Source organism: Hyalella azteca, unplaced genomic scaffold (genome assembly GCF_000764305.2).
Source record: "Hyalella azteca isolate HAZT.00-mixed unplaced genomic scaffold, Hazt_2.0.2 contig2126, whole genome shotgun sequence".
NCBI classification, from domain to species: Eukaryota; Metazoa; Arthropoda; class Malacostraca; order Amphipoda; family Hyalellidae; genus Hyalella; species Hyalella azteca.
The window spans coordinates 149,920-288,592 of record NW_025932412.1 but is presented as its reverse complement, the minus strand read 5'-3'; the positions used below and the strand labels follow the sequence as shown (position 1 = coordinate 288,592).

General features: G+C 38.1%; 9 protein-coding genes across 10 annotated transcripts; 2 read left to right on the top strand and 7 right to left on the bottom strand.

Annotated features, from left to right (window-relative positions):
• The first annotated feature begins 22,793 nt into the window (after nt 1-22,793).
• LOC108671855 (peptidyl-tRNA hydrolase 2, mitochondrial) lies at nt 22,794-24,327 on the top strand. The gene is made up of 3 exons (XM_018159450.2): nt 22,794-23,167; nt 23,419-23,591; nt 23,898-24,327. Exons 1-3 carry the CDS (start codon nt 22,942-22,944, stop codon nt 24,042-24,044), a joined length of 546 nt encoding a protein of 181 aa, XP_018014939.1. The 5' UTR covers nt 22,794-22,941; the 3' UTR covers nt 24,045-24,327.
• A 318-nt stretch (nt 24,328-24,645) lies between these two features.
• Nucleotides 24,646-30,965, bottom strand: LOC108671854 (proteasome subunit beta type-1). The gene is made up of 5 exons (XM_018159449.2): nt 30,749-30,965; nt 27,936-28,125; nt 26,950-27,079; nt 25,794-25,948; nt 24,646-24,849 (listed from the first exon to the last, which is right to left on the bottom strand). Exons 1-5 carry the CDS (start codon nt 30,829-30,831, stop codon nt 24,712-24,714), a joined length of 696 nt encoding a protein of 231 aa, XP_018014938.1. The 5' UTR covers nt 30,832-30,965; the 3' UTR covers nt 24,646-24,711.
• Nucleotides 30,966-39,052: 8,087 nt separating this feature from the next.
• Nucleotides 39,053-70,893, bottom strand: LOC108671876. The gene is made up of 8 exons (XM_047885262.1): nt 70,648-70,893; nt 54,876-55,639; nt 53,828-53,905; nt 44,553-44,685; nt 41,721-41,795; nt 40,652-40,824; nt 40,040-40,169; nt 39,053-39,341 (listed from the first exon to the last, which is right to left on the bottom strand). The coding sequence occupies exons 1-8, from the start codon at nt 70,685-70,687 to the stop codon at nt 39,115-39,117; spliced, it is 1,620 nt and encodes a 539-aa protein (XP_047741218.1). The 5' UTR covers nt 70,688-70,893; the 3' UTR covers nt 39,053-39,114.
• A 1,873-nt stretch (nt 70,894-72,766) lies between these two features.
• Nucleotides 72,767-84,674, bottom strand: LOC108671867 (periostin). The gene is made up of 12 exons (XM_047885242.1): nt 84,385-84,674; nt 82,101-82,203; nt 81,197-81,227; nt 77,373-77,497; nt 76,276-76,457; nt 75,756-75,858; nt 75,093-75,288; nt 74,828-74,963; nt 74,609-74,708; nt 74,264-74,487; nt 73,139-73,507; nt 72,767-72,895 (listed from the first exon to the last, which is right to left on the bottom strand). The coding sequence occupies exons 1-12, from the start codon at nt 84,460-84,462 to the stop codon at nt 72,767-72,769; spliced, it is 1,776 nt and encodes a 591-aa protein (XP_047741198.1). The 5' UTR covers nt 84,463-84,674.
• A 4,524-nt stretch (nt 84,675-89,198) lies between these two features.
• Nucleotides 89,199-96,121, bottom strand: LOC108671866 (suppressor of tumorigenicity 14 protein homolog). Its single transcript, XM_047885237.1, has 5 exons — nt 95,980-96,121; nt 95,027-95,198; nt 94,607-94,731; nt 93,676-93,848; nt 89,199-89,333 (listed from the first exon to the last, which is right to left on the bottom strand). The coding sequence occupies exons 1-5, from the start codon at nt 96,023-96,025 to the stop codon at nt 89,199-89,201; spliced, it is 651 nt and encodes a 216-aa protein (XP_047741193.1). The 5' UTR covers nt 96,026-96,121.
• A 288-nt stretch (nt 96,122-96,409) lies between these two features.
• On the bottom strand, nt 96,410-102,569 carry LOC108671865 (cell wall protein IFF6-like; the record flags this gene model as incomplete). The annotated part of the gene is made up of 6 exons (XM_047885234.1): nt 102,530-102,569; nt 102,191-102,272; nt 99,103-101,934; nt 98,128-98,199; nt 97,695-97,798; nt 96,410-96,731 (listed from the first exon to the last, which is right to left on the bottom strand). Coding segments are annotated over exons 2-6 (3,387 nt in total), but the record flags the coding sequence as incomplete, so codon positions are not given.
• A 1,256-nt stretch (nt 102,570-103,825) lies between these two features.
• On the bottom strand, nt 103,826-107,730 carry LOC108671874 (protein dopey homolog PFC0245c). 2 transcript variants are annotated; one of them, XM_047885212.1, is made up of 4 exons: nt 107,461-107,730; nt 105,804-107,120; nt 105,377-105,463; nt 103,826-104,646 (listed from the first exon to the last, which is right to left on the bottom strand). In XM_047885212.1, the coding sequence occupies exons 1-4, from the start codon at nt 107,471-107,473 to the stop codon at nt 104,603-104,605; spliced, it is 1,461 nt and encodes a 486-aa protein (XP_047741168.1). In that variant the 5' UTR covers nt 107,474-107,730; the 3' UTR covers nt 103,826-104,602. The 2 variants fall into 2 exon arrangements, with proteins under 2 accessions (XP_047741168.1, XP_018014957.2); XM_018159468.2 differs by having other exon boundaries at nt 105,170-105,463; nt 107,461-107,724.
• Nucleotides 107,731-112,404: 4,674 nt separating this feature from the next.
• LOC108671864 (vacuolar fusion protein CCZ1 homolog) lies at nt 112,405-122,382 on the top strand. Its single transcript, XM_047885232.1, has 11 exons — nt 112,405-112,568; nt 113,625-113,722; nt 114,203-114,296; nt 114,649-115,440; nt 116,007-116,182; nt 116,799-116,912; nt 117,085-117,221; nt 117,722-117,949; nt 119,696-119,831; nt 120,273-120,397; nt 120,879-122,382. Exons 1-11 carry the CDS (start codon nt 112,491-112,493, stop codon nt 120,932-120,934), a joined length of 2,034 nt encoding a protein of 677 aa, XP_047741188.1. The 5' UTR covers nt 112,405-112,490; the 3' UTR covers nt 120,935-122,382.
• A 433-nt stretch (nt 122,383-122,815) lies between these two features.
• On the bottom strand, nt 122,816-130,181 carry LOC108671863. The gene is made up of 6 exons (XM_047885231.1): nt 128,461-130,181; nt 128,048-128,218; nt 126,460-127,043; nt 125,405-126,028; nt 124,852-124,926; nt 122,816-124,661 (listed from the first exon to the last, which is right to left on the bottom strand). Exons 1-6 carry the CDS (start codon nt 130,083-130,085, stop codon nt 123,499-123,501), a joined length of 4,242 nt encoding a protein of 1,413 aa, XP_047741187.1. The 5' UTR covers nt 130,086-130,181; the 3' UTR covers nt 122,816-123,498.
• Nucleotides 130,182-138,673: the final 8,492 nt, after the last annotated feature.

Here is a 138,673-nt window from a genome sequence, read left to right as displayed (position 1 = left end):
CATTTGAGGCGCATGTCTGCAGAAATACTCCTTAGTTATCATCTAATATGCAAACGCTGCTTGAAATTGTGTTATATACATTTCAGAATATGCAGCATGTACATAAGTGAAGCTTCCACAGATTAATCAATCGTCAGTTATGGAAAGATCGGGTTCCAAAGGCCGGATCCCTTGTGAATCAAATCACAAAAAGTTCAAGAATCGGCAACAGGCAATGGGCCTATTTCTTCAGTGCCGACACTTCTATTCTATTTTATCACTCTGAGAAATGAACGGGACTTGTCCAAATAGCAATGCACTTTTTGCTCTTATGTGAATCATCCTGACTTACTTCGGCCCAGCAAAAGCCACTATATTGCTACAAGCAGAACGTGTGTCAGTATTCGGACCCTGTGATCCATTCAGTTTTCTGAGTGTATTTGAATGTGTTCAAAGTTTCACGCTGTCCTACTAACCTTGCGTTGCCGCCGGTACGCCGATCGATTAAACGCGCGTCGATCGATTAACGCACAACAGGCACGAGCGGTACGCAGCTGCACGCATATACGCTGAGAGAAATGAGTGAGGATTTGTCCAAATGGTGATATACTTTTCACCTTTGAGTGGGTTATTTTGACCCAGTTTGGCGTAGCTGAAGAACTTATTAATGCTACCCCTTCTTTATGCTCGTGCAATAGGTAAGAAAGTGTGTCAGTATTTTGATGATGTCCCATGCATTTTTTTGAGTGCACGGTCGCGGTCAGCGATCGATGCTCTCGTTGAATGCGACTGAATTTGAATGGATTTTGGTGCCATGTAATCCTTCAGAGAGGAACAGAAGCCTTTCTATACACTACACCATGTAAAAAATGTTATATGTTCATATATTGCTGCCAAGTCACATTTTGTGAAAACATTCGAATCATAAGTCACCATGTAACTGAATTCAAATGGATTTTAGTTATTTTATATAAAGGTATTGTGGTCTTTTTATATGTATGCTAAAATCTAGTAAAAAATTCTAGTATTATCCATGTTATTACATATAAATGTAGCGTGTTTTCTTGTATGTTAAAAACTAGTGAAAAATTCTAGTATTATCCAATATATTAAAGAAAGCGACGCCTTACAATCAAAACTCGGTCTATTAATCATGTCACTGAAGTAAGTTTTATCAAGCGTTATAATTAACTTGACATGTTTATCAGTTGACAGATTACGCCACGAGATAAGATTTGATGAACCAGTGTGAAAATGCCACACATTCGGAAAAATAAATGGGTCAAATTGTCCAAATAATGATACCCTTTCTGCACGTATAGCACTGATACGCCCTATGTATATAGCGGGTCAAAGTGGTTTTTGATGGAACGCACATATATGAGGCAAAAATTGTATCAATGTTTGTCTAAATTTCTACTTATTTCTCTCAGTGGACGTCCCATATCATATAATATCATATCATATCATATCATATAATATCATATCATATAATATCATATCATATAATATCATATCATATAATATCATATTATATAATATCATATAATATCATATAATCAACCGGACTTGGGAACATGATTTGTACTTTATATATAGGAGAAAACATTCAAAGCCATGCGTTTTACTTTAATAATAACTCCATCATGAAGCTTTCTACGTATCACACCTGCTTGGGGACATTTCTCTCGTTTAAACTTCAACAATTCACACTATATTTTCAACTTTATTTACGAGCCTAGCTGTGATACAAGATGATCATAAAAGTTGTGTAGATACTCGCATTGCCGGTGTCATTCTATACTCACAAGAATATATGGGTTATATGGTCCAAATAGATACTCAATTATTCACGTAGCATTGATACGCCCTTTTGATGAGTAAGACTAACTCGGTCAGTATGATTCATAAAAAGGTAAAAAAATATCATTACTCACTGCAGTGAGTGACAGAAAGCGCATTTTCTCGTTGCCGAGTATCATGAATATTCGGCAACGTGAAGTCACAGACAGACGGACGGACGGACGGACAGACATGACGAGCACAATAGTGCCTTTTTTCCATAAATGAGAAAATGTGCTAAAAAGATTTTGACAATAAATTTGGACATAATTTCCCTCATTTTTCTGAGTTTATCCTTGACTCCGCCCCAGTCGTGCATTGCCTACGGCGTGGAAAGACGTGCAAATCGCGACCAGCAGAACCGCTTAAACTTTTCCGTGTAAATCACGAGCTTCAACGTAATGCCTGAAATTGTTTTGATCTCAACATGAGTATATCATTCGCATCAACGAAAACTTTATCATTTTTATCATTCATCAACGAAAAAGAGTTAGGTACTTGAAGCTTGATGGTATTTTTAATGTATATATCGTTGACATATGCGTTCACATGAGTTGTGTTATCGTTCAAGTTACCGCGCCGTAATTAATTCATACTTCTAAGAAAGTCTAATCAAGACTCTTTCTATGGAAATAAGGATTACAGACTAATAAAACGGGAAAAATTCTACTAATAATCTCTGTTATAGATGCCTACTGATATGAATGAGTTTGTAATACAATAAAAAAACTAAAGTTAATTAATTAATACGGTGAAGAAAAATTTTAATAACGTGCATTTGGCACAGGTTTTTATCAACTAAAATATCATATTTTTCATAGCTTTTTATTGAATAGTTATATGTAGTGCGAATGTTAAGACAACTATTCAGTAATTCAGTTTAGGTAACAGACTCCGATCAATTGTTCAATATATGTGGTTTTTCCAAATTTAGCATCTACCGCAATCGCCATGGAGGTGGTATTACTGCCTATGTTGATAACAAATTTAGTGCTAGGTTAGTTGAAGCGTTCACCTGGGTAAAAACTGAATATGAATTGCTGAATATATGTGCCAGTTCAGTTTACCTGCGTTTGATCTCTCAATATTTTGTGTCTATCGACCTCCTTCTCATAGCGTTCAAAGTTTCAATGAGCTTTTTTCACTCGAGGTTCTATCAAAAATTAGGAGATCTAATAAGGCAATCTTTTGTGGCGACTTCAATATTAATCTGTACAATCCCCTAAACTTGTGTTCAACCAACAATTTTATTCATGACATTCTTTGTAGTAATTTTTATCCTGTCATAACTCTGTCTCTTATACACATCTAGATGTGTATAAGAGACAGGTGTAAGACAACATTGTTTCGACTTTTCGTCTTAGTTGTATTAATTTTTTTAAGGTAGGATTGTTATTGCCTTTGTTGAATATCATTTTTAGTCGCCATGCTAGTTATTCTTATATCAGTTTTACTAAAGGTTAGTTTTTATCAGGATGTATTCAATTTAGTCACTTTCAGTCCCCTTTTATCTTATCCCATCGTCATTATATGTTATTGTTTTTCGATTGTAATATCGCTAATGTCGCCTGTGAAGCTTTTTAGCTTATATGGGCATTCGCATCGAAGCATTTTGTATTTTTTTTTTCTCCAAATTTTTGCCATTTTCTTGTTATGAATTTTTTTGTATGCTCCTGTGTGAATAAAGAATAAAGAATAAAGAATAGAGATAAAAGAATGGTTTCCTATTTAGGTTGCCAATGTGCACAAGTTACCTTAACAGCTTAACTAATGATAATTATGAATTATGAATTATGAATAAGCTTTAGAAGCATTCACAGGTAAACTGGCGCCTTCGGACTCACTGCCGAATTGTTCTTAAATTTTCAGCTGTAAATTACTCATGTTGTGTGAATTAATTATCTCAAACTTCTATTTAATTACACCAGTCAATGGGTAATGACGTGCGTAAATATACTTTATATTAATATAGCTGCAGTGTCATGTCTAAAGAAATAACACAATCTTTCCTAGTAATCCCCTTATCAGTGCATCGCACCTATACGCGTCGGGTACCGGAGTTTATTATATAGTAAATCATGGCGTTGATAGCCGCCACATGATGAACTATTTCGGCCGATTCCGGCCATTGTTTTATTACTATTATAATCGAGCAAGATAATCAGATACTCTGCCTCAGCTTTGATGATTATAATCATGATGGCCATGATGATGGCAGGGTGGCCCAGTGGTTAAAATTCAGAGTACCAAGATTGGAGCAGAGAGGTGCGGGTTCGATCCCAGCTCTGTGCGCCAGTTTCTGGTCAGAATCGGCAAGGAGGCCGGGCGCGTTGCGAGTTCGAGACCTCAAAATGCTGTGAATGTTTTGCGATGTTAAGAATCGGCGACAGGCCTGCGGCCTAATAAACGCTGAAACCGCTATTAATATTATTATTATAATCGGTGGATTAACTGCGGCCAGAGGAAGACTAGGTCTTCAATAGCACAATACTTGCCGATGGATAGTAATACTATATAGTCTTCAGCAGCACCATAGATGCCGACATATTTTAAGTCCAGGTCTCCTGCAGCATCATACCTGACGATGGATATTAAGACTAGATTTTCAGCAGCACCATACTTGACGATGGATATCAAGACTAGGTCTTCAACAGCTAAAACTTATCGATTAATATCTGTCTCTTATACACATCTAGATGTGTATAAGAGACAGCGTTTGAACTTTGCGAAANTCCTAGCGCACATTTATTCGATCATTGTAGTGGAGATTGAGAATATTAAAATGTACGTATATTGTTCTGTGTAATTTATATTGTATACTCAATAATTGCCTACGATGGGATATTGCAAAACTATGTCTCTTTTCTTGCTTAAAAAACTATAATTAGAAACGAAATTTTGTGTTAAAAATTCACATGGAATTTTTTTTATTGTTCTATTTAAAAACAATAAAACTATTTCATATTGTATTTATTATTACTGTTCTTTAAAAATTAGTTTTTATTGTACTTTTTAGAATTGTATAATGGAACTATTTCATATAGTAGTCAATTCTAAGTTATAATTAGAGAAGACAGTTAATTTTACTGTATTATTCACTCATTTGCTCTGATAAAAATAGCGTTCTATGCATTATAAATTATTGTGTACAAATTAAGAGCAACACAAGACAAGGTTCATGAGAGGACGATGGACTCATGTTCATCACAGGCTTGCATGACGCGCATACTTGACTCTTGCGCTCTGATCTGCCGTACTGCAGTGTAGGCGTGTACACTGAGTACGTTGAACTGTACAGTGTACAGTCAGCAGTGCTGCAGTGTAGGCGTCTACACTGAGTACGTTGAACTGTACAGTGTACAGTCAGCAGTGTATGCATGGAAGCTGTCTGATCAGCTGTGCTGCAGTACAGACGTGTACACTGAGTACCTTGAACTGTACAGTGTGCACTGTACAGTGTGCACTGTACAGTGTGCACTGTACAATGTACAGTCAGCAGTGTATGCATGGAAGCTGTCTGATCATCTATGCTATCGTGCCGACATGTACAGTCACTGTACAGTACACTCAGCAGTGCATGCATGCATTACACAGACAAATAAGAGAGACTGTGTCCTATTGGCGATGCACTTTCTATACCCACTCGTGTCGGTCATCCTAATCTAGTTCGCACGGGAAAATTAGCGTATCAGTGCTACATGCAGCAGAAGGTGGGTCTAAATATGGACAATAAATAACCCATACAGTGCAGCAGAAAGTGGGTCTTAATATGGACAATATACGACCCATTCAGTTTTATGAGTGTGAAAACCCCGATCATCGGGAGCCTTGTCTCCCCAATGACCGTTCCTCTATCAACAAGAAGAGGCAGTTCAGACACGCATATCACGTGAATTGTTTGATATGAAGATACCTAATATTAATTGATTTATAGATGAAATTGGAGTTGATAAGAAATAGTAAAACACATATGACAATATTGATGTAAACATGACTTGTTATCTGATATAACAGCACCTGAGACTTAATTAGTTTTTGGATTACTCACATAACATTTAGATAAATTATCAAGTGCAGAGTCGCAAGTTCGAGAGACAGATGTATGGCATGCAGTGCGTGTTTTGTGTGGAGCATGACCAACTCATGTACAAGACATGTGTAGAGCATGACCAACTCATGCCTAAGACATGTGAGACATGTGCAGCGTATGCCCAACTCATGCCTAAGACATGTGAGACATGTGCAGCGTATGCCGATCACATGCCTAAGACATGTGCAGCATATGACCTACTCATGCCTAAGACATGTGCAGCATATGACCAACTCATGCCTAAGACATGTGCAGACCATGCCCAACTCATGCCTAAGACATGTGAGACATGTGCAGCGTATGCCCAACTCATGCCTAAGACATGTGAGACATGTGCAGCGTATGCCCAACTCATGCCTAAGACATGTGAAGCGTATGCCCAACTCATGCCTAAGACATGTGAGACATGTGCAGCGTATGACCAACTCATGCCTAAGACATGTGCAGCGTATGCCCAACTCATGCCTAAGACATGTGAGACATGTGCAGCGTATGACCAACTCATGCCTAAGACATGTGAGACATGTGCAGCGTATGACCAACTCATGCCTAAGAGATGTGCAGCGTATGACCAACTCATGCCTAAGNATTTATAGAGGAAATTGAAGTTGATAAGAAATAGTAAAACACATATGACAATATTGATGTAAACATGACTTGTTATCTGATATAACAGCACCTGAGACTTAATTAGTTTTTGGATCACTCACATAACATTAAGATAAATTGTCAAGTGCAGAGTGGCAAGTTCGAGAGGAACATATGTGACAATACAGTGGCATGCAGTGTGCATGTGTTTTGTGTAGAGCATGGCCGACTTATGTATTAGACATGTTTAGCGCATGACCAACTCATGTATAAGACATGTTTAGCGCATGACCAACTCATGTTTATGTAAGACATGTGTGACACGTGATCAGCTCATGTATATGAAATGTTTATAAGACATGTGTAGAACATGATAACTAATGTATTAGACATGTGTAGAGCATGACCAACTCATGCTTAAGACACGTATAGCGCATGACCAATTCATGTATGTATAAGACATGTGTGGCGCGTGACCAACTCATGCTCCGTCGTTGAGCATGACCAACTCATGCTCAATTCATGCTCATGACCAACGTGTAGAGCATGACCAACTCATGCTCCGAAGTTGTGCTCCGTACAAGAGTGGCACGAGCTTAGCATGTGCAGAGCTGAGTTACGAGTAGTTTGTACAGAGAGGATCCACAGCGATTGGTTAGCAACCAACCTCTAGCAGCCGCTCACTCTGTCAGCTTCTGACGTCAGTCTGGCAGCACCGAACCTTCTTCTCCCTGCACTGCCTTCACTCTGTCAGCCTCTGACGTCAGTCTGGCAGCACCGAACCTTCTTCTCACAGCACTGCCTTCACTCTGTCAGCCTCTGGTCGTGGTCATCTTCTCATTCATTAGATAATTAGAGTACTCTACTTAGTCCGTCTTCTCATTAGGGGTCTTCCTCCAGTTTAATCTTCTCATTACACTACTTTCCTCAGTCTATTTTCTCCTTATATTACTTATCTCAGTCAGTCTATCTTCTCATTACATTACTTCCCTCAGTCCAGCTTTATTAATCAGTTTTATAATCCGGAAAAATATAAATTTAATGCTTCACGATTACACCGCTTTAATCAAAACCGCTTTTAATTTTAATTGCCGCTTTTTAATCTCGAATCAAAACGAATTATGTATCATTCAATGGTATTATTTAATTTGATATTGAATTTTTTATCACATCCTGTCTGTAACGACCGCCAATGCTATATTATTTCGTACAGTATTTACTGAGTTTCCGGGTATTTGACCTCAGTTCATAGTCACGTTGTAGAATATTTTAACGCAAATTCAGGCTTTTAATATTCGGCGATATGATCAGACAATAGCGCTTTGTACATGCGCCTGTCTCATGTGTTTGATAAGATATCATTATTCGTCGCAATGACAGCGTGGATCACGTGTACGTTTTATGTCTCGCGGAACTGGAAATCGACTTCGAAACAATGATTTTTTTTTGCTATCCTTGATGATTAAATTTACATGCGCTCAACCCGGTAATATCCCGAGCATTAGACTTGTGTGTGATCGATTCAAAGCAATGACGTTAGCTAAAGTGTTATTAGTTTCTTCTAATTTATAAATGTAATATACATACATACATGTGTCGGATACTATTTCATCAATAACTTGTAATTGAAACAAGAATAACTTTCGTGACAGTTTTAGATTTCTGCTGGCAAAATTATTTTTGCCATGTTTAATGAGCGTACTGGGTATAAGTAGAGGTACAGTGTTGATAGCATGAGTCTATTGTTCATTAGATAGATTACTTCTCGACCAGACATCTAACGCTGAATCAACGTCGAATTGAACGTTGTTTCGGTGATTAAACGTCAATATTGTGCGTTGTTTCGTTGAGTAAACGTTACGAGATTGTTCTGTTACACAAACGTGAATTTAACGTTGTTTCGTTATATAAACGCTTATAATCATTGTTTCGACGTTATTTCCATAGTTGATATACTAATTATTGATGAGCGACCAAACGATATATTTTTAATGAATACATCAGTAGCAGCTACCCGATCGGTCTCTTGATTACATGTAGACTCGGAGTCGCCGGTTGAGTTGGCAGTGAGCCACAGCGGGAGTCAATATACATTTTAATGATAAAAATAGCGATATATTTTAGGATATAAAACATTTGAAAGCGCATATTAGTCGACAGACGATTCCCAAGTATCTAGCGACTGTAGAAAAATTGTAGGATTGTAGTGATGCTCACACACCACACATGTATTATATAGAGTCTGTAGGATTGTATGAATCTTGTTGCTCACATAACACACGTGTATTATGAGTCTGCATGTAGGATTGCATATGAATATTGATCCTCGAAATATCCTCGTAGGATCTGTAGGATCGCGTGAATTTCGCATCTGATTTTCTAACTACCATTTGACTAAACTTAGTACTTGCCAGGAAAATATATATATATCCCAAAATCTAATTTCCTCTTGGAATTCGAGGTATATGAATAAAAGTTTGATAAAAGTATAGAAGTGAGAGCATGTAAAACCGAAATAATTAAGACTTGTCAAAATTTTGACGCGTATTTTGCTCAATAGGCAAAAAATACTGCTTTATTTTAACTATTAATGGAATACCATCAACTTATTAACGGCGTCAGCACTTCTTCATCTGCAAAAAAATGGAAGAACAAGCGATTTTTGCATCGCTTACTTAGATTTTTACTTGGAAATAAATGTCATAGTTACAGAACGTATTGTTTGTACTGCTCTGACAGAATTTAAACGATTAGTATAATTTAGAAGTTTGATGAGTCGACGTTTCATTTAGACATGAGATGTTAGTGAGACGAATAAGAAATATATAACTTAATATAATTTTTCCGGAGCTTAACAAGTGCCATCGGTTAGAAATGATAAAGTTAGAATTAAATGACAGAATTTGTTTATTTGTACAAGTTTCCATTTGAGAATGCATTTGATGCATGTGACTCGCTGAAAATTCATATCAAATACATTCTTTGGTTATCAATCAAACTTGTATAAAAACGAAAGTGTGCCACGTACCTAATGTTTTATCAGAAAAATAAAAAATAAAGATGTGTTTACGAGCCGAAATCAGCAGCAGCTGCAAGTATATTTAGTTTTGAGAAGCATCAGCTGTTGGTACGTCGGCCCTGCCAAGACCTTGAACCCGAGTTTACATTGAGCTTCTTTTAATGAGGTTCATTACGTACGTTCATGTACCGAATTGTAGCTTAGCTGATGGCAGTATACGGACACAGACTTGTAGGACGTTCATACCATAAATGTAGGACGGTCTTGCTTCGTTCATACAAAAAAACTAGAAACGTTTCTTTACGTGAAACACAATTATTCATTTTGTAATGCGCTTTCATTTTACCCGAAATTTATGTACTGATAGTGAATATTGTACAATTGCAAATCATAACTTCTTGGATGAAGACCGTTGTTCAGTTTCCAATTCAGTTCATATTTTTTTTTTCTAAATTGACGTTGCAATAATCTATATTAATCAAATGCAAGTCAGTGATCTTTTTCGATGATTTCGTATGCAGATCGCGAATTCGTCGAGACAGACTGCCTCCTCAGTCGCGTGCCTACATGCAGTTGCTTGGGTCAAAGACCAGTGCTGATGCAAGCAAACTTAATCATATACGGCAGACTCATTGTCTTCATACTCAGCTGATTCAATGAGGTTAGTGACTCACTATTGATGCATGAGATATCAAGGTTCCTTGCCCTGAATAACTCAAATTGATTTGAATAAATCTTGTCACTGCATAGGCCATCGAAGATCGGTCTGCAGTCTTTGTTTTACGTCAATGCTATGTTAGTAAGAAATTGAGTTGCACTTGCATCAAGCTATTAAAAGTCACACAAGGCACACTGTACAAGATAACGGACACAAGAAACACTAAAGCCACACACAAAACACATAAATCAGACACAAATCACAGATCAAGTCACGTACACAAGACACACTAAAATCACACACAAATCACACATAAGTCACAAATATCAAGTTACATACACAAAACTTACATACACAGATTACACACGTGTCACACAGTAAATACACAGCGTGACGTCACAGTGAAGCAGTTGCTAGGCGCCGCCGTCCTGTGACAGCGTTGTTCATTGTAATACAGATTAGATTGTGAGGCTCGAGGGCATTCATAGTGAAGTTGAATTCAGCGCAATGTTATAAGCTGATGAAGAAATTGATAACTAAATTGTTGCTAAACATTCAAAGCAATCAAATTAGCTATTTTCTGTTCACAAATAAAAAATTTAAATATATTTTCGACGTTTAAACAAACTATCCTACAGAAGGATTCGGAGGAATTTGAATATGAGTGAAGTCAAATTCAGGGCAACGCTCTACGCTGCTGAAAAAATTTATTCTGTTGTTAAACATTCAATGGCAATCAAACAGGCCAATTTCTGTTCTCATATAAACCATTTTTTTTTATTTTAATAAGGCTCAAATTTTACTAAAACAGGATTTGAAGAAACTTGCATAATCAAAAAGTGTATAAGTAATTGTGATTAATTTTTTTTTCATACGAAAAGGGATTATTGTTATGAGCCATACATTTAAATAATATGAAGAACAAATGATGATAATTGAATGATATGATAATAAGATAATGAGTATATGATTAGCAAAATAAACAACTGTCATTCACTTTCAGATTAGAGTCTGCGATTAATTCGGTAGTTTTTCTTCAATGATTGCACATGGAAAGAAATAATCCCATTAAAATCCTTCGCTAATGTCGCTCAGGACACTATTCAGTGGAAGGCTAAAGCTTTTACTCTTGCCTTTGGCACGTTTATTTTTTTTGCTACAACAGCAGGAGGAAAAACCCAAAGGAAGCAAAGATAATGGTTTTAGCTACGCGAGGCGCCTGTTTCTGTTATACGCCTTCTTGCTAGAACCATGCAATAAGGAACCATGCGTGCGCTCAATGAGACCTATTAGAAATATCATGTAAAAACGTCATACTAGTTATTCACAAGTGCTATCAATTTCTACTTCTTATAGATTTTTGTAGTTTTGTTTATTTCAATAAACTTTCATTGTATTAATGCAAGTTTTGCTGCCAATCAAAAACTTAATTCCTCTCTAAGAAACACGACGGCCAATCGTTTGACATTGTTAATTAAAATTTTGCATGGCATTGTTTACTAAACGCTAAATAACCGGACGTGAAGACACTTGTGCCTCATCTCAAACTTGCAACGACGATGCACCTGTTCCGGCATTCCTACAGAGATGCCCGTTATGGAGGCAAAGCTTTTGGCCGCGTGGGAAGAGACGACAGCGTCGTCGGTATAGTTACTTGCATATGGGGATATAAGCAGCGGCTATTTTAAATTTCAAACACAAACGCCACTATTTACTTTATTAGCCTCTTGTATAGGCGCTGCTGGCCACGGTAGGACACTAAAGCTCTTTACACGAGGCCAGTAGCTTGATAATAATTATTCCCATGCTCAGTCAAAATAGCCATCCACACTTTGCCTAGTGTAAGTCACTCTGACCCATGAAGTGTGCCACTAAAAAAAGTCGCATCAGTGTTCAAAGAGAGTGTCACTATTTGGACAACATGACAATGTATTTTTCTGAATGTGGCCGCAATATACTGGCACAGAGAACCCTTATCTGGATCGTTAAGTCGAAGGATCTCTGGTATCCACATTGCAGCTGTGTACACCAACCGGCTACCGTGCTGGTGAAAGGATGTAAACGTGCGTGTGAATTCGTCCTGTGCACATTTGAAAGTGTTTGTGTCTTTGTATTTGTGCAGTACGTGTTTGTGAGGCAAATATTGCGGGTACATTCTAATAAGTTCATGCTAGCTCGACTCGATATAATTTTTTGCCTCGCTGCAAGACGCGCGCAACATAGATTTGACAGTTGTTGTTTAAAATGAGAATTGAGTGAAGAGATATGGGAGATAGTTTGATTTGATTTATGAATTTTTTTTACCTAAACATATAATTAATTTTCTGCTGATTGGCCCCAGATTATCGTAAGTTTTAGATCTTGAACTCTTGGTTCATTTGTTTCAATAAACTAATGAAAATGGCGTGCAAATTAAGCTTAATTTTTTTCGTTAGCAAAAAACAGCATGCAACATGATCCATTGATACTGCAATAACATTACACTCCGCTCTTTTCTAAGTGTTCAGCGCTCGTTAATCAGAAACTTTAAAATTTAAAATCTGATTATCTGATGCAGGCTCCAGGTTGTCACAATGTTTCACATTTCAGTCATTTTATATCAGCAAAATAACTGTAAATCCTTTGTAAATACGTCAATTATGCGACGTTTTTTACGGAGTTCTGCGCAAGCTTGTGTGGTCACGCTCTTGAACGAGATTTTGGCATCGTTGTTGCCTTCGCCTTTGCTCTCGGCCAAAGATTCATTGCAGAGCCGACCTGATGCTATGAGACCTTCACCTTCAGGCGTAAACTGGTGGAAAAAAATTCAAAATCGAGTAGAGTAATGTTAGGGCAAACGAATATACTTTTTATCGTGGAAAATAAATACCTGAAGAACATTTAAATATTTTGAGCATACTTAACAAGAAAATGGCGATATGATTCCTGCTCGAAGAAGCGTGAACCTGATACACACGAAAAGTATATTAATAAACTATTGAATTAATTCCGATTCTGTCATGGAATTTATGAGCGCTGACAGCTAGAACTAAGTGAACCTAGAGGAAGGAAGTAAAACCCGGTGGTAGATTTCTGCACTCACGTTACATCAAATGTTCGGATTTATGTGAGCGGAGGGAAAGGTTGTGTTGAGGTTGCAGTGTTCCTCCAAATGTTAGATAAGTACTATAATACTTAGAAGTATTTGATACCGTTATATTCACACAGTTGCTACAAGATGGAACCACGAAGCAAACGCCATTATTTGTGACGTTTGCCACAAATAATGCGACAGAAATGAATATGCGATAGGATTATTATGAACACCAACAGATAACCCCGATAACATGTGTTCATTTATGAGCTCAAGACCAACTTGTTCGGCGACCATGTTGAATAAATAAAGCTTTAGTTTATTATACCCAGCCAACTTCAGGGCCAGTGAAATGCACTTCTGGATGCATGCAACACCGTCGCTTGCAGTTATAAGTGTGTGGGCTACGATCATGGCTCCCAGAACTTGTTTTCTGGGCCTCAAGTGGGCGACGGGAGCTATACATTCTCTTCTGTGTTGGCCTCGCTATGAGCATATTAATGTGCATCAAATGGAAAAGATAAATCTAAAGATAAAAGTAGAGGTACACAAATTGTTTTATTCTCATGTACTATAAAAATATAGGCAATGGTTTAAGATCCTTCCGGTCAGGAACAGGAAGTAATCCTTCATCCGGACAGGTGATTTCGACATTCCTAGCAAAATCACTGCAGCTGAAAACATAAAGTAATTTTATATTTTCTGTTATTCTGAAGAATAATAAATGAAACCCCAATGCAATCTAACGATTATGAAGAAACTTATCTTATAAAGAAAACAGGCCATATTAGGCCTATTCTCCAACACCAATAACTGTACTAATTAATTTATCCGCCGACACTACTTAACTGTATTAACTTAACTCGGTCAGACAGATGTTGCTGAGGATAACCATACATCAGGCTAGTGCCGCCGCGTGTCCAGATTTGAGAACCAGCAAACCAGTTCCTGGCTCAAGATCAAGGTCAACCTAGCGTACTTGCTACATAGCTTGAAAAATAAATCGGCAAATGATGAATGAAATAGGTTCATTCAAAAAGTACCCCTTGAAATGTCGCCTGCAGAAGTTACTCTATTCCACATTAACCTTTAACAAGTTCAAATAATAAAGTAACCTGAGATTATGAAGCAACCAAGCCTCTGTTATCGACGTCTGCGTAGCGAGCTTATTGAAGATCGGGTTCAAAAGGCTGGATCCCTTGAGAATCAACAATCAAGTCACGAAAAGTGCAAGAATCGGCAACAGGCCATGGGCCTATTTCTTCAGTGCCGACTGCCGACACTTCTATTCTATGATAATTCTACTCATAGATTCAGCAATGTAAATGCTGTCTCTTATACACATCTAGATGTGTATAAGAGACAGGTCTAGAAGGCTTTTAAATATTTCACACTTCTGGATACTAATTAGATTANCTCCAGGTTGTCACAATGTTTCACATTTCAGTCATTTTATATCAGCAAAATAACTGTAAATCCTTTGTAAATACGTCATTTATGCGACGTTTTTTTACGGAGTTCTGCGCAAGCTTGTGTGGTCACGCTCTTGAACGAGATTTTGGCATCGTTGTTGCCTTCGCCTTTGCTCTCGGCCAAAGATTCATTGCAGAGCCGACCTGATGCTATGAGACCTTCACCTTCAGGCGTAAACTGGTGGAAAAAAATTCAAAATCGAGTAGAGTAATGTTAGGGCAAACGAATATACTTTTTATCGTGGAAAATAAATACCTGAAGAACATTTAAATATTTTGAGCATACTTAACAAGAAAATGGCGATATGATTCCTGCTCGAAGAAGCGTGAACCCGATACACGAAAAGTATATTAATAAACTATTGAATTAATTCCGATTCTGTCATGGAATTTATGAGCGCTGACAGCTAGAACTAAGTGAACCTAGAGGAAGGAAGTAAAACCCGGTGGTAGATTTCTGCACTCACGTTACATCAAATGTTCGGATTTATGTGAGCGGAGGGAAAGGTTGTGTTGAGGTTGCAGTGTTCCTCCAAATGTTAGATAAGTACTATAATACTTAGAAGTATTTGATACCGTTATATTCACACAGTTGCTACAAGATGGAACCACGAAGCAAACGCCATTATTTGTGACGTTTGCCACAAATAATGCGACAGAAATGAATATGCGATAGGATTATTATGAACACCAACAGATAACCCCGATAACATGTGTTCATTTATGAGCTCAAGACCAACTTGTTCGGCGACCATGTTGAATAAATAAAGCTTTAGTTTATTATACCCAGCCAACTTCAGGGCCAGTGAAATGCACTTCTGGATGCATGCAACACCGTCGCTTGCAGTTATAAGTGTGTGGGCTACGATCATGGCTCCCAGAACTTGTTTTCTGGGCCTCAAGTGGGCGACGGGAGCTATACATTCTCTTCTGTGTTGGCCTCGCTATGAGCATATTAATGTGCATCAAATGGAAAAGATAAATCTAAAGATAAAAGTAGAGGTACACAAATTGTTTTATTCTCATGTACTATAAAAATATAGGCAATGGTTTAAGATCCTTCCGGTCAGGAAGTAATCCTTCATCCGGTCAGGTGATTTCGACATTCCTAGCAAAATCACTGCAGCTGAAAACATAAAGTAATTTTATATTTTCTGTTATTCTGAAGAATAATAAATGAAACCCCAATGCAATCTAACGATTATGAAGAAACTTATCTTATAAAGAAAACAGGCCATATTAGGCCTATTCTCCAACACCAATAACTGTACTAATTAATTTATCCGCCGACACTACTTAACTGTATTAACTTAACTCGGTCAGACAGATGTTGCTGAGGATAACCATACATCAGGCTAGTGCCGCCGCGTGATTAGATTTGAGAACCAGCAAACCAGTTCCTGGCTCAAGATCAAGGTCAACCTAGCGTACTTGCTACATAGCTTGAAAAATAAATCGGCAAATGATGAATGAAATAGGTTCATTCAAAAAGTACCCCATGAAATGTCGCCTGCAGAAGTTACTCTATTTCACATTAACCTTTAACAAGTTCAAATAATAAAGTAACCTGAGATTATGAAGCAACCAAGCCTCTGTTATCGACGTCTGCGTAGTGACCTTATTGAAGTATACCCACAGTTTATACAAGGTCCCAGAAGGATTAGTAGAATATGAAACAAGAACCAACCCCAGGGGCTACTGATATAAACTAAAAAACTGCGTTGTAACACATCCATGCGACAAAATTTCTTCTCGTTTCGAGTCACCGACATCGCGACATGTGGAACAGCCTCCCTGATGCCATCGTTGACGTTCCGAGTTTGAACGCCTTCAAGAACAGACTGGATGAAGCTGTGCGGGAGCATATGTTCAGTCTTGCAATGCCTAGCACCTTATGGACCAGGTAAAAAGTCCAGCAGCTATCGCTATCGATCGTCAGTTATGGAAAGATCGGGTTCAAAAGGCTGGATCCCTTGTGAATCAACAATCAAGTCACGAAAAGTGCAAGAATCGGCAACAGGCCATGGGCCTATTTCTTCAGTCCCGACTGCCGACACTTCTATTCTATAATAATTCTACTCATAGATTCAGCAATGTAAATGTATTGGATATTTTTAAATAATAGGATAAGAGATTTAGAGCGTCTATTCAAGAAGAAAACACATTGGATGACCTATTCAGGTATACATATACCTAATAATCATGCGAAATAAGTCTCACTTAAACACCATTCAACAAAACAATATCTTCGGTTACGGCATAATGGAAAACGCAGGTATCAGAAATTACTTTTCAAGAGATAAGCGAGAGATAAGGATGTGTTTAGCTGATGCCAGTGGTGCCGGTTGGTCTGTTTCACGCTAAATCGGTGTTGCCAGGCGCGTTCGTCTTTGGGACGTTGCTATCTGAAAAGTGTCGGGAGGGCCTCATTTTCAAGGTCATAGTGTCATGAGGGTAGCCTGGTAGTCTTTCGTTCTGCGATCTATTTTTACTTGCCTTTCCTTAGCGTATTGCATTATCTACTGTTTTGAGTAGAAATGATTAAATCAAATAGAGGTCGTGATCGATTTGTATTATAATAATAGCGGTTTCAGCGTTTAGTAGGCCGTATAGGCCTGTCGCCGATTCTTAACATCGCAGAACACCCACAGCATTTTGCGGTCTCTATATTGTTACGTGCAACTCTGCATAATTCATTAAAAATTTATTGGAAAATCATTATTTCGGAAGAAAGCACAAATTAATTTGTTTCTATATAAATAATATAAATCATCCTCTGATTTAATAAAGGGGAAGCCAAAACTTAACTCAATCGACAATTCTGCGGACTCGCGCAACTGGGCCACTCATAATTCCTTCAATACTTAACGAATCTGTATGAATTTTGGAATGTGAGTATTAATTATCGATACGCTGCCGCAGGAATTATTACAGATTTTTACATGACTTATTATTATCACGTTAGGTTAGGTTGGGTTAGGTTAGGTTAGGGAATAATTCATGTAAAAATCTGTAATAATTCCTGCGGCATCGTATCGATAATTAATACTCACATTCCAAAATTCGAGCAGATCCGTTAAGTATTGAAGGAATTATGAGTGTCCCTGTTGCTTAAAAAATACGTTTATTGGTTTTAATTAAAAAAAGTCATGTAGAAATCTGTAATAATTCCTGCGGCAGCGTATCGATAATTAATACTCACATTCCAAATTCATACAGATCCGTTAAGTATTAAAGGAATTATGAGTGCCCCAGTTGCTTAAAAAATACGTTTATTGGTTTTAATTACAAATAATTCATGTAAAAACTGTAATAATTCCTGCGGCAGCGTATCGATAATTAATACTCACATTCCAAAATTCATACAGATCCATTATGTATGGAAGGAATTATGAGTGTCCCCGTTGCGCGAGTCCGCTTGCGAGTTCGCAGGCGGGTCCGTAGAATTGTCGATTGAGTCAAAACTAAATATTTTGTAAAGGCTCGTAAAAGTCTCGTTCGGTGGTCCAATTAACTATTAATCGTTAGGTTGTCACACTAAGAATGAACTGATCATAAGCTCCGTTAGATTGAAATGAGTTCCTAAGTAATGTTTGAATTGTTTACATCTTGATTATTAAGCATAATTCGAACTCATGATTTACATAGCCGTTCACAATGTTGATCACAAATCAAACAAGAAGTGAAGTTAAAGAGAAGTGTTGTAAAAAAGGGAGCGCAGCCGTGCACCACCAATTTTGTGCAACAATAAGCCCTGAATCGAACGCCTTGGATATCTCCGGACATACACCAATCAGCCGTGCACCACTCGGCTTCGTCCTCTTCCGGCCTTGACCACAACCTGCCGTGCACCACCAGGCCGCGGACCGAATATGACTTCCGGGCATCGTTAAATTACGGAATTTCACGTTCACCGCGTCTGAGGTTAGGTTTCAGATAACATAGTTCTGTTCCAAAATTTATCGTCCTTCGACGAGTGGCCGTTCGACCGAGGGCTGGTTCGACCTCCGGCCTAGATACGGACGGCTTGAAGTGTTTAAGCAATGACGCAAGCAAATCAAAGTTTTCCGATCGCAGGTCGCTTATATCAATTGTGATCTCATTTCACTTTTTTAAGGCTACGTTCCGGAAGGCAGGAATCATGATGGTCCATTACATCCAGGGCAGTGGTGGTCTTCGGCAGGCGACCCCACAAAAAAGAGGATCCGCCAGTTTTCCGTAGTTTTGGAATCTACAGACCGTTGACAATGAAGATTGCGGATTCGGTTCACCGGTAGGCAAGAACGCAAGATAGAAACCTCGTTGGAAGTCATCGGGCCGTCGGGCGTTGAGGTCGTTGCTTCCTTGCAACCTTGAACCTTCGAACTTCATAAGAAATCATCATTTAACTGTTTCATTTGCATATCAAAGTTATGATATATAGCCTATCATTAATATTACTTGGTAGGCTAAATGGTAATGTCAGCCCATGATAGGACAATCAAACCGGCTTCCACTACCAGTAATGAAGATGATGATCCCGTTGAACGAATGCTGAAAAAAGCTGGCTGCTTAGAAAAACATTATTCAATTCAGGTAATAATACAGTTTTTTTAGTTTCATTAGAAGTATCTCAAATTTATGTTCATGCATAAAGCATAAGCTGCGTTCCCAGCCTCCCAGGCAAAGTGGCGAACAAGAGAAGTAGGCCTATTTGTTGACCTTCACCTACAGGCTTCAAGTTCCTTCTGCCTTCTGGTGTTCACTGTTGTATAATATAAGTAGGTAGGTAGCCTACTTGGGTATGTGCCCCAAATTGTTTTTGAGAATGTATATTAAAAAATTTTCTATGCCAGCTGCCCACTGCTGCCCTGCCCAGTTCTATTGACTATTGTCACCATCACCAAACAACAATGCAGAAACATAGCCTACTGAAAAGTTCTACTTTCTGTACAGTACTTCAAATATAGTTTTCTAATTTATTTTAAATTTTCATTTTCAGATCATCAAGATTCCTATTAGATGAAATTATTGAAATATCTAAAAGCTTTTAAACTTAATGTGAGCAAAGAGATAAAAAACTGAAAGCATGCGTCGCAGCGTCTGACAGTCTGCGGCACAGCGAGTGCAGCCTGCAGGTAGTGCAGGACGTGTGCAGGCTGCAAGATTTGTTAAAGATTGGTATTTTTCCTAATTTCCTATTGTGCAGAACTATGATTTAGTCTAAAATGATTTCACAATATACTCCTAGATCACTTCTATGAGTATATAAATTCTAATTTTGTATGAGATCACTTGAATAATGAATTTGTAATAGGCCTATCATGCACTATTTTCCAAACAATTAGTTTTTTATACAATCATTTATAGTTCCAGGATTGGAATTTTCCTACTTGTTTCTTAAATCTTGCAGCTCTGGCATGACAAATTTTTAATACATTTAGAATCTTGTGGCCCTATTGTGCAACAGTGCACTTTTGTTAACAATTAGACAGGAGCCTAGGAGGTAATTCATCTGGCGGGAATCTCATGATTCTGGAAATGGCAGGAAAGCTCTAGTCACGGCCCTAAAGGGAGATGCTTTCCATGCTTGCATAGTTCATACCTAGTAATGGGAAATTGCAGGTCACAGGTGTATTTGTAAAATTGTGATGTGTCATTTACTCTAATTTGATTGTTAATATTATGTGAAAATCATGGGCATGGAAGGAATCACCCACAAGAACCGGCCTCTTCTTTTTGCTATTTTTTTTCATGGGCCATTCTTATTAATTTTTCTTGTTTCCCGAGTCAGAAAAATAAATTAAGCAGAACATAGGTGTCAGGATTAAATCCCGACACATATAAATTAGGGAAATAGCCTATTTTAAAAAAAAATCTTTAAAATCACTCATTACACAAAACAAGTTCTTTTCAACAAGCATTTGTGGGAAAGAATGTCACCTCATTTTCAGATCATCAAGATTCCTATTAGATGAAATTATTGAAATATCTAAAAGCTTTTAAACTTAATGTGAGCAAAGAGATAAAAAACTGAAAGCATGCGTCGCAGCGTCTGACAGTCTGCGGCACAGCGAGTGCAGCCTGCAGGTAGTGCAGGACGTGTGCAGGCTGCAAGATTTGTTAAAGATTGGTATTTTTCCTAATTTCCTATTGTGCAGAACTATGATTTAGTCTAAAATGATTTCACAATATACTCCTAGATCACTTCTATGAGTATATAAATTCTAATTTTGTATGAGATCACTTGAATAATGAATTTGTAATAGGCCTATCATGCACTATTTTCCAAACAATTAGTTTTTTATACAATCATTTATAGTTCCAGGATTGGAATTTTCCTACTTTTTTCTTAAATCTTGCAGCTCTGGCATGACAAATTTTTAATACATTTAGAATCTTGTGGCCCTATTGTGCAACAGTGCACTTTTGTTAACAATTAGACAGGAGCCTAGGAGGTAATTCATCTGGCGGGAATCTCATGATTCTGGAAATGGCAGGAAAGCTCTAGTCACGGCCCTAAAGGGAGATGCTTTCCATGCTTGCATAGTTCATACCTAGTAATGGGAAATTGCAGGTCACAGGTGTATTTGTAAAATTGTGATGTGTCATTTACTCTAATTTGATTGTTAATATTATGTGAAAATCATGGGCATGGAAGGAATCACCCACAAGAACCGGCCTCTTCGTTTTGCTATTTTTTTTCATGGGCCATTCTTATTAATTTTTCTTGTTTCCCAAGGCAGAAAAATAAATTAAGCAGAACATAGGTGTCAGGATTAAATCCCGACACATATAAATTAGGGAAATAGCCTATTTTAAAAAAAAATCTTTAAAATCACTCATTACACAAAACAAGTTCTTTTCAACAAGCATTTGTGGGAAAGAATGTCACCTTAACATGTTGACTATGATTGCTTCATCTTGTACTATTATCTCATTTTTTGGTACTGTTTTTAAACAGGGTTGCCAGACAGTCATTTTTTCTGGGCAAATTCCATGAAATGGTTTTTCTCAATTGCATTGGCTGGCTAAAATTTATGATAGGGGTACTTCCTAATTAAATTTTAAATACTGCAAAAAGAAAATAAATGGAACCTTTAAAACGGAACTTACAAATAAACTAGTACATGTAGAGTTATCAGCCTTTTTTGTTCTCGGATTTGGCCGATTTTAGGCAACCAGAATTATGTACTACAGTACTACTAAGTCCTGGAGAAATACATTTCGTGGTACGCATATGTACCACTTTGGAGTCAACGTGTTAAGCCCTTGTAATGTAAGCACCAATGAGTTGTGGGCACTTGTATATTGCTTCCAGAAAGATTACCATCTTGGTGACATTTAAGGGCTTTCAGAGTATTTGAGGGCTTGAGGCTCAGGGTTAAGTATTTATGCTCTAAGTGATGCTACCCAATTTATATATGATAATATTTATTATTTATAGATGTAGTTATAATATAAATGTATTGATTTAGTACATATACCATATAGTAGAACAATGGTATATACCTATAGAACAAACTACCAATCCAGTACCAATTAAACATTACAGCCTAGCATGACTTGAGGCATAGACTATTTGAAGGTAGATTGAGACTTGTTTTGCCTGACACAGTGTCTTTACAGATTGTTTTATTATACCTATATATAATGCCAGGTTGCCAGCTACTATGTATGTGTTATGGTTGCTCATTGACATCCATTGAATAATTTTATCAAGGCCCTATGGTTATATTTGATGGCTATAGTACATTATCTAGATTCTAGTCAAGTATATAGATCTCTATTTTTGATGTCTGGTAAACAGCTTCTGTCTTTTGACCATGAATCGGCCTTGATTCTATTAAACCAAGTTAGTTAATTGTGGCCTGTAAAATAACTTCTTCCTATGGAAAAGACATAGGAAGAAGTTGGGTAGGGAATTATCTCTTCTATAATTTTTTTATTCTGATTTTATGATTTTGTTGCAGATGTGCATGGCTGAACACAAGGATTGGAGGAAGTGTCAAGACGTTGTGAAGGAGTTCCAGACTTGTATTGAAGAAGATAAGAAAAGAAGGGAATCAAACAACTAGTGAACTTATATTCCAAATCATCCATTCTTGTGCTAAAAACCTGAATGCCATGTTTTATAGTATCAGTCTTGATCAAAAGAATTTGAAAAAAACTCTTTGGTTTCCTTAGTTTGAGTATAAACACATTTTCTTTTACGTAAAATTCTACATTACATAACTGAAGATGAGTGATGATCCAGCAGTACCTCTATTGGTGCCATCAAACCCCAGTAATGTTTTCAATAACCCTTATAATGTTGGTCTTTTAGGAGGATCAATTGTTGGTGTGTTATCTGGGTATGTGTTTAGCCGACATTTCTACCCTTTAGTGCGAAGAGTATTCAGTGCTGTTTACACAGGACACACAAAACTTGCACTTGTTGTCAATGCAGATCTTCATATGTCCAAAGGTGACTAATCTATTCCAGTACTTGTTATCCTTATCACTTGATACATCTAGTACAAGAAATAAATGTATATGCTGAATAAACAAATTTGTTAGATAATTTTTTCAATAAAATTTATGATTAAGACATTATTAAGATTATATTAAGATTATTAAAATTTTGAAGTGTTAACAGTAATCATCAAGCTAATTTGTTTTCATTATAGTTAAAATTGACTTGGTTATAAAATGTTAAAATGATTGCATTTTTTTCAGGCAAGATTGCCAGCCAATGTAGCCATGCAAGTGTGATGGCTTACAAACGTATGCGTTCACCGCTCCAATCCGTTCGTTATGGAAGCGGGCTACTTACGTCCTGGGATTTGAATGGACAAGCTAAAGTCGTTCTCAGGGCAGAGAATCTTCAAGTGATGAAGAAGCTGGAACAAGTGAGTGACAATATAATGGGATACCCATTCTTTTTGTATCGTTTATTCATTCTTATTTCAATTTAATCCAATTTTGATATCTGAAATGCTACATTTCATGTTCAATGAATGCCATTTTATTAATTGCCTACTTTGATTATCAACCTATTCTTCTATGTTACTACTAATTGCCATATTCTTACTAATATGCCTTTGAATGCTCATTCTTGTTTTTTTGCATGTGTCCTGACAACAACCGAACTGCTCCTGCAATTGATACCTCATTCCAATCATGTGGCGTCTCTTACATGTAGATTTGTTATGCAGATGGCGCGTGAGAAGAACATACCAGTGCACAAGGTGCATGACGCAGGCCGCACGGAGATTCCTGAAGGGAGTTTGACTGTAATGGGTTTAGGGCCTGCACCGATTTTCCTCATTGATCAAGTCACTGGGCACTTACGACTTCTATGAGCTTATATCTGCCTTATGATACATTGAACATGAAGCGAATGTCTTCAAGTAAAGTATTTCTTTGTCAATTGTAACGTATCTTCACTCTGTTTCCCAATGCTGCTTGTCACATAAAAAAATGTAATTAACACTCATCTTTCATGCATACTACCTGGGCCGACAGGGGCTCCGTGCATTCATGACCAGGTTGTAATATTTCTAGCCAATTGCTTGTCCACAACCCTGACGTCTTCAGTCACAGTGTGACATTTGGTAGTTTCTGTAAATACAAGTGTTTTTGTTACCTTCATGTATCTCCCTGTCGTATGTCCAGCATTTATCCTCGTTGCCAGTCCCTGGTCAACGTCAGCACAATCCCAATGAAAATTAAACTTTCAGACGATGCCTGTCGAATGTTTGGTAAGAGATAGTATGATCTTGCAATGGAGGGAAATATGCAAACTAAAGATATTTTATTCTTCCATATGGCACGCAGTTTTTTTCAATAACGGCTAGTGTTACGTTGCTACTGACCCGCACGAAATGATCGGCCCAATTTTCGGGGGTCATCGCGTCCAAATTCATATTATCCTCATACACGAAGGAAAATGTAAAGACGACATTGTTAAAAAATGTACGTAAACAACATTACTTCGCTCAGAGCGTAACGCGTTGAGTTGAGTGCGAGCTAATCTCTCCTAAGCTTGACCTGCTCTTCAGCGACGCCGTCTTTGGTGACGGTGTAGATGATGCACGAGTCGCCGGTCTTGACGTCTCGTTCTGCAGCCGAGATGAATGCGTCATGCATCAACTGGTGCGCCAGAGCCTGAGCATACGATATATGGTTAGGAATTTTTAGCAGCAGCTCATCATCCCCGCTCTACTAATATTGTAATACGCTCGAGCTTCACAAATAAAGCAGCTATTTTTGGTATACGCATGAGCTGCACAAGAAAAAAACCTATATAAGAACCGAAGTTCTTCAGTCGATCAATTTGCAATCGAAATCATTCGGTAACTGCAAAAAAAAAAAAATTATTAAAAGTACCAAGAAGTACCTTTCAGCAGCTGAGTAGCTACTGAACAGCCCCAAGCAAATTATGCATGTATTACGCAGAAGTACTTGAATCAGAAGAGAATTTTTCATTGACGCGTTTAGATTATACTATAGATTTAACCAATGAGTTGAGTAACATAAATATTACGTCTAATTCATTAGTGGTAGCTCAATATGGCAGTACAATGTGTCCATGTTGAGAAAACCATACCTCAACGACATGAACATTTCAGTGCCAACGATGTCATTTGCTAATTACTAAAATTTAATTTCTTGAGAGCATCGTTAATAGGGTTTAACTAAACTATCATAATAGAAACCAATACATTCACAATAATGCACTTTTCAAATTAAAATGCAAGACGGTTGACATTTTTACAATTGAAAAAAAAAATAGATGGGATCAAACTGTACACTTATTGTGGTTAACATACATAGCCATTGACAAATAGCAGCTACCAAAGCACGGAAACTCAGGGCTAAGGTGACAGTTTACTAGTGCTTGACTTGTTTGGCTTAGAAGATAAATACATACGATAACCTCTATTCAATGAAAGTAATTGGGTCAAGATATAAGAACAAGATTTGCCCAGAAGTTAAGAATACGATAAAAACGACTGATGGCAAGGAGACCGCCGGTCACCTCTGAACGTTTCTGATGCTGGACTAGAACCATGAACAAACACGTTTGTTCATATCATCAGGAAACTTGCCTTAGTAACCTTAGGAGGCACGGCGTCTTTCATGTTGAGGGCACCGAGTTGATTATCAAGCAGAGGTTGTATCTGTGCTACTGATGCTCCAGCTGAACTGAAACGAAGCTTTTCCATGTGGCCCACAGGGTCGTAGTGATACACCACACCTGATCCTGTAATACAACCACTCTTGTTAGTTACTCAGTACCACTAATTTATACGTAAGCTGACTAATAGTAAAATTGTGTTCTACTTACACTCGCTAGTGTTATGCAACCACTCAATCTGTGTCATTCAACGCCGCTAATTCGCACATGAGGTGACACTCCAATTATAAAAAATTTTGTGCTAATGTACCAGAGAAATCTTAGTTACCTCAAGTTAATTAAGTCGACAAGGAAAAACATTAAATACTCTCGGAGTACCTTATTTAACATCCTTATAATTTAATACTTGTATCCTCATATTGAAAATAATATACCTATATTAAATATTTTATCCACGTATAAATAATGATGCATTTGATGCACGAGTCTAAATTTCTCTGCTGTAACAGATTCACCACAAAATCTCGTGTCATATAAACAATAAAATTTCTAGTCAGCAAAATCAATGGAATGGGATCATTGATGACTCACGGATTTCAAAAGAACATAACAAATAAATCTCTTTGTTAGACATGAATCTATTTGCTGACTTACGAAACGGTTGAAAATTTTGATAATATACTGATTAAAGTCATAATGTACCCAACTTTACATGTGAAGAGAAGATGATCTATACTAAGATAACTTATTCTGAAAACTTTTACGCTCTTAATAGTTGACCTTCTTCATCAAGTCCAATGACCGAGCTTTTCTAGCTAAGGAAATATATGTAGACTACCGGTATATTAAGGGGATTAATACGCTCTTGATAGTTTACCTACTACCATCTTCATCAAGCCCAATGACAACTTTTCACACAAAGGAAATATGGACTATAGTAAAATGATTACTTGTTACAACTTATATGCTCTGGATAGTTTACATTCTCCATCAAGCCCAATGACCCTGTCAGGGAATCCGATAATATATATTGGTAAAATCTGAACGCACCCAACTTTATATGTACGAGGGAAATATGGACTAAATGAAGACAATTACATGTGACAATAATACACTCAAAAATTTACCATCTTCATCAAGCCCGATAACCATGTTGGAGACGTAGTATGGGAAGAACCTGCGCCAGTAGAGCACTGTGGATACCAGCTGAGCAATGGCGGGAGTGGACATCTCGTCATGGTGTTCTTGGGAATACAGCTGGGGACAAGCAGAAATCATATCAGGCAGAGAGTTATCATTTATTCCGCTTTTCATTTGTTGTATTCCATTTTATCAGCAGATATATCAACAAAATGGTTCCACAAACAAACAAATAGCATATTTAGATCAATAATTTGTTTGAAGACAGTATTATTGCGGAGAAATTAAATTTTGATATGATTCCTATCATAAAAATGTAAATAATAGAATCAGTTTAAATGAACATGATATTAAAAAAGATTTTTACAATTTTATTTAAATGCAAAAAAGGTAATTAACTTCAATCTTGATTTACCACAAACCTGAAGAAATTATAATCAGAGCCAAGTTTTGTGAAACAAATTTCAATTGGTACGGGTAATAATTTTGGGATGAGATCTTGTGGATGAATTAAGAATCCTCAGTTATGCTTGTTCAGGAGCCTGGATTTGTGTTTGCCATTTGTAACTTGTGTGATGTCAGCCCGTATTAGTGACCTTGGTTAACCGGTTCTTGTGTTTTAGTGATTAGGACTTGCAATTTGCTAGTTGCAACAAGGACTGAGGGCCTGGTGATTTCATGAGATTTCTTCTGTGTTCTTATAGAGCAAGCTCCACCTGCTAGTGTGACTTGCTGCTTCCATACCATCATAACACTACTAACCCCCATCTCATTCTGCACTAACTGCAGATGTCAGCATTTTGTTGGTTGTATGCTGGCTTCAGTGTTTCATAATATATTTCCCTAAGCTGTGCCCAGGTGGTTTCAGTAGCCTTACATGCCAGTCTTGTCCACAGCTGTACCATCTACCTCTTTAATATAAATATTAAACTTGCCAGGGCCGAACGCCTCCCCTTACACTATAATTGCTCACCGTTAACTTGGCTTGAAGATCCTTGTAAAGGGAGAGAACATCTGCCCAGCAGCCAGTTGAGGCAATCATTGTCTTCTCGGTGAGGGGGAAAACTTTTGTCTGGTTTCGGCTGAGAATGCCACTATAATTTGTCAGCCTGGTGTCACTGCCAACCATGACAAAGTCATCACCAGCAATAGCAATGGTGGTTCTGCACAATAAAAAAAGTTTTACAACTAATCACATTTATTTTATTAAGCATGAATATAAATCATGAAATAAAATTTTTTGATAGATTTCAAGAGAAAATCTACTTGATTTGTTTGAAGCAAATTTGCACCACTAGATGCAGAGCATGCAAATAGTATCTAAGTTTTCATCAAAATTTCAAGAACAATCACGATTCAGAACAATCATAAGCAAACAAAAGTAAGGAGCTTAAACTGTAGGTATGTAATAATGTCATCAATGAGAAGCAATGAATGAGATTTTGTTGAATGTTGCCACCAAAGATCTGTATACTTGGCTGTTTATTCAAAATTTTCTTCCCCTTTTTTTTCTAATATCAATAAGTATTTAATAGAGCAGTGTAGGAGGACTAGGAGCATGGCTATTAGTAATAGTGTAGGTCTGTAGGAGCATGGCTATTCAAAATATTTCAGCAATGGTTGACAGACTGTGCCTATCCAAGATCTACAATACCGCAGTTTGCAATCCCGGTATTTGCAATGAATTGAACTTTTTGCTTGATCTGACTTCAAAAGATTGTTGATATATTTAGTCAGTCATCATGGATTTAAAACTGATTTACACTAATTTGAAGAGCAACAGACAGTATTCATGGCATATATACTAGCTACAATAATGCATTGAACACAAAACTTCAGAACCCACAAACTCCAAAACTGCACCCAATAAAATCTCACACTGATAGTGTTTGTTACTGTAGTAAGGCTTGAGCTGATTGATATTTATATCAGGAGCATCAACAAGGGTTTCAAGAATAATTATTACACTTGTGCCTTTAAGCAGAAATTTACTAATGCCAATAGTAAACAGTAGGGAAAAACTATGAATATAATAAATATTGGATAGAATTTTCCTAAAAATTACAGGTAAAAACTATTATTTCATGAGCAATTCTAGAAAATTACAGCTAAAAATTAGCCATTTTACTTATATTTTATAGCAGAAAATATAAAAAGGCAATAGAAACAGGTAAAACTTGACAGATTCTTGGGCAATTGCACTGGGACCAATTCACAGGTGTCTTTTGCCCAATTTTCTAGTGAAGCCCAAAATTCCAATTCAAAATAGCCTAACTGGAAAATTGGGCCAAAGCCACAGGTGGCTTTGTGTCCAATCTTTGTGTCCAATTGGACACATAGTATGTGAATCTGGCTAATCCTACCTGTTTCTCTGTTTTTTTTTCTCAATTTCTTTGGTAAAACATGAGAAAAAGTCAATTTTAAATGGTGGTTTTCAGGAGTAACCAGTAAAATGATAGTTTTAATAGACTAGATTTTAGCAAACTTCTGCCTGATATTACAAATTGGGGTATTACTTTAGATTAAGTGCATCCAAAAAAATGGTGTTTTTTTCTTTTAATTATATGTTTTTTGGGGGTGTAGATAAATCAGTCTGACCGCTTTGACATGACCGCAACTATGCGCGATCTTCAACAAACGTTTTGTTTATTTGTTTACATTAGGATGTTCATGTTTTTTTCTGCAAGATATTTTTGGCGGAAACGGTAAAGCAATGCGGATTGCGGAAGTTGAAAATTTTATGAAATGACATGTTTGCGAAGTGCAAACCGCCATTTTTTAATCAAACAAAAATTTATGACATTCGAGCCGCGAGATTTCATACCTACTGAAATTATATGATATTAGAGCCGCGAGATTTCATACCTACTGAAATTATATGATATTAGAGCCGCGATATTTCAGACAAAAATAGGACTTTTCCAGACTAGACTTACGTAGCGCATACGTTTTTTTTATAGTTTTTCATTTCTTGATGCGTCCTTAATGTGTCGGAATATACCGCGTTTACGGTTTACCCTCCCAAAAAACATATAATTAAAAAAAACACTCTTTTTTTGGATGCACTTACTCTGAAGTTTTACCCAAATTGGCCCCTTAGCCATTATCATTATGAGCTAGTGTCTGTGTTAGTACCAGTCTGTACTCTGTAAGCAGAAAAATCAATTTATTCAAGAAATTGAGACTATGTTGAAGAAATGCAAGATTCCAATGCATGAAATGTAAGATTCCAAGATATCTTTCAGAAACCTATTATAAAAGATTAAACACTAAAATAGCAGAAAAAAATATTGCTAATTGAATAGGTACATTACATAGGTTATAGGTACTATGGTTGGTTCTCAATTCAATTAGGTAGAATGAATTAATTCTAAGATTGGAAAAGCAAACATTTTACTGAAAAATATTGCAGCTCAAAACCAAAAGCAATACATTTAGAGAGAGTTTAAAATATAGGTACTGGTTCAATTTGGCCCTTTTATCAATAATTAGGTAGGCCTTATGTAGAAAATAATCCAACAAGAAATAATCTTGTGGCTCCAAAAATGGTAAAAAAAGCTCTAGCTATACTATAGCCTCAAAGATAAAAAAATAGATATTTTTCATTCATGTTCAAATCTTGACTCATGCCTTAATCTTAGGCTATGCCAAGCCTTCATCGTGAAGTAATCAAAGTTTCAAACTTCAAAGCTAATAGGCTACCTAAACTTTTTCTCAACACACACCTGACACCTTCAACTTCGAGACCTTCAGCAAGCATAGGCCTATATCAAAGCCAAAACATACCCTCCATTGTCAGCGTAAGGGCTGAAATGATGCTTCCGAGGATCACGGCCGTATTCGCTCATTGCTAACATTTCAGCCGACATTTTGATGCGCGAAGATAAAAACGCTAATACAGTTTCGTACTGCCGCCTGCCAAAAGCGAAAGATGACAAGCGGAATGAGAGTTCGGAGACGGAGTGTAGAGGATGAATCCTACTTTTCCGTTTACTGAATGCTGAAAAATTATATGTTAAGGGCGGAAAAACTTTATGCATGGTGCTGTTTCATAATTGATTTAAACCAATTTAATGAATTTTTGATGAAAATTGTGTATTATATTTCTGAGTTTTTTGGGCCGCGGATGTTAGTATTTTTTTAAATAGGCATTTAAATTGTTGATCTGTCCTAATTCTTCTATAGAGATTTCACTTTTTATTTTTGACAGATAATTTTAGGTTTAGGCAGTAAAACAACGACATGTTGAATTTTAAGTTTACCGACTACTGTTGAAGCGACAAGGCTGATTTTTGATAAGATAAGCCAAATAATTAAGCAAATAGTATATTAAATTTGTCCGAGACGTGAACCGGCACTTCTCTGCTCCATTCCCTGTAATCTGAACTGTCCATCCCGATTGACGGTATTATATATTGCAATATTATAAAGCTATGTGATGATATTTTTAGAAAAATAGACTATGAAAATCAGAAGGAAGTTTTTATCCCGGAATTTGAACTTCATAGAAATCGCATCTGCATCTAACACGAGGTGTCTAGTTTCAGTTGCTATCACTCATTGCATTGATGATGCACATAAATCTTCTACAGTAGAATCAGTCAATTAACCGGCATGCAACGTAAATAATGCGTTGAAAACGTCACGTCAGGTCACGTGTGAATCTTTTCGACGTCAAATCTATATATTGTTTGTTATCGTTCCGAATACATCCTATAAATGCTTTGAGAAGAAAAAACAAATAAAAGTTATGGACTAGGTCTATTATACAGATAGCCAAGGGTTTACATGCTTGAGACAACTTAATTAATTTATGTAACAAGCCATTGAAATTATTTAGGAATGAAGGGAACAGTGCATAATAAAACATCCGCTAAATTACTCAGCATTGTACACTTACGTTATATTGAAGTAGCGTATGCAAATTTACTTCAATTCCATAGAGAGAATGCAGCGTCCACGCAAATCCTGTATCACTCAGAACAATGAATGAGTCTTAGTGTCCAAATATTGACACACTTTCTCACCAGCAGCACGAGCATCGAGCAAACGTAGCACCTATACGCCCCTACGAAGGACAAACTGGCTTAGGATGAAACAGACAAGGGACAGTTGTGCATTGGTATTTGGACAATGGCCCTTTCTTTTATCTGAATTTATCATGCGTTTGAGCGAGGCCTGAGTGGACGGTAGGACTGAGGCCACAAGATTGGCGGAGGCAGAGTCCTCACAAAGCCTTACAGAATGGCCTCAGCATCACAGAATGGCCTCAGCATCACAGAATGGCCTCAGCCTCACAGAATGACCTCGGCATCACAGAATGGCCTCAGCCTCACAGAATGGCCTCAGCCTCACAGAATGGCCTCAGCCTCACAGAATGGCCTCAGCCTCACAGAATGGCCTCAGCCTCACAGAATGACCTCAGCCTCACAGAATAGCCTCAGCCTCACAGAATGGCCTCAGCCTCACAGAATGACCTCAGCATCACAGAATGGCCTCATTTGAGGCACAAATACGCGGGGCATGACCTCTTTGGTCGGGCCAAGATATTGAGGCGTGTATGAGCCTCAATAGGGCTTACGGCGATTGAAACATGTTCACAAAGTTGAAAAATTTGAGATGTTTTATTATAGCCTCATAAAGTTACTTAAGTATTTAATTTTAAGTAACTAGCATTTACACTTAATGACGAGAGCGTTATTCTTGAGCGTTGTTCTATATTCTTGAGCGTTATTAGTAAATAATTTGTTGACAATTATTAATCATCTATGCCATCGAATTGAAAAGTATTTATTATTAAGAAAATTATTATTATTAGAAATTATTTCATGGGGATTTAAATTGTCGTTAATTATTATACGCTTTGCAACTATCTCTGCTGCAACGCATGTTCGATACCCTCGGGAAGCTGTGAAAATTCGGCGACGTTCAGAATTGGCCAGAGTTGCAGAATCGGCCTGATGCTTAATTAACGCTGACGTCGCTACACTTCTATGCCGTACTATACAAGCAAAACTTGTATGTAGTTACATTACTGTACACATGATGAATATTTTAGTATTATTGGGAGTATTCTAACGATGAAGAGGTATAAAATACGAGCTACCAAATTCTTTGTGTACTCATAACGCTGTAGACGATAAATTGTTATTTTAATATCGCCCAGCATTTCCAATTCTCCATGTTTTGAAGTAACAGTTGTGTCTATGAATTTGTCCTTGAATGAATTTGTAAAATATTTTAAATAATTTTTTAAATCGAAATTTTTTGCTCCTTAAAATTTTAAATTATTTATGTAAATACAAATTTTTTGTCCTAATGTAGTTATTTCCTTGACGACTTCAAGCCGTTCTAAACTTCCTCTTAGCACCACGGCGACTAAAAGTTTTGGATTCAAGCAACATTATGATGAGCGAGAACTGCTCGCATGTTGCTGGCGTGAAGAGCTTCTTTAGAAGCGCCAGCAAACTGTGCGAGCGAGGAAAAACAAACGCACTGCTACTCAATGTTGACATTTTGTAAACGAATATTTTTGTGTGTGTAGAGTTGTGTGTTATGTTTCAGCTTTATTTAGTTTTGGAAAGCTGAATTCTGAAATGATTACCGCGCAATTTGAGATGTAGATAAAGAAAATGTAACTATGTTTTTTTTTTCACTACCACTACGCAAAATTTAAATCTACCGTAACCTATTTCTCACAACCGTAATATCTAAGGTCCGTAAGCAATATTCTGCCATACAGTACCAGTGTAAACTTGTTTTGTATAAATTTCACCCAAGTTTCCAGCTTTATAAATTGATTTCTTGATCGTCTAAAGGATAAATGTCCTGAAGCCATGACTAATGTTCTAACTTATCTTAGTTCTTTTTGAACCTAATAACTCCAAGCCGCGGCACGGCGCTACAATGGACTCGCTTCTATTGATAATGTAGCAGACGCTCAAAAAATTAAAGGTTCATATTGTCCAAATATTGCCATACATTCTTACCAGCAGCACGAGCAGTGAGCGGACGTAGCACAACGCCCTTTTCCTGGTATAAAATAGATCCTGATGACCCGAAAAGGTGAAAATTACGTCACTAATTTGACAAAGTCTCACTCATTTCTCTGAGTGGAATATTTGAGAAATGTATGCAGAAGGAATAGATATATGTTAAAGATTTGCTACGGTAATGCGGCGCTCTATAATGTTTGTTAAGGAAGTTTTCGCAAGAATTTCATATTGATAAGGTTTGAGTACCTCAGCCTGACTTAGTTTGCTTGTAACTTAAGTGATCTAAAGATGAAAATGACATGAAGATGAAGAACTAATTTTATTAGTTGTCACTAACTAAAGTTGAAACAGAAATTGCAAGCGACACAGGGCGATATTTCCAGTGATTTTGTTGGTTCCTTGTGGGTTCTAATTGAAGCCTCAGTCCTTTGTGATCGCGGTCCCTCCGTAATATTTATTCAGTTCTTTCCTAAAGAAGATGTAATCAGGATTTTCAGAACATTTCAGCGATTTAATTTAGTTTACCTCTCATTTACCATTAATTTATTGCATGGATTTCAAGAAATAATTTCTACACATTATTTGCTGATTTTTGAATTTATTTAAAATCATTTACATACAGTTTCTGCCCTTCTAAGCGTTGTCTCGAATAAAATTTACTTATAAAAAAATGATATTTCACAAAATTGAAGGGTGCCGAATTAAAAAAAAAAACAAAATAAAACTTCGGAAATTGATTTTCCAGAGCAGAAATAACACGATTTTTTATTCATCTAAGATATAACAGTTCCCGAGCTGGAATATCCTGGAGAAGAACTCTACAGTAGACTCGATCCGGACACACAAACGATGAGCGGAAGAACGGAGCCGTAAAAGACTTCCCTGTCACATGCAGAATATAAGCGGCAACTGGTTGACAGCGAGTCTCGGCCGAAGTGGCCGGCATCTGTTAGTCGGGTTGCCAGACAGCTTGGTTGCCAGAGAGTCAAGTCGACAGACAGTTAAGTCGCCAGACAGTCGGATAGCCAGGCAGTCAGGTCGACAGACAGTTAAGTCGCCAGACAGTCAGATTGCCCATCAGACAGTCAGACTGTCAGGTTGCCAGCCTATCAGGTTGCCAGCTGGTCAAGTTGCCATATAGCCAGACTTTGTAATTATAATCCCTGATCGCCGTAGGACGCTGAGTTGACTTTTATGATTGCCTGGCGGACTGACAGGGAAATATCGTCGTCTGTTCTGCCGGAATTGGATGACATTCATAGAGCTTCTGAAGGATGGCGTAATGACGGCGTAGAGTTTTTAGCAGAATGAATTTGGTGCAGAAAGCTGATGTATTTACACGCAAGATGTCAGTATTTCCATGACAGAGTTCATGTTCGAACTAAGACAGGCTTGTGATACTTTGTAAAATATTTGGGCAGTTGTAAATGTTATGCTTACTAAAATAATAGAATAAGAATAAATCTCACGAGTAGCTTTCATATTTTCTAAGCAGATACAAAATTTTTGCAAAACGACATCACAAGATTTTTTTAATTCAGATTTTTTCAACAGTCAACGAGAACGTTCAAACTTCACAGGCAATAATAACAATTATATAATCTAAACATAATTTCTCTTGAATAAGAAATACAGACAAGTATTCAAGATACGAGATCCGTAGCCCAGTCATTGATCGCTTTTTAGAAGAAAGGCACTAAATACCTGATTGATTTCAGTATACAAACTTCCTGATTTATTTTCTCTTTTATTATATTATAATACAAGTTAGCCCGAGCATTACCAGTAGAAACGATCATAAAAGCAATACAACAATCAATAACATAAAAAAGTTTTTCTAAAACGTTAGTAAGAGCTGTCATGTTAAAGTTTCAGTCTAGCCTCAATAGGTTTCAACTCACCAGCAAGCTAAAGGCGTTAAAATTTCAGTCTAGCCTCAATAAGTTTCAACTCATCAGTAAGCTAAAGGCGTTAAAGTTTCAGTCTATCCTCAGTAAGTTTCAACTCGCCAGCAAACTAAAGGCGCTAAAGTTTCAGTCTAGCCTCAATAAGTTTCAACTCATCAGTAAGCTAAAGGCGTTAAAGTTTCAGTCTAGCCTCAATAAGTTGCAGCTCACCAGCAAGCTAAAGGCGCTAAAGTTTCAGTCTAGCCTCAATAAGTTTCAACTCACCAGCAAGCTAAAGGCTTAAAATTTCAGTCTAGCCTCAATAAGTTTCAACTCACCAGCAAGCTATGCAAGTTGTCTTGAATCCATTAATCTTGCAAATTCGAAGAGGAAAATTAATAATAAAATAGTGTATAAATAACCAGAGCCTTTTAATGAATCATAAACTCAATAAAAGTTTATTGATAAATTGGAAAAGCATCATTTTAGCAACCTGATCATACATATAATTATAATTATATCATTAAAGAATAATTATGCCATTAAAGGTAACCATGTTACGTACCGTTGTCTGTGTAAAATTCTTTTCTGTTTCTAAATCGTACGAGTTTATTTCGTTGCCGCATTCACTTAAGTAACAAATAGACACAATTTTCAGTATTATGTAAATGCGTATCAGTTGAAAACTGAATAGGATGCTATTTGTTGGAATTTCAAGTACGTAGCGAAGTTTCGGTTTCGTTCGTTGGCCAAAGAAAATTCTTTTGTATTCGAGCGTCAAGTTCGCGTGGCCACAATTTCTCATAACTTTCCGTGTGAAAATTTACGAGCACATTACCTTTCACAATCTATTCAATCTTTGCCAGCATTTCGTGCGCGTATCGGAATAACAAAGCTCGGTTGCAGCAAATGGATATCTAAGTCGCAGGCTTACGAAGCGATTACGACCTCATTTTACCATTGCCATTGGAAAACGATCCTGCCACGATAGAGCCCTGCGATGTGGTCACGATCTATCGCCTCTAACTGTTATCATTTATAGGATAAATTGTACCAGCAGGATATTAAAGATAGGATATTTGTAGGAACAGTGGCAGCCCGCGGCAGAAAAGAGACCGATGATTTGTTGTTGCCTTGAGTCTTCGCGTTGTCGATGCCACATTTGGGACAGAGACAATCTATAGATAAACTGGGCGAAATCGACCAGGGACAGCCGCGACACAGACGTATCATTGCTACGCAGGAAGGGGGAAATGATCAAGAACGTTTTGAGGGCGTAAAATTTTTTTGGTAAATGTAATATAATTTTGTGTTATTGCTTATTGGAGGAAGGGCTGATGTACAGAAATTGTGTACATTAATTATAGTTTTTAAAATCACTGAAATTTTCTAACCAGTTTGAATCACTATTAGTATTTAATAAGGTGAATGAGAAAGAGTACAGTAATAAAGATATTACGTCACTTTAAAGGAGACATTTATTATCCACATTCATTTGATCGTCTTATTCAAAAAAGTCGAACTGAAAAAATTTGAAAGTAATAACTGAAATATAACAACCAGTTCTCCGACGGTTTATACTAGAGAGGGATAGGTACCTAGAATCCATGTAAATCTAGCTTACTGAGATCCATAGCCAGACCCGGAGATTAAAGCAACATGTAGTTTTTGATTGAGGACTTGTTTGTATGCCAGAATTGCGGGGAACAAGATCTTTCTGATATTGGATGACTCATTCTTAATTAACAGCGTTCGTGTGGAAGCTGATGAATTCTTTGGAACTTGCGCAAATTAGAACTTGAATGTCAAAACGTTAACGTGTTATCTGTGTATATAAAGTGAGCCGATTAAGCATGCTTTGCGATAGTTGGAAGCAGTTAAACCTATTTCTAACATATTGTTTGAAATTTCACATGGCATAAGATCTTCGATATTTTTATTTAAATTTCTTGCTGGGGGTTCATCCAACTCACGGAAAGATCGTAGACTTTCTGTACATCATGTAATGGAGCTCTAAAAATTTTCGGATGTAAACTCCTGTTGCGCAACCCATGAAAGATAAGCAGTATTTCATAAAAAGGCAGTAAGATCACGAGGGATACAATAACACATTTTATATCAAAGCCAGAATAAACACCGCACAAACGCCAGATATGAAACTAACTTTAGAAGCACTGATATTATAACAGTACAATAAAAACTTATTAGCAAAGAAAACTCCATGAAGAAAAATTCATACTATCTTTATAGAAAACGTTTCGGCGTACAGCTCCGAAACGTTTTATATAAAGATAGTACGAATTTTTGTGGATTTTTTTTTGCTTCTAAGTTTTTAGTGAATTTGCGATCCAAGCAAAACGAGTGACATTATTACTTATAACTGTACAAATACCAAAAAGAGTAAATCCATCATTGAAAGTGAAATAACCTAAATTCCCTGAAGAAACATAAGAGATTCACAGGCAGCAGTGGATAAATGAGCCATCTTCCTGGTATTAAAAATGGAATAAGTTGAAGTATAATGCGATCCTCATTCTGATGATGGATGCGCAAGCCGCCACTAGCCATCGAGGAGGAACTGGCTTCAGAAGAACTGTCCAGGCCACCTTGTTGGATGGCAGCCTCTCGATCTCCTGCACAATCGCAAAGCTGAACTCTAGTTAATTATGTATATGAACTATTCTTATTATTAAAGGCCGTTAGATTTCAATAAATGATCATATTGTTTAATATTTTACTTTAAGTGGAGGAAAAGGTTATGGTTAAGTTATTATGATGGGGTTAAGGAGTTCCATTGAAACTGCCGGAATATGTGGTAGCTAATATAAAAAAATTAATTCATTTGCGGTTGAGCTGTGTTACAAGGCGGACGTGCGTGCTGCGCGGGATCATAACTGGCCTTTTCGCTATGCCGATGTACTCTATTTACGCTTTTTGTAATGAAGCGTTTCAGTAAAAAAAGCATGTCTGCGCAACATAATTTATGGCACTGATACGCAACATTTCTCACCAATACATATCTATGCAACATTTTAGGTAATTTTCACTCAACATTTCACGTACCTTTCTGTACGTGTACGAGTACAGAGGCGGGGTGGGAGCCCTGAGGTACGCAGGAGTACATGCCGGTAGATTGGAGACACTGGATTCTTTGGAAGTGTTGTCTTTAAAAAGTAATTTTTAAACGCATATTATTAGTGAATTTGCGATCCAAGCAAAACGAGGGACGTTATTACTTATAACTGTACAAATATCACGAGGATTGATTGACTCATGATTGAAAGTGAAATAACCGAATGTCCTTGAAGATACATAAGAGGTTCATAGGCAGCATTGGATATGTGAGCCATCTTCCTGGTATTAAAAATTGAATAAGTTGAAGCAAAATGCGTTCCTCATTCTGATGATGGATGCGCAAGCCGCCACTAGCCATCGAGGAGGAACTGGCTTCAGAAGAACTGTCCAGGCCACCTTGTTGAATGGCAGCTTCTCGATCTCCTGCACAATTGCAAAGGTTGAACTCTAATTAATTATGTATATGAACTATTCTAAATATTAAAGGCCGCTTCATTTCAATGAATGTCATATCGTTCAATATTTGACCTTACGTAGAGAGAAAGGTTATGGTTACGTTTTGAAGATGGGCCGTTAAGAAATTCAATTGAAACTGCCGAAATATCTGATCGCTAATATTAAAAAAAATTAATTCATTGGCGGTTGAGCTGTGTTACAAGGCGGACGTGCGTGCTGCGCGGGCTCACATTGCAACTGGTCTTTTCACTGTGCCAATGTACTCTATTACATCAGCACAGCATTTTGTGTCTTTTTTTGTAGCACACAACATTTTATAGCTTGTTTTTGTCTGCATATTGCGCATTTTGTACTGAACCGTTTCAGTAAAAAGAGCAGGTCTACGCAACATAATTTATGGCATTGATATGCAGAGGTGTGCAGTAGCGCGCTACATGTAGCAGCCTCTACTAGCGGCCCATACATTTTCAGTAGTGGTAGTGGTAGCGGCGCTACATTTAAGCAATTGTAGAGGTAGCGGAAGCGCCCGATACATTTAGAGCATGTAGCGGTAGCGGTCGCTACATTTCAAAGTAGCACTGCCCAGCTCTGTTGATATGCAACATTTATCGCAAAAACATATCTACGCAACATTTCAGGTAATTTTCACTCAACATTTCACGTACCTTTCTGTACGTGTACGAGTACAGAGGCGGGGTGGGAGCCCTGAGGTACGCAGGAGTACATGCCGGAGTCCCCGGGACCGACGGACCAAACCCGCAGCGTGGCGTCGGTTTGGCCTTTAGCCTCGTCGCCCTCCACGTTCAAGAAATACAAATAAATGTGTGTAAGGAACAAAATACAATCAATAAGACATAAGACTTTACAAAATAAATGTTAGTCTCGTAAATAAATAAAGGCAAATTAAATTAATGAGGCACACTGTTAGTATAAACGGTGAAAAAACGGTCCCACTGGCATTCTAGTGGCCGGTCGCCCCGTGAAAATTTCGCCGTTTATATGAGATGTTTCACGGATTTCTAGTGTTAAATTAGAATAAAAACGGTGACATGATGTTTCTTTTCACGTGCCGACCGGCCACTGAAACGCCGGTAGTACCGTTAACGGTAATTTTTCTAACAGTGCATAAGGTAAAATAAAAAAATCCTGACATGAATTATTATAAATACTTTCGAGTTAAGAAGTTATTCAAGTCATAAATGAGTAGAATGGATTAATGCGTTCAATGAACGTTGAGTAAGAAGACTGTTTACAATGAAGATCCTCAGATATTATACCTTCAGTTCAACTCCACCTCGGGGAGAGTTGTAGTCAAGCAAGGTGTTGCCGTGATACCAGTACACCACAGAGGGCAGCGCCCCGGTGTGCCAGACGGTGCAGCGCAGAGTGAGGGAAGAACCCTCTTCGATGTGTAGTTCCCTTGGCCCATGTATCAGCACTGTCAGTCTGCCTGTCATAACAATCATATATTAAAAATTTAATGAAATTTGCGATGTTATAATAGCGATTGGCAATTTTCTAAAAATAACTGCCTTTAAAATTTTCATGTTGTGATATAATTTAGTAGCGATAATCTCAGAATGATGATGGTCTAGAAGTGATGTCCTCTGTTGCAAGAGCGTGTTTTGGACTAGACACGAGAGAGCATTCTTAAAGTTTTAAAAAATGCCACCTTTGCCTCTTGAAATATTCATAGAAAAGGGAAGAAGCGCAAATTCAACTTTAAAATTAATATAACACAAAAGTCAGTATCCAAAAGCTGGCATTGGTCTTTAAGCAACTGAAGGCTGAAACAACTGATAGTTGAAGCAACTGAAGGCTGAAACAACTGATAGTTGAAGCAACTGAAGACTGAAAGAATTGAAGGCTGAAACAACTGTGAGTTGAAGCAACTGAAGGCTGAAACAACTGATAGTTGAAACAACTGATAGTTGAAACAACTGAAGACTGAAAGAACTGAAGGCTGAAACAACTGAGAGTTGAAGCAACAGAAGGCTGAAACAACTGGTAGTTGAAGCAACTCAAGGCTGAAACAATTGATAGTTGAAACAACTGAAGACTGAAAGAACTGAAGGCTGAAACAACTGAGAGTTGAAGCTACTGAAGGCTGAAACAACTGATAGTTGAAACAGCTGAAGACTGAAAGAACTGAAGGCAGAAACAACTGAGAGTTGAAGCAACTGAAGGCTGAAACAACTGACAGTTGAAGCAACTGAATCTTAGAACAGTCTTGACCCAGAACTACCAGCACAGCGTCTGTGTTATTCCCGTGGTGTTGGCTCCACGTAAGCGTCTCGGTTCCTTGACTTAGAATCAATGGGATATTCCTTAATCCTTTTCTCTCACCGTCTGTCGTGGACGCTGTGTTGTTGGCAACAAAGACTTTTCCTTTGGCAAGAGGGTAGCTTGGGTTCTCCTTCGCTGCAATGAATAGAAAAATATTTTATAATATTTGTGTTTAGAGAGCGAGAAAGCTTTGCGCAAAGCTAAGCCAAAAAGCCCTGGTAGCTTCCATGCATTACTATTTTTGAACATTGGAAAGGAAACAACCGCTTTGTTGCACTCTATAAAACACATAGATTTCAAATTCACTAAAGAAAAAAAAACAGAATGTATTTATGCTCTTTGCGTGATTGACGTGAATCCTACGCTCTTTATGTGAATCATACAGAATCTTACAGCAAATTCAGATGCTTGAAATGGGTGCGCATGTTGGGATTTAGCAGCGGCATTGTGGCAACATTTACGGTAAGATTTGGTTACGACATTCATATACATTAACACATCACACATTCGTGTCAGTTGAAGCAATTTCTGATATACGTATCTGTATGATGGTGATTATTATCAACCTATTTCGGATTGAAAAGCTAAAATTGTACCTAATTCTAACCTGAGCGAGGCCCAATTTCCGGGTTGATATGATTAAACCTCAGCTCTATTTCAACAAAATATCAGGGCTTCAACAAAATATTAACAACTATTATCAAAACCAAAACTAACAAAGTCGAACATCCGAAAACCGTGAAATTTATAATCTCACAATCAAAATTATTATTGATACTCTTCGATACTCTTCGATTCAAGAGTATCTTGGCTCAAGCTTCCATTAAAAAAACCTATGATATTTTGGTGCTAGAGTTAACAGGTTGAGATCAAATGCACGTATCAAGTTCAAATCTGATGAGTTCGTTTCAACTTCACTTGAGCTAGCACAAAACTTCCCATCAAAGCAGTAATAATTCCTAGGCTTCAGGCTGCAGAGCCAGCAAGTTTAAAATATCGTTAGGCAAGTGACGGCCGCAGATGTGAAGTGGAGCTTGAGTGTGTAAATGCAGAGACGTCCTCCGTCGTGTTTGCGTTCACGTCATTTTTGGAACGTTTTGGAGAACGTTCGAGGCGGAAGAATTTTATGTAAGTAATAGATTGGATAAGCGATATAATACTTGATAATACTCAAACTAAAAAATAATTAAATCAATAGCTTGTCAGGTTGAAGGGAAATGACATAGCTGTATTTCATATTGGGGATTCTCGGTTTAAAAAATGTCAAAAAATTTTGAAATGGAGGAGTATTTAATTTTTTTCCCAATGAGAATAAATTTGCCACTTAATGTGCCGTACGAGTTCCGCTCTTTGTAAAAATAACTACTGGTTGAAGCGGAAGCCAACTTAACCGGAAAAAGCAAAACCACAGTATGATGTTAGATGACAATGCTATCTTTCGAGAATGTTATGAAAGCTCCCTGATATGTGAAGTCTACGGACATGAACCCCACATTTAAGTTACTTCCGAGAAAACGAAGCTACATATCTTATTCATTTAATTTCTACAGCAAATAAATGATAAGAAAAAGACACAACAAATTTATTGCATTGTCAATAAATGTTCACTATTCACGAAATCTTTCACTGCAAAGAACCTGGTTCGCTTCATAATGAAAACAGCCGAGACAAAGCCTCTTCCGTTGAGCCGCTCGGTCGGAACAAAGCTTGCCTGGAAGCAGTTAAGCAGAATGCCGCCTTGAAACCCTCCTGGATTTCCAGAGTCGTTCAGGAGAAGAAACTGCTCTTCCAGTTTAGAAGGCACCGTAAAACTCTGCCAAGACCCAAGTTCGGGTTCGGCAGCTTGAGAAAAGAGGACAGACTTACCTGTGTGCGCACCGAGACCTATAACATTAACTCAGGCGTCTCTAAACGCATCCGGGTCAAAGTAAACGTGAGCTCCTGACGAGCGCTACCAGCAATATGATATTTGAGTGCAAGCAGCAGTGCAACTCTCAAATGCAGAGACGGAACAATGATCCATATTGATAAGGCGCAGGTGAAATTTTAATTTTGGAATGAACAAATCGAATTAAGTTTAGAAGTTGGGTGTTGTAATATAGTCCTGATTTCTCTATGAATAAAGTTCATAATAAGATGACTATCTGATGTTGGATGGTCTGGCTTCAACACCGTGTCAGTCTCAATATGCCAGTCGAGCTGAGACAACATTGGGTCTCATCCTATTAATCTGTCGTCAAGAATGTAACAAAATCAATCATCGTTAAATTTGGTCTGTGTAGCGAAGTTCTGGTTAACATAACCCTAACATGATCATTTTTTTGCCGACAAGAAAAACTTCTGTCAACATTCGCTTGTACTCATCACTGCTATGTATGCCACGATGCAACGGCAAAAAGGGCTCTTAATATAAATTATAATATACACCAGCTGGTCGTATTTGCAATCATCAGCTAATTATAATTTTTTTTTGTGGAGAGGCTTAACTCCGCCTTTTATTAGCTCGAATATTGTGAAATGAGAATATTATACGAAGCAAAAAGCTGTCGGCTCGTGTTACATCCAGCTTTCATTAATCGGAATGTTGTACATGTGCAATGAACTAGCTTAAACTTTATAATGTGAATAAAATGGCCAGTTATTCAAGAAAGTAACTATTAAACCTTTTAATATGAAAAAACTGTCAATATTCACCCATAAATATGAGAATGACGTAGTTAACTATGGGAGTGCAAGTTTAGCTGCGGTTCTGTATTGCCGACACTATTCATCAATTTGGGTAATTTTAAACAAGGTTTCTATTTAACTTCATAATATATAGAAAAAAACAGTCAGTTGTACAACAAAGTATCAATTAACCTTATAATTAGCATAAAACAGTTAATTATTCACCAGTAACTATAAGTGTAACGACGGAGTAGATCTGCGGGTCAGTGTTGACAGTGCAGTGGTAGTGGCCAGAGTCTGACGTACGAGCGTCGGCAACCACGAGGCTCCACTGAGACGATCCCGCTGGGTGTGACACCTGGACAAGGCAACATAATTTTTCCATTGAACGTTTAGTATGAATATTATGGTATATTGTATTATATGATATTTTATTGTATTTTATTATATTATTTTATATAATATTTTATTACAAAATATAATTTCAAATGATGACCCAATTAAAAAATTTCGTATGTATTTAGGTATAAATTCAAATGAAAAAATTTTACCCCAATGGAGAGAGAAATATTCAAAGTTTTTTTGACATATTTATAAATGTCCAATATGTCCCCCTTGTGCTGCACGGCAAACATCTAAACTGTAGCCAAACTCGTCCCACACACGAGAAAGCATATCTTCTGTTACTGAGTGCACCGTAGCAGTGATACGGTTCTTCGGATCAACCAGAGTTGCTGGTAGAGGCGGGACGTAAACAGAGTTGCTGGTAGAGGCGGGACGTAAACAGAGTTGCTGGTAGAGGCGGGACGTAAACAGAGTTGCTGGTAGAGGCGGGACGTAATCAGAGTTGCTGGTAGTGGCGGGACGTAAACAGAGTTACTGGTAGAGGTCTATTGAACGCTCAACGCCCAAGAAGTAAGCGATTCAAAAAGATTCTGCAGCTACCTCCCGCTGCCCAGTTTTTCGTTTGAATAGGTTAAAAAACATCTGAATTTTTTTCTTTAAGGTGTATAAATTATTCATTTTGATTTTATACTTAGATAATACGAATTTATGAAATTGTGCCTACCATTTAAAATAACCCTGTATTATATTTAATTATATTATGCGTCGTTATATTATATTGAGTTATATTACATTTATAACGACTAGGAATTTATATATATGTATGTATTTATATATATGTTTGTATGTATTTTATTTACAAGTTATATTACACTTATAACGACTAGGAATGTTCCTAGGAATAGGAACATTTTCCAGCCTCAATTAAAGCTTCTATATTTTTAAAGGAATGGATACAAGTTTAAACAAACATTTTTTCCAAATAATTTTCTATAAGTGACTTTTTTGAGTTTTAGTGACCATCATGTACTTTTTACACATTTTTTTCGAATATTAACGACAAAAGAGGAAAAAACTCCAACTTCGAGTCAATACGTATGTAAAAACCGCATCTCTTACAGCGAAAAATAGACCTAATCTGAGTCCCGAAACTCAAAAGATATTTTCCCTGCGACTAGAATAATCGTCTTCTCTGTTTAAAATATTTAGAGATTGATCTCGTGCTGTCCAAACAGGACGGTCGGACATCTGTAACGGGTCATGAACGCTATGCATTTCGCTGGCCTGTCTCAGGCAACTCGAGTTTTTTTTGCACTGTATATCATAGGGTGGAGAGGCTGTTGCGGTCATTAAATGAAATAAAACAGCGTTATTACGGTTTTTCTGAGTTTCTAAATCAGAAAAGCGTTGCACGGAGGGCACTGTGATTTTTTCTTATAATCCTGTTGAACGCAGCTGATACCCAAGCTGTATCTTAATGAAGTTCGAGTGCTGACTTGAATGCACTTTCAACAAAATACAGGCATTGAATGTAGATTTAGTGTACATAGGAAGAATAATTAAATATAGAATACGTGTACGTAGAAATAATTTTTAGATTTCGAATTAATGTGCGCAGAAATAATCTTTAGATTTAGAGTTAGTGTTCGTATAAATAATCTCTAAATTTAGAATTAGTGTTCGTATAAATAATCTTTAAATTTAGAATTAGTGTTCGCATAAATAATCTTTAATTTTAGAATTAGTGTTCTTTTAAATAATCTTTAATTTTAGAATTAGTGAACGTATAAATAATCTTTAGATTTAAAATTAGTGTACGTAAAAATAATATTTAAATCATTTTATTAAAGAGGTTATTCGACAAGGGATATACGCCATGAAGATAGAATGAGAGACGATGACTTTAATTTTCTGTTAACTTCGCTTGAAGAACTTTAAGTTCCTCATCGTATTGAATTACCAAGTTCCATGACTTCTATGAATATTCTTCTGGCGACTTTAAATACGATATGGTGCTTAAGAAATAGTCCAAGCCCAGACGCTGGGTAAGTTTAAAAATATGCTGAATATCTTCCTCAATTTATTCATAGAATAAATATTGGGCCAAAGGTTTGAAACGGCTTGATAAATTTTTACAGAAGCAGGCAATTTCCGAACGGCGTTCGATATACTCACGATCGCTTGGATATGAGTTCAATGTGCATTACCATTTAACAATTTAATTTGTGTTTGTTCATTTTTTTATACCGAGGAGATGCAAGAGGACATCAATTGTTATTTAATTTTAAAATTTGTTAAAATTCGAGAAAATATGTTAACTAAGTTTTCCATTGTAAATCCATTGTCTTGCCAAAATCAGCATTGTTAAGTCTATTTGAGTTGTGGCGATGTGTGTGGAGATGCCAATTAATTTTGGACATCGGAGAAGTCATTAGACGGTTTAAATAATTTTTAAATAATTTCAGTACTTCAGTTAATACTGAAATTATTTATATACCGATTTGTCTGTTGATTTACTGGATCAACACACGACTGATCCAGTAAAATAGAATGAAGAAGTTTCATATTATATTCATACCTATAATTTTTGACTTTAACCTACAAATTCATTTATGAGCATTACTTTCTTAAAATAAAAAGTATTGCCGACACGCTCTGTTAGCTGTTGAAACTGGGTCAGAATGAGCCGTACGACGCATGAACTGCATCGCTCTCTGGAGAATGACGCATTGATTTATTTGAGTGTAGGAGGGCTCGGAGTATCGAAAAATAACAAAACTTTTTGGCAAGCAATAATTTTAATGGAAACATTAGAAGCTTGTGTGCTGCCTGAAATAAGAGCTTGTGTGCCTGTCTCTTATACACATCTAGATGTGTATAAGAGACAGAAATAAAAGCTTGTGTGCTGCCTGAAATAAAAGCTTGTGTGCTGCCTGAAATGAAAGCTTGCGTGCTGCCTGAAATGAAAGCTTGTGTGATGCCTGAAATAAAAGCTTGTGTGCTGCCTGAAATAAAAGCTTGCGTGCTGCCTGAAATAAAGGCTTGTGTCTGCCTGAAATTAGTGAATCTTGTTAAAGAAAGGTTCAGTTGAAACTTTGCTCATAAAAAGTGTCATTTATGTTCATTAGATATTGAAAAGAGCGCAGTTTACCAAAAAAAAAATAACAAATAAAAAGACTGGAAAATATGAGTTTATTTGAAAGTATTTCAAACATAAGGTTAAATTAATAATTATAATTAATTGTATTAAATTATTTTTTAATTATTTATAAATAAATTATAAATTATTATTAAATTATTATTTTATTATCAATTGTCGTAAAGTAAATATTAGTTTACAACAATTGATGAAAAAATAAAAAAAAGGTACAAAAGCTCACACAATAATCTCAATTCTATACATCTGTTATTAATAAAACTTGTCCTAACAAGAGACTCCTGAGCATACATAGACTCGATAAATTCTATAGGTTAAGTTGTGTTAACTTAAGTCAGAATTTTAATCTCCTTGTTGTTCCGCACGTCTTTCTAACTGCTAATCCACGATGAAAGAAATTGAATGGGTGATACTGTCCAAATATTGGCAATATTTAGCGCATTTTCTGGAAAAATGCACTATTGTGCTCGCCATGTCCGTCCGTCCGTCCGTGACTTCACGTTTTCGTCGAGGAGAAAATCACTCTATCACTCACTGCAGTGAGTACTGAGTTATATTTTTAGCGCATTTTCTCATTTATGAAAAAAATGCACTATTGTGCTCGCCATGTCCGTCTGTCCGTCTGTCCGTCCGTCCGTGACTTCACGTTTTCGTCGACGAGAAAATCACTCTATCACTCACTGCAGTGAATACTGAGATACATTTTTTGCACTTAGCACTGATGCGTCCCTTTCAAAGTGTGTCAAAAGGAGTCAAGATGACCCACTAAAGGCTGAAGATGCAGCTCTGTTTAGTCAGTCTCACAATTGTGACTGCAATCGTATTCAAAGTTTGGGGCAAATTTTCTCGGTTCCGCAGAAATAACTCTATACTACCATTAAATAGGCTCACATCCTTCACAAAATTTTCTCTTCATAATAAATTAGTTGATGAGATTTTGATAAAAAACAGTCAATACAGCTTCATAAATATTAGGCAATAAGAACCTGTAAATATTATTAGTTTTTATCGAAAAATCGCTCATTAACTTCACTAAATTTCCCGGTCATAACAAAATATTGAATGGGTCTTCACGTGATATCATCACATGAGAATATGAGTATCATTCCGCATCATCAATGCTTATGCAATAAATAATAATCAGGACACATACGAGAATGTAATTGCCAAGTATTCAGAGTTCAGGAATTAAAGTATTTTACGAGGACAACAAGTATTATAACGAAGCTCCCCCTCCAGCTTCCGTATAAACAATGGACGTTAAGAACATTTGTCAACAAGCTTGAGCGGTAAGCTGCTTATGGAGCTCAAATGGGTCGAAAACTAAACATAAATATAAATTTGAAAGTTATGGGGATTAAGCCAATGCAAAGCTGACAGAAGGATTATAATAAAATAAAATTAATTATTGTAAAATAGAGCAGCATTCACTTAAGCTCCTCGTCGATCAACAACTCATTGCATTGCGGGATTGCATTAGGATTTCCTCTCGAAAAGTTTTAATGCTAAACCTGGATTTATGCTCACTCATGTACATCGGGATTTTTTCTGCTTGTAATCAATGCATTTATCACAAGAATATTAGACTGTAATTCCCGGCCTGTAATCAATGTATTTATCACAGGAACAAAGGATGTAATTCCCGGCCTGTAATCAGTGTATTTATCACAAGAATATTGACTGCAATTCCCGATCTGTAATCAATGTATTTATCACAAGAACATAGATATAGTTTCTGGCCTGTAATCAAAGTATTCATCTCAAGAATATTAGATTGTAATTTCTGGCCCGTAATCAATGTATTTATCACAAGATTATTAGACTGTAATTCTCGGCCTGTAATCAATGTATTTATCATAAGAATATTAGACTGTAATTTCCGGCCTGTAATCAATGTATTTATCACAGGATTATTAGACTGTAATTCTCGGCCTGTAATCAATGAATTTATCATAAGAATATTAGACTGTAATTCCCGGCAGTGCCTGAAGCTGTAAACTGTCAAGGTAATAATAGTTTTTTGTGCTGGTGGTTGAGAGGTGATAGTTGCTTAGTCATTTAATGGAATTAAAAAGCTGTTCGTTGGCTGAACGGTTGAAAAACTTAGAAGAATTTATGCATCTCTCGTTTAGTTTAGTGTAGGGTCACGACATATTACGCTGGACTGTACATTACGAGCTCTGCAAAGTAGGGGGCGAGGTTATATTTTCCGTTTATTCAGTGGGTTCGACGAACCCTGTAATGTATTACTAGAATGTCAAAAAAATAAAATTAACATTTAACGGGCATTGTAGCTCATATAGTAATACGATTATATTGCTTTATTCCATGTGAACTATATATGAATGTACTATTGATGAAAAATATTTCGAGGTTTCCTTTTATTGCTGACAGTTCGCTAAACTCACTACGATAATGAAAAAAATAAGGCCACTTGATATATCACTTTGCGATCCGCAGTAATTATAAATTGCAGCCCAGAAGTCCGCAGAAAATAAAAAATATAGAAGAGTTAATTGATTTTATTGTCTTTTAATTTCCTTGCCATTCCTTGGCTACTCAGTTTTCCGTTATTAAGTTTTCCATTGCAGAGTAGCTTAGAACGCGTCATTACTTATATTTTTTCGTACAATATTTTGTTAATCAATTTGATTTATAAGAGTTTAATACTCTAAATAAAATCAGGTAGTACAGATTTTTTTGAGAGATCTGTTAGAAGAGAAAAATAACTAGAACTGCTCTGTGAAATAAGGTTATTATAGCCTCACTAATTATATTAAGGTTATTATAACCTCACTAATTATATTAAGGTTATTATAGCCTCACTAATTATATTAAGGTTATTATAACCTCACTTATTATATTAAGGTCATTATAACCTCACTTATTATATTAAGGTTATTAGAACTTCACTAATTATATTAAGGTTATTATAACCTCCCTTATTGCGGCTCCCAAGAAAATGTTCTTAATCTCGCCGTCTAATTGTGAAGAAGTAATGAGAGCTTCTCGGAGCAGATGGTCTATGACTCTGCACTGGATAATATTTTCTAGGTGATTATAAACTTCTTATATATCTAGGTTAATTAGTAGATGATATTATGCATCATACATATCTAGGTAATTACTAGGTGATCATATACTTCATATATATCGAGCAGACACGACTTTTGTGTGGTATAATTTAGGGCTAAATTAATTTTCGAATGCAGCGTGAAAAATTAAAGAAATTACACAGAACATATAATAACTAAATAATAATTCTTTATCTGATGAGGAGAATTAATTCAATTATTTAAATGTGTGTAATACATTAACTACATTGTAAGCTAAATAATTAATGATTGAAAGCAGTAAATATATGATAATTTCTCCTTTTTAAAGAGTATGGCAAAAATTTAATGGATTTTCCGGGAACAAAAGCATGACTTACGAACAACATTAACAAGATTCTAGAACTTCATGAATTCGTAATTGTAGTTTTCAGTTACAGTATTTCAGACTTGTAAATTCTGAATGATTGTTCATTTTCCAACAGCGGTCTTTTTTCCAGTTATTTTTTCCCCAATTTATCCGCTGGAAACTGTAATTTTTCTTCTCGTGCTGATTTAAAAATGGGTTATTCTTCACGTGTTAATTTGAGTTTAAATATTCACTTTGTGAATTTTCGGGATGATAATTTATAATGTTAATTTTATTTGCTTGAATTTTATAAGTACACCGAGAAATATAAAGAACATTTGTGACATTTTCTTTGCTTATATTATTTTATTGATGCAGTTACTATGCTAGTAATCAAGTGAAGCAAATGTTTGAGCAAAACTGGGAGCGTCAATTTATACTATTTATTTGTTAGTAAATTGTTTCAATCGATTATATTTTGATGCCTTTGAAGGCGTCAAACGTTCAAAAACAACGTTTGTTATTAAAACGTTCGAAAACGTTCATTATGAAAACGTTCGAAACCGTTTGTTATGACAACGTTTGTTATGAAGCTGTTAACAAGGAGTTAACTTCTGGAACTTCCTCTCGCGCAAATCTTCTAGGAAAAATAAAGTGACGCACGTTCAAGAGTCCAGCTTTTCCATTAAAGTTAAGGAAGTTTTCTGACTTTCACGGCTGCATCTTACGAGAAAATCTCATTGCCGGAAGCTGTCATGCGCTCGCTGTAGTTAAGACAAGAGCCTTCATACGAGGACTCAAGGACTGACTTGAGTAAAATTTAAATATTTGCAGTTGTATGAAGACTTGAAAACATGAGTCGTTTTTTTTGTATCCTTTTCGTGTTGTTTCCAGGTAGATGAATTGGATGATTGTACCAAATTGGAAATGACTTTGGAAATGAGTTTCGTATTTAGGTTTCACCGGTAAATTAATTACATTTAGTTTTCCACAGAGGGAGAAATGTAAAAGTGTCTCGGATACGTTGGTAACAAATGTGGTATGGCGGCAAAAAACAAGGGACGGCTAATCTGGTCGAAGTTGTCCACGCATCACACCAGAATTCTGGCCTTTGCATTGCCGCCTTTGTACTTCTTAATGAAAATGCAATTGATTTATTAAAGGCCTTAATAACAAAATATCGCAAGACTTACAAGCTGTTTGCATGCTAACTAATATCAAAGCTTAGGTAAACACGAAAGCTTAGGTAACTCGACGAAAAGATAATCGTTAAAGCGTCTTGGTATCGAGGCGTTCACTGGAAGTCGTGTGAGCCATCATTAGAAATGAATAATCCATAAGGTCCAGAAGAAACTGAGAAATTTCTCATTATAATCACACTAATGAGTTCTTAATGAGTAACTTATTTTAAAATTACTTCATCATTGCTCATTTTTTTGCTCCTAACAGCAAATAATGAGGCACTAATTCTGCCAATCCAAGGAAGCGCGTCTCGACTCTTCGATTGTTCGATTTTAAACCCAACCTCTTCATCTCCGCGCCCGAAAATGATGCTAATGATAGCGAGTCGTGCCAAAAACCGAGCCAATGATGCGCGGAGATTTCCTAAAGAATGAATTTACCGACGCAACCAAGCAGATAAAGCAGTTCCCAGGGACTGCGCACGCTGCTACAAAGCCGTGCGCATTTTTTAACAAAGCCATGCGCCTTTTTTAACAATTTCTCGGTGTCGTGAATCCCCGCAAGCGGGCTCGGTGTATAAAACACAACTCGAAGCTTGAAAAATTGCGTAAGTTGGGAGCACGAAATGAAGCCTCGCGGCAGAGATTATCATACGTACGAGGGCTACAATAAGACAACTTAGACCAGACGTACGAGGGGTACAATAACACAACTTAGACGTGACTTACGGCGGCTACAATAACAACAAATTGGACGTGAGTCAGGGTGTTGTTGTAGCTCATGATGTGGTCAACGCGGGGCATGAATGCTCTTTAAATTCAAACCTAGCCAAAATGAACTCATCACAGTCTTGCGTTTTTGTTTGTAGAATGACATTACGTAGACTATCTTGCTCAACAAAATTTATTAGTGTGCCTGTACTGACAGCGGTTCCGAGCAAGATGGTCTAACACAGGAAAGGCATTACAATAATGGGTCTTTCTAAAAAAATTTCAGCTGGAAGAAGTAGCAACTCCAGTGGTACGTATGCAAAATATTCAGCTACGAAAATGTTGTTCGCGTGTAAATAAACTGTTTTACCGCTCGGCACTCTCAGCCAACTCTGCTCTTTAGAATTGCAATCAGTTCACAGAATATGAATTGTCGTGAGATGCTAAGCAGATAGACAACATTTTCTTTCAGTGAAAAGTGGGATTATATTTAGCTTCCAATACACTAGGAAAAATTTTTAGAAACCTCACTGAAGTTGGAAGAAATGTAGATTTTGACGTGCCAAAACATCAACGTTCGATGCTCATTCATAACTAATTTTACCGATGTTGGAGGTGCAGGTCGCTCACCTGGAACCTGCCGATGTTGGAGGTGCAGGTCGCTCACCTGGAACCTGCCGATGTTGGAGGTGCAGGTCGCTCACCTGGAACCTGTCATCAGCCGAGTACGTGAGTTGGCCTGCCGTCAGGATGTGCAGGTCACGTCGACGCATCCACGTGACCTGCAGGAGATACATGAGTTATATAATCAGATACTGTAAACAAAATATTTTACATATGTAAATCGTTTGATTAAATAATTAAAATACCTGGCGTTTTTCAATTTAAGTAATGACTAATAACTTATTAATGCCCGTACACTGTTTCCATCTAAGTTCGTATGATTGTCCACCTGATTGATGACAGTCTGCCAAATTGAATGATTTTTTGCATCATGAAATTAACGTAGTGAAGCAACTTGAAACATCCATTAAATTTAGTAAGCAAGGTCAATCATACGTAGAAGAAAATTAAATGCAACCAGCGCTACTTGCTGTTTAATACAATTTTACATGTCTGAGACCTCTCTGTTATTCTGAAAATTATATGAGCGATATTTGAAAAAAAAAGTTTTTAGCTTAGTTCTTCCAAGAAGCTCCACTTTTTTGTCGTCCAGTTCCTCGTTCAGCGGTCCGGGCATAAATAAATGTCACTCATTATGGGTTTTGTACACAACGATCACTCCTGTCATGCAAATGTTTGTCCTTTCAGTGAGTTTGTAAATCGACTGAGTTTGTAGACTCGCCAAGTTTGTAAACTCACCGAGTTTGTAGACTCACCGAGTTTATCGATCCACAATTTTCCAAAACCCGCCGAGTTTGTAGACCCACCGAGTTTGAGTTTGTAGACTCACCGAGTTTGAGTTTGTAGACTCACCGAGTTTGTAGACTCGCCAAGTTTGTAAACTCACCGAGTTTTTAGACTCACCGAGTTTATCAATCCACAATTTTCCAATACCCACCGAGTTTGTAGACCCACCGAGTTTGAGTTTGTAGACTCACCGAGTTTGTAGACTCGCCGAGTTTGAGTTTATAGACTCACAGAGTTCGTAGACTCGCCGAGTTTGTAGACTCGCCGAGTTTGAGTTTGTAGGCTCCGAGTTTATCGATCCACAATTTTTCTATACCAACCGCGTGTTGTTTTTTTACTCACCGATCTGTCGCCGAGGTGGTGCACGGTGCAGGGAAGTCGTGCCGTGTATCCCTCGTGCACCACGACCCTGGGCTTGGTCCTCCCCATGCGAGGCGGATGGAACTTATGGATGTGGGCTTCCTTCATCCGACCTTTCCCCGCCGTGGAGGAGTCGTCCTCTACCAGGAGGGAGTCGTCAGGACGTGGGTTATGTGAAATAATATAAGATTCTTCCGAGTTCAGATGGGTAGCATAGGTCTTAGAGCGTTTGTCGTCATAATGCGGGTTGTGGACATGTTGCCGGGGATGGTCCGCACTTGGTAAGTAATCGGGGAAGTTAATAGCATACTTGCGGACTCCAGATTCGTGAGAGTTGACACGTGATTCGTGAGACCTGAGTTGTATGCGTGGACTTTTTGGACTGGAGTCTTCTGTCTTTAGGTGGTAGTTGTAGAAATTGTTAGGATCTTCACTTTTATTCCAGAAATATTCATTTGTCTTTGAAGAGTAGCCGTTAAAATTGAAATGAGAATCATCGGACTTTGGGTGGCGGTCGTGGGTTTTCAAGCGAGAGTCATCAATTTTTTTGACGTAATTTTCTCCTCGCTTAAAGACATCTCCATCTCTTCCGCTGGAGTCACGTAATTTCTGGCTGGAGCTTCCAGCATTCAGGAGAGAGCCGCCCTTCAGGTAAGAGTCGCTCGTCTTGTTAGGCTCAGGGGCGATCGCAACGACAGAGGCACCGACAATCCACGTCTTGGTCGCGAGCAGCACTCCCACCAGAGCTGTTCAATTATTTGAAAATAGAAATAGCGTATAAATTTAATTAAATATAAAGAAAACATATTATAGTGATAATGCCATCGCCACTTTTACGAGGTATGGGGTACGAGGTAAGTAAGGAGGGGTTGAACACGTAAGGACAAGTTATAGGACTTTGAGTCTTGTTGACGTAGCTGTGATTTACGTTAGTTACGAGAAATTAGTCGCGATAATTTCAAGTAACGGTAAGCTAAGATGTTTTAAAATCGGACGCGAACACAACGAAAAGCAAAAATGTGCAAAAGTTTGGCAAGCATACGTTTCGATTCCACGCCAATTCAAATACAAGAAAATTTTCAGCGATTCAACTAAGGATTTTCATCTAGTGTCATCTATGGAGAAATTGAGATATATCTGGAATCCTCTTTTCCCTTAAAAATGTCTTAACTTATCAAAAGTCCAGGTCTTCGTATGACACATTTATTTTCCTGAATGCATGTTCGGAATGCTTGAGTAATTAAAACAAACGGCTAAAAATTAAAGCGATTTGAGGCTGCGTAGTTGGGGCAATTATTTTAACTTCCGTTGAGCGTTGGAGTTCCTTGTTCAACGATTCAAAATATTTGCTTGCAATAAAAATTTGTCCGCAAGAGTTTTGCTGCATTGAGGTATCGTGGGGAAGTCCTTTCAGTCTTCGTATTTATAGACGCTATTAACGCCATTAACATCGACCAGCCACCGCAAGCAGTCTTGAATAACGCCAACACTCATTAATTTCAGTCATTCACGCACTCATTTCTTTCACTCACGCGATTGTTTTTTTTTCACTCACGCACTCATTTCTTTTACTCACGCGATTGTTTCTTTCACTTACGCACTCATTTCTTTTACCCACGCGATTGTTTCTTTCACTCACGCACTCACTTCTTTCACTTACGCACTCATTTCTTTCACTCACGCACTCATTTATTTTGCGAACACACTTATTTCTTTCACTCACGCACTCATTTATTTCACGCACACACTTACTTCTTTCGCTGACGCACTCATTTCTTTCGCTCACGCCGTTGTTTCTTTCACTCACACACTCATTTCTTTCGCTCACGCCGTTGTTTCTTTCACTCACACACTCATTTCTTTCACTCACGCACTCATTTCTTTCGCTCACGCGCCCATTTCTTTTCTTCACGCACTCATTTCTTCCGCTCGCGCCGTTGTTTCTTCCATCCAAGACTGGCGGGCATTTTCCAGCGAGCGTTGAGGTATGGGTACGAGGTATGGGGTACGAGGTATGGGTACGAGGTATGGGGTACGAGGTGTGGGGTACGAGGTATGGGTACGAGGTATGGGGTATGAGGTGTGGGGTACGAGGTATGGGGTACGAGGTGTGGGGTACAAGGTATGGGGTACGAGGTATGAGGTACGAGGTATGTAAGGAGGAGTTGAACACGTGAGGAATGTTATATAATGCTGAGTCATGTTAACTGTAGCTGTGATTTACGTAGTTACGAGAAATTAGTTACGATAATTTCAAATAAGGCTCAGTTAAAACGTTTTATATTGGGCGTGGACACAACGAAATGCAAAATGTGCAAAGATTTTGCAAGCATACGGTTCGAGTCCACGCCAATCGAAATACAAATACATTTTTAGAGATTCAACTAAGGATGTTCGTCGAGTATCATTTTATGAAGAAATTTAATTATATCTAGGATCCTCTTTTTCCTCTTAAATTGTCGCAACCTTTCAAAACTCCAGGCATTCGTATGAGTGCATGTTTTGAATACTTGAGTAATTAAAACAAACGCCTAAAAATCAAGACGATTTGAGGTCACATAGTTGGCGCAATCATTTTAACTTCCGTGACGCGTTGGAGTTCCATTGTCAATGATTCAGAATATTTGCTTGCAATATAAATTTGTCCCCAAAAGTTTTGCTGCATTGAGGTATCGTGGGGAAGTCCTTTCAGTCTTCGTATTTATAGACGCTATTAACGCCATTAACATCGACCAGACGCCGCATGCAGTCTTGAATAAGGCAAACACTCATTAATTCCAGTCATTCATGCACTCATTTCTTTCAGTCACGCGATTGTTTCTTCCACTCACGCACTAATTTCTTTTACTCACGCACTCATTTCTTTTGCTCACGCACTCATTTCTTTCACTCACGCACTCATTTATTTCACGCACACATTTATTTCTTTCACACACGCACTCATTTATTTCACGCACACACTTACTTCTTTCGCTGACGCACTCATTTCTTTTGCTCACGCCGTTGTTTCTTTCACTCACACACTCATTTCTTTTGCTCACGCCGTTGTTTCTTTCACTCACAAACTCATTTCTTTTGCTCACGCCGTTGTTTCTTTCACTCACACACTCATTTCTTTCACTCACGCACTCATTTCTTTCCTTCACGCACTCATTTCCTCCGCTCGCGCCGTTGTTTCTTCCATCCAAGACTGGCGGACATTTTCCAGCGAGCGCCGATGAAGCCGTGAATGTGAATGAAGTGCTGGGTATCAGCGAGCCTTAAGAGCGTCTAATGAAAAACTCGCCTGAATTGCGATATCGTCTCCAAGACACAAAAGCTGGCAATTGCATAACGCGAAGACGTCGTTTCGTAAGACGGAGTATCAAGACATGAAGACGTCTTTCCGTAAGACGTAGTATCGGGAAGGCCGTCAGTATAGGCCGCACTCGAGGCCTATGCCATCAAGGCCTCTTTCGTCAACGCAAATTGTACGCAATCTGTCGTCTCAGTGGCCGCAAATGGCATCAGATTTGTGGTCTCAGTTCGTGCAAATGGATGCGTGCGTTATGGCAGGAGCTTCAAGAGGCACTCATGTCCACAATGTAATTGAAAGCAAACGCAAGGAGTGGAATCGTGCCGTCATGCAGCGTCATTCAAGCTTGTGTTTGTAGAGGAATGCATGCGGGACGAAGACATAGTTTGGTCTCATTGTTAAATTTAAAAAAGAAAATTAACATTGAATAGCGATTTAGATGGAATTTTTATATTGTTTGTATTTTTATGGCCGAATTTTGGACATTCTTGATGAATCGCCTACACCACCAAAACAATCATCACCATCACCACATACTACCCAACACAATCACCACCATCACCACATACAGTACTACCCAAATAACACCGCCTCCACCACCACCTTACCAGAAGCACAGCCACCCCTACAACAGGCACCACCACCACCACCACCACCACCACCACCACCACCAACAAAATTAGTTAGGCATCGTACGTCGCGCTTTACGAAGCGATTCGTGCAGAGGAACTGCACGCATTCGTAACGCAGACGCGCTTCCGCTCGCCCGACTTTTGGTGCAGCTAAGTAACGTTCAGTCGTTACCGTTACCCGTGCTTAACGATACCCGTAGCATCCTGTGCCGAATGCAATAGATGGTTAGCAACCGAGAGTTTAGTGGATGGAACAGATGGTTACTGATAGAGAACTCAGACACGATGTTCAGCCAGGTTAAAGTCCAGTTTATTAAAAAAAACATCTTTTTAGCAGCATCATCCATTATCAGCCTTCCTCATCCTTCCTCATCCATTATAGCAGCCTCATTCGTTTGAACTTCACTAATGGTATATAAAATAATGACATACTTTATATAATAAAATATCTTACTACAATAATATAAGCACGTGTAAATCAGAACTCACGGATTTTAATAGTTAATAATGTCACCTACTAATTATGTTATATAATTATGCAGCTATTATTACAGCTTGATCAATGACACCTTTAATTAATATCTCGTGATTTTGCTCAGAAAAATAAATTAACGCGGTCGCATGGGCTTTAATTAGGCGAGTAGCAGGCAGCATAATTTTTTTGTGCTGATTAAAGGTGTAGGCGCAGCGTTAGGCGCAGCGCTAGGTGCCGCGTTAGGCGTTGCGTTAGGCGCCGCGTTAGGCGCCGCGTTAGTCGCCACGTTAGGAACCGCGTTAGGCGCCACGTTAGTCGCCACGTTAGGCGTTGCGTTAGGCGTCACGATAGGCGTCACGTTAGGCGTCACGTTAGGCACCACGTTAGGCGCTGCGTTAGGCGCTGCGTTAGGCGCTGCGATAGGCACCACGTAAGACGTTGCGTTAGGCGGTGCGTTAGGCGCCACTTTAGGCACCACGTAAGGCGTTGCGTTAGGCGCCACGTTAGGCACCACGTAAGGCGTTGCGTTAGGCGCCGCGTTGGGCGCTGAGTTAGGCGCCGCGTTAGGCGCCACGTTAGACGCCGCGTTAGGCGCTGAGTAAGGCGCCGCGTTAGGCGCCACGTTAGGCGCCACGTTAGGCGCCACGTTAGGCGCCACGTTAGGCACCACGTTAGGCGCCACGTTAGGCACCACGTTAGGCGCTGCGTTAGGCGCCACGTTAGGCACCACGTTAGGCGCCACGTTAGGCGCCACGTTAGGCACCACGTTAGGCGCCGCGTTAGGCGCTGCGTTAGGCGCTGCGTTAGGCGCTGCGTTAGACGCCACGTTGGGCACCACGTTAGGCGCTGCGTTAGGCGCAACGTTAGGCGCTGCGTTAGGCGCTGCGGTAGGCGCTGCGTTAGGCGCCGCGTTAGGCGCTGAGTTAGGCGCCGCGTTAGGCGCCACGTTAGGCGCTACGTTTGGCGTTGCGTTAGGCGCCACGTTAGGCATCACGTTAGGTGCTGCGTTAGACGCCACGTTAGGCGCTGAGTTAGGCGCCACGTTAGACGCTAAGGTAGGCACCATGTTAGGCGCCACGTTAGGCGCCACGTTAGGCGCCACGTTAGGAGCTAAGTTAGGCACCACGTTAGTTGCAGCGTTAGGCGCTACGTTAGGCGTCACGGTAGGCGCCACGGTAGGCACCACGTTAGGCGCCGCGTTAGGCACCACGTTAGGCGCCACGTTAGGCGCTAAGGTAGGCACCACGTTAGTTCCAGCGTTAGGCACCAAGTAATTATATTACTAACTATATTTATTTGTTGCTACTTAAATGGAATAATTACGGGAAATGTAAACCCTACCAACGCAGGTCTCGAGGGCGCTATATCAGCCATGGAGCTGCAGAATACATAAGGGTAATTTAATACCTTAATACCACCTTAATTTGCTCAGTATTATATAGCCTCGTTAGAGTGCTGGGATTACAGCATCGCCAGGACCATACCGCTAAAATACTTCCTATTATCGGCATTAAAATGAAGTTTGTACGGGTTAACTCGAAAGCTTGTGGTGCTGATATAGATACTTGCATGATGCGGACGATGTCAGAGTCAGGAATAAGGCGAGTCCGCGAGGTGTGTCCGTACGCAAACGTTTTGATTTTTGCGGCGATGTCATTCACAGTCATAAGTGAAAAAATTGTTTAAATTTGAAGTAGAATGAAAAATTCATCGAATTAACACTTCATTATTAGCTATTAGCTAGCTCATGTGATCAAGAAAAACTCTTGAGAAAACATCGGTATCCACCAAGGGAGCCCTTATTTCCCCGATTAAAATCAATGAAACAAATCTTCAGTTTCGGTCAGAGCAAACTACAGTAAAAATACATGATATAGAAGGCACACTTGAACTGTTCGAGTTGGTAAAGGGACTGCGGGACGGTTCGGTCAAGGGAGTGACAAGAAACAACAATATGATCGTTCACGGAAGCTTTCCATGTTTTGAGTAATTATAGAATCCGTGTATTTAAGTCGCTGAGAAAACAAAAACTGTACAGTTTTATTAGGCAGTAGCGAATCAATTTACACCAAAGATCGGACGAGTTGTTGTAATGTCCGAAGTTCAAAATATTGTGTTAAAACCGACGACTATAGCACTGAAATCGTGATGATGTTCATCTCGGGGAAACAGTTTCGTTGTATGGAGTTTCGTTTTAAAATCACGATGTATTTGGTAATACAAACCAATTTTACCGAGCATTGCAGTGTAAGCCGAAATTAAAGGAAAAATATTAATATACTTAAAATAATATACTGACGAAAAATCTTTGCAGTAGAGATTGTTAACATCCAAGATCTGCATCATAAGCTTAAAAACGAAATCACCAAGCTTCTCATATCTGTGAGGCGAAAACTTTAAAGTGAACAGTAGAATATTATTCATAACATTTATTTCTAAGTAGACTGATATGCTTAGTGTGGTGCAGGGAGGCTTGCTTATGTTGCTTAGTGCGGTACAGGGAGGCTTGCTTATGTTGCTTAGTGTGGTGCTGGGGGAGGCTTGCTTATGTTGCTTAGTGTGGTGCAGGGAGGCTTGCTTATGTTGCTTAGTGTGGTGCAGGGAGGAGGCTTGCTTATGTTGTTTAGTGTGGTGCAGGGAGGCTTGCGTATGTTGCTTAGTGTGGTGCAGGGAGGCTTGCGTATAGTGATGTTACTCATATATAAATGATGAAATTTACTTACATCAAAACATCACCGTAGCAGACACAAAAGGCATTACCCTAGCGTCACCAGCGCTACCCTCATCACCAACATGTTCTCAACATCCAATTTAGAATTTCCAGAGGATGTAGTAAAAAAATTTTTTTTTATTCTTGGAAATCATCAATTTGATCGAATTTTGAGGGCATTTGATGAGCAAGATGATCTGGAGCGCGTCAGCTGACAGCCCTTTATTAATAGCCTTTGTTTTGAAGGCGAAGCAAATCTTTTATAAAAAAAAAATACGATGACGGGATCAAATAAGCTTTACGACGAGCTCGCCGAATTTGACGTAGAAGACTCATGTCTCGCGCGAGGTTTTATCGGAAAACGTTTTGGGTTTTGTGTCCGATCACTTTTTACTACAAAAGATTTACAGGTAAACTTAGAAATAACTGAGCACGAGTGAAAAACAAGCTGTAATCTAATATCAATAAACGATGTCAAAGAAACAAGTGTGAATGAAGTGAAGTAAATAACATTTTAAAGAGTTCAGTTTTACAGCATAATTTTACGTGAATAAGCTGTGTTTTCGAACTTGTATCAGTTTAAAAAATATAAATTTTCTGAGGTGGCTAAAACTAACCTGGTTGCAAAAAACTAATTTAATTAAATTTATTAAAAATTGAAAATTGTATTTCGATTTCTTGAATTCGCATGCCAACTGAAAAAGTACTCAAGGAAATATTAATAATGTTCATATCTCATAATATAATTACTAAGATATTATTTTGTTTACATCAACAAATTCTCTAATGAGAGAAATAAAATGTATATCTCGACACTAGCTATAGTCTGACCTTATGGGAATATTAGAAAGCAACTGAATTGAAATGGCTTGGTTTAAAGATTTCAGTGTTCAACGCAACATACAAACCTCGTATTATTTGTATTACGGTAGGTAATACAAAATCAAGAGGCAGCAAATATTATACACAATATTTTAAAAAAGCTCACGGCAATATTTTTTATAATTTATGCAGACGTATATTAAAACGATTGCTATTACCCTGCCAGATTTTCAAACTATTAAGGTAACTGTCAATAGACAGTTAATATTTGAGGCAGCTTCCCCAGTCTGATGTAAGAGCAGTTATGTACATCTCATTATACAAATTATATTTATTTATTGCTATTGGAAATTTGATGGAAAAACACTTGAAGTTTCGGCGTTTGAAGTCTCACTCGGCAGAGAGAGAGAACCTTGAATTGAAAAGGAAACAATTTTACAGTCGAAAAATAATTTATCGAGTTGGAGAGATCTTGCCATGTTTGCCTTGCCTTGACATCACTGTGCACAATTAACTTATTCTCAATTATGTGTCAATTATTCGATGATATAATAATTACCAAAAATTAAATATCATATATTAGTAATATTATGTATTAAATTTACCTTACTATAAATTTACCTTACAATTACCTTACTATAAAAGTAGCGTATAAAGTAAGTAGTGAGGATAAACTATAAACACTCCCAAAAGATATTGTTTCTTAACCTGGCGCAGCATAGAAGTTGTGTGCATGTTTCTGAACAGGGCATTTGCATAAGGGATTTGAACACACGGTTTAACCCTCTACCGCCATGTCATGAGTAACCGGAGCAATATTGTCACAAGCCTTCTTCCCATCCCAAAAAAGATACGTTGCTAGTGAGCGCAAAATGACTTGCACTGATGGTTGCCACCACGTACGACAACTTTAAAATGTTCTCTGTTGCGTACAAACGTCCGTAAGGTTGCAAAACTCAATGGTTTACGCACCTGTATATAATTTAAGTTGAAAGTTATGTTCCCGGAGAGTGATATACGGCGGTAGAGGGTTAAAGTTAAACTTATTTAGGAAGAAGCAAGGCAGGCAAGTATCGGGAAGATTGGAGACCATTTGTTCATGTCCATTTTGAGATTCGCTCCAACAAGTTGTTCACAAGAAGCTACTATTAATATAAACAGAATAACAATTATGTTTCACGTTTCGAAAATTTCGTTTACATTTGAATTCTACGTGGGAAAAGCAGAACCTAAACTAAACATACAGTATAAGGCCTCAAGACTGACATTTTGTGTATGATGAAGAGAAAACGTGAGGCGTTTGTGACGAGGTTCCTTGCTCTACAAATTTTCGGTGAGATTTCATAATTTAATTAGTAAAATTTGAAGGAGATTTACTATTTTGTCCTTGGATATTCATAATTTTTCAATCGAATTCAGAAAATATTCATTCGATACAAGATAAATTGAAAACCATTCTCGATGTGTGGTAAATTTTTTGGAAAATTTATACAAATTTAACTCACGCTTGTAAAACGAAACGAAGGCATACCATAAGTTCCCATCCAAGTGTATGATTTACGTATAGTTTTGTATCTATGCAAACAAAAATTAATATGCATAAAATTATCATATTATTTAAGATATTATGTTTTATTTATGGGAAATGATGAAAATTTTGAATTATAATTATTTTAATAAGAGGTGCTACATCCGAAAATTTTGTTGTCAAGTACGTATAAGTTGTACGAAAAATGAAAAATTTAGTACGGTAAACTTCTCAGCTTCATCTCCAGCGTCACCATTACCGAAGTTAGCGTAATTTAGGAAATTTGCCTGGAATTTGGCTTCAACTTGGGAATTCGCGGACACAAAAGAAGGACCTCAATGGTCTGCCCAAACAATGGCCTGATCCTCTTGCTGTCCCAAAAACATATTATTTCTCTAGGCCGCTCGTGGCGCTATTTTTATCCAGGGGTTTTCACGGAATTTTTACCCTGAGCAGCGAATGCATGAGCTCTTAGGGTAACATTCTCGCAGCTTGTGTAAATATGCCTTCACTTGAACTTTCAACCTTGACTGTATGGATAAAATTTTTACCGCGATAGAAATTTTTAACCGTATAAGCTCTGGACCGAAAGGGTGTGTATATATAAATAGATTGCGTTTGCAAGGGTTTTATTGAATGGGTTGAAGGCTAGGATTCAGTGGGTCGTAGGCTATGTTTTTTCCTTAACTATTTATTCATATACGATGATTGAACTACTTGAAAAGTATAACTTCAGGATAGCAGGATTGATTTTCGTAGCGATAATGATCGGTATATAATTCTAATCATCAACAATAATTTCATAAACAAGCACTACTCATTGGAGAAACAGCGATTAACTAAATAGATCTCAGTAACTACATCTCGATATTACGCATTTGAATCGGTTACCAAAATGAACGTTAAAATATATGTGACTAATTAAACTGTAAACCCGAGCGGACTTTATATAACTATCGACATCAAATCAATTTCGAGATCAATGCCGGTTAAAATAAAAAAAAAACGCGATTTTGTCTTAAAAACTAGATAGCAAAAATAGATTCTGAAGTCGAATGGCAATCGTTAAAATATTAAATTTATTTCGTTTTCTACGCCAGGATTGGACGAACCTGCAGAGCGTGAACGAAAAGTTTTATCTTCTGCACGAATTTTTCCCTAATGATTTATTGCGATGAAGGGAGTTCGTCGGCTGTGAACATTTCTTTTAACATTCTACGTCCGTCGGTGATATATTCGTGACATTTCTTATTTATTCAGATGAAAAACAGAACATTTCGGTTTTGATGCGATTTTATTCAACAGCAGAAAATATCAAAGATATATCATTTGACTAAACTTCTGTTGTAAACCTAACTGTTACATGGAGCGGACTTGCCTAAATTATATCACAAAATAATAGAAGATTGAACTGGATGTCTTTGATTTAATAAAAATGAACAAATTTCTAATGAATGTAAGTGCAAATAATTTATTTACATTAAAACAGGCAAAATATTTTAATACAAAACATTTTCGTCATAGATCATCAAGGCTCGTGGCAAAAAATGTCTTATTAAAAAATCGTAGAATCCACCGGAATTTGTCAGTTACAAAAATAAATTGAAATCCTTGACCATATATAAAAATGTTATGATTGAGATGCGGAGGCGGAGGGAGGGGGAAGAGGTGTCAGTGGGGGGGGAGAGGTGTCCGGGGGGAGAGGTGTCGCTATCTGCCTAATGCGACTGCTGGGGCTTGCACTAAAAAAAATCAGTGGCTCTTCGTCTAAAAAGACGCGGCAGTTTTTTCCCTTGAGTGGGTCATCCTGACCCAATTCGGCCGAACAAAAGCATGTATCAGTGCTACTAAAAGCATGTATCAGTGCTACTTAATTCTAATCTCTGCTCGCGCTTTGGTGAGAAAGTGTGACACTATTTGGACATTATTACCCATGATTTCCTCTGAGTGTAGTGTCAGATGTGTCTTCACGTGTATAAAATATCCCAAAATGGCTTTAAATAAAAAAATGAGCTCAACACTTCACAAATATTCTTGGACAGTTAATTGAGTTTATTTTAAATTCCAAGTTTACGTTCCCGAAAGGTTTGAATGATCTTCAATTCTAAAAATGACCAAGCTGCACCATAGATGAACTGCTTAAAAAAAATGCAAGATCGATTTGGAGAATTGGAATTGGGAAAAAGGTAGAATTTAAAATTACTCAGGAATAGTCAATATTGAAATTCGTTGGAGAAAGATGCTAGAGTATTTCGAAGCGCATTGTTTACAGATACGCTAAAGTATTCCGAAGCGCATTGTATACAGTCAGTAACAGTTTTTTCCAAGCGACAGAAAGTCAGGACAAAAACCTCTGCAAGCAATCATCCGAGTGACGAAATCGACTATGCAATCTCAGGGCGTTTGGTGGACCGAATCCTTTTTTTTCTGCGCGGTTATGGCTACCTCTGATCCGGCTCTACGACCTCCTACATTGGCTTCCTATATAAGTACGATGTATAAATAATTCATTTATATGCATCGGTCGGTGATACGACACGACTTGGACTGCGACGATAATTCTTCTTGTACTGGATTTTGTTTCGACCCAATTTATTATTTCGGTGAGTTCGTGTTACTCCTGCACTCACTGTAGCTGTATTTCCTCTGCCCTCTAAACCAAATGAAGGTTTCGAGGTGAGGAAATATCGAATGTGCATGAGAAATTTATAACTAAAAAGTCTCATTTCCATGGATAACTGAATTAAATAATAATTATTTGATATTGGGAGCGTCACTGGCGGGAGGACCTAGAATACATTCATTCACATAACTCATGAATAACGCCAATGATGCCTTTTTAATGTTAAGGGAATGAGCTTACGGACCCGTAAGATTCTGGCTTTGTAAAAGTTCTCAAGAAAGTTGGTTTATTTTTACACGAAGATTAAAGTAGCATATTTAAGTTTATTTGTAGCTGCAGCTGGCGCTACGCTGCCGCTGATTTGGATACAATTTTGCATAGCAAAGGAATCCTTCATTGCGCTCGCATATTGCGCTCGAGAATCCAGTGCTATACACAGAAAAATTAGTGAGATTTCGTCTAAATAACGATGCATTTTTATACTCTTCTATACTCTTGTGTTGGTAAAGGACGTACAGGTGCTACGTCGGCTCCGTGCTCGTGGTTTGGGTAAGAAAGTGTACCAACATTTGGACGATGTGATCCATTAATTTTTATAAGTGGATGCCGAGACCGATCAGCTAACCGAATTGTTATTGTAGCTTCGGAAATGAAGTCTAATTTTCCACGCGATTAGTTCAGCCTGTATGGGAATTCGGTACTGCAACGAGCCCGCCCGCCCGGCGCTTATTGAATCTTCGAAACTTCGGAGCAAATTGGAATTACGAATCCAACCAACAATAGTTTTTCGCTCGAAAAAATATACATTCTACCTAAGAAATTCGTCTTTGCTTAAAGAAGTCAGAGTATTTGCAATTAAATTCGAAAAAGAAATAAAAAAATAACAAATTAGAGTATATATTTTTTTGAAAGTGGTAGGTTTGAAAATTTTCTGACGATGACAGCTAATTTTCGTATATTTCTGTCGAATTCCGGTTTCGTTAAATTGTAAACGCTCCTGCACTCATAAAACAAATGGATCAAACGGTAATGAAAGCGACACAATTTCGGTACCCAGTACGGACACGCTTTTTTGCCGTGCCAAAATGAGTCAAGATGACCCACCCAAGGGCTAATGTGCGTTGTCATTTGGACAAAATCTCGCTCATTTCTCTGCGTGTGTGTTAGATATGGCGTGCGTGCTCTACTAATATTGTGCCGGAGGAAAATATTATGGCTGCTCCATGCAAGCTGGTGACGTAAGTGAGATATTCAGATGGCAATTCCGGTTAATCCATCACTCAATGCGCCTTTTAACTTGATAATGAATGATAGAAACATTCGAAACGTCGTTAAAAAAATAAAAATGTCCTTTGAGTAATCTGATTTTCGATTTACCCGTGCAAACTAAAAATCTTGTTCGATCTATTAAAAAAACGAATAAGAAAATTGTCAATAAAACGAATTCTCTGGTCTTCAATGAAACCTGCTTAAAGGTACAAATTTTTGCCAGCATATACTAATAGCAGCCTAAGTACACACAGAAAACTATAAGTAGGCGTTGCAGCCTGAGTACGCACATACAAATGAAAGTACACGTAGCAGCCCGAGTACACGAAGCAAAATAAAAGTACAATAGCAGCTTAAGTACACGTAGCAATTGATCTAACAGTACACGTACGTAGCAGTCAAAGTATAATTAGAACATAAAAAGTTGGCTTAGCAGCCTAATTAAGTATACATAATGATGAATTTTTCGTCAACGATTGGTTGGCTTAGCTTGAAAAGTCGTCAGTGATTGGCTGCAGGAGTTACGAACTCTTAACTATTTAATATAAGGTGGCTCCTCGTGTAGATTTCATTTTTTTCTTCAAGCCTTCAAGTCCGGGCTCGAGAACTGGCTTCTCGATTCTTCCATATAAAAGAATTGTAGCGTGCCATGTACTGCGTCATGTTCATCATAAAAAAACACATCGATTTATTCTTCGAATAAGACAAGCTTAATTCCTTACTTGAGTAGAAATTTTAATAAAAAACCAAACTGTTTTATTCCTATAGCGCCAGTCGAAAGAGAAGCGTGTCAGTCATTTATTTACCGCTACAAAAAGAAGAAAAGCCCCAGAGGCTTTTTCTATTAGGGAGGAAGTGGAGGATAGTTCACTGGGTTAGTGGTGTGAGGGCAACCGTTTAGGCGGCGAGGTTAGTTTCCCTCGGATGCATCTTTTGAGACGAGGGTAGCTTGCCCTCGCTGGCGCTGCTGCAATTTACAGCATCGGGCGCTGGCAGCGGCGGCAACGCGGTAAACTGCCAGCTTTATAGGGCAAGGGAACAGTGAAACTAACAGGAGAACAAGGGAACAGTGAAGCCAACAGCAAAAGATGGAACAGTGAAACGAACAGGAAGACAAGGGAAAAGTGAAACCAACAGGAGGACAAGTGAACAGTGAAACGAACAGGACAGGAGAACAGTGAAACCAACAGGAGAACAAGGGAACAATGAAACCAACAGGAGAACAAGGGAACAGTGAAACGAACAGAAGGGCAAGCGAAGAGCGAAATGAACAGGAGGACTGGCCTGTTAGTAAAATTCTCAGATATCAAAACCTTATCATGTAACAGCAGTAAACCTATTGGTAAAATGCCCGGATGTTGAAGCTGCTCGATGTAGCCCCTGTTAATAGACTTCGGTGGTTGATGAGTGGCCAATAGATAACCGACCATCGACTTTCTATGAAGCGATTTTAACATTTTGAAGGCGACTGTTGCAATTTTCCTGATTGGTCGGATATCAAACCAAAAATTTCTTACAAATTGATTTCGAAAAAAATTAACAAATGTACCGAGCTTAATTGGAAACCAACTTTTGCTGCTGATCTAATAAAGCTGCTCTCGAGGTTCTGTATTGGAAGAATTTTTTGGAAGAGCTTCAAAGTCACGAGGCATAAACTGCATATTTAATGATAAGCTGAAACGCAACGATGAAATTTCTAAGTTTTAAAATTTCTGAGGATTTAAAAGAAATTCAATTTTAAGAGCAATGCTGAAGTTTGATAAAGTGAGTCAAAATGCTAAGTTATGAAATAATTTTCATTTTTCATCATTAATAGTGTTTGTTTTATGAGCAACTTTCAAAGATGATTATTTAAATAATTATAATGGGCTGCGGTTCAGCGCACGATAAAATAAAATATAAAAAAATTCAAAATAAAATATCCCTAAAATATCTGAGCGTAAGATGGTCTTTACTAAGAGTGCAAATAATTTGTAGGAGTACCGGTAATTTCTATGGAAAGTATAGAGTTGTGAAATTGAATACCGGTAGAGTTGAGGTCATTATGGACTCTAGGAATACAAAATAATCAAGCGTATATACGCGTGTTACACACCGTATGCTCATGACAGTTCTCCGATGGCCGTACATATGTGCGTGTTACACACCGTATATATGCACTTGACTGTCCTTCGTTGGCCGTATATATGTGCGTGTTACATGCCGTATATGCACGTGACTGTCCTTCGTTAGCCGTATAATATATATGTGAGTGTTTGTCATGCCGTATGCACATGACAGTTCTTCGCTGGCCATTTACATGTGCGTGTTACATGCCGTATATGCACAAGATTGTCCCTTTTTGGCCGTATATCCACGCGTGTTACATGCCGTATGAGTTTATCTCACCTTAGAACTCACCAGAAAACTGAAGACAATTAATGATGCTTGAGCTCCGCATGACGGTTCCTTTTCCGTCCAACGCTAAGCACAAATTCTGAAATTTTTTTTACTTTGAGTTTCTTTTTCAGGGTACTGCGAGCTGGTAATTGAAAGTGAATGTTACTGGCATTCAGCACTTCACTGGAGATGACCTCGGCTGGAGCCTATAGATTTTAATAATTAATAAATTAATAAGAGAAATTCTCATTAAAGTAAAAAACTTGGCTATAGGTGATCTGTAACAAATTTTTAATTCTAATTAATTAATTTTGGAACGACAATTACTCGAAAATTCAGATGGAAACTATTTAATTTTGCAGAAATCTCTTCAATCACCAGAGAATAATACAATTTTCTGCGTCTTTAATGAAGAACTATAATAATAAATTATTAAAATTTTTTCAATATTATGAAACACGTTTGAAAAATTCAAAATGTCCAAAAATTTATTTGTGGGTATTGCGTTGAGAAGTTCATAACTCATGGGTAACATTTTTCTCTGAATGAACACATTGCAAAGGTTCGAATAAAATGCACCGCATCAATACCTATTATGGCTGCAAAATATCAGTCACTGAGAAATAATATTGTAATGCGATGGTCATTAAGTGTGGTCGACGCAGGCACAACGTGGAAAGTAGCGCAGGTATCACGGTATCTTTTAATGGCGTGGAGTTTGATGAATTATTTTAATTCAAATTCCCATAAGTAAAATGCGTCATGATATATTACGGAATAATAAGCGATTAAATAATTATTAGTGGTTTAATTATAGCTAAAAACGGTAGCAAAAAAATAGATACCATGTTTAAAAAATTACCATTCATAATTCTAATTTGGGGATGAGAATCAAACGTGTTTTTCCTGTCGCTTGAATCTTGGACGGGACGTTGGTCTGTCGCCCTGGCAACGGACGCCAGCGCAGCGCACCTACCCCTACGGCGGGCAGCGATCAACTGACGCGACAATTTTTTATAACTTGTCTACACAAATAACTTTAATCCTTAATCCAGGATACCACAGGCGCAATGGACTGGAATTAAATACAATTGTAATTAGTCTTGCTTGCGGACTTCTTAAATCAGAACTGAACTGGCAAAGTTGAGAGTGAATGAATGTGTAAACAAAATCTATGTATTAAATTATAATGGAGTCTTAATATAAACTACTTTATTGAAGACATTTTAATTTTTCCATTTTTACTTCGAAATACCTAGTAAAGTTTACTAATTACTGTTAAGGGTAATTTTAATATACTTGGGAATCTTAGCCTAGTAGAGCCAGAGCGGAGGTCGCCGAAATGCTTTGCAAACTTTACAGAGTTACATTTGATGGTAGAGTGAATCTTGCGTCATGAAACCTTTAATTAATTGATGACTTGTGATTTGATCCTAATTTTAAGGATGGGAACATCTGTGATGCCGTGGGATATCTTTGATCCATTGCTAGAGATCCCGACAATTTTGAGAAAATCCATATCAATCCTAATATTTTTTGCTTGCTGTTTTTTCTCCAATAAACATTTTTTGATCTAATATTATTAACTGGAATATGCGGTAATCCATTTCGAAAACCAAAATGGGGCCCAAAAAGCAGACATATAATTTACCTAGAACTCATGCATAGTTCCTCGCTCACTTCGAGGCCAATAACTCGCAGAATGGCATCGCTTGAATTGTAAAATGTCTACTGAAATTTAGGACAAGATTTGTCTTTGTGATGTGTTGAATAATGATCTATAAACAGGGTAAAAAAATCTAATTTATGTTAAGTTCATACATGTAATCTTAACAAATGGCCTGTAGATATTTAGCGTATAATTATTAAATGAAGACGAAGTTTATAGTACGCATTTCGTTGGAAATTGGATTTAACGGTCTTGTCCAAATCCAAAGTCATTTATTAATGGATTATTTTGACACATTGTAGTCAATAAACATGAAGAATAAAAGTTTTTATTAGGAATCAATAATGAAACAATTTCGAACTCGAGACCAAAAGGCATTTTGGTCGTGTTTAATAACAAATCCATTTTCCAGCCGTTGCAATTATTCGGGAAGGATGTTTGTAAAACGAATCAATACTGGAATAATATCTACTAAAGGACGGTATCAACGACGTGTATAACGCCGTTCGAGACGACGATGTCCGTCTCAATCACCTTCGTCACCTTCCCTCCTCCTGCCGAGACCAGGATGTGACCATCGCTACCCAGGCCCGTCCGCAGCTGCAAGCGAAAACAGTGGAACTTTTTTTCGAGCAACTTATGAACTTATTTTGGAACTTATAAACTTAGAGGAGCTTATAAACTTACTTTGGAACTTATAAACTTAGAGGAACTTATAACTTACTTTGGAACTTATAAACTTAGAGGAACTTATAAACTTACTTTGGAACTTATAAACTTAGAGGAACTTATAAACTTAGAGGAACTTATAAACTTACTTTGGAACTTATAANCTCACCTGACTTGAGTGTGGCGATGAGGTCTGACGCCTGCAGACCACCCACCTGACTTGAGTGTAGCGATGAGGTCTGACGCCTGCAGACCACTCACCTGACTTGAGTGTGGCGATGAGGTCTGACGCCTGCAGACCACCCACCTGACTTGAGTGTAGCGATGAGGTCTGACGCCTGCAGACCACTCACCTGACTTGAGTGTAGCGATGAGGTCTGACGCCTGCAGACCAGACAGGAAGGTTGAGAACCTAAGCTGTGACTGCAGCGTCTCGATGGCGGTGTGGTTGGCAGGCGGCAGGATACCGTCGATGATGTGAAGGATGCCGTTAGAACCGCGCTCGTCTAGAACTGTCAACTGCACCCCGTTAGCGGTGTATACCTGTGGAAAAACATGGAAGTTTGATGAATAAGTCTTTTTCTGACACCCTATTGCAGTGTATAGCTAGGGAGGATGTTGAAAACAGATGGCGGTCCGATAAGTCAGTTTTCTTGTGTCTGTTAGAATTTTGGCAAAGAGAGAATTTGAAAGCAAGAGAATGACAAATAAATTTACGATATCTTCATGAAAACGTTTCGGAGAACAGCGTTGTTGTGGATATCATGTTAAGGATATGAAAGGCTCAAAAAGACGTGGTAAATCCATTCTCATTTAGGTTCTATGGTAGATGTTGAATATTAAGCTTCACATCTTTAGGATTGCACTCGTATACCTGCGACCAGATTTGAAAAATAATAAAAAAAATGTCATCAAGTTCTAATAAAGATCACTTGAATTGCAGATTTACATTGAATTTAGGAACAAAAAAGATGCCGCAAAACTTCACTGAATTTTTATGCAAGTAAACATTTCGGATACCAGCTTCATCGTTAGTTCGACGTTAGATACGAATTGTTAACAGATTGTATTTATTTTCTCAGAGTTTCAAGCTCACGATGGAGCTGGACTCCAACTCGTATTTCATGTAAAGATAAATTGACATTTTGTGCCATCTTCTCCCTTTTGAAATTCATTGTAAATTTTCATCAATACAGACTCGTTTTTTCAAGTTTGACTTCTTTTTTTGGAGATTCAACCTGCAACCTGAAAAACTCTCATCAATGCAGACTCGGTTCTTTTTCGCTCATTTTAACTCACATCTCCAGCCCTGGGTCGCTTATAAACATTGATGCGTATCTTCTCGCCGGCAAAGTTATTTTTGAGGGAGTCGGGCACGAAGCTCCCTGTGGGGAGCACCTCTGCCAGGATGTGGCGGCTGACCACCTTGCGGAGATGGTCCAGGTCCTCTGTGAGCCTCCTGACCTCCTGACGCGGCAGTGAACTCAGGGCTTTGTTCGAGGGGGCGAAGCTCGTCAACGGATCTGCACAGTGAATGAACTTGGTTATTTGGGGGGAATACAAAGTCATATTTATAAATAGTTGACTGGTTAATCATTTACTATTTATTCATTAATATTTACGGATAATAACTGTAATTCTGACCGCCGTTTTGGAAGATCAGCGCCATTCCGCTCTTTTTCACGAGGTCAGTGAAGATCGTCAGACCGTTCATCTGAAGCTCTTCCAAGAGGTTCGACTTCGACTGGGAAAAGAGATAAGGAAGAAACCAAATTAAATGACGCTAAATGATTATTTTCATCTATATAAAAACAATAAGTGAAATCTTTTATCGATGTAATAAATTATTTTCTTCATAGGCACCGGGAGGCCCTGGCTGCCGAGGGCGTTGATGGAGGGCAGGAGGAGGTCACTGATGATGTGCAGGGCGCCGTTCTGGGCGATGAGATCCTCCTGCAGCAGCCGTGCTGTGTTCACCAGCACAACAGACCCCACAGTCCTGAACACGGGGCGTACGATCAGAAATCTAGATAATTAAGATTATCCCGAAGACCAATGGAACCTATGTGACCGAGTGAAACTTGAGGACCTAGACCGCATGGATCGATCAGTGAATCAATTGCTTTACCTGAAGACGATGAGTTCCCCGAGGCTGTTGAGCTCAACAGTTTTCGTTCTGAGGTCGAAGGAGCTGAGATCTTTGTTGACGATGTGGCTGAGGATGACGGCCTTCAGCAGACGAGGTTCTCGTCGCAGCTGACGAAGGATCGAAGGATCCACTGAATTGAAGGCGTCATCGGTCGGGGCGAACAACGTTAACGGACCTGGAAAATTAATACAAAAGCTGAATAGTTGCATGCTGCTTAACAAGAACAAATTATTCACAATAAAGAATAGCCAGTTGGCAGCCCCAGAGTTAAGTGAATTTGCTAAATGAGACGTCGTGCATAAAATATGGAAGGATTAAAATTGTGTTTGAACATAAAACGTATTGATGCCTCAGGCAGTCCGAGAATAACACAATTGTGGAGCTCGCTTGGATGAAGACGGTGTCCGTTGGGATGAAGAGGACGTGTTAAGAGCACCTAGGTATTTCATTTATTTAACCTGTTTCTGAAATTATTGTTTTTCAAATATTTGTGGCTTAGTTTATGAAAGTAGAATTTTAAGAAGCCTCCTTCCATTGCAGTATGAAGAATTCAACCAAAAGGTTCTGAAGTGAATTTTTTGTCAAAATTACGGAATTTATATGATTTTTGTATCTTTTCAGAAGGTTTTAGTAAGGACTTACCTCCCTCTCTGAGCGTGCTCATCATGTCGGCACTCTCGACCAGACCCAAGAATGTGTTCAAGTTGCCAGCTCTGAGCATCAGGTCCTCAATGCTCGGTTCTGGCTGCAAACAAAATCAATTAGGAGAGTTCTAGCATATAACGAATGCGATGAAAGATACAGTGCATTCGAGTTTAAGTTGTACAGAATAATCATTTTGAGAAGAGGTTCACCAGCAGCAATAGTGAAATTGGCCTGCAGGAGCTGTAGGAGTTACTTACAAAGAGGGTAGTATTAACCTGCAGAGACGATGGGATTTACTTGTAGCAAAAGTGTGATTTACATACAGAAAAAGAGGGATTTACCTGCAGAGAGAATGAGATTCACCTGCAGAGAGGATGCGATGTACCGACAGAGAGGATGTTAATTACCTGCAGAGATGTTGTCATTCACCTGCAGAGAGGATGTTATTTACCTGCAGAGAGTTTGTTATTTACCTGCAGAGAGGATGTTATTTACCTGCAGAGAGGATGTTATTTACCTGCAGAGAGGGGGGTAGCAGCACTCTGTTTATGGCGTGCACGATGCCGTTGCTGGCCGCCATGTTGGCCCCAATGACGGTCGCGTTTGCATTTTTCTGAAGAATCAGCAGCTGCGACCGTCCCAGACGGTTACGCCCGACGGCCACTTGGATGTCTTCGCCCTGCATGCTGGTCGTTTGGCCTGAAAATGTTTATAATGATTTACAGAAATCATAATTTTGCAAGAATTTTACACTCTAAGAACATACCTTAATATAGAGATGGGTTTGATATGAAATGTAAAACCATGTAAATAAATTTTATTTCCAAGTAGGACAATGAAAATATTTACGTATGTGAATAATACTAGTGTTAGTAGTGAAAAATCTGTTACTTGTTTAATTTATTCATTGATATTACCATCGCAATGAGCTCTAGACCATGATAAGGAGAAGTTTATTAACGCAGGAGCATTAAGACTGTATTTTCAGCGTATTAATGATCGATTTTTAAATTTCAAGCAGATCGCTTCAGAACTAGCGGAGTTACGCGCGCTGAAAACTCGAACGCTATAAAAATTTGCCTCAAAATACGTCCCAAATTTGAAGGTGTTGCTCAAAGCATCGACAGGGTAACGGATTTTCCGAACATTTATGCTGAAAAATACTGAGCTTGCAACATTTAGAGCCCATTTTCAGAATTCCGGTGTTGGTAATGGCGAAAAATTTTCAGCTAAAATGCTAACTGCATAATGCCGTAGGTGGCTAATTGTGCAAATTACGCACAAATGAACCTATTTATGAAGATATGATTTCTTCGACATATCACAATAAAACATGAATTTTCTCGCATCCTAGGACCTCAAGCCCAATGTAGGCCCGAAAAAGTTACAATTTTATCTCATATAAAAAATAATAATGCATTTACTTTAGGAATAAATTTTTTACTTCTAACGGCCAAATTACAAACCATGACATTTAGAAAATCTTGTCTTCAGCAAAACACATCAAACACACAAATTACAAAAATCTAAAACAATTTCCGCACATTGTCCGGTTTAAAACAAAAATCTAGAAAAAATCCCGGAATAATTCTATAATTGTGCGCATTTTTCGACCTCGAGCGGCGAGATCGACGACGGCCCAGCGGCCGGGCGCGACGTGATACTCCAGGACGCTCCTGAGGAACTCGTCGTCCGTCTTGAGGCGCCACACCAGCGCAGGAGGCAGGCGGCCGAACGCTNGTACACATCAACCTATCAATGCAAAATATCTTAAAACAACACAGCAATGCGATCACTCTACTGCCACGTCAAGTACAGATTCTTGTTAAGAATAATAATATTGATAAATGTATTCACATTCCCGTACGAATTTGTTAACGTAAACAGGAAATCGTTAAGGCAAGTCACGATCGATGCAGGGAGCTGTGTAATGACACCTTCTTTCTTATACGCCGACCTCGCTCCCTGCTTCTAATTTCTGCTGCACTAAATTCTTCACATTCCAGTGCCGTACACTCATGAGAAATAAGTGAGACTTTGTCCTAATAGCGTAGCACTTCCTGCGCTAATTTTGACCCATTTTTACGCCCTATATGAGAGAGTATCAGTGCTACGTTCGCTTTCTGCATCTGGTGTAAGCGGATGAGTCACTGTTTAGACAATGTGATCCATTCATTCCTCTGGGTGTGCGGACACTTGTTTGGGGGCTACATGCAGCATTTACATTATATATGATACGGGTGGAAAAACCTTACATGAGTCATATAATTCAATATCCATACAAAGGGAAAATTATCTTCCTTAAGATATTCGCTGATGCAGCCTTTTTAGCGCATTTTCTCATTTATGGAAAAAGGCGCTATTGTGCTCGTCATGTCCGTCCGTCTGTCCGTCCGTCTGTCTGTCTGTCCGTCCGTGACCACGTTTTCATCGACGAGAAAATGCGCTCTATGTCTCTCACTGCAGTGAGTACCGAGTTGTATTTTCTTATTCCTACTATGGACGAGGAGAGAAACGACAAATAAGTTAATATTTTATAATGAAGATATCGTTTGAGTGTTTTCAGTTATATCTCTCAACGATTCAATACATAGTTTAGAATAAATTCAGGCTCGAGACTGTCATAAACAGTAGATATATTTTTTATTTTTTTGCTTCTGTGGTACGGAACGCATGGTTGGACATGCTGTCTCCGTGAAGTTGCCCTTCCGGCTCCGCGCGTCCGATCTCCTCGCTGCACCGACATGATCTCGGACACAGAGATGGGCAGAGACACAGCCCTTAACATGGACACAGAGATGGGCAGAGACACAGCCCTTAACACGGACACAGAGATGGGCAGAGACACAGCCCTTAACACGGACACAGAGATGGGCAGAGACACAGCCCTTAACTTAACCCGGACACAGAGATGGCAGAGACACAGTCCTTAACACGGATACAGAGATAGGAAGAGACGCAGCCCTTAACACGGACACAGATAGGCAGAGACGCGGAAACAGTACCGAAATGTTCCAAAAGCTGTGTTTGTGCGCAGTAACAGACATTAATAAAGCTTTAACAATCGATTGGAATCCCCGATGCTATAGATGAGTGCAAAAAATTACAATTAAGTGTGGCTGAAAGATTATAAGAGAAATCCCCTTGTGTTTTTGGCTTGATTCACGCGCTAAAGGCATGAAATCTAATTGCACAGTATACAGTCTTGTATACTCTTGGCATATATGTACATAGGATAATATACAGAATTGGTATACTCTTGCTATACGCAATAAACAATAAATATGTAAATTGCATATCAATATAAACAGAACACAATAATGTAGTCTCACCTGATCAGCTTGTGCTGAGCATCGCGCGGCCAGTATCCACGAGATGGCAACCACGAGCAATGCTCTCCAGCTACTTGATCCATTAATTTTTATAAGTGGATGCCGAGACCGATCAGCTAACCGAATTGTTATTGTAGCTTCGGAAATGAAGTCTAATTTTCCACGCGATTAGTTCAGCCTGTATGGGAATTCGGTACTGCAACGAGCCCGCCCGCCCGGCGCTTATTGAATCTTCGAAACTTCGGAGCAAATTGGAATTACGAATCCAACCAACAATAGTTTTTCACTCGAAAAAATATACATTCTACCTAAGAAATTCGTCTTTGCTTAAAGATGTCATAGTGTTTGCACTCAAATTCGAGAATAAATAAAGAAAATAAAAAATTTGAGCCCTTTTTTTGGAAAGTGCATGGTAGGTTTGAAAATTTTCTGAAGATGACAGCTAATTTTCGTTTTATTTTTTGTGGAATTCCGGTTTCGTTAAACTGTAAACGCTCCTGCACTCATAAAACAAATGGATCAAACGGTGATGAAAGCGACACATTTTCGGTGCCCAGCACGGACACGCTTTTTTAGCCTGCCAAAATGGTTCAAGATGACCCACCCAAGGGCAAAAGTGCGTTGCTATTTGGACAAAATCTCGCTCATTTCTCTGAGTGTGCGTTAGATATGGCGTGCGTGCTCTACTAATATTCTGCCAGAGGAAAATATTATGGCTGCTCCATGCAAGCTGGTGACGTAAGTGAGATATTCAGATGGCAATTCCGGTGCATCTAATAAAACTTGTCCATTTTTATAGAGTGGCCGAGCATTCAGGGGGCGTTTCTGCACGGTAAATATTTGAAAGAAAAATTCATTGAAATGATCAACTGGTGCATTTTGGTTGATTCTATATTCTTTTATGAGAAAAAATTTGTTATGTGGGGAGAAGTAATCAAGTTTTGTGTACTGTTATTCTAATTTCAGCATTGTGACGATTCAATAGAGCTTGAAACTACTACTGTAAGTGCTTTAAAATGACTGTATCTGGTGAAAATGAAGTTGATATCGGTGCTAGGCCAGTCAAAATACTTTCAAACACTGTTGATACAGGCTTGCGTTTGGCAGCGCGAATGAAACCATGCAATCTTTGCCTGTTAATTTCCAAACTCATCCATGCTATAATCCAAAAGTGACCATAATGTACTTTAATCTCTCAACATCCAAATAGAAACATTATACACAAGATAATTTATGAAGAAAACGGTTGAGAATAACATTTAAACTGCTTATAAACGAAGTAAAACATATCAATGTGCATTATAGTCATCCCTCGGACTTTCAGCCAATAAATATTACAGGAGCTTCATACACTTCATAATTTAAAATAGGGAATTGCTTTGAAAACTACGAAGGCCGCGCACGCCTAAGTACACTTAGACGAAAAATGTACACATAGCAGCTCGACGGCCACTTGGATGTCTTCGCCCTGCATGCTGGTCGTTTGGCCTGAAAATGTTTATAATGATTTACAGAAATCATAATTTTGCAAGAATTTTCTACACTAAGAACACACCATAACGTAGAGATGGGTTTGAAATCATAAATAAATTTTGTTTCCAAGCGTGACAATAAGAATATTTACATCAATACTGCTAGTGTCTGTAGTGAAAAATTTCTTAATTTTTTAATCTATTCTTTGGTATTAACATCGCAATGGGCTTAAGATCGTGATAAGGAGAAGCTTATTACCGCAGGAGCGTGAAAGTTGCATACGCAGCCTTTCTTATTAATGATCGATTTTTAAAAATTTCCAGCAGATCGGTCACTCCTTAAGGTCAAATTAAACATCATGACATTTGGAAAATCTTGTTTTCAGCATAACACATCAAACCCAAAAATCTAGAAATTATACAAAACAATTTCCGGCACAATGTCTGATTTCAAACAAAAATCTACGAAAAATTCTTTAATAATTTTATAATTGTGCACATTTTTCGACCTCGAGCGGCGAGATCGACGACGGCCCAGCGGCCGGGCGCGACGTGATACTCCAGGACGCTCCTGAGGAACTCGTCGTCCGTCTTGAGGCGCCACACCAGCGCAGGAGGCAGGCGGCCGAACGCTGCGTTCGTGGGGGCGAACAGAGTGTGTGGGCCTGTGCGATATTATATATATTATATTATGTTATATAGTATATAATATAATATAATATAATATAATATATAACATAATATATAACATAATATAATATAATATTATATTATATATTATATTATATTATATTACATCATATTATATTATATCATATTATATTTTATCATATAATATAAAAAAATTGTATCAGATTCTGGTTGCAACCTTTTAGTGAATCATAATAAAACAGAGGGAACTTATTTCTTTGAATAGTAAACAACAAAGTATGTTTATGTATGTACAAGTATTCAAAGACATAAAGCTTTATGAACCTTGCAATGAATTGGGTTCTGATAGACAACTTCAATTAATAATTGTGAAAACGACGGAATTTATGAAGGTCTCGCAGTGTATGAATCCTGTGTGTTATCCTGAATGTATGGATTGTATGAGATTGTGTGTGGGAATTTTTTAGTAAGTCCTTATGGAAACCATTCATTGTATATAAGATTCTGCACGTGTAAGTCTAGTAATGCATTATGAAAACCATACATACATTGTATTAGATTCTGTGAGAGAACTGTTGGTATGTAGTCATGAAAATGAGGAAACGGATTAATCTTTTGTAATAAGATATACAGTAAACGCAGTAAACATGATTGTTCATATCAGCATTTCATGAGAATTTTTGATGGGTGCCTACATATTATAGATTGATACTTGAAACATGAGGAAAAATGATGAATACTATCATAACTGAGACGAAAGTTTAATACCTATTTAGACTGACAAATTCAGTGAGGTTTTTCGTATATTTCAAACTGGTTCTAGTGGAGGCGAAATCATCATCGAGAAATTTTGATAATAATACAGTATTAAAAATTAAAACCCTCACCATCTTCTCTGAGTTTCTCGTCCAGGTCGGCGACATCAATCCAGCTGACCAGGTCGGTGAGTCCAGCAGCAGCGGCAGTATCCAGGACATTCTTCTGCGCTTCCTACAATAGAAATAAAATTACTGAACTAAAACTTCTAATGCAAAATTACATCAACAAACATCAACAAATACATCATCAAATTACATTAATATATGAAGTATTGTTACAATGTTTGATTGATACAAGATATGGATGTGCGGCTCAGATGTGCGAAAATCACACAATTTAATCTTATACACTGAAGAAAATGAAAAGAATTTGTTCAAATATTAATGTGGGTCATCGTGAACAAATGTGGTTCGGGAAAATGCCGTAGAATTTCTACACACGGAAAGGAAGTAAGTTTTTGCTTTTGGACGATATTGCCCAGTAATTTTTTTGAGTGTAAGCAGACCAGGCACATTCAATAATGGCCTGGAAAACCCAGACACCACAGGGCAGACAAAAAATGGCAAACCTCCGCCAATTATTATAATTATAATTGATGATAATGTTCTGTACTCGCTACAGTGTACAAATAAAAAATTTAAAGAGGGTTGACATTGTGTTTTAACTAATTTATCACTAAATTCATATTCAATTAAAATATAAACAAATGGCATGGATGACCAGTTATTGAATGATTATAAACCGTTGGTGTTTTTTTAGAGGTGTAAGAACAAGTAGAGGCATAAGAAATGTATAAGAACATTAACATTAACTAGAGGTATAAGAAATGTATAAGAACATTAACATTTATCAGTCTATCAAGTTAAATTGTGGTCCATGCATAAGAAGTACACATCAACCTATCAATGCAAAATATCTTAAAACAACACAGCAATGCGATCACTCTACTGCCACGTCAAGTACAGATTCTTGTTAAGAATAATAATATTGATAAATGTATTCACATTCCCGTACGAATTTGTTAACGTAAACAGGAAATCGTTAAGGCAAGTCACGATCGATGCAGGGAGCTGTGTAATGACACCTTCTTTCTTATACGCCGACCTCGCTCCCTGCTTCTAATTTCTACTGCACTAAATTCTTCACATTCCAGTGCCGTACACTCATGAGAAATAAGTGAGACTTTGTCCTAATAACGTAGCACTTCTTGCTCTAATTTTGACCCATTTCGGCACGGCAAGAGAACGTATCAGTGCTACGTCCTCTTTCCGCATCTGGTGTAAGCGGATGTGTCACTATTTAGACGATGTTACTCATTCATTCTTCTGGGTGTACGAACACTTGTATTGGGGCTACATGCAGCATTTACATTAAATATGATACGGGTGGAAAAACCTTACATGAGTCATATAATTCAATATCCATACAAAGGGAAAATTATCTTCCTTAAGATATTCGCTGATGCAGCCTTTTTAGTGCATTTTCTCATTCATGGAAAAAGGCGCTATTGTGCTCGTCATGTCCGTCCGTCTGTCTGTCCGTCTGTCCGTGACCACGTTTTCGTCGACGAGAAAATGCGCTCTCTGTCACTCACTGCAGTGAGTACAGAGTTATATTTTTTTATTCCTGCATTTATGTGCGAGGAGAAACAGTGCAAATAAGTCAATATTTCATAATGAAGATATCGTTTGAGTGTTTTTAGTTATATCTTTCATCGATAGAATACATAGTTTAGAATTAATATTTTTGAGGCGCAAAATTAAAACAAAAAAATATTTTTTTTTGTATTTTTTGCTTCCGTGGCACGGAACGCATGATTGCACATGCAGTCTCCGTGAAGTCGCCCTTCCGGCTCCGCGCGTTCGAATCTCCTCGCTGCACCGACCTGATCTTCAGTAAACTAAAGGACTGGTGTTTACTAATTACTGCCCTAATTATATTAGGGCAGAAACGCAGCCCTAAACCCGGACACATAGACGGGCAGAGACACAGCCCTTAACACGGATATAGAGATGGACAGAGACCCGGACACAGTGCCAAAAAGTACAAAAAAGCTGTGCTTGTGCACAGTAAACAGACATGAATAAAGCTTCAATATCGATTGCAAATCCCGATGCCATGAGCGCAAAAAACTGCAAGTAAGTGTAAACGAAAGATTGCAAGAGAAATCCCTTTATGTTCTAGCTTGGTACACACGCTAAAGACATGAACTCTAATTGCACAGTATATACAGTCTTGTATACTCCTGGCATATGTACATAATATATAGTATTGGTATACTCCTGTCGTACACAAAAAACAATAAATATGTAAATTACACATCAATATAACAGAACACAATAATAGTCTCACCTGATCAGCTTGTGCTGAGCATCGCGCGGCCAGTATCCACGAGATGGCAACCACGAGCAATGCTCTCCAGCTACACATTTTACGTCAGGAAATCCGAACAATTTTAGTTCGATGTCTGGGGCCAAGATTGGAATAAACAAAATACTTAATTTAATAAATTAAATATATTGGATATAATGGACTTTTCAAGGAGGGGTCTCGTTTATTTTCTCAGAAGAAGCTTGTGATTTATCTTCTGTTTACAATTTAGGATTGTGCTAGAGGTTCTTCCAATTAACCGCAAACGACATAACACCTGCGGTTAGTTTCCGTTTTTGATTTTTGAAACCAATTCAATTTTTTCATTGTGATAAAATATTGTTTTATATACAGAGAGATAATATAAGATAGTATTTCATCTTTTCTGCCCTAAATATATAGATTGAAAATTCAAGTTAATATATAAATATTCTTTAGTATTGAATTCAAACAAATTAATCGTATATAGGTCTTCACTCCATAACATTATTCAGTGTTTCAGAACAATTCGCCTACAGAGCATTTTGCGCAAATGGTTACGGTGAACACGGATTATGTTTATTATATATGAATAATAAATTTATTCATTATCCCGTCTTCTCACTGCGGTAGTCATAGGAGTGTTGAGCGATTGGCCTCCAATTAACTTGAATGTTTATTAAAACTGGCATCCACGCAAGATCTAAGTTGTTATAACTGGTATCCACGCAATATCTGAATGTAACGCCATTGGTATGATGGTACGATAATACATGGATGGTTTGAATGGCAATCAGCAAACAGACTGTTAAATCTCGAATGGTATTATACATTGGAAAGTTTGGGTCTACTGGATATACTGTGGATCTAAAAAGATATACTGAAAAATGCGTACAGCTGCACGAGGCAAGCGGCACATAAACGTCGATGCATATTAGACGCCCACGGATCTAATATACCGCAATAGCCGCATAGGAATGCAGGTGGACGTTGCTTGGTTGATAACATCATACGAATGATTTATAGTGATTACACATGCCCTTGCAATTGGCCGATGATCTTTACAATAGCGTAGACTATCGCTATTTGAGGAAGTCAAACCACAAAGCCACGCCACGACCTCGAGAGAATGCGTATCTCGGAGGGCCATCATCCTCCTATATTATCCATGCTGCATGTAAAACCACTTCTGCATCTATAACAGTTCCGTACATACTGATTATTATCACATCATTTACGCCACGATTTTTCCTAATTTATTTTTAAAGCCACGGTCATGGATTCAAATCGTGACATTTGGACGTTTTTTTTTTTGAGACAATTTCAAGGACAGTTTTTCGAGAAAACGACCGAGCGAACATTGCCGCTCATCAGGACTACGACTGTAGGTAGACTACAACCAACCTCACACGCGGTCTACGAGCGACTGACGCTTGGAACTGCCGTTACCTGCCGCTACGCATTCGGAATCTGAAGCTGCAATTTTTTAGCAGTTTTTGTAGCGTCGGTGCTGAAGAAAATGCCAAGTTTAGCTTGTTTTAAGAGAACATTGTTTAATTCTAGTCGAAAACGTGCATTATGATCAATGTATTTTAGGTTTATCACGTCATTAACATCGTAATATACATTAATTATCATAAAGGTGCAGAAAATCTTGCACTGTGCAGAAAAGGTAAAAACGTTTCTAGACGCTGTTGCTCTTTTGAAAATTTTCCACGCTGTTGTACTCTATACAAAAGTTTGATCTGCATGGAAGTTGATCGTTTTAGAAGTCGACGCTTATTTTAGGACAGATAAAGGTCAACCTCCGGTGTTCATTATTATTATATATTATATTATTATACAGTTATTATATTATTATTATTTAGTATTAATATATTATATTATTATACTATTGTAAATATATGTATATTATTATGCAGTGAAAAATACGTCGCAAAAAGTATAGTTACGAGGTGATCTTGACAGGCTGGTTGACTGGGCTGATAAGTGGCAGCTGCGTATTTACGCTGACAAATGTAAAGTAATTCACCATGGCAAGAATAATGAACAGCAGGATTGCAGTATGAGAAGACACGGTTGCAACGACAGAGTGATGATGTCGAAGTCAACAACGGAAAAGGATTTAGGAGTTAATATCGACAATGAGTTGAAATTTTCTAAGTATACTGAAGGTCAAGTTAATAAAGCCAATAAACGACAAGCTTGGACTGATCAGACGCTCTTTCGAGTTCCTAGATGCAGAAGCAATGAAGCAGCTGTATGTTGCTGTCGTGCGCCCGAACCTAGAGTTTGGAAACGTCGTGTGGTCACCGAAAGTTGATAATTAAGGACAAAAAATTTAATAGAGAGTGTTCAAAGACGTACAACAAGGCTAATTCCTGGCTTGTAAGGCAAGTCCTATCTTGGACTGATCAGACGCTCTTTCGAGTTCCTAGATGCAGAAGCGATGAAGCAGCTGTATGTTGCTGTCGTGCGCCCGAACCTAGAGTTTGGAAACGTCGTGTGGTCACCGAAAGTTGATAATTAAGGACAAAAAAAAATTTAATAGAGAGTGTTCAAAGACGTGCAACAAGGCTAATTCCTGGCTTGAAAGGCAAGTCCTATGAGGGAAGATTAAAGATTATGAAGCTTCCAAGCCTCAGTTATCGACTTCTGCGTGGGGACCTCATTGAAGCATACAAGTATACTCATGGCCTATACAAGGTCCCAGAAGGATTGCTAGAATTTGAAACAAGAACCAACACCAGGGGCCACGGCTATAAACTAAAAAAAACTGCGTTGTAACACATCCATGCGACGACATTTCTTCTCGCTTCGAGTCACCGACATGTGGAACAGCCTACCTGATAGCATCGTTGACGCTCCGAGTATGAACGCGTTCAAGAACAGACTAGACGAAGCTATGCAGGAGCATATGTTCAGTCTTAAAAAATGCCTAGCAAATTGCGGACCAGGCAATAAGTCCAGCAGCTATCTCAATCAATCGTCAGTTATGGAAAGATCGGGTTCCAAAGGCCGGATCCCTTGTGAATCAAGTCACGAAAAATTAAAGAATCGGCAACAGGCCATAGGCCTATTTCTTCAATGACGACACTTCTATTCTATTATTATTACTGTCATTTTTCACTGTAATTAAACAGCTTGGTTCAGAATTCTTTCATTTCCAAACAGTTAAAGTAGTAATGAGATTGTTAGACACAAAGAAACTAAAGAGGCCAGGGTCGTGGCTCTAACTGACATGCTAATGATATCCTTTGTAGTTTGATATTATACAGATACACATCTGTACTGCCGTCAACTGTGGACCGAGGCTTCGAAAACACAGATTGTCATAATGTGTTTAATGCAGGAAATAAATTACAAATCAACATATGTTATTAAGATATTGATAAGGTTATTATGTTATCGACAAGCAATAATTAAAGTAAGCTGAAGCGAGAGGGATTCTGTCGTTTTCAGGTTGCATGTAACTCTCGATTTTCTTAGTAGTTGAGGGAAAAAACATTTAACGGCATTATTTCAGGCTTCTGGCTACACAATTTGTCACTGAAAATTGAAATAGATTTCGAAAAGATGTAGGTTTAATACGGCTGTTTACTCGTAATTTTATAAATGTGTGACTCAATGACAGAATGCAAAATGAATTAAAAATTAAATGAACAACATTAAATCGTGAATAACATTGAATTACATGAACAACATGTTAATTGTTATATCTCTCACAAAAACAGGTTTTGGATGCTCAAAATAATATTCACGATAAAAATCGTTGGAAGGTACACTATAAATATGAATTTAAGTATCTATATTTAAAAGATTTTCTAATCCGCATGTAGAATTAAAAAGGATTCCTGCAGTGCAAACGTCGGCGAATCCTTCATTTGCCGAGGCATGTGTAGCTTCCCGCAGTCTTGCGAGCCAGCCAAGCCAGGTAGTCTGTGACCAACAATAAGTGAATATTTTATTAAAAGCTGCATGCAAGAATGATTATGCAGTAATGCATGGTACATGCATTATTATTTTATATTGTATTTATAATCAATCGTCAGTTATGGAAAGGTCGGGTTCCAAAGGCCGGATGCCTTTTGAATGCACGTCACGAAAAATTCAAGAATCGGCAGCAGGCCATGGGCCTATTTCTTCAGTGCCGACACTTCTATTCTATTCTATATTGTGGGTCAATGATTTCAATTGTAGTTTTTCACTCCAAAAATTACCCGTAATGCGGTAAGAACATCCATTGCATGGCATGTCACCTTTTTAAAGAGAGTATCATTCAGCTACGTATAGCACAACGTAGAAATGAATCAATAAACAGTTATTGGCACTGATATTTGTGTGAGTTAGCTGACAAAAAATAGCAGGACATGAACATAAGAATTTATAAAATAATGATGATTCAAGCGAGTTTATTTTAAGAGCAAGGAAGCGGAGGAATTTCTAAGAAACAAATGATGTTCTACTCCGTCAATACTGGAAGTGTAAAATTATTGCATAATAGTTAAAAATTTCGCATTATTAATCTTATAAAAGCGAAATCAGTATACGTAGTATTTGAAATCTTGCGTACATGCCCGCAGTATCCACACTGTACAAGGCTGTGACACTTGTATTAGGACCATAGACAAACTTAAGGAAAAATCGTATTTTTTTAGAGAGAAAATAGCAAGGGATTTAGTAACTGCGTAAGACGAGTATTATAATAATATAACAATAGATTGCATAAGACGATTATTATAATAATATAACACTGCATTGCGTAAGACAAGTATTACAATAATAAAACAATCATAATGAGTAGGGTCTACAATACATTATAACTGACTAGATACTCTGGTGTAGACGCCCGGTCTGTTGGGCTCGGCGCAGCCATAACCCCACGACACGATCCCCACCACCGCCGCCCGACCACTGGTCTCCTTCACGAGCAGCGGGCCCCCGCTGTCACCCTGCAGCAGGACGACGCCATGTCGAAAAGGTGAAATGGTTTTGTCAATAGAAAATAAATAATTTTTATGTTTCCCTTGCGTTCTCCCAAGTCCGACGCCATGTTGTAAAGGTGAAATGGTTTTTGTCAATAGAAAATAAAGAAATTTTATATTTCCCTTGGAAGTACTTCCAAGCCTGCAGAGCGACGCTATGTTGAAAAGGTGAAATGGTTTGCGACAATAGAAAATAAATAATTTTTATATTTCCCTTGCGTATAGAAAATAAAGAAATTTATATTTCCCTTGGAAGTACTTCTCCAACCCTGCAGAACGACGCTATGTTGAAAAGGTGAATTAGTTCTCGTCAATGAAAAATAAATAATTTTCACATTTCGCTAGCTTTCTCCCAAGCCCGCAGAACGACGCTATGTTGGAAAGGTGCGCTGGTTTTCGTCAGTTGAACATAAGACATTTTACATTTCTACAGCGTCCTCACCGGGCGACAGGAAGCCGCCATATTTCAAGAGTGCAATGGTTCTCGGAAAATGAAGAATTTCAGTTTTCAAATTCACGATGAGGGAGCAAGGCTATTTTCGAATGAAAAGTGAGGCCACGCACGAAAAGTGAGGCTTCCACTTACAATACAAAAGATCTTGAGTCATAAAAAACTTTATGCAGCAGTAAATTACTCAAATAGTTTCCTTCGTGTCCATGATTGAGACAGGAGAGATCAGCGAAGACCATGTGCGATGACATCCACACAAACTGCATAATTAAGAGGGTTGATAGGCTTAACGTAACTTCATACAGGGTCGAACATACGTCAAGCCCCCATCCTCAACCTTTAGCACGCAGACGATATGCAGTTGCACTTTATTAGAGTGAATTGATTATGCTTACTGACTACTAAAACATTATCTATTCGCAAAACAAAACATTCACGTCGATATAAATGCGTGAGTGGAAGTCTTTTAAAGTAATATAAGCATGCAGGAGCATCAGTGGTCGCTACCAAGCGATGTAAATGAACTATATTTCGATTCACGACAGCCTGTTGCAGGGAACCACCACTAAATTTTTCGAAAGAAATTATGTTCTAGCAAACTTCGAGAATTATTACCCCACTTAACTTATGAGCATCGTAAGTTTATACTTAGAGAGAATAAAGTTTTTCGTCCGTAACATTCGTCGATTATCGGGAATGTAATGAATCGTGAACCCCGTGCGTATTGATTGATTCCGTACATCAAAATTTTTTTTTAACTTATGTTCCAACATTGTGATCAATTTCACTTCTATCGTTAATGATCATTGTTCTATGTGTTCTTATTTTTAGTTAGTGGAAAAATGAGTTTTTTACACTTTCTGCCATATGATAATTTTTTTAAATTGCAGTGAAAAAGTAAGTCATATACGCCAGGGCCGAGTGATTGACGTGATTGTTTGCGGGACAGGAACTGGCATCGAGATGGAGGGGAAAACTCTGCATAAATTGTGTCATTAATTGTGATTAATTGGGGGGAAATCTGGGCCATGACAACAATGGTTGGAGCTATCATGTGACGCTGCTACATGCTATATGTGGCTGAGCCAAGCATGTGATGCTGCTACATGCTATGTGTGGTTAAGTCAATCATATGATGCTGCTACATGCTATGTGTGGTTAAGTCAATCATGTGATCCTGCTACATGCTACGTGTGGCTAAATCAATCATGTGATCCTGCTACATGCTACGTGTGGCTGAGCCAATCATGTGATGCTGCTACATGCTATGTGTGGTTAAGTCAATCATGTGATCCTGCTACATGCTACGTGTGGCTGAGCCAATCATGTGATGCTGCTACATGCTATGTGTGGTTAAGTCAATCATGTGATGCTGCTACATGCTATGTGTGGTTAAGTCAATCATATGATGCTGCTACATGCTATGTGTGGTTAAGTCAATCATGTGATGCTGCTACATGCTATGTGTGGTTAAGTAAATCATGTGATGCTGCTACATGCTATGTGTGGTTAAGTCAATCATGTGATGCTGCTACATGCTATGTGTGGTTAAGTCAATCATNCCTGCACTCATGCGTGTTGAGTCCAAAATATTGTCCAAATGGTGACACACTACCTGCACTCATGCGTGTTGAGTCCAAAATGCAGTCTAAATGGTGACACACTACCTGCACTCATGCGTGTTGAGTCCAAAATATTGTCCAAATGGTGACACACTACCTGCACTCATGCGTGTTGAGTCCAAAATGCAGTCTAAATGGTGACACACTACCTGCACTCATGCGTGTTGAGTCCAAAATATTGTCCAAATGGTGACACACTACCTGCACTCATGCGTGTTGAGTCCAAAATATTGTCCAAATGGTGACACACTACCTGCACGTATAGCACTGATGCGCCCACTGATCTGTCCAAACTTGGTCTGGGTGACTCACGTAAAAGCAAAAAGTGGAGCGATATTTCGACGAACTCCCCCCCAATTCTCTGAGTGTTGGGTAAATTGGTCTCCCCACATTCTACTCCTCATTTCTATATGAAAATTATTTTACTACTGATTGATAAACGGATATAAATGTTTAATAACTGAATAAATGTATTCGAGAATGTAGATGAGAATGAAGATTGCACCAAAATTACATACAATAAAAAATTAATAGATCAAAATCGTCATTTTAATCAATATTCCTGAACAAATCCAGTTCATTTCTACATTTTTTGTGACGCAGATTTTACAGCTAAATCATTGTAATAAATTTACAGTTGTAATGAATGTTCGATAATTTTGACGGTACATTCTAAAACGTTAGGGCGATATAAGCAATCTCATGTTTGTTAAAATACAGAGTTAGCTAAAGGTTATTACCTTACATCCAGTGAATGAGATAAGAATTTAAACTTTGAAAAAAAGATCCAGATATGTTTGGAACCGAATCAGTTACATTTTCAATGTGGCTTATGGATGTGAGAAGACATTTAGCGACATTCATACAATCTACCTGGAGCCATATTTTCAAAAAAAGTTAAGAGATCGTAAGTTCATCAGCCAATCATTGACGGCCTTTCAAGCAAAATCAACCAATCATAGTAATACCGAGACTAAACAGGGTAGGTTTCATGGGCAATCACATAACTTTTTATGTCAATTATATGAATATCTGCCGAGGCATCGAGAAGCGAAGTAGAGCCTCGCAATAATTGAGGAAACTTTCTTGCAGATTTAAATTATTAGCTTATAAAATTATTTTACAAATACTATAAAATTATGAGATCTTATTGTAAGCATGCCTGTGTGCCCTAAATATAACATTTTAATCAACAATAATAATACCTACAATAATATAAAATATTAGATCTATACTCTACTATACTATACTCCAGTAACGATGTAGTGTTAAGACATTTTGCGACTTTTATTTTGTAATAGAATCATGATTTACCTTTAACTTGGCAACACCGGTAGGAAGTTAACGTCGCGCACAGAATTTTCTCGTTAGTCATTATTGTTCGGCTGATCCACGCTGCAGGTTAGTTTAAGCTCTAATAGGTTCTTTTGTATTGTCTGAATAATTGTTATATTTTATTATTATTTCTCTTAATTTATCTTCAACGACGATCATTTATTAGATTTACTTTTCAACAGATACGCACGTTGCCAAGGGTATTATTCTTTACACTATTTTTCCATCTTAATACTTATATTCAAAGCCCACCTTTTTGTTAATTTGCCTTGCAGTAAAATCTCAGTTCCAGTCTCTTTCATTTCCATTCTTGTTTTACTGTGTGGGTAATGACTGGCACTTACCCCACAACGAGACTAAAATAATAATAAACATTAAATCTTTACGGGGGTAACCATAACAAAGGTACCCTAGATATAATTTATTAATCTCTCATAACGTTACTAAAATAATATTAGTATAAGATACTTACTAGGGTAACCATGCCAGAGATACCCTAGATATAACAGATTTCTCCAATAACGATACTAAAATAATAATAAACATTAGATCTTTACTAAAGTAACCATAACAAAGGTACCCTAGATATAATTTATTAATCTCTAATAACGTTACGAAAATAATATTAGTATTAGATACTTACTAGGGTAACCATGCCAGAGATACCCTAGATATAACAGATTTCTCCAATAACGATACTAAAATAATAATAAACATTAAATCTTTACGGGGGTAACCATAACAAAGGTACCCTAGATATAATTTATTAATCTCTAATAACGTTACAAAAATAATATTAGTATTAGATACTTACTAGGGTAACCATAACAGAGGTACCTAGATATAACTTATTAATCTCCAATAACGATACTAAAACAATATTAAATATTAGGACATTTACAATGGTAACAATACCTGGTGTGAGACTCCCCCAGCCGGCGACGGTGGCCACTTGTCCCTCGAAGCGCTGGTCCGCAGAAGCAGGCAGGCACGCCGGCCGCACCGCGGCGGCGGTGGTCGAGAAGTCCAGGGGCGGGATGCGGATAAGAGCGATGTCGTTGTCCAGGGTCTTGTCTGGCGGTGCATGGAAAACCGGAGAGGGTATTTAGAGGGGCAATGTGTTTATGATGTTTAGGGGGAGGATTTATTGGTTAAATATGTTTAGTCTTGAAATGCCAAGTGCCCTACGGAACAACTGATGTAATAGAATAGAAGTGTAGGAACTGAAGAAATAGGCCCGATTAATCAAGTTATTACACAGCGCATAGTCGATATCAATTTTGTCCCTTTGAACCACTCCTATTTATGTCAAGATTATTTACCGGACCTTTACACAGCAACAGATGAACCATTGTTCATCCTCTCCCAAATTTCAGTGAAGTTAATACAGTCTAGGAGCGATTTTTAACCTACCGTCCGTTGAAAAGATCTGATCAAAAGGCCAGTCTTTTAATTCTGATAATTAGTCAAGAAAAGTACAATAATTGGCGACAGGCCTATCCAGGCCTGTTCTTCAACGCGGAAGATTCGATATTAAGTACGCATTAACGATGAGACGTATTGTATGACAAGCGACACGTCAGCTAAGGCTGAAAGTTTGAATTAGTCATTATAAATTTACCTGACTTCAAATGTTTGTTGATACGATTTGTTCTTGATAAAGTTATTTCATTGAAACTACGTTTAATAATATGCTAATTTGAAGTCCACTAACTTAAAATTGTCGCATACGGTCACTATATTTTTTCTTACTATTTAGCACGAGTACTTACTGTTGTACGCCTCATGTGTGATGTACTCACTGTTGTACGCCTCATGTGTGATGTACTCACTGTTGTACGCCTCATGTGTGATGTATTCTAGAGGCGTTGCCTTGATCACTTCGTCGCTGCTGACGTCATCAAGACTGTACAGGCCAAGCAGCACGTGGATCGATGTGCGGCGGTATCCTAAGATGCTGTTATTAACAAAAAATGCAAGTTAATTCATGGTTTATTCTATATCTAAAATGAAATTACAAAGAATTACATAAAATATATTTGGTTGGCTTTGAGAGCATATATGTAATCTTAGATAAATAGAAAACGCAGAAAGAATGATAAAAGCTTCAAAAACGAATTGAAATTTGTAATCATACACAAAAAAAGACTGTATGACATTCAAATGAATGCGGATTGCGGAAGCATACAGAATATAAAAATATGATTATAATATATGAAAATATATCATAATAATTGAATATAGACACTAACGCCTGAACACAGTGTGCAGCGGTCATGACGTAGGCGTTGGTGATGAGGGTTGCCCCACAGAAGATCCTGTACTGGCCGCTGGCGACGTAGGACAGCGCCACGGCCCACGGGTGTGCGTGGGGTGCTGTCTCCTCCCCGCCCACGATGCGAGAGTGCTCCGCCTCTCCGCAATCTGCAACAAAACCCGGATTTTTTATGCAGATTAGCTTAGATTTTGCTGGAGATTAGATTAGATTTGGCTGGAGATTACATTAGATTTTGCTGGAGATCAGATTAGATTTTGCTGCAGATTGGATTAGATCTGGTTGCAGATTAGATTAGATTTGGCTGCAGATTAGATTAGATTTTGCTGCAGGTTAGATTAAATTTTGCTGCAGATTAGATTCTTGATGAATGTCTACTCTCAATTTTATTCATTTCATAGGAAAATGTTGGTATCAACAAAACCTAGACAAACAGTTGATATTGGATTACTGACTTTTATATCTTTGATTAAATTATCAGGAAACTGTTGGTTCGGCAAACGCCAGAAGAAAAATAAATTTATGGTCGCTCAACTCAACTTTTAAAATTCTTTCTTCAAGTGAAATTGCTGTTCCCTAGGATACCTTGCTCCAGAAAACTGTTGGTATTCAAGGTTATGGTAAGCGATCATCGGTGAGTGGCATAAATGAAGTGCAAACAATTTCAATACAAAAAAACGGAATACGTAAATTATGTACGGCGGTTCTGACGAAGATTTAGCGGATTATTGTAACTTGTGGCACAAATGGTCTGCTTCTTTCAGTCAGACCAATAAGCAATTTTAAAAAAGCTCGTGTATGAGTCCACTAAATTCAAGTCGCCCATTAGGGAATCGGCAATTAAAATAACGGGCGAAATTGGCAGGCTACTTACCTGTGGGGAAAATAAAATTTTAATTTTTTTTCTATAGGAAAAGCAAAAACACTTACGACACTCTTTGGAAACTGGAAGAACTGGTGGAGGAGGAGTGGCCATGGTAGATTTTGTAGGTTGAGTTGCTCTGTTACTGGTAGACGGATTTGGTGTGGTTGTTGGTGATGTTGTTGTGGTTGTTGTGATGGGTGTGGTGGTTGTTGTGGTTGTTGTGGTGGTGGGTGTTGTGGTTGTTGGGGTGGTGGTGGGTGTTTTTGTGGTGGTAGGTGTTGTGGTTGTGGTGGTGGTGGTAGGTGTTGTGGTTGTTGTGGTGGTGGGTGTTTTTGTGGGTGATGTTGTAGTTGTGGGTGTTGTGGTTGTTGTGGTGGTGGGTGTTGTGGTGGTGGTGGGTGTTGTGGTGGTGGTAGGTGTTGTGGTTGTGGTGGTGGTGGTAGGTGTTGTGGTTGTTGTGGTGGTGGGTGTTTTTGTGGGTGATGTTGTAGTTGTGGGTGTTGTGGTTGTTGTGGTGGTGGGTGTTGTTGTTGTGGTGGGTGTTGCTGTTGTGGTGGGTGTTGTTGTTGTTGGAGTCTCAGAAGTAGTAGTTTTTGGTGCCGTAGTGGTTGGAACAGTTGTAGTTGTAGTTCTACGAGTAGTAAACGCTGAATTTATAGAAAAAGCGTCTTCTAATGCGGCTGCCAGGCTGGTATCTTCAGCGGTGATGCGACAAGTGAAGCCTTTGTTCGGTCCACCAAACTCTGAGAGCAGGCCCACCCTGCCGTGGTTGCCCACGAACGCCCACTGGATCAAAGCGCCGTTTTGATTGGTCGCTCTGAGCAGAAAATGCACGAAAAATACAAATTTCAGAATTACAATAAAATTTGAAGAAATTAAGAAATTTGAAGTTCCAGATTTTCATAACGTCCTTTACGAATTATTTCTGAAGTGTGAAAATTATTTAGTCGAGCACCTTTTTACTAACCCCTTTCGGAGATCGAAAGAAATTATAAGGCTATGGTTATGGAACTTTCGCACCAGATCAGCGGTGACGAAGACGAACAAACTTCTCGCTCTTTACGACAGAAAATCCGCTTAAAACTGATTAATTTCATTGAACAGGTAAAATTTGGGTATTTCGAAGTAACTACTTACTGTGCAATATTTAATGTCACGAAAAAAGGCCTGGAAGTCTTAGATAAACTGTAGACTCTTGGCTACGGCAACGATCACAGAAGAATTGCAAATCATGAAGGTTGTAAGTGCTGCTGTTGAAAGGTTGTAACTGTGCGAAAAAATATTTCAACATATATTCCTGCTAGTAATTTTTAGAAAAATCGTTTCAAGAAAAAACTGCTAGCCGAAAACGCGAATCTTATTTTACTTGCTCTAATGACGGAAAAAGATTAGCAAGATTGTGACGTCAAACTCGAATGCTCAATCGGTAATAAAAACCTTATCATTTTTAAACATCATTATCATAATTAAAAAAAGAATTAACGAGCTGTCGTCGGGATGAGACGCATCTAGTAATCATCAATAGAGCATTTTATTCATGGCTCCGCACAAAATAATTCACGATAAATTTTAGCCTTGATTTATTAAAAGTCAATGAAAAGAAGTCACTCAATAAAATAATAATAATAATTGACTGATAATTTTGATTTGTGCTTCCATTCAACATAATTCAATAAAAATTTTAACCTTAATTTATTAATCAATTTAAAGAAGTCATTCAATAGTATAATGTTAAATATACCTGTATTTAAATCATGATTAAAATGTTTGAATTACGCACCCGAGGAGACGTTCACCATCGTCAGCGTCCCAGACGAGGATGTACTCGCCCGCCCCCAGCGAGACAGACGCGCACGTCAGACGTAGCGCCGTCTCTTCGTCTGACTGTCGTGTTCAATTATGTTGTGAATGATTACGTTAATGATTATGTTCTGGGCTAATAACCTTAATCATGTAGTAATTAGTGAAATCTGGCTCTTACCGATTATTTTCGAACGGCACGAAATATATTTTTTGGACACAAAGTAATTCTTGTTGTAGTCGCCCAAGTTGTGCGTGGACTATTTAAAATAAAAGATAAATTATAGATATATATATTTAGATATTGATATCATTATATATTTATAATTGATATTGGTAAAAACGAAAAAAATATGATGTGATAATCTAAATGTTGTGGTAAAAATGCAAAAACTGAAACCCTGGCTTCTCACCTTGAAGGACCAACCACAGAAGGTGAATGGCGGCAGGAAAAGCGGAAATTCTGGTGTTCTGAAGAAGGCGATGTCATCCACAGCCACGTGGATGGCGGGTTATGTTAATGATTATGTAAGTGATTATGTTAATGATTATGTTAATGATTATGCTAATGATTATGTTAATGATTATGTTAATGATTATGTTAATGATTATGTTAATGATTATGTTAATTATTACGTTAATGATTATGTTAATGTTTATGTTAATGATTATGTTAATGTTTATGTTAATGATTATGTTAATGGTTATGTTAATGATTATGTCCTGGGCTAATAAACTTAATCATGTAGTAATTAATAAAATCTGGCGCTTACCGATTATTTTTCAAAAGCACAAAATATATTTCTTGGAAATAAAGTGATTCTTGTTGTAATCGGCCAAGTTGTGCGTGGGCTCTTTAAATTAAAAAATGATTTATATATAGTTATAAATATCATTATATATATATATAATTCATAACTGTAGAAACGAAAAAAAATGATGTGATAAGGTAAGAAGCAAATATCTACAGCATTACGACTGGCTCGTGAGATAGAGCCTAGAGGTGCTGTTGAGAAGTTATAAGATTTCGCTAAGAGAATGCAAAAAACTGGAATTATATATTCCCAGCAGCAACAACAAATGAACTTTCTTACACTCTGTGTGCCTCCTGCAAATGTTGAAATATTGTATCTAGCAGCTACACTGGGGCACATATACTGTGTAATAACACAAATGTTGACGTTTGCAGAAGGTTAACAATCAAATAATATAAAATTTTTCCGAATGAAGAACACTTGAAATTGTTTACCTTCTCATCAGATAAAAAAGCGGATGAGTGCTAGCATAGCAAGCAGAAACCCTGCATGGATTCTCACCTTAAAGGACCAACCACAGAAGGTGAATGGCGGCAGGAAAAGCGGAAATTCTGGTGTTCTGAAGAAGGCGATGTCATCCACAGCCACGTGGATGGCGGGGAAGCTGAGGCTGCACTGTGGGGCTCGAACGATGACCTTATGATTGGGGAAAACTGCCACCGCGCGCCTCTTCCTCCAGCCTTTCTGGAGCTCTGAACGTTCCTTGTCTCCAATGACACTTCCGTTATAAGGCCCCGAATGTTCCTCGTCCCCAATGCCGTTTCCGTTCTGGGACTCCGAACCTTCCTCATCCCAAATGTCACTTCCATTCTGGGGATCCGAACTTTCCTCGTCCTCAATGCCACTCCCATTCTGGGTTTCCGAACCTTCCTCATCCCAAGTGTCACTTCCACTTTGGGGATCCAAACTTTCCTCGTTCCCAATGCCACTTCCGTTCTGGGGCTCCACTGGCTCATTGTTGTCCTTGTTTAATATTTCTTCGAGGCGCTTGTCAGTTAATTTTCCAGATATTTCTACGATTGATTTGCCATCAGCGTCTTCCAGTTCTTTTTCGAAGCCGTCCTCGTTAGTGTTCCTCGAGAGTCTTGATATTATTTCAGGTGCGGAGTAAATAATAGATTCGGAAGACACAGGGAATTCAGTGGTTGATTTAATGCCCTGTAACTCCTCTGTAGCTTCTAGGCTTTCGACGTCTGAGGCGTAATCTGCTGACTTTGGGAGGGAGTTAGAAATGTTTATCTCTTCAGAATCATTTGTATTGGTGTTTTTTTCATCCGGAAATTTTTCGAAACGACGACGCCTAGAATTCTGAATTACATTAATTTCTGAATCGACTCTTGAATCCTTGGTTATCTTTTGCTCGTTTGATAAACGGCGACTTTCACCCAAATTTTGCTCTTTAGCGCCTGCCCATGCTCTCTTATCGTTTGGCAGCGCTTCCGTGAATTGGCGATATCTAATATTGACAGCAAAGTTTGTAGAATTTAGTTCTGCTTGAACAACTCCCAAATCTGCTGCTGTTTGGCTAGATTTGAAGCCAGTAATACTTCGCTTCACAGTTGCGTTTTCTCTTTCGTCTGGCAGAAGATAATCTTGTTTCTCTTCATAAATTGAGAGAGGTTGTTCATGCGAGGAGTTGTCTTCGTCATTGGAGTTCAGGTCGCGGGCGCTCCTGAATTCGTCTTTCTGCGGTCCACGGGTCCAGTTCTCTTCAGGTGCCATTCGGTCCTTGAAATTCCTATTCAAACCGTCCCAGTCAGCGGGCTTTATAGGTTCAAGTGATACTCCTCGTCGTTTGCTTTGCGTTTCTGCAGTTTCCCTAGTTTTTCTTGTCGCTGCTGTTTCATTTTTCCACTGTTCATCATTTATCATTTGGTCGCTTACATCCTGCAGGGGACGGAAATCTTCGGTAGCGTTTTCGGCGCTATCGTAAGTTAGTGAGCGCTCTTCTTCTGAAGCTGAGTCATTCGCTTCTTCGCTTGAACTTTTGTCGGAGAACTTACTAACAACCCAGCGTTTGAAACGAGTTGGATCCACTTCAACCTCTTCTTGAGACAGTACGTCTTCGTTATTATTAAGGTTTTCTTGTCCTCTAATATTAAGGTCTTCTTCCTCAGGTATTGATTTTAATTTGTTGTCTCCGTCTTGTACGTTGACACTACGTAAACTTCTCTCAATTTCATCAGGCTCAAGTTCTAAAAAGTTTTCCTCATACTCTTCCTCTAAACTTTGCTGCTCTGGCCAATCGTCCCACTCTGAATCATATGTTATCTCGTCGGGAATATCTTTTTCCTCTTCATAGCGTTCGAGTCCGCTGACACTTTGTGCCTGGTCAAAAGTTGTAGCATTCTTTGATTTGTCGTTGGCTTCTTCAACTTCGTAAGACTCACTGCTTTCATTGTGAGAATGACGTTTAGGACGAGCTTTGTCTATGACCGGATCATTCGTAGCCTCGTCAGACTGGTCATCGTCATCTTTAAGTCTTAAAGCTCTGCGTGCCTGTTCCCAAATAGATTCATTTGCCAAGTCTGAGTCGTCTTCCCTTTGTATTCCAAGCTTATTGACCCTGAGCGTTCCTTTCCAATTAGAGCCATTCGTCACTTCGTTTGAGTCATCTTCCCACTGGCCATTGATTGCAAGTCCATCGGTACTGCGCGACTGTTTCCAAATAGAACCATTTGTTATTTCATCAGAGTCATCTTCCCACTGGCCTTCGATGTCAAGTACATCGGCACTGCGCGTCCCTTTCCAAATAGAGCCATTCGTTATTTCATCAGAGTCATCTTTCCATTTGCCTTCGATGCCATATCCATCGGTACTACGCGTCCGTTTCCATATAGAGTCATTCGTTATTTCATCAGAGTCATCTTCCCACTGGCCTTCGATTCCATGTCCATTGGCACTGTGTTCTTGTTGCCAAAAGGACCCATTCGCTAATTCGTTTGACTCATCTTCCCATTGGCCTTCAATTTCAAGTCCACTGGCATTATAAGCCTCTTCCCAAATTGACTCGTTCACTGATTCGTATGAGTCGTCTTCCCACTGGTCTTTAATTCCAAGCAAGTCGGCACTGCGCGTCTGTTTCCAAGTTGAACCATTGCTCTTTTGGTCCAAATTATCTTCAAGTTGACTGCTGATTTCTCGTTTACTGACACTGTGAGCTTCGGACCGGTTCGAGTCAACTTCAGACTCAGAAGATGCTTCTCCAATCTTGATACCGGCGAGATGTTGTCCAGTAACAGCAGTTATATTACGTGCGATTTCATTCAGTTTTTCGGTATTAATATAAAAAAACTGTTCAGTCGCTCCCGACACAGTAGGCGGGAGTGCAGCAATCGGGCTCATTTTGTTGAGATCGTAAGCAGCACTGCCGTTGTCAGATTCGATTCCTGAATCTTCCACTGCCTAGTGCAGAATATAAGGATGAACTATTATCATCACACGTGGCCAAGATCTTACAACGTTACTATTCTATTATATTCTATATTAAAAGCGTTGAGTGAGTGAACGAGTTAAAACTTCAATGGGACTTGAGTAGTGTGATTGGCATTATTAATTCAAAACTACCGTCACATTCACCTTGGTATATTATATTCATGTATACACGTAGAAAAATTTATTCATAGCAAATGTTGGCAAGTTCCATATTGTAGTGCCGTACCTTGATAGAATAGCTGCTGCATGACGTCACCAACAGCAACAGCATGAAGAGCGTCATGTTGAACAGGTGCTCAATTCGTAACCTATAAAATGTTAGAAATATTAATAGAAAAATATTTGAAATATTAACTTTAATTTTGAGTGCCTGTCTGTGCATGTTCACAGCAATCTATAAGTAACTATTTTTTATCACGGATGAGATAAACCAACGATAATCAATGTTAACCGCACTTAGGTTAAAAATGAAAGAGTACGAAGATGGAAGCAAATCGAATGATTTTTGGAATCAATAAAAAATTTTTCACGCGATTTCTTTGATTAAAACTTTTGTTCCACATACCCGCCGGTAAGAGCCCCCAGCTTTTGACTGCAGAAGTTGGTCCGAGACTGCAGCTACCTCGGACTGCGCCGAGCATTTATTCTCAGGTCACTCGACCGTCCAAGTGTCAACACTGTAAACGATTACAGTGTCTCAGAGTTAGAGACACGCGTCTTGTGCTAACCTGTAATGAAGTAGCAGCAACACACGTCAACTACTCAGCAGTTTCTTTCAACAATCATCGGTCATCAACAATCAACCACAATCATCGGTTACGGTCACTGACTTCGGGTATAAATGTCGAGTGTTCATTCTCAAGCGCATTCTCATGTATTATCACGATCGTGTACCGTGCGTACACGATCCAGAACACGATCGTGTACCATGTCGTGATTATGTGATTAGGTCATGCAGGTCATAATTTGACGAATGGATTCTTATATGAAATACATGAGTTTTGATTACGGTATATCAGTCGAATAATTTGATAAGCGAATCAGTCATAGCGCTATGAAAAAGAATTAAACTTTTATTTATTACTTCCAAAAGAATATAGTTCAGAAAAACGATTTAAAAAATTGCTGAAAGATCAAACATTTTTACGAAAAAACTTTTTTCAAAGATGACTAATAATTATAATTAGTAATATACGTTCCATCAAAAAATTGCGATTTTTTCAATCAGTGACTTCTCAGTAATTGCGTAGAATCAATGTGTTCAATCCGTTGTGCTTGATTTTCGCCTATGTGTTAAATCGTCGCCCCGTTCGGTACCGTTTAGAGGGTGTATCAGTGCTACGTGCAGAAACTGTGTCACTATTTGGACAATATGACTCAAATACTTTTTGGACAATGTGACATTTCTCTGAGTGTCAACTGGCGATGTGGATCAGATCGTGGGTGAAATTGAATAATATTCCTCTCAAGTTTATAATGCATCGTAATGCAGAGCAGGTTTGGAGAATACCGTCGGATTAATAGCTTCTCATTTACAGTAAGACTAAGGCCTACTGCTGAAATTCTTAATTTAATTAATTCAAATTCAAAATTAATTTAATTTTTCGTAGGCTTAATATGCTGAAAATGAATATAAAAAGAAAGAATGAAGCTATTTCCAGCTATTTCCATCCACGTCACAAACTTTTGAAAAATTACGTAAATGATTACGTAAATATGTACGTAATAATAAGATAAATAATTTACGTAGTAATATCATCAGGAGACGCGGCAGTTCTTGAATAATGTCTCAAGTCTACGAGCTTATTTTAGCGAATCCAGTAATCCTGATTTAAAGGTGATAATCAAACCAAACAATTGATGAATGTTCAAGTCCTTTACATACAAACAATCATTGTCCAACAAAAAAATAGTCACCGTGAAAATCAATACATACAAGAAAGTGAAAAACAGCGAGGGCTTGTGTAAAAAAATCACTCTCTTGTATTCTTGATTCACATTTGAGTGGAGCCCAAATACATTCAATAAGATGGTATAATAACATTCATAGATTAAAACGTCGCACATTTATGAGGGACCAACCTTGTAAGGTAAAAGATAGAATAAAGCTTTCCTACAGGTGAGATTTGTATGCATACAAGTTACCTGTAATCGTGTAGATTTTCAGTTATTTAGCGTTGTTTCAAATAACGGAAATTTATCAGAGAGAAGTGGCATCAAATAACAACCTTAAAAAACTCGTCGGGTTAACAAAACCTGTCGCTTATCTACTGTTAAATTAAGATCAAAAACTTTACACATTTTAAAATCAAATAGTACGAGATAAAGAAACGTGAGAGGACCTACTGGTTATTGCGGATCTACTGGGTATTGTCTAACAAAAACTTAAAACTGTCGGCATTTATTGGATGAAGAAAATATTCATATTTGAAGGGCCAACTATTTTCCAAGGACGGATTGGTTTCACAATTTCATCAAATGTCGTGACTTGATGTTTTCTGCTGCAATAGCTGAACGGATGAAAGTTACGGATGAAGGCTCTTGTTTTGTTTGAAGAATTCTTTAATATTGGATAATTTTTCATCCGGAATTTCATATTATTTCTCGTTGAATCATTTTTCGGATGAAACGCCTTTTCTTAACCGTCTTGAATTTCTCCAGCTGCTTCTCCCCCAGAAGAATCTGCAGGGTTCAATAGATTTGATGTTTATTGACAATTAAAAACATTACTCGTAGTTTTAAATTTATATCGTATTTTTGAACAGAATGTTCGCAATCAGTTGTTATCTTTGAAAACTGAGATTTCGTTCGAGAACCTGTCAGCTACACTCTCGACAGCCACGTTGGCTATGGTATTTACCAACACTGAATTAAAAATATTCTAATTGATTGGTTCTTCTCTCCTGAAATTACTTGGAAATTAAATAGCACGAGTTTTGGAGAAGACCGAAACAGGCGATGTAACTGTGTTCAGCAAGTCAATTTTCATGTGCATTTATTCCGAAATTCGTCTAAGTAAACAATTGTAGAAAAGTCAAAAGTAAAGAATTGTACAAAGTCAAAAGTACAAAAAAATTAAAAAATTGTAGAAACTAATATACTCTCTGGCACTGGATTTGGCACTCTGGCATCGAACTTTCTGATACAGCGCGTTTGAGTAAATTGAAATTAGTGGAATTATCGAGTTCAAAAGACTCGTCCAGACCTTTTGTTGAGACTCCATCTTCTGCACGCTCCGTGCCATTCAACGATCGACTTTGGGGAAGGTGTTTAGATCCCATACTCAAGCCCCGGGCGTCGACGTTCTGGGTGGACTGACCAGAAATATTGGGTTTGAAGGCAATAACTTTGTTTGGGGAAGCTTGTTTATTGCCCAACTGGAACAAAGAACTCAACCCCAGTTTTCGAATACCTTCTTGCTGCTCGCACGCTGGATCAAGCCTGCAGGTCCCCATGTGATCCATGCGGTAGCATTTTGCACACCCTTCCGGAACCTTAACTGGAAAATACAAATTTATAGCGAAATTTTTAATTTCCTTTTGTATTTGTCCCAGAATTGCAACTCTATACTAACATATTAATCCTGATTGGCGACGTCATTTTCAACATAAATTCACACTGTTCGATACTTAGTTAAGCCACTTACCTTTCACGAGGTCGAAGCAAGAAACGATCAACTTTCTCTTGATCCTGACACCAGAATACATTTTCGCACATCTGTCCTAACCCAAACATAAGTTGCTTGTGATAAACACCAGCTGGACATGCACCAAGAGCCTCTTCTTCTAAAAAAAACCTAAGTACCATTGATCGTGAACATTTCATGCATTTGTACTCACTGATGGAGCGCCCTTGAGGGTTTTCCATGAGGTGATCATTTCTTGGCAGAGCTGGAGCGTAATCAACCCAGTATGGATTGTATCCATAACTGCCTCGGTCCTCCGGCCAATAGCCCCAGCGATCAGTTTTAATATTATTCAGAATACCATTGGCTGACGACACGTCTTGGTTCAGTTGCTGTCTAATGCCATCTCGAACCATAGGTGCCACAACGCTCTTGAAGAACTGGGAACGAAAGAAGTCCATGAAGGAGTTACCGTTCTCGCTAAGCTTGACATCTCGATCGGTACTATTGCCATCATAATTCTTTTTATTGGCATCGGTATCAGCAGTGGTACCATCGTAATCGGCAGAGTTGCGATCATAATCGGCAGAGGTGCGATCATAATCAGCAGAGTTGCCATCATAATCGGCAGAGTTGCCATCATAATCGGCAGAGTTGCCATCGTAATCAGCATTTTTGCCACGGCGATAAGCTATGTTGACCCCGCTATAGGCAGAGTTGACACCACGATATGCAGTGTTGCCGTCGCGATATGCAGTGTTGCCGTCACGATATGCAGAATTGACGTCACGATTTGCAGTGTTGCCGTCACGATATGCAGTGTTGCCGTCACGATATGCAGTGTTGCCGTCACGATATGGAGTGTTACCGTCACGATATGCTGAGTTGACACCACGATATACAGTGTTGCCGTCACGATATGGAGTGTTGCCGTCACGATTTGCAGAGTTGCCGTCACGATAAGCAGTGTTGCCGTCACGATATGCAGAGATGACACCACGATATACAGTGTTGCCGTCACGATATGCAGAATTGCCGTCACGATAGGCAGAGTTGCCGTCACGATATGCAGTGTTGCCATCACTACGGGCAGTGTTACCATCACTATAAGCAGTATTGCCGTTACGATAAGCAGTGTTGCCATAACGATAAGCAGTTATGCCATCACGATAAGCAGTGTTGTAATTACGATAGGCAGTGTTGCTACCATGATAAGCAGTGTTGCCATCACGGTAAGCAGTGTTGCCATCACGATAAGCAGGGTTGCCAACACGGTACGCAATGTTTCCATTACGATACGGAGTGTTGACGCCTCGATAATCAGGGTTGCCATAATGATAGTTAGTCGTGCCGTAACGAAAAGCAGTGTTGCCATACCGATAAGCAGCGTTGCCATAACTATAAGCAGCGTTTCCATCACGATTGGCAGTGTTGCCATAAGGAAGAACTTGATCTCTGGCTTCAAGAACAGGGAGGCTGGTTGACGCGTCCATCAGCAACGCTCCAACCACGAGGGTGATCGCGTTGCGGACTGTAACAAATAAAACAAAGCAACCAACATTTACTTCATTAATTTCCAATTATAAATATAGAAACGCACAAATAAAACAAAGCAACAAATATTTACTTCATTAATTTCCAATTATAAATATAGAATCACTCGTGGTTTATCGATTCAATCCTTTTACAGGTTCATAGTTTTGCACACACACAGTACAATTGTGCCACAGTACAATTGTGCCGAAGTACAATTCAATTGATTGAGCATCTAAGAAATTTAATATTCTTCACATATCTACGGCAGGAATCAACACTTAATATCACACGTTAAGCTAAAAATGCAAATAAAACTCTTGTAGCAGAAAACGTACGTAAATTTGTCATTTTTTCTTGTCAGCTTCAAAATTTGTTATTGAAACTACAGCTGAATTATCTTCATAATTCCTCCGATAGCGAAAATTTCCCGAAAATATTAGCTACAAACAATTCATTTTTAATTCTCAATTAAAACAATGACTAGTTCGGGCAATTCAACAATAAAAATCGTTTCAAAAGAGCTGAAATAGAAGCACAAAAAGGTCAATCCAGTGAACCGATAGCGAAAATTTCGCGAAAATATTAGCTCAAATAATTCATTCTTAATTTTCAGTTAAAACAATGACTTGTTCAGGAAATTCAACAATGAAAATCGCTTCAGAGTATCTGGAATGGGAGCACAAAAATGTCAATCCAATGCATCACCAGTAAAGAGGATCGCATTTGATTGAAATTTGGAAGTGAAATGCATATATAAAAATATTCAAATTCCCAGGGATTGATAAAGTCGCTGATAATTCTCCAACCAATGGAAGCCTAATGAGAGCGGCGGAGCCTGTTGTTCCATTGGTTGCCCAAGTGACACCCGCATGACGTCACGTCTACGTGGAGAAGGATGCTGGCGTCAAAACATTGGGGACGATGCAGCGCAACTAGTTAGTTCGATATCATGAAGGACTTCAGTCGTCAAAACACTGGGGACGATGCAGCACAACTTGTTAGTTCGATCTTATGAAGGACCTGAGTCGTCAAAACACTGGGTATGCAGCACAACTAGTTAGTTCTATCTTATGAAGGACCTGAGTCGTCAAAACACTGGGGACGATGCAGCACAACTACTTAGTTCGATTTTACGAAGGACCTGAGTCGTTAAAACACTGGGGACGATGAAGCACAACTGGCTAGTTCGATCTTATGAAGGATCTCAGTCGTCAAAACACGGGACGATGCAGCATAACTACTTAGTTTTATCTTCTGAAGGATCCAGATTTCAAGCTGTTGACATTTACTTTTGGCTAGGGTTAATTGCCTGAAGGAAAACTACAAGTTATGGAATATGTGGCACACATTTCTTTCGAAATCGTTAGGTACTATCTAAGAGGATCTTGTATTTAATTACAATCAACAGAGAAGTCGAAATGAGGCTATAGATCGCTACACTGATAGAAACGATATTCAGTATCGTTAAATAACTGGACATGTACAAATGGAAATGCCTAACTTACAACTATTCTGTAAAAGATTCGGAACAAGTTTTCAGGGTATACGAGCCGGTCTGAATTAAAAGATATAGCGTATCTTAGCGGGATTATAGAATACGTTGAAATAGTCGGATACTAATTGACTTATGTAAAACTTCCGAGAAAGGAATCTAGTAAACACATTTGAAACGCGACCGTCTCACAACACTAGCACTGGTTCACTGGTAAGGTCTTCTTTCACAAATCAGACGGTTCACTTAAACTGTATGTTGAAATAATTGTATTCATATTTTCGTTAGGACTAGGAGTCCAGAATAATATTTGTTTACAGCCGGTGCATGAATGTGAATGAATGTATTTCCAGCAGATGCATGAATGTGAATGAATGTATTTCCAGCAGATGCATGAATATGGATAAATGTATTTCGAGCCGATGCATTAACGTGTCTCGAACTTTGGATTGTCCACGCCTGCTTCACGCACTGTAACTCGACTGACTGCGTGGCATGCGCCGGAGGATCTAAAAGAATTTAAATATAATTACGCTTAATTTCAAGTCAATACAATAGATACTGAGATGAAAATGATCCTGTAAATAATTTTTAAAGGGCTTTTGTAAAAATGGGGATCGCTGTCTCGAATTTTTATTAAGATCACAGATAACGGATCGATATATTGTCATACTCGGTTCAGTCATAATTTATAGTGATTGAATAAACAGATTAAATTTTGTAAATTAGAGCCGGTGGGTGTGGCTGAATTTTAAAAGCTTTACAAATTTAAAATGTTCATTATAGTTGCAACTATTGTAAACTGAAGTTTACATGAATTACATGACGTTTAATGGAATTCAGGACAAATGCACATCGAATAAATTCCTGGCAGTTCACTAATATTCCGGACACAATTGATAAGGAGAAATACTTTTCATTCCTTGGTCACTGAATTTGGGGATTGGCCGAGAGACCGGCCGCGAGTCCGGTCGTAAATTTGTCCGAGACCAAACTTTTTACGTGTAACAAAGTCGGTAATAAAAAGTAAATGTGTGATATATATGGAATATTCCAAAAACGTTTGATTATTCAGGAAAATGTGTCATGAACAGCCCTGTTTTGTAGAAGAAGTAAACATATGTCGGCTGGAATGAAGTCTAAATTATTTTTATACATTTATTTCAGTCATTTGTAAATAATTTCGTTCCATGGACATCGTTCCATCGTGAGATCTAGTGTCTAAATGTTAAATTTGAGGCGTAGATGTACGACTAGTACACCAATTTATGCGAATTTCAGCACTCGGTAATTTCTGTAAGGTTACACACAGGAATGAGTTCAGACTAAAGACAAATTGGAAGCAAGCGAATGGAGATATGCACACGCGGTGCTGTGGGGTCATGTAGCACCGCAGATACCTGCAACACAACAGGGCTGCTGCGATCTTTACAGCTTGTTGTTGGGCTTAAACAAGCAACTCGGGTACTGCTGTAATTTTGCGTCGTTTTTGCACCTGGACACTCCGCCGATTTGACCAGAACTATCACAGGTAGCTGGGAGCGAACCCATAGGGCATTGCTCCAATCCTAATACTCTGAACTGTAGGCCCTTACCCCATCTTGCCCAGTAGGCCCAACATGCAGGGCCCAAGTATTTTAGCAATAATTTATAAACCTGTATATCTATTTTTGTCTCTTAATTCAAATGAACTGATTAAAAACAACGGGCTGCGTACAAAATTATCAAATATTCATAGAAATATCTAAATGATGACTACTAATTTTGACTCATGAGAATTTCGGATAGTTTTGTAACATTTAGATTTGATGTAATCACGTACATCACGGCGTACGTAGTCATGTACATCACGGCGTACGTAATCATGTACATCACGGCGTACGTAATCATGTACATCACAGCGTACGTAATAATGTACATCACGGCGTACGTAATCACGTACATCACGGCGTACGTAATCACGTACATCACGGCGTACGTAATCCCTTATAATGTCTCAATTTCATGAAACTTGACGAGCATTTTGGTCTTGTTGACAATCTTAATGCGATGACGATCTTAGAATATTTATTCTATTAAACCGACATCAAAACAATTATTAATGTTAAAGATGGCACTCATAGTGGACAGATAACGGATTGAAAATAGTTATATCGAATCTTTCACTGCATATTACTTACATAGAGCGATAAATTCACTAATGCCGCAATAAGGTTGGAAAGGAGTGAGATATATAGACTAAAAAAGTATTGAATGGTATAGCGTTTTTTGAACAAATTCTGTTGGAGAATAAATTGCAGCTCTCACTAGCACTGCTGGTATTTGAGCTTTAGCACTGCTATTATTTTAGCCACTATAACTGTTGTTATTTGAGCCACTAGAACTGTTGTTATTTGAGCCACTAGCAATGCTGTTATTTGGGCCACTAACACTGCTGTTATTTGAGCCTCTAGCACTGCTGTTATTTGGGCCACTAACACTGCTGTAATACGATCCACTAGCGCTGCTGTTATTTGAGCCACTAGCACTGCTGTTATTTGAACCACTAGCACTGCTGTTATTTGAACCACTAGCACTGCTGTTATTTGGCCACTAGCACTGCTGTTATTTGAGCCACTAGCACTGCTGTTATTTGAACCACTAGCACTGCTGTTATTTGAACCACTAGCACTGCTGTTATTTGGCCACTAGCACTGCTGTTATTTGAGCCACTAGCACTGCTGTTATTTGAACCACTAGCACTGCTGTTATTTGAACCACTAGCACTGCTGTTATTTGGCCACTAGCACTGCTGTTATTTGAGCCACTAGCACTGCTGATATTTGAGCCACTAGCACTGCTGTTATTTGAACCACTAGCACTGCTGTTATTTGAATCACTGACGCTGCTGTTGTTTGAATCACTGATGCTGCTGTTATTTGAACCACTGACACTGCTGCTATTTGAATCACTGACGCTGCTGTTGTTTGAACCACTGATGCTGCTGTTATTTGAACCACTGATGCTGCTGTTATTTGAACCACTGATGCTCAGAGGTCGACAGGAGACGTTTCGTGACATCGTCTGTGAGAAGCACTGAGGAGGCTGCGGCTCTGCTTAGCATAAAGTTTGAGCATGGAAAAAAATTTTGATTTTGCAATTAAATTTTCGGAAAAATTGTGGCCACACATCACTAAAACCTTTCAACGAATTGCTATTAACCAATTTAACGGAGCTGTTCCTTGAACCAAAAATCACATACGGAAAAACCAACATACTTGGGTACTCATATTGTATAAATTTCATCGAAGACTTGCTCCTGAGAGTACATGAATGATCTTTTGCCAACAATAAACCATTCTTCTACTTTTTCGACGTGCCTATACATGACACGACATCCTGTAATGGTGATGAAAGCTTTCACGTTCGGTAGTAGAGTGTCTGTGAGTATTATTGAAGTCAGTTCTTATAATAAGGAACAAAATATTAGTTAAATGAACCCAAAAAAGTTACACAAATAAACTGATGCAAATAAAAAACATATATAAAACCGGCAAACATCAATCAGGTCCACTTTGTCGGACCTGAAAAAAATATTGCACCCAAGGCTTCTTCGAGATATATACAAAAATATTCGAATCTGCGTAACATTTTAGATATAATTAATTCACTTAGCATTTAAAAACTGGAGGTAACAGCATTTTTATATTTGCAGCGTGGATTCTTTAATATCTTTTATGAAACGGGTTGCTCTTTAATTCATTACAATTTCAACATGCGGAAACCTCTATGCCGGATTATTCCAAAAATCCGTTTTAAGCCATAAGGCGTTTTGCTGTAAAGTGTCTTTTTTTAATATTAAATTTAATTGCAAAAATTATCGTTAACAAACGAATGTCGGAATATTATTCAAAACCAAAACTTATAAGCTTCTACATATTCGATAGTCGAAATGGTCAAAAAGAGGGTGAGGTATGTTCATTATTCATCTCCATAAACTCTAAATTGAGAATTTGGTGTGTGTATAATTTATTTTTATAATTAGTCCTTTGTCATCAGTCATAACTCATTAATTGTAAATTCTTTTATTTGGGAATGATCAACTAAGTTCAATGCCTTCTGTAAGACTGTAACAATCTGACCTTGGGACGTTGAGTCTTCTGAGTTGCCTTCTGGCCCTTGATCTTGAAGTTGAGGGTTTAAGCTAGGAAAAGTCAATAGGAATTTTCAACTTATTTCAAGGGAAATGATTGATTAAATTAACATTCTAGAACTTTACATTGAAGTTATTCTTAAAGCTAAGTTTTATTTTACTCTACAGTCTAAGGCACAAATGAATAATTTATTCTATCATTTTTTGTGTACGGTAGGTACCTAACAATTCTGCTATTCCTGTAAGGCTGTACGGCTGTACCTAAGTGGAAAATTGGGCAGAAGCCACCTGCAAATTGGATTGAACAAAAATGCTCCTGAATCTGGACATGTTTAAAATGAAAAAAAAGAGGAACAGCTTATTTTCAGCCATATCTAGTTATTGAAGTTTATCTGTGAATTTAACCTTTTTAACCTGCAGTTTTCCTAACCAATATTACCTGTGAGAGGCTGTGACAGTGAAACTATTCTTTCTACCTGCAAACTCCTACCCAATATTCCAAATAGCTTTCTGTAGATTGTATAATTGATTTGTACCTTTGTTCATAGTGACAAACCAGAGATTTTTTAGAATCAGTTCATTTTTAACTTCCTCATTTACCCAAGATTTAAACCAATTTCTTATGAATTATAAGGCTGGTATCCAGGATACTTTACTGGTCTACTTATGTGACTCAAAAATGAACTTGAGGGAGAGTCTATAAAAACTCTCTGCTTTGCCACTATGCCTTTGTTTTATTCTTTATAGCTGCTTTATAAGATATAGGTATAATAAAAAATTAAATTAGGCCTTTCAAAAATCTTTTGGTTAGATATTAAACATATTTGAACCTGTATTTTGACTATTTTCAATTAATGTGTGGCAATTTTTTTCAGGAACATGAGAAAATGCTATTCTACAGCCCTCCTGAAGAGCGGCTCAACTCAAAAGTCCGTAATATTGGCCTGTCAGAAGCCTTTACAAGATTTACCAGGTGAGAAGTCAAATAATGAAAAAATAATTATGAGATCCATGATAAATAGAAACATATTATCCAGAATCAGATTTTGTTTTGTCTTATTTTTATAAAGGTCTGTTTTTCTTTTCATTTTATTTTACTGATAAGCATTAAGTAACTATAAAAAAATGATCAAATTTTTCAAAGAAACCAACTTTATAAAAGATTCCTTTTATTTAAGCTATGTATGAGATGTTGCAACAGTTTCTGGAGCTCTGAAGTTCCCTCTAGGGAAATAATTTATCTATAATTGCAAACAAACCCACAAAATCCAGATTCATTTTGAATTACCAAGATATTGAATAAAGATTTCATTAAACATAAATACATATACTTTTTGACTCTTCAAATCTGGCTTGATAAGGTGCAATTTTTGGTGGGAAATTTTTCCATGCCTATTGCCTAAAATATAATTTTATCTCCAACTTCCTATAATTATTTTTGTTATTTCTGCAGCATGTTCAATAAGTCTTCTGACTGTGAGACAGTGCATTCTCAGAAGCATTTAACTGCCATGCTGCAGCCTGAACCCTTCATCTGGATGGTTCTGGTGAGAACCATGGCAGATGGATAGGATTTGTAATTATTAATGTATTTGTCACTTATCATAAATGATATCAAAACACTAGTTAAGCAAGACTGACAAATCCAAAACTCCTTTTCTTTGAAAGTTATGAATGTAATTCTTCTAACTAGGTCAAAAAAGAGGCAATAATCTGGTTTATGCATATTTCCTGATGACTGAACTTAAGTTGTTTGTCTTTTCATTTATATCGAAATTATTTCATATACATAGAGTTGGAATAATTAGGCATTATAAATTTGTAAACTCACAAATCTATTATGTATACATTATAAACAAATTATTTCTGTGATAAATAATAATTTTTTATGTTTTACAGAAAGTGTCTCTGGCTCACTCATGCCATAAAGTGGCACCATCACCTATGAAGAAGTGCCGGGGGTCAAAAAGTTCAACACAGTCTAGCCCTAAGCCAAGTCATAGGTCGAAGCCTTTAGTCATTGGTGAAACTCTCAGCTCAGAAAGAGATGCAGCCACTGGCTCTCTGAGCATCAACAATCAGGATAGCCGAGACCTACGTCATATCCAATCAAGTAGTTCTTCTTTACTCACCACAACCAATGGCCAAGAGTATGCCAGTGGGAGTCCTAGAAATAACAGTGCTGATTTAGCTAGTGTTGCCAGTTCTGTCAGTAATGCCAGTTCTGAAGATGCTTTAGTCAACCACAAAACTTCTAATAATATTGTAGTAGATGCTGAGTCACAAGAGGGTTTTATACATTCTCAAGATAATGTAGGTATTGAATCTTCTACTTCTTCTTCTATTATCAATGATAGTAAAGTTTTTAGTAACGAAAATGACGTTGAAGACAGAATAATAGCTAATAAGCAAGATTGTGACAGTCAAGACTCTTCAAAAGATAATCTGTGTAGTAACCTACCTTCACAACCTGGAAACTGTGCACCACCAAGCATATCTTCTACTTGTTCTAATCCTGACTGTGCAAGCACTGCTCACTACATCAGTTCCAGCTTACAGCCATCTGTTCTCAAGTCACATTTACAGGCTGCCTACTCAGCCTTTACGTTTCTGCATCATAGTTTTAATAAAGTTCTAGAGGAACAGGGACTAGTGGAGCTCAGGAACGTTTTGAAAGATTTTTATGATAAGGTGAGTTTCAGGTTTTTCTTCTGTTGATGTTCTACCATGTGATTCTTAAAATTTGTTATTAATTCTATCATCAAGATTCTGTTTTATAGTATAAACTTGTTTGCATTCAAACAGGTATTAATTTTTTCAGTTTATGTAATTGCTCCTCACTGATCTCCAAATTTCTCAACCAGTTTCAATCAACACTTTGTAAATTATAATATTGTGAATTGGTTTTATTTGGATACTTTCAGTAGCAATATCATTATACTAAAAATTTCTTTAATCAGCTCCTATCAACAATGTGAAAGTTGATTCATAATTCAATTAGCATGCTAGACAAAAATACCTTATTTTTACTTTATGAACGAGGTTAATCTGCACAATTGTTTCTAGTTTCCATTTCCTACTTCCCATACGTAATGGACGTAACATACCTTTGGTTCTCAATTGTTCATTATTTTCGTTGCCTGAGTAAAATGGATATTGTGGACTGTTTCATGAGCCAAGTTTGTTGTCCGACTTGAACCGCCAGCAATTATGTCCACTAACCAACTAACTAACCTACACATGTTTTTTGTTGTCAGTATTTAAGCGAGGTGGAGATGTCACATGGAGACATGAGCAGCGTGTGGCGGGGGCTCTCTTACCTGCCTCTGAGACAGGGTGTGCTGCTCAGAGTTCGCTGCTGCCTTGCCTCGCTCTGCTCAGCCATTCCTGCTGTGCGCGCCGCCGCCTTCCTCTACTCGGGCAGCGTTGCTTGGTAATATCAACAATTACTGAGGAAATAATATTCGGGAATAAATATTGCAATTATTCATGAAGTTGAAAGCAACATCAGAAGAATGTTGGACAATCGTTAACAACCGTGGAAATTATGTCTTGGAACAAATATTTAGATGAATCTTTTAAACTGAACGTTCTTCATCAGTGGCAGTTGTTAGTTGCTCATGATTTTCATTGTTTTTTGTAAATCAAGTCAATGTAATAGGAATCAAGATTTCTGTTACTTCCTCTTTCAATTAATTATTATCTTTTTTATCACCGAAGTTTGTAGCATTAATTTATATACATATTTGCCCAAAGTAAATTTAGGGACGGAAATAAACTTTTTATTGCTTCTTATTTTGACGTTTCTTTATTGATTATTCAGTAATGTGTCAATTTTTATTATTAGATCAATGTTGAAAGTTTGGTTGAACCAGACGCCACGACAATTGCTTTTTAGAATAATTGTAATATTAATAATAAAATAAATTATTTTAATAATAATTGTAATAATATTAATAATTATAACGCTAGTGATAATGAAAATAATAATGACAATAATTATAATACTAATCATGATAAAATGTGTTAACAGAAGTTGCTATAATCAGGTGTGATTTTGACCTGGAGTCGCTGCGCCGGTTGCTGCACTACCTCCACTACACCGGCATCCTGGAGCAGGTCAAGCTGTCAGCCAGCTCTCAGGAACCTGGCTACTCTAACAGGTGCGCTCTGCTCTACAACCTGTTTACTCTGCTCTGTTTTTTTAAGCTGTATTGGTCAAATATATAAGTATTCAATCACGTCCATCAGATTATATAAAATTAGTTTCTTGTTTTCACAATGACTTTACCTTTTGCTTTTGCCTTTGATCTATGAAATGAATTTTGCCATTAGGTTCATCGGTGGAGTGGGCCACAGTGTGCGGGCGTACGTGGGTGAGGACGGACGTGCTGGTGTTGCTGGCAGGAGACGCGAGTGTCGGCTGCTGCTCTACTCCTGCGCCGGGGCTATAGTGCCCATTGTCTTCGCTGGTTAGCATTATTTCTCATTCACAATTCATTGTACAAAATTTAGTATATACCTATATTTCATTTTTAGCATACCAGGGTCTTCTTGCTGTAGCATAAACTGTTTATGATGGCGAACTTTTTGTGTTTTTCTATTGTTGACATTATGAACGATTATTTTTATTGAATACCGTACTTACCTTTTTTTATTAAGTAATTTGATGTGTTGATAATAAAAAATATGAGATAATTGAGGACATTTTCAGTTCTGATTGTTTTGCTTATTGGCCCAGTCTCAAATAAATGAGGAATTCGGATTTCCTCAGAGCCACTTAGCATTAAGATATACTGAATCAAACTCAGTAGACGTCATTAAAAATCAGCTTTTTGTAATAAAATGTACCTATGGCATTTATCTTACGTTTTTTTTCCAGCCGAAGACTGGAACAAAAGTTTTAGCTGTAGTTGAAATTTACTTTTGAGGAACAAAATTTCACGATACTTATGTTTCGCTTTTTACCCAGCGGAAGAACGTCTGCTGCCGAGCCTCTACGAGAAGCTTGCCCGCACTTTGGACTCGCGCGTCACGCAACTCGTGGCCGAGATCGCGTCATCGCGGCCACCAAACCCGTCAGGTGGTAGCGACCACCTGAGCTACGTCTACCACAACGCCATGAACCTCGCAGTGAAGAGCACCTTGAGGGTGGAGCGGCCTCCTGACCACCCTATGACTGGGAGAGTTGAACGGCATTGTAGGTTAGAACTTAGACGAATGAGCACAGTTGCCTGGAAATTATTCGTATATTGTCCTGGCCTATGAGCGGTGAGCATTTGATCCTGATAGTGAATTACAAGCCTAACGTTTAGATTGAATTGTAGTAGCTCTGGCCGGTGACAAATGGTTTAATTAGTATGATAATTCTGATAGAATTTAAAATGAAAGCAAACGCCAAGCAAGTTCATCATGTCTTCAATTTATAACTACTTGTATTATAAGTTCGCAACAAGTAACCAACTTATAACTAGGTACTTAGATTATCAGCAAGTTCGCAAGGAACAAGTTGTTATGGAGAACATCTCCATCCTCAGTTAAAAAAAGTGTAGAGAATACCTGTGATGGGTCTCTTAAACGTTATAATTGAAGATATGATGAAGTTTACTTTGCTTTTAAGTTTGTGTTGAACTTGTGATTCAAGCAGACTAATGCCATACTAAGTACTGATAATAAATGATAATTATTTGTAGTGATTAAGTTGCATTATTAGTTTCTAAATGGCAATAATACATAACGGTACACTATGAATTGTAGTACCGGTATTACTAAATAACAATAAAGGTGACGTGTAGTTTAATACTTGAAAATTATAAACGCTCATCTGGGATAAATAGCTGTAATGTCGCTGCCAGCTGCAACATAATTTTCATATTTGTTCTCAATTAAATGAATGTAAGACATCCAAGCACAGTATTCTGTGAAGCTAAACCCGAGGTTAAATAGATTAATGATGTCAGGCGAAGAGAAGACAGGAGCTTATAACCAGCAAAAGTTGCCTTACATGATGGAGTCCTTCTGTTCCCATCTTTTGGAAGATGGTGGAATTTGTGGAAAGTTTTGAAGGGAAAACATGGAGACGGAAATTAAAGAAACTAAATCATTTATACAATTGTTTGAGGAAATGAACATCCCATTCAAGTAGAAATTCAATGTTGAAAAATTACCGCTCGTGGTTAGTTTATTGATATTTCAATAACATAAAATTGTTATTGTCAAATAGGTACTGAATGTGTTCTGAGAGCATTGGATACGAACGAGAGAAAATTATAATGGAACACTTGACGTTAAAAAATTTGTTATTGGAAATTTTATTCATTTATTATTAAATTGTGTTCTAAATTTAGTACCTACTATAAGTTCCAGGCTGAAATATCAATTTTATGCCAGAAGAAAAATGAATGTGAATGTACAATTTTGTCCTTTGAGCTTGAAGCTAATGTGCCTGGTGAGAGACTAAATTATCTCATACATTTCAGGCGGGGACGGCGTGATGGAGACGGGGGCGTTCGGGCTGGGGGGCTGGTGGAATTTGTGGAAAGTTTTGAAGGGAAAACATGGAGACGGAAAGTAAAGAAACTAAATCATTTATGCAATTGTTTGAGGAAATGAACATCTATTCAAGTAGAAATTCAATGCTGAAAAATTACCGTTCGTGTTAGTTTATTGATATATCAATAACATAAAGTTATTATTGTCTAAATACTGAATTGGATACGAAAGAGAGAAAACTTTATAATGGAACAGTTGAAGCTGTAAAATTTGTTATTGGAAAGTTAATTTATTTATTTATTATTGAATTGTGTTTTAAATTTAGTGCTATAAATTACAGGCTAAAATATCAATTTTATGCCTGAAGAAAAATGTCTACGAATGTAAATTTTTGTCCCGTGAGCTTGAAGCTAATGCGCCTGGCGAGAGACTAAATTATCACATAAATTTTCAGGCGGGGGCGGCGTGATGGAGACGGGGGCGTTCGGGCTGGGGGGCAGCGTGGTGCTGGTGTCAGCTCCTGCCGGGGCTGCTGCCATCCCTTGGAAGGTTATGCTTACCATCGTCGACATGCAGGCCGACATGATCAAGTACGAGGTCCACATTGCGTGAATATTTTGTTTTTAGTCTCTCTAGATTTATTATTAACAGACTGATTTAGTATAAATTTTCTTTGATAGTTGCGCACAACCTGGTCAAGAATTTCTAGTGGTCCTGCAAAATAAAATGTCTGAATCAGCTCATTATTTTTTTTTATCATGGTGGACCTTAGCACGTAGGTATTAGGTAAGCAAAGCATGCGTGCTATAGAATTAGGATTCTGTGTGGTTATTCAGTGGCTTTGTCAGTTAATATCTCCCATTGCGCTCTAAGCATCTACAATGTAGTTAAATATTCATACTCCAGCTTATTTTGCGTGTTTACCTTATTTTACCCACTTGCCTTAATTTACTGGTTTACCTTAATTTACCTTTTCAATTGAGCATTTTTGCTATTTGCTTTTTGCCTGACTTGGATGCCGCGGTGCGCAGGTACGGACACCAGGAGAGCGTCCTGAAGACCGTCGACGATCACTGGGTCGTCGGGCGCACCGGCAACGGACGTCAACTCTTCGTCACGCTCGTCAACACAAACTCCAACCTCGTCGAGATCACGGGTAGGTGTTACGTCGTACCTTACAGCGTACCTTACATTGAACTTTGAACCATACATTTTAAAGTATTTTTCGTCCTACTTAACATCGTAAAATTTATTTTCCGGTGTTTAAATGCATCAGTGCAGGCTGTTTTACTAGTATGAGGTATCAAACTGAGGTTTGTTATTGTCGTCACCATCGTCCAGTAGTGTAAGGGTAAGGGTTTCCTCCTATTTTACGTCTTAGTTTTGTCGCATGAATCCTTTATGCATCACCTGCTGCTTCTATGGAAGACTGTGGTTAAATTTATGTGCTACGCTCTTCCTCGGTAACTCCAACCATGTTCATATTATATTAAAGGTTTTCAATCAACACTTATATTAAGTTAGATGTTACGAGTTCCAAGAAGGGCGTTTATTTACAACGAAGTAATGTTTCAGATAATATCTGAGCCGTTTTTTATATAATTTCAACATTGGCAAATTGTAATTTGCGTGTGCAGATGAGGTGCAGAGAGTTACGCAGCTTCACTTCGGTGACGTCTTCATGCTGGAGTGATCAGGACTGGTGTCAACTGCCCACGCAAGAGAACTTCATACACCGGAAAAAGATTGATGCGTGATGTTCATCAATATTTATACATCTGAATATTGATAGTGGTGCTTGCTACCGCAGTATTGTGCACGTGTCTTGGTTGTCGACATCATCGTAGGTACTTAAAAAGGTTCTAAATTATACAAGTTTTTCTAAATTTGTTGTCTCTATCAAATTGTCACAGTCCACTGGATTTATGTTGCGTATGCAATATTCAGTGGCAAATAATGACCTATTCTAAACATAGCATTTACCAATTGAGATTCAGTCGAGCTTAAAGAGAATGATTGTGCCGTGTTATTTTCTACATAACATTCACCAATAATTACCATGCTTCTCAACTTCGTGCAATCGAGCAATGAAATGTTACGTTTGTTTGGAGTCCTTGTGCAAATTTTTCAAATTATGACCAGTTGGAGAAATTGGGTATCTTGGATAACAGCTGTCATTTGTTCTTCATGTACCGAGAAACTTGGTGTGTTGAAGCGTTACTTGAAACTTCATTTGACAATAATAAAGAGAATTAACCTTAGTTATTTTCCCATGTTGTTTTTAATTATGAAAGTTAGCTAATTAATATGTATTTTGAATTGAGTGCTTAGAATGGTCCTTATTCTCGTGTTGCAAAAAACGTTGAGCCTGAAAAAAAAGATGAATATGCTTTAAACAATTATCTCTCGTCTGAAATTTCCTGAGCTGTGCAATATAGTTGTTGCCACGTGACAGATTATTTCCTGTATTAGCTTCGCGTTCATGTAGCATTTAATCGAGTTCATCCTTTGCTTATTAGCAGTTCATGACTTGCGAGTGAGCTGGGGATGTTAACATGGTGATCAATTATTCATTGGGCTTGGTTTAAATCCATGAGACATTACTCCCTTGTCTTTGACTACCGAAATATTCGTGTGCTGAATTATGAAGTATTGTGCTTAAATAGTTCGAATAATACTATCTAAATTATGAAGTATTGTGTTTAAATACCGTAGTTCAAATACCAATACTATCTAAATTCAAAAGTATTGTTCTTAAATAATTCAAATAATACTATCTAAATTATAAACTATTTTTCTTAAATAGTTCGAATTATAATATCTACCAAAGTTAACTTGAGCGAGGCCAAGTGTTATGTGCTATTTACCTGTAGAATATATCTTAGCTCATGTACATGCTTGTTATTGACTGTGATTTTATGATTGGAATGCGCCATGTAAAATTTACCTAATAGTTCGGAAACATTCCTCTTTGTTTCTTATTTATTAATCGATCTTTAACCCGAATGATTTTATGTCAAACTTTTATGTAATGAAGATGGAATATGAGATTCCCTCTTCGTTAACTGCTGCGAATGTATTTGTGGTGCCTGTGTATTTTTCTCCAGCCTTGTATGCAGTAATGAATTAATGACATATTCATGATTTTGTATTAATTCTACCTGAATCACGCTTAGTATTTTATTTTTTTGCTCTTGAATTCAAGAGCTCCTTTTGGGCGGCGTTGACCTTGAAAATGCCATGGAAGATAAGTCAACCAAAAATTCGGACGAAACTTACAATTTCTATATTGTAGCAACGAACGATATATTGTAGCAACGAACACTCACAATGGTGGCGGCCCTAGTACTAAACGCCCTGTTTCTCCTGTACGATCGCAACAGACGATCCAGACAAGCAACACTTAGCTTGGGTTAGATCAGGTCATGTTAGGTCACACATGTACTTATGTTTGCAAAATGCGCTTGATGCGATGATGAAATGTTTTGGTGATGAAATGCGTCAGTGATGGAATGTTTTCTGCGATGAGGTGCCAGGGAAACCCTGCCAATAGATAGGGAAATCAAACATTGAAGAACTTGGCTTGAAGTTTACTCGTATGCTTTAGTTCTATTAAAACTATAAATATTGAATAAATATCTAGCTTTCTTCACCGTGTGAAATATCTGCGCTGAAATTGCGCTACCATTCTTGCGGAAATTCAGACTGCTGTCGCTGCAGGTCTTATTTATTAATAGATATTATTTCTATACAATCTTTAGAGAATGTTTAAGCTGTAAAAATGGAGAAATTGGCAAATATTGTATTTTTTGTCACCTTTTCTCTGTACCTCATCCAATTTTTTTCGACGGATCTATCAGTTTATTAAAAAATACTGTTTAACTTTTCGATGACGATGTGTATTGTGACATAACAAAGTTATTTTCGCTTCACAAATATTACGAGAAAAGTAGCCCAGGTTATGTGAATTTTCCTCGAAGTAGTTTACTGCCAGGAGCAAGTGATACTAATGTTCTGACTCATGCTTAGCATACCCAAAAATATCCCAAGAACGGCTTGGAGATAAATAGAATACATGTCTGAATAGGGGGTTATAATATGCGATTGTAAAATTTCTCCTAATGCATTTAGTATATAATTAAAATACTGATGATATACCTAATGCTACGTGATGAAAACATGGTCGCATAATGCCCTAGAATTAAATGGTTTTCACTGTATTTTACTGATAGGCAAAATATATGAGTATAATGTAAGTTATTCGTCATTAAATGGCTTAGTAGTGTTCTCTGAATCTGTTTCGTTTTTCTTAGGTTGTTCTTTCACTTGATCTCTAATGTACTCGTATAACAGAACATTTTTAAGCTCGTCGGTAATGGCATCTTGCGGACCAAACTCCTCAACTGGTGGATGAATTGTTCGTTCAGGAGAGAGTGCGATGCTTGATTTTTTTGTGTTCTTATGCGGGTATTTCGAGTATTTATTTGAGTTGTAATAAGTAAACCAAGGTCTGGTGCGCTGCCGTAGATGAGATGTTCGAGTTTTTCCTTCCATTGGCAAGCCGAAGTTTTCAACCGTAACCGCGGGAAGGCCTCTTCTCAATCCGTACTTATATTTAGGAGATCCTTCTGTTAAAGAAGGATCTTGGTTTCTGTCCCGTCTTTCGTCTGAAGGAAGAACGGTTCCGCGTCGTAACTGGGAGTCATCTCCAAAATTTATCAAAGATTTTACTGGAAAATCTTGTGAATTTTGGATTGGATCGGTAATTATCGCGTCATTTTGAGAGTTCAAATTTGAAAATAATCCTGAAGGAAGCTTTGAATTCTTACGTTGATGATTCAGCATCTCGTTATCGACGCCATTCAAGAGTTCGACTCTTTTCTGATTGTTGAGAGTTGTTTTAAATATCACTCGAGGAGGATGACGTTTTTCATGGAACTTCATGTTCGATTTATGTATATTCTGAGTATTGACTTCTCCAGAAGATCGGAACAAGAAGCGAGATTTTGGCTGCAGAGGCCTTGGCTTCAAACCGGTATTGGAAACACGAATTTTTTTAGGGAAAACACGTCCCAGTGGAAGTTCAATTCGGTGCTGATGAGCGTTTTTTCTTTTCGACGAAGTCTCCTTCAATTCCGACTCTGAGTCTCCATTGCGCTGCAACTTGGACTCTGCTCCAACTTTGTGCCTGAGGTTTGAAGGCTTGTAAAAACTCAGACTTTGTCGCCTGGCAGGTCGTGAGAGCGGATTGTTGTTTTGGTTAACGTCTCCTATGAGAAGCTTGTGACGAAGATGTTGTGCGGGACCGTCGGTGTGGTGAACGTAGTGAACTTCTTGCTGATGGCGCTGGAAGGACTCTGCTGGAGCTGGTGATGACGACTGCGAAACTATTGCAAGTTCGCCAAATGCCTCTCGATGGCCCTGAAAAATCACATTTTTCTTACGAAATGAAAGGAAACTCATTTTTGCAAACATGATATTCGTAGATATCTACTCTCAAGGAGGATAAATATGCGCCATATTGAAATGCTCAATATGTTTGGCAACTATCTTGACTGTTACTCACTTTACTCACACTATCTTGACTACTACTCAAGAAAAGTCTGTTACCCACTTTATTCTTTGATGCTCCGGATGCTACGAGAGCCTCCGCTCGACCGACGGCTGTATCTTGCAAGTCTAATCCTGGTGAATAATAGAATAATTCCATTAATAATTGTACGGTGCTCTTTCGCTCACTTTTTTATAAGCAGAGTCAATATTAATCACGATATTATTCACATTCAAAGGGCGATTTTTCATTTAATTTTGTCGAGTCTTTAAATTTATTGCCTTATTTCAAACTGATATATAAAGCATAATTCTTTAATAAATGATCCATAATTAAACATGGGTGCAGGTACAACGAATGATTTTTTGCAAATTTAACGGGTTCAAGGCATTTTTTTACTTTGACATTTATCTTCCCGCTTCGCATTATGAAATTTGAGAAACAATTGTAATTTAAAAATATTTCACATATTCGTCTGATATTTTTTACTTTGACATATTTTTATGCTCTGGAGAATAAAAAGTTATATAGATGCTCATTATTCAACTGGAAAGTATTCAACTTCTTGATTTTTAATGAATGAAGGCATAAAATAACGTAAGGCATCGTTACCAGCGATGACGCTGTGCGTTGCAAGGTTTTTTTCTCCGTCATCTTTCTGGGGACTGTCGTAACGTTCGTATAACTGTGACTGATGTGAGTGATGGTGTGACTGCTGTGGCTGCTGCTGATGCGACTGCTGTGGTTCTTGCTGATGTGACTGCTGTGGCTGCTGCTGATGCGACTGCTGTGGTTCTTGCTGTTGATGTGACTGCTGTGGCTGCTGCTGGTGTGACTGCTGAGGCTGCTGCTGATGTGACTGCTGTGGTTCTTGCTGATGTGACTGCTGTGGCTGCTGCTGGTGTGACTGCTGTGGCTCCTGCTGATGTGACTGCTGTGGCTGCTGCTGGTGTGACTGCTGTGGCTGCTGCTGATGTGGCTGATGGTGGTGTGACTGCTGTGGCTGCTGCTGATGTGACTGCTGTGGCTGCTGCTGGTGTGACTGCTGAGGCTGCTGCTGATGTGACTGCTGTGGGCGTAGCTGTGTTTGCTGTGGCTGTTGTTGTTGCTGTAACTCTTGCTGCTGCTGCTCTCTTGCCACGCCAGAAATTACTCCATGTCCAGGACGCGACTCCATGGCTTCCCTGAGCCAACCTTGACCGCCATCGTCTTCACGGGATGCGCGTTGGTAGGGCTCTAAAAAGCAATTATTAAAATATTTTAATACCAATTAATAAAAGTAATAAAATAATCTTAATACCAATCAATAAAAGTAATAAAATAATCTTAATACCAATTAATAAAATAACGTTGTTAATTTCTAACTTAATCTGATTTCGTATTAGAGACTTTGAGCGACTCTATTATGGTATAAAAACTGATATCGACAGAAATTACATGAAAGTATAGATAGTAATAGAATAAAACAAAATTGCAAAGCACTTAAGTAAAAACTTGAATAATATTCAAGGAATTGATACATTTCAAAAGAGAAACATGATCGAGGATTGTCAAAGATGTTCATCGGAGATTCTTTGATTGTAATTCCCTAAAGTCGTGCCATGAAATGATTAATTATTTTCATTATTTTTTTTCGGAAACTTGATCACCTGCGTAGCGATACTCACCCCGATCATGGCGCTCCACTTCATTCTCGTGCATTTTATGATTGTGTATTAAGTCCTCGATACGATGATCATCAACAGCTGGAGGGTTTGATTTATTCTTTACTTGATTGGTTGAAATGTACGGCCCGTATGTTTCCTTTCTGTACAGTTCGTAACTGTCTTGGTCCTGTGAGTGTCCGTCCATGCGCTCATCAAAACCCGGATCCGGATTACCATTTGTACGTTGAATCTGTCCTTGTGAGTGTTCAAAGTTCTGGGATTGTGTATCGTCGCCTTGTTGATGAGGGTGCGACTGATATTCAAACTCTGGTTCGACATTACCAGGTTCACGATGTTCAGAATCTTGATTTGAGTTTTGCTCATGAGTGTTGATGTGAGAACTTGTCCCGAAGGATGACGATCCTTGCTTATGAACCTCCTGATCTTCGCTGATCCTTGAGTGATGAGGGTTTTTGTCCTGGTGCTCAGTAGGAGCACTAGCGAGCCCTGCGTTGTCATCGAACATGATGAGGTCGTAGCTGCTGTCGTCTGACCGAGGCGCAGAAGGGGTGGGTGCTGAATTTTCGGCGAGCGAAAATTCCAAACTGAAAGTAAGTGTGAAATCAGTTGGTTATTTATGTATTATTACCCATGTACAATTTATGGGCAAGTAATAAATGAATAAAAAAATAATTACTCTCACAAACGTGAAATTTAAAAAAAATGAACCTGTATGGTTCGAATTATAGCCTTGACCAGGAATAAATGATCGAGGTACTTTAAGGAAGATTATATTTTGTCGACGAATTATTTATAACTTTACGTGAAAAAAAATCGATTAATGAGTGCAGGCAGAGTTGCAAAATGGCCTAAAAAGCGGCCAAGTCCGCGAATAAAAAAAGCCTATAATTCAATATATACTAGGATATTTGTAGGTTCAGGTGTAAAATCTCTATCTCATTTTTTGCAGTTTTTAAAATTTAATTAGGAAGTACCACTATCATAAATTTTAGCCGGCCAACGTTATTAAAAAAAATTAAATCGCGGAATTTGTCCGGAGAAAAATACCGTCTAGTAATCTTGGTACAGGATATGGAATATGAATAAAATGGGGAAAAGTGAGATGGTGAGATCTTGCTGGTCAAACATTGCCAAGCCAAGGGGGGCCAAATCATTTCTCAGGAGCGATAGTCATTACTTCGATAAAGTAGAGGAGTGTTTTTCAAAACAACTGTAGCAATGGCACCAACCGGGAGGAGTAGAGCTGTAGCAAAGTCAAGAGAAGGGTTAATATGTATGTCTGCCCTTTATACAAATTTTAGTAATGTCACCCACCGGGAATAGAACTCTAGCAGTATCACCCTATGGTAGTTGGAAGGGTACGCGGCTGCTCTTTACAACAACTCTAGAAATGTCACCTACAAAGAGCAGAGTTATTTGACGGTAGTAAATAGGAGAAGTAGGTGGCTGCACCTCACTACAACTGTAGTAATGCCAGCCACCGCAAGGAGTAGAACAGGCATCTCCCAACAGTAGCAATGTCCCTCTACGGTAAGAGAAGCAAGCGTGGATGACTGTTCTTTAAAGCAACTGTGACACTGTCACCCACCGGGAGAAGTAGGTGAGTGCCTGCTTGACGACGTCTTCGGGGGCTTGGGTGATGGAACATTCAGGGTAGAGCATCGCGCAGTTGCGGCCCAGCCACCCGCTCCTGACTGCGGCCAGGCTCTCCCCCAGCGGGTGTGGCATGCGGTCCTCCAGCGCCCAGCTCGTCAACACGCTGACAAACGATCGTGTTATTGTAATGTGTATGTAATAACAATAATATTTTAACTATCGTCAAAAAAACTAATTTCATGCAATAATCATATATAACTTCAAAATTTGAAATAAAATGAATTTATTACTTAAATCCAGATAAAAATTAACTTATTTTTAATATTCTGTAACAATACCATCACCCCTGAGCAAGAATATTATTATTAATTATTATTTTTGCGTATTAGTTTTGGGACCTCCTACCTGAGCAACGGAGTGAGCGCCGCCTGCAGAGGTCCAACTTTCTTCCATGAGAAATTGATGGTACAGAGCAGCGACCTGAGGCACGTCGGCTCCCTGTGCGCCCTAGCGTACATTGTAGTGGCATCCAGAGCTACAGGCGCCAACCTAGTGACCAGTGAGAACCAACGGTGAGCCCAATGTTCCCCCACCTCTCCCCCAGCACCCGCCAGACTTGGTGCGTTGTAAACCACACCGGTTCGCATCATGATACGTGAGTCATCGGGTTCGGCCGCAGTTGACGCGGGTTGAGGGTACGACCGTTTCGTTCTTGCAGGCAGTTTGCTGAGAGTGGCTTCTCCGAGTTCGGCGATACCCTTTAGTAATCGATTACTTTCGAGATTCCTCGCGGATCCATCGGGAGAAGCTACAGCATTCATCAAAGCGTTGGCCATCATTTGTGATGAAATCAAAGCCCTAGATCTCCCAAGCATTGTTAGAGTACGGAGAACTCCATCCCACTGAACACCATTAAGCTCTGAAGCACTGAGAGCTAACTGCATCCACACTGGTTTTCCGAGATCAGAGGAACTCGAAAAATGCCGACCTTCTTCCTCGAACTCTGTCACAGAAACATTTTTTTCGTCTGCCAAAATATTTTCTAAATCACCAGAAACCGCCGAGTATATTTCTGTGAACGGCTTATAAATATCTTTTGGCAGGTTCACATTGCTACTAGCCATCGGTGAAGAAGCTACTTTCAACATGAAATCTTTTGCATTGTGTAAGATCTGCAAACCGTTCTGGGGAGTTAAATTTATTGATCTTCCTCCGAACCCCTCAGATGAGATTCCCGGAGGTAAGGCTCGTGCTACGAGTTTGGCTGCTCCCGAGGAGCTGTGGACTCTTAGCACGAGCTCATCAAGAACTTTCTGCACCTGCCAATCTAAAACTCGAGGTGGTAGCGAAGGGGTGTTGGTTACATGGCGATGAGCAGCATACACTACGACTGCAAGTAGGTTGAAAATGGCAACGAGAAGAACGATCCCAGCATCTTCGCTGTTACTGGGGCTGATGAGACCCATACGATTCACCCGTCCCGGGGTATCAACTTCACTTCCGTCTGAGTAATCGTCTTTCCAAAACGGACTTATGTCATCCTCAATGTCCCCCCAGTGGAACGACGGAGGTGTCGCCGGGTTATTGGAATTGATGTTATCGGTAATTTTTTTCTGCTTTCGTAACGGAAATCGGTGCATTTGTTTTGAATCCAAGGTGCTGGCCGTCTGTGCTGTGGTAGACCTTGTAGTTTGAAAGGAGGAAAATTGAGTTGTCGACTGGGTTGTTGGTGGAGTTGCAGTTGTGGTTGTAGTTGAGGTGGTAGTATCTCTGGTAAGTTTAGGTTGGGTAACTTCAGAACTTGACTTCGGCGATTTCCGAATAGCCGAAAGCGCAGCTTTTTGCAGCGACGGCGACAACTTTTGCAAAAACTGAAGGGTGGCGGCGCTGAAATGAGGGATGAGGTCTGTCTTGGATGTGTCGTATGACCGACCTTCGAAAATATTGTTGTGAAGCATCATATTCATCTCAGCAGAGATCGGTAGGGGCGGCTGCGCGGCCACGATACTGGCAAAGTCTGTCATAGCCATCGTCTATTTGGCTTCGCAGCGAAAAACTTACAAGTTTAAGCTTGTTTCATCTCAGTTTATTACAATCTACATTATTTTGATTATTCATCTTAGAATCTGAAACAATAATTGTCAGAAAGTATTGGTTGAAAAAGTTAATTAATTTCTTTCGCTTTAAACTTTCATGATACGTGAGTCATCGGGTTCGGCCGCAGTTGACGCGGGTTGAGGGTACGACCGTTTTGTTCTTGCGGGCAGTTTGCTGAGAGTGGCTTCTCCGAGTTCGGCGATACCCTTTAGTAATGGATTACTTTCGAGATTCCTCGCGGATCCATCGGGAGAAGCTACAGCATTCATCAAAGCGTTGGCCATCATTTGTGATGAAATCAAAGCCCTGGATCTCCCAAGCATTGTTAGAGTACGGAGAACTCCATCCCACTGAACACCATTAAGCTCTGAAGCACTGAGAGCTAACTGCATCCACACTGGTTTTCCGAGATCAGAGGAACTCGAAAAATGCCGACCTTCTTCCTCGAACTCTGTCACAGAAACATTTTTTTCGTCTGCCAAAATATTTTCTAAATCACCAGAAACCGCCGAGTATATTTCTGTGAACGGCTTATAAATATCTTTTGGCAGGTTCACATTGCTACTAGCCATCGGTGAAGAAGCTACTTTCAACATGAAATCTTTTGCATTGTGTAAGATCTGCAAACCGTTCTGGGGAGTTAAATTTATTGATCTTCCTCCGAACCCCTCAGATGAGATTCCCGGAGGTAAGGCTCGTGCTACGAGTTTGGCTGCTCCCGAGGAGCTGTGGACTCTTAGCACGAGCTCATCAAGAACTTTCTGCACCTGCCAATCTAAAACTCGAGGTGGTAGCGAAGGGGTGTTGGTTACATGGCGATGAGCAGCATACACTACGACTGCAAGTAGGTTGAAAATGGCAACGAGAAGAACGATCCCAGCATCTTCGCTGTTACTGGGGCTGATGAGACCCATACGATTCACCCGTCCCGGGGTATCAACTTCACTTCCGTCTGAGTAATCGTCTTTCCAAAACGGACTTATGTCATCCTCAATGTCCCCCCAGTGGAACGACGGAGGTGTCGCCGGGTTATTGGAATTGATGTTATCGGTAATTTTTTTCTGCTTTCGTAACGGAAATCGGTGCATTTGTTTTGAATCCAAGGTGCTGGCCGTCTGTGCTGTGGTAGACCTTGTAGTTTGAAAGGAGGAAAATTGAGTTGTCGACTGGGTTGTTGGTGGAGTTGCAGTTGTGGTTGTAGTTGAGGTGGTAGTATCTCTGGTAAGTTTAGGTTGGGTAACTTCAGAACTTGACTTCGGCGATTTCCGAATAGCCGAAAGCGCAGCTTTTTGCAGCGACGGCGACAACTTTTGCAAAAACTGAAGGGTGGCGGCGCTGAAATGAGGGATGAGGTCTGTCTTGGATGTGTCGTATGACCGACCTTCGAAAATATTGTTGTGAAGCATCATATTCATCTCAGCAGAGATCGGTAGGGGCGGCTGCGCGGCCACGATACTGGCAAAGTCTGTCATAGCCATCGTCTATTTGGCTTCGCAGCGAAAAACTTACAAGTTTAAGCTTGTTTCATCTCAGTTTATTACAGTCTACATTATTTTGATTATTCATCTTAGAATCTGAAACAATAATTGTCAGAAAGTATTGGTTGAAAAAGTTAATTAATTTCTTTCGCTTTAAACTAAACGATGTCCTGCGGCAACCTACAGGTAAAACAAACCCATGTTTTTCAACACTTGTAAGCAAGAGAGTTTTGCGTTGACAGTCGGAGATGTAACAAAGATTTTAATCTGAATTGGTGATGAATTACACAAAGATATCTGATATTCACACCGAAAATTATAGAGCGTATAACTAACATGTTTATGCAACGCGGTATGCAGTAGAAATTGGCACTAAATTTGCCGTATAAAGACACTAGATGTAGTATGAAGCCCTGCACTATGGATATAAATTCTCCACACTTAATTCTGACTAAATTCTTAAATATAGACTAAAGTAATCCTAATCTTAATTTGAGTAATCCTAATTTCGAAGCTGTGTAGCAACAACGCATTGTGTCGGATAACAACTTCATGTCGTGCGCGTGCGGTTATTATTATGAATGTAGGTGAACTCCACGACACAGATCGTAACAACGATCGACTTGGCTTGTAGTCAAGACACTTGTTTCTCACGCACGACAATGCGAGACACTGCCATCCCTGTAGCTTACTATGGTGATAACGTCATGTCTATTGCATCTTTTGATCTTCTATCTTCTGGATTTAGGAATCATTCATTGTAGGACAAGATTGTCGTTCATATGCAAACATGTCCCGCAACGAGTATCTGTGTCTTTTTCATAACATCAATACGAGTATCAATTCGCTATTCATAGTTTTCTGTATTGATACTCCTACTATCGTCCTCTTAAGAATTAGCATAATCACTTACAATTTTCTCAGCGTGCAATAAACAATAACAAAGTTTAATGTACTGACAGGAAACATCTCGCTAGTGACGTTCTTAAACAGCTTACGAAAATTTCAATCAGCATTTGTGTGATGATTGTCCAGCATATTTACCGCTTACGATCGATATTCATGCTACAAAGAGGCAGTTCTTCGGCACAAAGCACAGTCTTCACGAATAAATTTTAAAATGTAAACATTACTGCTCAGTCTTGTAAGTCGTTTGCCTGCGGACTTGAATAACGCATGCTACTTAATTAACACTATCGAGCGCTTCGCGAACTTTATTCGTCTAGAAACTTTCAGAGTAAACATAAACATGATGCAGTGAAGTGAAAATTTCAAGAGTTAATTTGGAAATATTTAAGCCTGAACCCATTACTATTTATTACTTGTGAATTATTTAATATTATACATATTTTGATCCCAGTTTTCTGGAATAAATATCGTAATTAATTTAAACACGCGGTATTAGTTGGGATTTCCGTTTAAATAGGATCGGGATTATAACATCAACATTTACACGCTTCCATTGTAAACAATAAATTGCCTCATGTAATAATACTGGGCCATAATATTGCCGTTTCAACGCAGTAAATTCAGCAAAAAGAATTCACGCACTCGCTGAACTTGCAGGAACACCGCGCGGCACGCTCGCCTCGTCCTGCTCGATGTGAGTCGCGCGACTGAATGCGAGAGATCGCAAGTCCGGCCCTCGCGATCGGGACCCAGGCTACTGACGACGCGACTGCCTCGCTTGACGTTCGCACTGCCATACGGCGGGGCTGCTCGACCCGAACTCTGCGGCAGTCACTACGAGAAACTCTGCAGTATAATTCGTCTTGATAAAATTTAACAGATGAAAACTCTGCAATACATTTATAACGAGAAACTCAGTAGATTTATACGATATTTATATATTTATGCAGAACATTTATACGAGAAACTCTGCAGTACTCAATATAACAGATGATTGAGAAGTAGTATGGTGATTTTAGTACTTTTATGTTTATGGTTTAAAATTTTAAAGCATTTTTTATCGACACGAGTATTCATAAATGCTTTAAATGCTAAACGGTGATGCTGCTTGAATCAAACACTACCACAAATACGACACGACAGAATCAGTGTTTATTATTATTTAAGTCTTATTTTAGTATCATTTTTCTAGGGAAGTGTAGCAAATGAATAACAAATAGTTGAATAGTGCGGAAACGTTTGTATGTATAATATAATTGCTTAATGTATCTGCGCTACGTTTTTGTTAATCAAGAATTTAAAAGCAAAGAAAACGCCGGGCAAATTCACTATATCTTCACTGACGTTCTCGGTGGAGATATGATGAATTCACTTTTTGGTGAACATGAGAATTTTGGTGAAAATTATATTCTGGCAGATATAATGACAACAGTAATTTTGCAAAGATTATCAAATGGTTTAGTAATGTTAACACTTTTGTGCTTATGATATACTTCATGAAGTATTATTCATCGATTTTTATGCATAAATATTTTCGATTCTGAAATTTAAATCATCTATTATTATTATGACAGATGTTTTATAATACTGTTCTGCCATTTCAATAATTATAAATACATCATTCCAGAATTTACTTATAATACTTTTTTCGGTGACATTTCCTCGTGCAATTTGAGATTGATATAACTCGTGAATATCACCACATCAGATTTTCTGATATAATCTAACTACTCTAAATATTTCCAAATCACGTTAAAAAGATTTTTTTCCTTCGTTGACGAGAAGTTAAGAGACCGAAAGTCAAGCGAGAAACTCAGTTCTCGGTAAATAGTGGAAACTGAAAGTCAAGAGAGATCTTATTAAGTGCACATTTAATTAACTAGAAATACTTTTAACGAAAATAGAGCTTGGAAAGTAATTATTGGATAAAGCGAGTTAAGAAATTCGAAATGAAAGAAGCGCTATGTACATCTTTAATGCGTAATGTGGATAAATACAACAAGAACGAAGAGAAATTTTTTCAGAAATATTAATGGTATCAAGCACATCCTTAATCACAAACCTTAAATATTTAATATAACAGGAACGATGTAAAGGCTGTATAATTCAACATCTCTGGTGCATTTGCGTACAAGGTGTAATGCGTCATAGGTGCAATGTCATAACTCAAGCTCAAAACAATTGCTTCAAATACTTATTGAAATTCACGTAAACTTAGAGACCTTACTTAATCATAAAACTTAGAGACCTTAATACTTTTATGGTTAAACAACTCTACTACAATCATTATCAATCATTTGTAAGCCTAATGGCAGGAATAATCTGATTCTTGCCATGAAACATTATCTGATGCTAATGTAAGTCGCTGAAAACAACGGTACGACTTGAAGGGTATTAACGACTGACGATGACAAGGCATAATTCGACCATCGTTTCCCTCCATAATTACTTGCACCAGATTCTCTGTGGTCTTTATTGCAAAAATCCATACATCGGTTGTAGAACATTCACATAGATTTGTTTCAGGAAATATTTACTTACAAATTAATGGACGATGTTGAAAATTCGTTCAGTACCTGGACATTAGACTTTAATTCATAATTCGTTGTTTCTGATCACTTTATATTGTACATCATTATTCCGTTTACTTATAATAAAATAAAGATCTAAGTATGAGTTCATTCGGCCAGAAAGTTTGACATTGCATGAAATAATTCCGGTGATCTGTGCGATGATGGGAAAGGGTTTAGTTGCAACATAAATTTGATCTCAGCTAAATCCAATTTTACATTTTAGTTTGCTTTAAATGACGTGCTGTTAAAATTCTTTGAAATTTACATCTTTGTATATCATTTCGTCTGTTTTGCAAGCGACAAATGTATGAAATATGCTGAGTGTAAACTTACAAAAAAAAAATATTTAGGTCTCATCAAAAGCACACTGTGAACACCAACCAGGCAATAAAACGAAAATTAGTTCTGTCACGCATCAACAGAAACTTAACAGCGGCAACAGTTGTCGTAGTTGTGAGAACCCTGCTGGATATAGAGGCAACGGCAACTTACGGCCAGAAAGCTTCAATTAAGGGTCGCGCCTCCTTTATGAATACAAGACATATGGCAATCGTGTTTGCTATATATATACACCAGTATACAAGAGTCGAGCATTAAGTTCGATCTGTAATTTTTGAAACGGATGTTGTCACTTGTTTAACGAAAGCCGAGCGTTCGTCGCATGGCTGTCAGCGTAATGGTTTGTTTGTTAATTACCGAAGAATTTAACGACTGGTTGTTAACTTGAACTGAGAGCTACTGCCATAAACAGATATGAGGCGGAACAGCAGCCTCACAAGAAACCTCTACTCGCAAGTTTATGTTAGAAGTACTTATTAATAAATTATTATCAGACTTTCATGCAGAATTTGTAAGCAAAATAATAATTTCTTTTTAACATAGTATTTATTTAAATTTCACCCTTTGGGAGGAGAATCTAACTTAAGTTAAATCCTCATATAGTTTGAACACTCACTTTAACTTGTTGGATCGCACTGAATTTGTATAGCCTATCTGTGTCTATATGTCTATAATTTTAGCATTTATATCTATAACTTTAGCTCCGTAACTATGCTAGGTATTTAAACAGTGGATAAAAATTTCAAGCATGAAAGAGAACTTTCCACCAGAACTCGAATTACATTTAATATTAAAGGGAATCTCAGAAAACATTACCCTTAAAAAATATGTTCAGTCATGCAGCACTCGCAATTCCGAAGCTAAACTCTGAACTATATAAATTGGGGTGTTGCGGTGCGATGCTCATGTAATCCATTAATCATGGTTAAGGCTTCATCACTGTAACTGTTTGTCGGGACCCAAACTATTGAAGCTTCAACTCTGTAACTTCGTTTATCTTTTCGTGGTCCAAATATTGAAGCTATAGCTTTGGAACAGCTTGTATTTTTTCTGGAGCAAAACAAAGTGCGGAAATGTTCAGCGTGAAACACAATTAATAAAAGCGTGAAGTTCAGAAATAAGATGAGGGCTTATAATTGTCTAAATAATATAATAATAAATAATAATAAAACAAAATAATAAGTGAGGTCATAAGAGTATGATGTGGTCTCATAACTACAGCTAAACTCCCATCATATTGCCGGATGCCAATAAGATAATGCATATCGCAATTCACTTGGTCGGAATGTAAAAGACTAGAAATTGCCTAAGTCACGTAACACAACTGCAGACGGGAGCTGTATGGCGACCTCAACTCGAGAGAATAAAGAACCGTCGTGAAGAAGTGGACATCTTAGGTCCAGTCTCGAGTATCGCATGCAAAGCCAATGAGAAGTTGACCCATTTACTGCAAGACTCGCGTCCATGACGAAAAAAATAACGCGTGGACGACGGCACAACAGATGGTGGACATTTGTGGGGGGCAAGGACCGTGTATACGTAATACAGGCTCACTAGGGAAAGAGGTCAGCAAGCAAGTTATGTAAGTAAACATCAGTTTCTCGAACTGGAAAACCTGCCTCTGAGAGGAAAATGTCCTACGTGAGAGATTTGTATTTGTTTGTCTTGTTTTAGTGCTTGCAACAAGATCTTCGTCCTATAGTTGGAGCTATCAAATATTCTCATGATAAACATAGATAAATAATTATCGTTTAGTAATTAAGAACAAGTTCCATAAACAACGATAATCAAAGTCGGGAATCATTGCTTATTTGATCAAACGATGCAAAGCTTCCGAACATAAAATAATTGCAGCAAGATTACATAAGTGTAATTTCGTAAGGACGATAAACATGACTTCGTCGAACGAAGAAAACCGGCAGACATGTTTGAAGGATAATTATGTACTTGACGTTGAAGTTTCCATTCAGATATATCAATGCTTTTTAATTTGACACTAAATTTTTTAGAAAGTACTAATTCCCAGTTGTTAGACGATCTAAAATTAGTGATCTATGATCGGTAGCTAACACATGACTTTCTCAAATCTATAACCATTTAATTTAATCATGCATTTAATTATTTATGCAACTAACATATTTCACTTCTGATAAGGATTAAAACGTCCAATTAACGAACAGGTTAACTAACTTGAGATATTTTAATTTAAACATATAAATTAATTTTCGGTCCACTTGGAATAAAAAGTCAATTTCGTAGAATTTAAAGTTATATAGTACCTTAGATCAGGATGGCCAGAATACACGTAACAACGTAGACTGGACGCATACAAACTGCTTGCCATGAACGCTCCAGCCAACACGCTCGGGTGACATGGCTACTGAGACTCTTTTGTTCAACGTGCGATTAGTTGAATAAAATGTTCTCTGTGTTTGAGGAGAGCTAATGAACCGAACTGGGAAACTTGATCTTTTCTTTGTGTAAAGCAACGGATCTTCTGGACTTGTTCCCTTGTTCCAGTTGAAAAAAAAAAACCAATGGGACTCGCAACGATTGAATTAAAAAATGCAGAAAAGGAAAATGAGAGCTCTGCCTTTTGTATGACTGTTAGGAAATTAAATAATGATGCCTTTCCATTGTTGAATTGACACATAAAAAGGCCGTTAATTTAACAAATTTCAAGCGTTTCTCTTCCATTATCTAACGCTCTGACAGGAAATGACTGCTCATCGACATTCCTTCTTTGACTTTATCGCCATGTTAACAGTTCACTGAGAGTGCACGACTGCACGCCGTATGTCTGGAGAGTTCGCTGACTGGCAGACCTGTACATAACATGCGAGTGTCATGACAACGGTCTCAAGAACACACGTAATGCCGTGTGTGCTGAGTACTGCTACAATGTAACGTGTTATTGTGTGTCTTTATTATGTTGTAATTGTTAATATGTTGTAACTTTATGGTGTAACTTAGCCTTGCGTATAGCATATTATTAATACTGAACAAGGTCATAAGGCAGTACTGCTTCAATACAACGTGTTATTGTGTGTCTTTATTATGTTGTAATTAATAATGTGTTGTAAATTAAACCTTGCCCATAGAATATTTTTTATACTGACAAGGTCATAAGGCACGGATATGTTCTCAAAAAGCCTGAATCTTACAAATTCTCGAGGTTACCATAAGTAATATAATATTCATAAAGCATAATTGTATCTTGTG

Bases quoted from the DNA above. Each gene is read 5' to 3' on its own strand.
- LOC108671855 (XM_018159450.2), top strand. From the start codon at position 22,942: ATGAGTGATGATCCAGCAGTACCTCTATTGGTGCCATCAAACCCCAGT. The intron at 23,168-23,418 runs GTGACTAATCTA...CATTTTTTTCAG, and splicing joins AGATCTTCATATGTCCAAAG to GCAAGATTGCCAGCCAATGT. The intron at 23,592-23,897 runs GTGAGTGACAAT...TTTGTTATGCAG, and splicing joins TGATGAAGAAGCTGGAACAA to ATGGCGCGTGAGAAGAACAT.
- LOC108671854 (XM_018159449.2), bottom strand. From the start codon at position 30,831: ATGTCGGCTGAAATGTTAGCAATGAGCGAATACGGCCGTGATCCTCGG. The intron at 28,126-30,748 runs GTATGTTTTGGC...TTTATTGTGCAG, and splicing joins CCTTACGCTGACAATGGAGG to AACCACCATTGCTATTGCTG. The intron at 24,850-25,793 runs GCAAGTTTCCTG...TCGTATGCTCAG, and splicing joins TGCCTCCTAAGGTTACTAAG to GCTCTGGCGCACCAGTTGAT.
- LOC108671876 (XM_047885262.1), bottom strand. From the start codon at position 70,687: ATGCGGAGCTCAAGCATCATTAATTGTCTTCAGTTTTCTG. The intron at 53,906-54,875 runs GTGAGTAAAAAA...TATCTCCTGCAG, and splicing joins ACCACCTCGGCGACAGATCG to GTCACGTGGATGCGTCGACG. The intron at 39,342-40,039 runs GTACGTGAAATG...GCAATTGTGCAG, and splicing joins ACTCGTACACGTACAGAAAG to GAGATCGAGAAGCTGCCATT.
- LOC108671867 (XM_047885242.1), bottom strand. From the start codon at position 84,462: ATGTGTAGCTGGAGAGCATTGCTCGTGGTTGCCATCTCGTGGATACTG. The intron at 76,458-77,372 runs GTCGAAAAATGC...AAACATTTTCAG, and splicing joins CGTCGATCTCGCCGCTCGAG to GCCAAACGACCAGCATGCAG. The intron at 74,964-75,092 runs GTAAAGCAATTG...CCCCGTGTTCAG, and splicing joins GGGGAACTCATCGTCTTCAG to GACTGTGGGGTCTGTTGTGC.
- LOC108671866 (XM_047885237.1), bottom strand. From the start codon at position 96,025: ATGGCCACTCCTCCTCCACCAGTTCTTCCAGTTTCCAAAGAGTGTC. The intron at 93,849-94,606 runs GTGAGTACATCA...ATGCACCGCCAG, and splicing joins CACACATGAGGCGTACAACA to ACAAGACCCTGGACAACGAC. The intron at 89,334-93,675 runs GTAAATGTCCTA...GTCCTGCTGCAG, and splicing joins CACCAGGTATTGTTACCATT to GGTGACAGCGGGGGCCCGCT.
- LOC108671874 (XM_018159468.2), bottom strand. The intron at 105,464-105,803 runs GTGAGTACAAAT...TGTATTTTCCAG, and splicing joins CCCTCAAGGGCGCTCCATCA to TTAAGGTTCCGGAAGGGTGT. The intron at 104,647-105,169 runs GTCTGGACGAGT...TGAACCCTGCAG, and splicing joins AGATGGAGTCTCAACAAAAG to ATTCTTCTGGGGGAGAAGCA.
- LOC108671864 (XM_047885232.1), top strand. From the start codon at position 112,491: ATGTCGGAATATTATTCAAAACCAAAACTTATAAGCTTCTACATATTC. The intron at 116,183-116,798 runs GTAATATCAACA...TGCTATAATCAG, and splicing joins TACTCGGGCAGCGTTGCTTG to GTGTGATTTTGACCTGGAGT. The intron at 116,913-117,084 runs GTGCGCTCTGCT...TTTTGCCATTAG, and splicing joins GAACCTGGCTACTCTAACAG to GTTCATCGGTGGAGTGGGCC.
- LOC108671863 (XM_047885231.1), bottom strand. From the start codon at position 130,085: ATGGCTATGACAGACTTTGCCAGTATCGTGGCCGCGCAGCCGCCCCTA. The intron at 128,219-128,460 runs GTAGGAGGTCCC...ATCGTTTGTCAG, and splicing joins GCGCTCACTCCGTTGCTCAG to CGTGTTGACGAGCTGGGCGC. The intron at 127,044-128,047 runs GTGGGTGACAGT...ACTTACTTTCAG, and splicing joins GCACTCACCTACTTCTCCCG to TTTGGAATTTTCGCTCGCCG.